Here is a 127,959-nt window from a genome sequence, read left to right as displayed (position 1 = left end):
TCTGCACTTAATTAAAAGTTCAAATAAGATCTTACCTTCTATACAGCTAAATCTTCAGTCATCCCATGTGGTACAGTTGCAACACCTTGTCCTCCGCCGGTGAGAAATTCAGGTCTTAGATAATTCCACTCATACATGTTTTTCTTTTACACTTCAGCAGTGGTAGAAATTTTTGAGAATGAAAGGGGAGATGACAGTCTCCAAGATGGGCTACATTGCTTAGGCACTGCTTGTTATAGAATCAAAACCAGTGGCAGAAACTTATAGGCAGCCAGTTCATATTGTGAAGTACACATAAAACACATTTCTGACACATTGTTAGGCATGTCGAAATTTAATGAAAGTGTACTACTATCACGACTCTGAACAAGAGTTGAGTTTCTTTGGAACAGATTCAACATTTAAGTAACCTGGTGCACCATTTAGAGGGAATTTTAGTGTTTATATTTATGGAACATGTACATATTGTTTCAAGAAAAGCACATCATTTGATATAGTATCAGCAATGAATACTCTTCCTAGTATCAGATGTAATCCTTGTCTAATCAATCATACATGTCTCAAAGCATGCATTGACTCCAGTTTTTGATCAAACTGAGGAATGCTTTCAGATCTGTTTCTAGCATTTTTCATTAATGTTTGCATCTTTTCCCTATAAAAGACAGAATAAGTAGTTTATATGCTAAAACTTGAGATTTAAGGGCGTACAGGTATATGAAATGTGATGCCTTCGTGTATAATCTCTTAAGATTCCTTTTCTAGTAGGAAGGATTAAAACTTGTCAGCAGCTTGTTTTAAAATATTCTTGCATTCTAGTTCCTTTACTAGAGGCAAAAAAATTTAACGACACTTAAAAAAAAAGGGAGTGGGGCAGTTTTTTTGTAAAGGGTTCTAAGAACATGTCAGCTTGAATTGCGTATGGAGTTACTCCTCAAAGGTATCTTTTGTTTTAAAAATAGATGTAGAGAGAGAAGACAAATCAACACAGAGAACACAACTTTTGCCAAGATCATGCTCCAACACTGAAGCTTTGGATTTGAGTCCCATTTTGTTCAAATTATTTCTAATGACGTGGCCTGAGGGTTCCAATATTTTTAAAGCCTCATTTGAACAGATGTTTTCCCCAGTATTTGCAAATATGGATGAGTCCTCATGAATACACATTGATGATGATACGCTAAAGTTGCCCTACAAGATGTACCTTGAGTTTACTATTCAAAAAGCCTTTTGTAACCACAGTGAAATCCTGGCCAATTAGCAATCCTAGACAAGGCCTAGATAAGGCTCATAGGGGCTCCCTGCCTTGGTGGTAGAGCATCTGTTTGACATGCAAAAGGTCCCAAGTTCAGTCCCCAGCCTCGTCAGTTAAAAAGGATCAAGTAGCAACTGATCTGAAAGAAATCTCCCTGAGACACTGGGGAGATGCTGCCATTCTAAGCAGGCAATACTGACACTGAAAGATGAAACATCTGATTCCATATATGGCAGCTCCATCTGTTCATGAGTTGTGCTTGATTGCCATGTTTTCTAACCAACATATTTCAATTAATGAAGCATAAATTCCTAAATTTTTAAATAAGCCAATCCATATTTTATCCTAATGTGGGAATACTGGAGTATGTGATAGAAAGTGCTGTCAAGTTGCAGCTGACTTATGGTGACTTAAGGTTTTCAAGGCAAAAGATGCTTTGTCATTTCCTGCCACTGCATAGCAACTGTTGACTTTCTTAGGTGGTCTCCCATCCAAGTACTAACCTGGGCTGACCCTGCTTAGCTTCTGAGATCCATCCAGGTCAGGACACTGGAGTATACAAACCTAATAAAGCAGAAAATCTATTTCCTACCATTTCTCATGCTTATGTCTAAGGTACCATTCACATCCTTGCATTGCAATAAGAATGGGTTTGAGATATCTTTTCTGCTAAGGAAAATAGAAGGAAGGGCCCACCCTTTGACCACCAAAAAAAGGTTGTGTTGGATATCTTGGGTCTCCATAAAGAAAAGCCATGTGAGATGGGAGCTGTAGCAAGGAGAGGAATTGGGCAAGAGGGAATGAAAAAACTGGCTGGATCCAACCTAATATTTCTCTAGTTCCCTTATGCAAAAAAAACAACAAAAATCCTTCAGACTCCATACGCCTACACACACACACAAAAAAAAACCATAACAGCAACGGATATAACTGGCATTGTCTTTTTACAGTTCGTATGTTACCAAATGTACTAGAGTTAGTACATATGAAAACCAAGTTAGAGAGCCTTCTATAGAAGAGAAATTTGGTGTGGGGGGGAGACAGTATTAGCACCATTTAAAATACTGTTTTAGTATTGCCTTCTTGAGACATCAGTAAATCTAAGACCCTGAGGTGTTTTATGCTATGGCATCATCAAGAAATAGAACTCAAGAACAACCTATGCATACAGGAGCAGGCTTAGTTGATCCAATAGTTTCTGGAGACAGACTGCAACTGACAAGGTTGTAAAGGAAGATACAGAATCCACTCCCACACTCCCTGAAATTTATGACATCAGCAGAGCAGTTAGCCAATCTTAATGCTTTTGTGAATACCCTTTTAATCACTTAAGTAAATGGCTACTTATGGGAGCGAATGCACAGTGATTTCTTCTATCCTTTTCATGCCCAGGATCCTTCTAAACTAGTACTTGTCTTTCTGTCACAACCTCGGTCCATTTTGCTAGCTTAAATCAATATATATATATATTCCCAATCCCAAACATATTCCCAATCCCAAACATATGGTTATCTATGCTGCAGTGGCATCATAGTGCTAAAATTATTCCAGAAGCCACTGAGGGCTTGAAATACAGTGTGCTGACTTGATATGTTATGAACTATATCAAGGCAGCATACTGTATTTCAAGCCCTCAGTGGCTTCTGGAATAATATTTTTTGGCAACTGCAAACACCTTCACCCTAACCAAGAATAGTTAAATAAAAGCACATTAAGATCTGCAGAGATTCCCCGCCCGCGGTGTATCTTTCTGGTTTATACCAGTTTATAGACATCCTGCATAACAGCACCACATAGCTGGAATCAAAGATTTAACCAAACTGTTAAAGTCAGTGGCATTTTATTGCTTTTTTTGTCAACTTTGTGAAACATTACAAAAAATAGTTTTTGCAACAAACGTTAAACAAATTGTAAAGGCTGGATTTTTCACATTACATATCAGAGAAAAATTTGTAGGCATTATATAAATTAATAAAATATTGTTTCTACATTTGGAACAGTGTCAACTTGCTTTGGATTTTATTATAAAAGGAAATATATGCAATTAGAAAACTGTCATAAAAATTGGAATAAAGTGTATAGTTACACCTCAAGTCCAAGTAAATGTTTTTGTTCAGCTAGATGCTCTGAACACTGGAAGACATGTTTACAAAACAAAGCATCAGTAACAAAAGGGGGAAATATTACAATGTATCTCCTGATTAATAAACTGCATTATAAAAAACAGGCTATTAAATACATTACTCCAAAACTGCCAAATAGTGACAATATGTTCTAAATATGAAAACCTTTATTTTCACACCAAGTTTCCTATAACTGACAAGTTCACTAAAAAGATACAAAGTAAAAAAAAAGTCAAATAGTAAAACCACAAGACATCTGTATTCAGAATGCAAGTATATATTGACACACAATTAGGTGCCTGTACATTCACTAAAACAAATGGTTGCTCACAACATCTGTACGGTATTAAGTAAAGGATGGCACCTACAGCAATCATTTTTAAAATATTAAATTACTGACCAAACAGAACAAAAAGAAAAATACATTCAGCATGTTGGGCTAATGATCTAGAAATTCTGAACAGGTGACTTCAACACAATTCATTTACAAAATTTATGTACAATACACAACCCTTTTACACAATGCAGACCAGTGCATTTTTGTAATGCATCACACCTATCCATGGACATTTTACATTTAGAACCTACCTTTACAAAGAGTACATTTTACAAGACTACTGTACATAGAGATAAATGCATTTGAAATGAGAATAAAAAGGAAATGTTCTGTTGGAGGCTAAAAGCAAAGGAAATGCTCAGCAAAATAATATTGTCACACTACTTTGCACATTTTATGTTACCTTAATCACCTGGAATGACTTACCTGAAATATAATGTGCAATATATAAGAACTGCAAATTAAAGGATAATGAGAAACGTGTTCACATCTAGAACACAATTCTCACTGTCCCTATATAAATCAAACATACTTGGTTAGGCCCAGGGGTTCTGATTCTCTAATGGCGGTACCTTCTTCTAGCACAAGGAGCCTTCCACTGGTAGAATGTGTGTCTTCCATTAGAAGAAGGTTCCACCATCCATGGAACAGAACCTTTTAATCTAATTTAATGTGTTGTAGAGTACTGACTCAAAACGGGGTAGTCATTTTTTTAGCAGAATATATCTAAATCAAATTCAAAGTCAGATACTCTCTGTAAAACATTCACTTTTAAAAATAAACATTATAGACATTTTAAAAAGCAGTTTCCTAAGGGTAGCTCTACAGTCATGTACACAGGAATCTAATTTCACAACCCAGGAGGTGAATAAGGTATACAAAAGGTGTTCAGCTATTTATTCTACTGGTTTAATGAAAATATACTGGCTTTAAATTAGGTTTACTTTAGGTGAATCAGGGCACAGTAAATTACCCCTGCTCATTTGCACGTAATAAGGCAACATTTATATCTACGTACAGTAATAGCTATGTCCTTCACTGTCTTTCTTTAATACTATCCTTTTTATTACAGAGAAGGAAATAACATTTGTATGAAGTAAAATAAGCAGTAGATTTAGATAGAAGTTACCATTGGTGTTTTCAGCATGTCATCAGGACATACCTGATATCAAAAGGTTAAAATATATAATACATTAACGACCAACATTGGAACAATCAATGTAAACTACATTGCAGATCATGGGATTCCTGGCACTGGTTAGTATTTTTCTAATAAAAAGAAAATTAAATATTATGATTCTACATAATTTTCTCATCATCATTTAAGTGACTAAAACTAATTAACCTTTTGGCACTGAAAAGCTGATACAAACTATTCAGTAATACAAAATTCTCGGCTTTGAAAACAGGGTTAAAAATTCACGACAATCTGTTTGGGTCTTTGCAAATAGTTACCACATCCCTCTGAAAATGCAGGTTTACAGTAATGGAAGACTTTGAAGCCACATACACAGTAGCATGGCTTAACAACTCTGTGAAAGCCGCATACACTTACAGATATGATTCTCCCTTGACTGCAGCAAAACAGAATGAATTATTTTAAACATAATTGTTAAAGACATTGAACATATGTGAGATAAGGGTATAACTGACAGACTGTCATGATCTTCACATTATTTAAAAAGTGCATATTAATTGAAGAAGGCTAGCTAAGGCACAAAATATACAAACATCCAAGAAGGGGGAAAAATAGCTACACTGTTCCCAATTGTAGTATCAAAGCTAAACCAAGAGTGCAAAGCTAATTTGATGGCGCTTAAGGCTTCAGCTTTTACTTCAGTTTAATGACATTGTCCTTACTCCCATGTATTATGGTTTAGTAGCACAAACCTTTTATTTGTGTTCAGAATATGTTTAGCAGCATTTTTGAAAAAAAATGAATAATAATAACTGTTATTATCAATATCTAATTGTTGACCGATTTTAAAATATGGGGTTCTACTAAAGACAACAATGAAAATTATTTAAGCTTTGTATTTGTGGGATATTCATAGGAAAATGAAAAGTCTGGCAAAACATCTACATTATGGAAATATGGTTGATATAACTGGTGATACTTGTATTCTGAGGTGAATGGCTATTTTCTCATGGTTTTTCAGAGGCATTTTCACAAAAGCATGATAACTGATAAAAGATATTATGATGTTTATCTTTAAATAAAATGTTTCCATTCTGTCAATGCATATACCAAGCTAAATTAATGTTGTACCCAATAATCCTAGCCCAACGTTTGCTTAGTAGGCATGGAATCTCTCATGGGCTCATGGAGCTCCCGAACAAGCAAAGCTTTCTCACCTATCATCACAGTAAACAGAGAAGTCACCGAAGCGTTGCGATGTATTCGAGGTTTAAATGGAGGATTCACTGACTTGGAAGTTAAGTCCCATGAATTTTAACATAACTTACTTCCATATAAGGTACTCCATTGATTTAAGAGCTGTTGACTTCATTGGGACTTACACTGAGCTACCGTGTTGAACATATTTTAAAACTAGGTCACCTGTTTTAGCTATGTTTCCTAAATTATGCTCTGCCAGAAAGGATGGAACATTTTAAATACCCAAATATTGTTTGTGTATATAATTAAATATTCAAGCTATCTGGCATGTATCTTAATAATATGCTATCAAATATTCCCCTTTACAGAGCAAGGAATCTGAACCACAAAGTGCAAAGCTCATGATTACCTGCCAATCTAACAAATACTGATCCTAATACTATAGCAAAAGTTCCACTTTTAAAAAAATAAAATAAAGGGTTTGGGAATGAGAAACTAGTCTAAAGATTTTACTCACCTCTCTGGACTTATCTTCAGTCATCAATAGCATTTATGTATGTGCAGAAGAAAGGAACTTATTAGATGATCAGAATCTATGTGAAGATGCTTACTAAAACCAACACAATTCTGTTTATGTTTACAATTTAAACTGGCATCCTAATGCAGAGCCCTAAATCTGTGTCCCAGTCCCACTGCCTTGTCTGGGGAAGCAGCCTCATTCGTTTCAGTGGAAACAGTATAACTAAAACATGGTGTAGAGAGGGAAGCCTTATAACAGACCTCAGTAAGGGCTACTGGGTTTTTCCATGATGTGGAACATGACAGAGTAAGGATTAGAACTGAGAATGTATCTACTATGCAGAATGAGACTGGAATATATCTATCTATCTTAAAGGCATCAAATAGCATTGAAATGATATAATTTTCACATGAAGACATTATTCCCACAAATACGAATTTAGAAATCTATGAAACAGCAACATGAAGTGGGAATGGTTTGAAAATGCAGTCAGTCATGAAATGGCACACAAAGGGAGACTGATGTACTGAAAACTTTGCAAAAACCCAAACAGCGATTGCTTGACACACAGGGCACCGATATCACAATAAATTATAAAACAGCGATGTATGTAAAGACAATCAATAATTTACAGTTAAACACATCTGACATTTATGCATGTAATGGTAACTAAAAAGTAATTTTGACTTTCCTATTAAAAAATTAAAATAATAATTTCACTAAAAATAAATATTTCCGAAGTGATCACAACTTCGTTCTTGTCTGAAAAAGTCTTGTTACTGCACATATAATATTCAGAGCACAAATTTCAGTACATGAAAGAAGTTTAGAAATCACCCTTTAACATTATATCCTATAAAATGATATACCCTCAAGTTCACTTCTATACTGAGGTTTCAGCATCTACATACTTTGTTTCAGATGCCTTTTCCACGTCTATTTTCACACACTCTTCTTTTTCAGCGCTGTTAGAACAATGCAAAAGGTTAGACACATAAAAACATGCAAAGTTTATGAAATAGCATCTATATTTTATTTCATTATTGCTTTCTATCATGAGGAGCCTTTCACACACTTGGCTAAGAGGATAGTACATATGAACAAAATTTAACCTACAAGTGCCAATTGTTTGTTCTACTCAATTATGTTATGTAATTTTAGACAAAATGTTTATTGTTTTATTACCCATAGATTTATCCAGTATACATATATCTATGCATGGAATAATCTTAGAAATAGCTAAATGTTCTCATATGTCATAAATGCTGTATAGCGGAAATCATCAGTATATCTAATAGTCTACATGGCCCCATCTGTAGATACTGAAATCTGCCGTTTGGGGCCATGTTGATAGAAGGGAGGTTTTTCTCCAAACCTGGGAAACCCCACACAAAAGGTTGCAGAAAAATCCAAAGCCCCCCTCCCCGCAACCCCCCCAATAAAGCAGTCATCTGTGCTTGCACAGGCAACTGTCCACCTGGGAGTCTCTTCCACCCTTGCCCACTGCTGAGATGGCCTCACTGGAGGCATGCAGACAGCCAGGAAAAGAGGGGGAGTTTCCAATGCCCCCCACTCATCCCCAAACTGCTACTAAGGTGGTAGTCCTGGAGATGGGTGGGTGAGGAGGAGGGGAAGCCTCTGACACCCCCACACAGCTGAAACCACCACTAAGGCAGAAGTACTGGAAGTGGGATGAATAAGGAACCTCTATCACCCAGCATCCCCCTTCCACCATCAGACCCAGGGAAGACAGCAGGAAGAGAGATAGACTAGCAAAGTCCTCCACACAAATCTCTTGGTGGGGGGGGGGGGGGGAATAGCAAACCGCCAAGCTAGCGATTGGTCCAACCAGGGGAAGGGTGGTATTCACCCCTCCCAAGTCTTGAGGGTCTCCACTTGTGAAAAGTTTAATTTTCAGACTAGCCCCAAGTGTACAATCACTAAAACCAGGGGCAAGGGGGGAAATGTTCCCACCTTTTGCCATAGAGGAATATTTCAAATGCAACCATTCCATATCTTCAGATTACTACACTTAGTACTAACCCAGAGTTAACTAAGGAGGGGCTTATTCTAATACACTACATCTTTCACTCCCCCCCCCAAAAAAAAACAGCTGAACTCCAACGCCATACCATTCAAACGCCCGTCAGTTTCAAAAACAGTTTGCCATGTGGCATTTGAGGCTACTATTCAAGAAAAATGTCAAATCCTCCTGGGTATTATTGTTCTTTGGTACCAGAAACCAATTCCTGTCAACCTTTGTCTCAACTCTCATGAGATTTCACACCTTTTCTTTGTTCAAATTGTTAATATAAACTAATCATATATTCAAAATATCAATATATGATCAAAACAAATCACTTCCACAGCTATCATCCACTAAAAAACAAAAAACAAAACTACAATCAGAAATTGTGAGTAATTATAAGCTACCTCAAGTTAGACCTTGTTACTTTGGAATTCTCTGTGTTCATGGAAAGAGCCTTCCACTGTGCAGTTTTGGCCATTTCATCTGATATGTTTACAACAGAAGGATCAACACTAGACAACAAACACATTTTGATTAGTACTCAGTGCTTTGCAATAGCGTTAATTACGTGTCATGCTGTTTACATCATTTGAGCCTTAGGTTATCTATTTACACAGCCACCAGAAGAACATTTCACATAATTACTAAATGTTGTATTTTGTACCAATGAATTGTATTAAAGATTCCAAAATTAAAAGGTATGTTTTATACAGGAAAACGTATGCTTAACTTAGCTTTTTAAGAGAATTCAACTATGGTATGGTAACTGAAGTATTTATAGAAATGATGCTTGAATTTTAATGCCAAATGATTTAATCCAAATCACATTGATAATTTCTTCTTCCAAGTGAACATATAAGAACAATGGTAACAACTATTCTTTTTAAAAGAATCTCATGTGACTTATTTCACTATGTTTGCTAATAAAATGTCTTTGCAAAGACAGTTTAACATACAACTTGGATTTGCACTAAGGCTCGTATTTAAACTCACAAAGCATTAATTCCACAATAAAATAACTGTGACAACTGAACACCTTTTCTTATATATGACTGGATAACAACACGTCTTAACTAAAATAATCTTGTTGAAAAGCAAACGGGAATATATTGGTACAGAAGCTTCCTTATAACAAGTCAGACTTCTTTTCCGCTAGGTTACCATTGTTTACTTTCACTGGCCTTGGCTCTCCGGGGTCTCAGGCAGAACAACTTCACACTCAGCATATACTACCTGATCTTATTTAACTGGAAAGCCTAGGGCTTGAACCTGGGACTTTCTGCATGCAAATGCTCTACCATTAAACCAAGGCGCCTTTTAAGCTACCCCCCCCCCAAAAAAAACACATCTTACTCTGAACTAGTCCCATGGACAAAAAAGGGGCTGTTCGTGATAACATGTTTGAAGGTTGGCATTCCAGTGGAGCTTTGTCAGAAGCACTTGAAATTCATAGGTATGACATTTTAATACCCCCTTTGAGGGGGATAAAAATTGGCAAAACTATCCTTTTCCCATAACTTTAAGCAAGTATGGATACCCTTAGAAAGTGAAAAGGATACTAACTACTCATTGATATTACATTAAACAGTGTAAAGGCATGAGTGCTATGTCTTTCAGGCTAACCAGTTATCCTTTCCTATTCTAAAGAGGGATTCTTACTTGAATTTTTCATAAACTCAGTCTAAACATTTCACTAAGTCAAGAAGTAATAACTATGGGAGCAATCCTACCTATCTACTTAGAAGTAAGTCTCATTTTATTCAGTGGGGCCAAAACCACATAAGGAGATTTTGGGCTTAAAAATAAATCAGCATGTGTGTTATTTGGGGAATTTAAGAAATTTGGCCAGTTTTGCTATCAAAGATTATTCCAATATTAAGCGTATACCTTTAGGCACAAAAGGAATTCCTATGACATTTTTTTTAAAATAAAAACTGTTTAGGTAGCTGGTAAACATATAGCTCAGATAACTTATATTTAGTATCTTCGATGCTTTTCATTTCATTAGCCATGCACACCACCACACTACAAAGAACTGACCAAAACAGTTTCTTCACCCTGAGAACAGCTGGTTGAAAGTGAGTCATCGGATCTGTTCAAAAGGGTCATGTGAGTAAGCAATAAGTAATTTAAACACATAAAAACAATGAGCTTATTATAAAGATATCATAAACTCCTCCTAGAGAATCTTCCCCAGCTAACTGACTCCCAAGTTTGCCAGTGTTCATTCAAGTGTGTTAAAATATGTCATTTAAGGCAACATCAAATATAAAAGCAATATAAAATAAATTTTAAAATGAAAATAGTAGGTATATATCACACCTGTATTTTAGAGCTTTCACAGGAATCTCTAACACATCGCTTCTTTCATATGGAAGGTGTACAGTTTCACTGTCCACTGTCTGAAACATTCGTTCAGCTTCCTGAAAGTTACACATTATCCAATACATATTTAACAAGTTATTTCAGGCTACAAGAACCAGGCATCCAAAACAAGGCCCTGTATAAAACTTACTTTAAATACAGAGACAAGTGGCCACAAAGATGTACTTTGAGTAATGCTACAACATCATTGCACCTAGTTGTATCTCGTACCTACCCAAAATCATATTTGGACCACAAACCAGAATCCATGTTGTGAGGAGCACACAAGCAGTGAAGTTCAAACCTCCTTTTTATGGAAGTTGCTGTCAATATCATTTAACAAGCCCGCCTCAGCAACTGGGCAAACTTCAGTAGTGGCTTTTAATGTAGTACACAGACCTGTTGGCAGTGGGGAAACTAGTGGGCCACCCAATAAGATCGACAGCTTTGGGGATCTATAGATGTTTGAAGGGCCTACTAAGCCAAATTCTGGATACAGTTCAATTCTATTCACCAGTACTTTCCCAGCACATGGGAGATCTAGAGGGAAGATTGAGTCAGGATTCAGGATTACAATACTGAGCAAGCAGAAAAGTTATCTTTCTCAAGATAAGAGTTTTTACACACTACTTACTTAAGGAAGCTCTCCCACTTCAAAATTAAACGCAAATCCAGTGGAACCTTAAAGACTAAAAACATTTATTTCAATATGCTCTTCCAGCTGACCCATGACAGGTCATATTGAAATAAATATTGTTAGTCTTTAAGGTGCCACTGGATTTGTGTTTTATTTTGATGACAGACTAGCACAGCTGCAATCTTCCACTTCAGGCATCTTGTCCAGAAATTAATCTTCAATCAGCCCTAAAGAAGTCCCAGTGCATGCAATGGAACCTTTGCATGCCCAAAGGTTTACCATGCAATCCTGAAGGGGGGGCTGGAGCCACTTAGGAGCCGGTGTGACCCCTACGCTGGCATTCATGCCACTTGCGCCATCCAATGGGACCAGAACCAACGGGTTAAAATTAAATCAGAAGAGTTTCCATCTAGACATTAGGAAGAATTTTCTAACAGTTAGAGGGGTTCCTCGGTGGAACAGGCTTCCTCGGGAGATGGTAAGCTCTCCTTCCTTGGAGGTTTTTAAGCAGAGGCTAGATGGCCATCTGTCAGAAATGCTGATTCTATGAACTTGGGCAGTTCATGGGAGGGGGGACATCTTGGCCATCTTCTGAGCGCTGGGTGTGTGTGGGGGAGGTAGTTGTGAGTTTCCTGCATTGTGCAGGGGGTTGGACTAGATGACCCTGGTGGTCCCTTCCAACTCTATGATTCTATGGACTCACAGGGAGACTCATGCTGGCTCTGAGGATCGACGCAATGCTGCCTCCCCAGCAGAGTTTTCTTGGCATAAGTGCCCGCACCAGCATCCAGGGGAACGTTCCCAGGGGCAGAGCTGCCTTTAGGCAGCTTCCAACACCCTTTTGCCCTGGGAACACACCACTTTGCAGGCATGGAATGAGACCTGAAAAATAGCTGCCTTAGACCAGTGAAACCCAATGGGGAAGTTTCATGAGGTTTTGTTCAAAAAAGTTTTTTCTGGTCGCCTATCTACCCCCTCCCCCCGCCCCCAGGAATGGGCTGTCTGTCTTAAGCAGAAAATCTCTCTTTTAAGGGTTTACAAAAGTGGCTCATGTTATATGGCACACTATATAAGGGCTGGAATCCAAACTGTGGGCAGCATTCTGCTTGCTGAGCTCCGCCTCCGCAGTGCCCTGTACCCCCAAGGCCAGAGGGCCATGAGGAACAGCACCCAATGACATACAAGGAGAGGCCATAAGAAAAAAAATATTGGGCCCTTCTATCCAAAAGTGATATTGGCTTGTGCATAAGGAAAACAGAGGGTCTCAACAATGGTATATTTTAAGTTTTGTTCTCATTAAACGTTAATATGTAATTACTTTTTTTTTTGTAGCCTGCCTTTCTCACAGAGACTCAAAGTGGATTACAAAAATTCTAAACTAGCAAAACAATAAAATACATACAATAATCTAGTAGATTAGCACAGACATTAAAGTTTTTAAAAGACTTATTAAAATATCCCCTTTGTAAAAATGCCCTCTAAATGCCATCAATTTTGCACGTTCTATGGAATGGCAGTGGAGAAGCTGACTTAATCAAATATTCCACCAAGTGAGGCCACAAGCAGATAATGTTCAGGTATGGGCAGGCATTGTTCTAACCTGTTCAAATGAGCAAAGAAGGATAACTTGAGACTGGCTTATAGCAGAGATTTTTATGAATATCATGGCTTAGAGCTCATGAATATGTTCTGTAAAACCAATCACATCTCCAGCCATTGTATTTCTATTCATACAGATTCTGAAATGTTACAGGACTGATCATATAAAGTATCAATGGTTTTCATTTCTTTCAGTAAATTCTTCTTCTACGTCTTGCTTAAAATATGACTGTTCTACTTACTTCCTTTGCCTTTTTCTTTTTGTCGTCTTCCTTCTTTTTTTTACTTTCTGGCATAAGATCATCAAGCCAACTGAGCTCCCGTTTGGTGAAACACAAATCCATAAGTTTGCGAATGAAAACCAGGGCTAATACCTTAAAAGCAATTGTAAAAAACAATGTACAGATGAGTACACTACAGAGAAAATCATACTTAACTAATAGCTTGCTCCCTTCCTTCCTGCCAGAAAGAACTCTACTAGCAGTATGCCCTCAGCAACTGGGAAAACAAGGAGCAGGTACTGCAAAGCTTGCTTCCTTTGCTCCCTGCCAGTGAACACACCATTCCAAACCATCCTGTGCCCGATGAGTGTACAGAGGAAAAGAACAACACTGTGGCTCCTGTAACAAGTCATGTGACCAAGAGCAATTGAATAGTTGCACTATGCCCATCCCAATGAGGGAAGATCACTCCGGCCATTAAATGGAAGCAAATGCCTATTAACAAATAATCCATACTGGGCATTGTCAACCTTTCCTCCTTCCTCTTATCTCCCGTACCATGCCTCTTAGTTTATGAGCTCCGGGGAGGGCTTGAGTCTTACTTTCATTTATGAATAGTGTCCTGCACCCCCACCCCAGCACCACTGTGTATGGCACTGTAATTGCTGCAAGCCACCTTGGTAGATCATCTTTGTGCAAAAATTGGTTTAAAGTGCAAATAATAATAGTACAGAATAGTGATTTTCAAACATTTTTGGTTGAGGAATCCCTGTAACATATTGTGATACCATGCTCAACCCTAGCACAAAGTAAACACATGATCGATAATTTGTCAAAAAGCAGGGCAAGTGAAGTAAATGAAGTAGGAGTTTGTAAAATTTTGTGGCACCTCTGGGGGACACTAACAGACTTCAAGGGTTCCATTGAGCCCTAATTAAAGAAAACCCAATTCTGGTATAGAAAAAAAAATACATAAAACAGAATTCTAGTGAACAGCTCTTTGAAGCTATAAACTAGTTTGGCATACTTTCAACAATAATGGCTAATAACGGTACACTCTCAGTTAACTTACCATCATAGGAAAAACAACAGCAGCTGCAGAAGCTTTAATTGACCACAGAAGAACAAGACAAGTAAGCTGAACTACTGTAAATATATGGACCTTCCAGAGAGGCACATAACGCAGATAGATCAAATCTGGCTGATGCTTGGCAGGCATTCCAAACAATTTGATACGGTCAAAAAACTAAATTTAGAAGAAAAAAATTACTAAATCCTTGAAGAAGATAAAAATATGCAAATGTATAATACAAAGTTAATGTAGCATTGGTCATTTCCTTATAAAAAATTGGCTCAGTCAAATATTGGCCAAATATTTAAAGCATTAACTTATTAAAATTTTAACAGTCACGGTACCTATAAAAGAATTAGTTAACTAATGAAAAATTCTGATCAACCATTTGTATTTTACTATGTAATACCAAAAAAGAAAAAATTCAAATTGTCCTCCTAAAACAAACATGGCCTCCATCCCAGAAAAGTTCCATCTCTCCCTCTTCTCAAAACCAGAAGTTTTACTTAGGAAGTAATTCCTTTACACTGCTTTCTTTCCCTTGCATAACTTAGTACCAATTTGGGGGAAGAAGTAAGAGAAGTATCATAAACATAGTGTTCCTTCTTGTTACGCTGGCATGACTTACAAGAGTGAGAAATGATATTACTCACCCCTATGGGTTCCCATCAGTAATAGTCAAAGCAACTTGTCTCAGGAATGCCAGGCAATTAGCCTTACAACAATACTGTGTCAAGTGTTTACATCTTTAACTGTAAACATTAATTGCATCCACTCCTTATATAAGAAAGAGTAAGATATGAAGTAAGCGATACCAGTAGAATAGGAGCTAAGCCTGCCTCATCTTTTGATGATCCATTACTTGACAGTGAAAGGTTTTGCTTCCTTTAGCCTTTGCTCAAGGCAGTGGCCCCTTTTACGTTGTCCTACAGAACACAATAGGATCAAGTGACCCCACCCATATATATGTTCCACATCTGCAGACACTAACACATTCATTTTTCTTTTGTGCCCATGATCCTGTTTCTTGGTTATGCAACTGGGTGGCATCATGCTGAACTATGAAGATTAGCTCTGGCTCATGTTTTACTCCCTACTGTATCAGTTTATTAAACTTCTTGGTTTCATTTATAGCTATTACTGTACAAGACGATTTTAGAAAACATTACATAATTAAAACAGAACTTGCCTGGATGCCTTTTAGTGAGGATGCTCCCATGTAAAGAAAAACACCATACAAGACTGGCATTGGAATAAACTGCGGAGAAAAGTTAGTGTGTAAACCTGAGGGCTAAGAGATCTTGGAACATAAAGTACATCACTTTGACAATGGATTATTCCTTAAATACAAAGTAACATTTTCAGTCTCAAGCACTTCATCCAGAAGCAGTTACAAAACTCCTCTTTCATCAAAAACTTTTGCCTCTCAGACCTAAAGCCAGATTTCCAGCCAGAACTTTGGCATGTAAAACAAATTTATATCAGTGCAATTAAGTTAAATTAATTAAATTAAGTATTGTATTAACCCTTCAGTATCCTCTGAGTCCAATTAAATATTGGACACAAATGCATGCAACAAAACTCAACAGCTACCTTTGTTCCAAGAAAGCTGTCGAAACAAAACTGTCGAAACAAACACAATGATTAACATTTCACTGGACTAGAGCTTTTCTCCTGCAGCTCTTTCCCCTCCCCCCCCTCTAGAGTTCACAATGCTTGTTTTACAAGGGTAACTTACCTGTGGAACTCCACAGACATCTTTGATGGGGTGGGGGGACACAGTGCAAATGTAGCAGACAGGGGAAAAGGTCCCATGCCCTTTCTGGTCTGCCAACTGCTATGTATGCAGCCACAGGAAGCAAGCCACCTGAACCCCTGCCAATCAAATAGCTCCTGCCATCTCATCTCTGGACAGCTCTGTGGGGTCACTGCTACCCTAAGCAGACAGGCTGTGTCTGAAGTACCACACATCAAATTCCAGACAGACAAGCATTCCCTTCACAAAGAAAAGGTCAAACACTGAGGCACTCAGTCGAAAATACTAGAACTTTTAAGATGGTGTCCTATTCTGGTTTCAAAATACTCTAATGTCTATGACACACTTTGCAACCAGTACAGACTGTTACTTAGTTTTAAATTCTATAACTATTATTAACCACAAATATCATTAGCTCCCATATTACTGCAGGGCAGAGTATCAGACTAAATTTTTTTTTAAATATCCTAACCATCATATTTCAACTGTCAGAATTTTTAAACTGCAAAGAAAATAAGATTTGTGCATGGCAAGTCTATCAACAAAGCAGTTCTCTCCAAATAAAGCTGTAAAGAAACTGGGTTCCCCCATTTCTTTGGTTACAATTCCTTGGTTCAGACCAGGGCCTGGTATGACTTGATATTAAACTCAGGAGGCCTAAAAGAGGCAAATGGTTCACTCAGCAATTTACAGCCATGAGAACACACTTTCGTTTTGAGGAATGTGCTTTGAAGGAAGGGGGCAGACCACGCCAGAGGCAAACTATTCCACCTCCCTTCCACCACTCCCCTAGTAACAAATCTGTCGGCCTTGCTCTTATCTCCGACTTTAGGATCTCCAGGTGTTTTTGATTGCTGCAGAATCAGAAATGCCTTGGTCATCCTGACGTGATATAGGGACAAGAGTGACACATCAATCAATTATAGGTTTATGACTCTCTTTGCATTCTCTTTGTATTAGGGCCCACGTTACTGAGAATATGAAGATAAAAGTAGACCTCGTTCAGACAGAAATCATGAACGTTATGGCTATGGCTGGTCCATGCCTGACTTCATCACAACTCATTTTGATTTTGCCCTTATAGGGGGAACTCTTGTCCGATTGACTCTGGAAACTTGCATGCTGAAAACCAAGACGCATGAACCTTTGAAGAAACTGGTAACTTGCAACAAAACCTCTTGAAATCTTGCCTTAAACTTTGCCAAATGTTTGAACCTAAGAACTTGACTGTGTAGCTAGATATATTAACCTTTGTTATTTTTGTGCTTTAAATGCTTCATGAATTTTCCTTCAGTAACGAGCACAAACCTTAAAATAAATCTTTAACCTATATTGGTGTGTCTTTTGACTTTGTGGATCCCAAGGCTAAATCTGAAGTGCCTTTTTGTTTGTGTGACCACCTACCAAGGCTTAAAACCTTTTGTTCGCATAATCCTCGCCTGCTGGGCATCCTACCTTGCAGGAGAGGCGCTGTGCTGTAATTTGGAACCAGCCGGCAGAGTCTGCCCCTATCCTCTCCCGGGGCTAACCGTTGGCATAGGGGCTGGTGGCAGCTTACCCGCTGAGGATGGGAGAACTCCTGGACTCGGTGTTTTGTTTGGGAACTAGCTCTCGGCCAACCTTAAAAGAAGTCCTGCCCAGCGGAGGCTGGGCGGTTCTCCTCTACAAAAGCCACCCAAATCTAGACCACGGTGCACAACAAAAAAAGGTAGTTAAAAAGAGGCAGATCAAAGTGTCTGCCCAGAAAAATAATTCCAGATGACTCCAGAAATTATTGCTTAACTGTGACGGTTTACCTTTGATTATGAAAGCACACTGCTAATCTGTCCCTGCTACAATGGCATTCCCTTGTGGTTGATACCTTAATGTAAACTGTATCTATACATCATTAGGTCTTATACCATCATTGCACTATAGCAATCGTTTATAAGTGGATCGTCTTGTCCACATAGGAAAATCTATTTGCAAATTATTAGTGTAGCACAATAGTGCAATATACAGGTACAGCACTATCATTGCACTATAGCAATCGTTTATAAGTGGATTGTCTTGTCCACATAGGAAAATCTATTTGCAAATTATTAGTGTAGCACAATAGTACAGCATCCCTTCTCTGCGTTTAAGGACAAGCCCACTCAAAATTCAAGATGGTCACAATCTCCATGCTGTTAGCTGCTAAGAGCAGACTATCAAAAATCCCAAGTATTCTGGAGCCAATCAGAACTAACCATCAAAAACTGGTTGATGGAGTAGTCTCCCATTACATTTGCTTCAGAATGTTTTGTTTGTAGTGCAGTCCTAAGCAGGTCTACCCAGAATCCTAACTCAGGTTTACTCAATGGAGCTTAATTGCAAGAAAGTGTTCTTAGAATTGCACTGTTAATCAGCAGGACGTTTACTTCTATCTGGTAATAAATGAATGTCAAGTACCAACCCCTCTCCAAGCAGCTGTTGAAGCATCTGTCCATAGCACTTTATTCTACCCTACCATATAGTAGTGTCAGATACAGATGATTCCCTCATCTAACATTCTATCGCAGTTTGGCTACTTTAGGGCAAAATCCTTCGCTGGTCAGGCTGGAACGAATTAATTCCTATTCGTTCCAGTTTATTCAATCCAGTGAGGATTTTGAGATGCTAATTAACTTAAAATGTTTATAAAGCTGTACAGCAAAAGTGATCTCTTACCTTTAATACAGAAGTCATGAACACTGACATCCCCATCAGAACAAAGATCATTAATCCTGTTACTCTCTGTTCTCTGATTCCGAGGAACTTCGGCTGCTCTCCTGGAGCAGAGCATTCAGATTCTACTTTTAAGCTGTTGACGTGACTTATAGAAAGAACAGTAGCAGCCACAAACCAAGGCAAGCCCATTATGGAGCATATTCCTAGCATAACGCCAACCATAAGCAGATCAAGATGATAGCCACAGCCTTTCTGTGGAATCAAACACACAGATTTCTTACTAAACTGACAGCATAGCAAGTATGGCAACAAAATACCTTTTAAAGTTTCCACAAAGGGATCTGAAATATCTTTAACTGCTACAGTTTGTGACAAGCTAAGGTTGTTTGTGAAACAATGTAAAGTATAAGCCATACTGAACAGAGTAGACTAGAATTAGTATGGGTGTTAAGAGAAACCCTACAAAATTATAGTATCTATTTTCTGGACCACCATCCAGTCACTGAGGACATTCACTATAATCAACCTCATAGCTACAAAAGGAGAAAAAGAGAGAATCCATGGCTGAACAATATGCCAAATACAGATTTCCGATAGTGTGTATGCATGTGAAGCCAACCACCCCAGATTTTACACCAGAAAAAACCCTATCCTCATTCTAAGGGAACTAATTGGGATATGTGGGGAGAAGTAAAAGGTAAAGGTCCCCTGTGCAAGCACTGGGTCATTCCTGACCCATGGGGTGACGTCACAGCCCAACATTTACACAGCCCAACGTTTACGGGGTGGTTTGCCAATGCATTCCCCAGTCATCTTCCCTTTACCCCCAGCAAGCTGGGTACTCATTTTACCGACCACGGAAGGATGGAAGGCTGAGTCAACCTTGAGCCGGCTACCTGAAACCAACTTCCGTTGGGATTGAACTTAGGCTGTGAGCAGAGCTTGGACTGCAGTACTGCAGCTTACCACTCTGCGCCACGGGGCTCTTATGTGGGGAAAATCTACTCAAAATATAGCTGTAGTTTGAAAAACAGTTCCAATTATCACAAGGCCCATTATTTACTCCTTTTTTCTATCCAATGCCCCTAGCTCTATACTACAGGGCCATCAAAGATTTCAATTGCATATCTTTACCAGTCAGTCTTTGACATATACATGTTTACATGTTTTAATTGTTCTTAACTGTTTTATACATATTTCAAAAGTTGATTTTAATTTTTTTAATTGTTCTCTGCCTTGGGGATCGTACATTGGGGGGAATAGCAGGATAAAAATGTTTAAAATAAATAAAAAATAAAATACATTGCTGTTCAGATTTTTGAAAGTTTCGGGCAAAATAAGGGCTGACTACTACTAATTTTGTTTTAGTTGCCAAACTAAACTTTCAAGTTCAGCACTATAGACCTTTAACAAGTGTAAAGTGGAGGTGACCTGGGCATTTACAATTTGTTTCAGAAAATGAAAACAATACATTACCTTCAGCTTATGTTCCTTTCTGTTTATGATGACTGCTGTAATTTGCTGGTCCATAAAAATTAGAATGGTACAGAGTAAAGCAGGAACCGCAGCTACCAGAAGTGTCCACCAAGGATTAGGCCCTAAAGGATCTATGAGCCATCCCCGATCACTTCGAGTGGGCTAGAAAGAGATGGATATTTTAAAAATTGATAAAAACAAAGGAGGTTCTGTATTACTTATAAAGCAAACATTTGAATTATTACTAACTTTACATGTACTCTGTTTGCACTAAATAACTTTACTATACTAACACTTTCCCAAAGTTCTGAGTAAAACTAATCCAAATGGTGTGGGATGAGGAATGAATACCATAGAATACCTTGTATTAAAATAAAGCATTCATATGAAATGTAATTAAGGAAGATATAAAGTTTCCCTATTTTGACAGTATATTTTAAAACCATAAAAAAAGAACAAAGAGTAGTACCTTTAATTAATTAATTAATTGTTTATTTATTTTATTACATTTATAATCCACCCTCCCCAGCCTAGACTGGGCTTAGGACAACTCACATAAAATGGATTTTAAGATAAAAACATGTTAAAACAATTAAAACAGTAGTTAAAACCAGCCTGTACAATCGAATATGGCATAACATCATACAAACAGTCCTCTTACTTCAGACTTTTTCATGTAAATCACTTCAAGCCGCTATGGAAGAGGCAGAACAAATTAATAAACCAAGATAACAGTCTGATCCTATGAATATTTACTCAGAAGCCACTTAAATAAGACTTGCAGAGAAATCCACAAGGGGGGCAAAGGGGGATAGGAACCAGTGTGATCCCTGTGCCGGCATTAGTGCCACTTGCGCCAGCTACACTGGCACTAATGCCGGCACAGGGCGACTTAAGCCGGCTCCAGAGAGCAGTGTGGCAGTGCAAGCCATGGGTGCCGGCGCAGCCTCGCTGGCAGTGTTTGTCCAGCACAAGGGCTCGTCCCAGCACCAAAAGGGGCATTCCCCAGGGTGGGGCTAACTTTAGTCAGCTCAATGAGCCCTTTCACCCCAGGAATGCCCCCTTTTGCCAGTGCGAACTTGAAGGGAGACGTAGCTCTGTTAAAGTGCATGGAACAGTTTAATGGGGTTTTGCTAAAGTAACATTTTCAGCTTGCTGTGCCAAGGCAGCAAGCTGCTCAAGAGGCAGTGTGACTGCACCATCCCCAGGCCTGTCCCAACTACCTCCCCACTCAGGATTGCACTCTTGGTCCATCAGTATCCACAGGATCTTACTGAAGAAATGAGAAGGATTATGTGGTCATGTGTGCATGTAGGCACAAATAGGATGGAAATACATGAAAGAAAAAACAGGATCTCTTGGATGAATTTGATTATTTAGACCCATATAAATCCAGCTTCTCAGTCCATTTGGGATAAACTATCTTGGTCATTGTGACTATCAAAATTCACTGGGAATGAGATATGGGAAACTTATCTGTGTTGATTCTCCAGGACTCCTAGCAGCTTTTGATACCATTATCCATGGTATTGTTCTGGATAGGTTAAATGAGTGGGGTGCAGGAAAACTTTGCTTTGCAGTAATAAGAGAAGGAAAGTAGTTTGGACTTCTGGCATTTGGACTTCCATCTTGTCACCCACGCTGTATAACTAATACTGGGCTGAAATCAGCTGTAGATATGAACTTCGCTGTGATGATGTCCAACTATTTCTCCTTTTCATCAGAGTCAGGTGATGCTGTATTTTATTATATTACTCAGAATGTACGTAAGCTACCTCAAACATAATTTTGATGGACACGGTAAAATATAGACATTGGCATGTATCCAACCACACAGTTCCTCCAATAGAACAACATTTCTGTTTACAGAAGGGTGGTAATTTTTACCAATTCACCCCTCATATTGATAACCACCTCTTTACAACCTTTTTGTGTTTAATATTGGGGTACTCCTACATAATAGGTTCATAACCTTAATCTTGCCTTGATCCTTGTTTAGAGCCCGAAACATGCCATTTGTCCGTTCATTCCAATTATATTACCAGTAATTTTATAGTATAATTGTGAAGAGCTGAACAGGAGATTCATTAACATTATGTTTTATCAACAGCACTTAAGAACACCCTATTACAGTTGTAGATCTGTTTTTAAAAGGAACACTTTCTTACCTCAAATTTTTCAGGCACATGAAGTTTAGGAGAAGGAACTCCCACAAGGTAATCAATAAGAACCATGATCGCTATAGTCAAAAATACAGCAAAGTCACTTATCGTAGAACGCACCTAAAAAAGGAAAGGGGAAGAGCATTGGTTTAAAAAAACTCCTTGCAAATGAAGGCTACCTGCAGTCAGGTGGTACTACCTACTGACCCATGTTATTTCCAAAGGATGTATTGAGATTTATACTTATTCAGACCCTGTGGAATATAATATGAACTCATTAAAGTTGGTGTGCGGACTGCACCATTGATTAAGAAGAATTATTACTATGCCATATTACAGCTGTAGTCTACTTTTTCTCCCTTTAATTTAATGGTGAAAAACTGAGGAAGGGCAACTACTGGCACAGGGTAAAGTTGCTGTATAGTTTTAACATTGAAAAAGTAATTAGCATTCAGAATCACATTTGTTCAAAATCAGATTTCTAGAAAAACTATTAACATTAAGGCAAACCTATCACAATACCTTTAGCTAAATTACTGATTAACTAGAATTAATGGTCAGACTATGAAAATGTTATTTGTCCAGTATTGCAACAAATTACAAATTCACTACAACTGAGGTATAATTTTATATTTAGGGTTTGTGCAGATGTTACTTAAGTCAGTTGCCTTGGGTTGCAGAAGCAGGTTATGGGATTGCACATTCCCTCCTTTCAGTCCTGAACAATATTAAAACAGAGTTGCACTTACCTGTAACTGCTGTTCATTGAAGTCTTCGGTGCAGCCTTAGCCCTTTAAGGTGGATGCCCCTCCCCTTGAGCAGTGGGCTGGCTTGGCGCCAAAACCACCGCGTGCTCCTGGGCGGGGCATCACCTCCCTCCTCAGTTCCTCGCCCGCCGCCAACCTTAGCCAATGTAGTAGATGGTTCCCCTGTGATCCTGAAAATAGGGCCAGGACTGGGTACAGAAGAGTAGGATAATTAACCCCAACTCTCTGGTCCGTAACATACATTCCTCCTCTACTAATTCTTCCCCTTTTTTTTTCTTTTTCTTTTTTAGGTCGACAGCGGGGTCGGAGGGAGGGATGTGTGTCTGCACCGAAGACTTCAATGAACAGCAGTTACAGGTAAGTGCAACTCTATATTCATCTTCAGTCTTCGGTGCAGCCCCACATGTGGGATTTTAACAAGCTTACCCAACAGGAGGCGGGTGTCGATCTAGGAAAACAATGTCTGAAGGACTGCCCTTCCCACTTCCGCGTCTCTCCTGGCTTGCAGGTCCAGCGCGTAGTGTCTGACAAATGTGTCTTCGCTTGCCCACGTCGCCGCCTTGCAGATGTCACCGACAGGGACTCTTCTATGAAGCGCAGCCGAGGAGCCCTGGGCTCTGGTGGAATGAGCCCTGACTTCCAAAGGACACGTCACCTTTGCTTCCCTGTAAGCAAGTTTTACTGCCGATACCACCCACCTAGCTATGGACTGGGGGGATGCAGGCTTCCCCTTCTTGGGGCCTTGAAAACAAATAAGAGATTTTGATTGTCTAAAATGTTTCGTTCTATCAATGTAGTAAAGTATGGCCCTCTTAAAGTCTAACGTGTGTAGGGTCTTCTCCGCAGGGGAAGTTGGTTTTGGGGAAAAAACTGGTAATACCAAGTGTCTTGTGACATATGAAACTAGAGACCACCTTAGGTTTGAACTTGAGGCTGGGGTGTAGCACCACCCTTTCGTTAAACACTCTAAGAAACGGGTTATCTATCCTGAGAGCAGCCAGCTCACTAACTCTTCGGGTTGAAGTGACTGCAACGAAAAATGCAACCTTGGCTGAGAGTAGTGACAAATGCGTGTGAGCCAAAGGTTCAAATGGGGCTAACATGAGTCTAGCCAAAACTAGCGAAAGGGACCATTGAGGGGTTAACCTTGGAACAGGGGGAAACACATTATTAAGCCCTCTAAGAAAGCGCTTGGAAAGAGGGTGGGAAAAAACAGTGTACCCCTCTAGCTTATCATGGAACGCTGAAATCGCAGCAAGATGTACTCTCACCGAGGAGACAGTGAGGCCTGTCTTAGTTAGATCCAAAAGGTAATCAAGGATTCAAAGGAGTGGGCAGAAAAAGGAGGAAAGGCCCCTGGTTTTAGACCACTTATCAAACCTTTCCCACTTCCTATTGTATGAGTATCGAGTGGAGGGTTTTCTGGCTTGAAGGATTACCACCAGTACTGGGGAGGACAGGCCCATCCCTGGTTGGGCACGATTCTCCAAGCTGCTAGGTGCAGCCTGTCCACGTCGTGGTGAAGAAGGCTGCCCCATCTGAGTAGGCCCCGTGTCTGGGTAAGGGTCTGTAGGTACCTTCTGCTAAACGCATCAGTTCCGTGAACCATATTTGGCGAGGCCACATGGATGCTATCAGGATGCACGAGGTCTTGTCCGATCTGATTTTCCCCAGTACTCTCGCTAAGTGGGGAAACGGGGGGAAGGCATAGAAAAGGGAGCCCGACCAAATGATCTAAAAGGCATCCCCTAGGGATATTGGGTAGCTCCCTGCCAGCGAGCAGAACCCCTCTGCCTTCCTGTTCTCCCTGGTGGCAAACAGGTCTACTTGAGGGACCCCCCCAGTCTCGGAATATCGGTTGCGAGAAACACTCCTGTAGCTCCCACTCGTGATTGGTAAGGAATTTCCTGCTGAGGGAGTCTGCCCAGGTATTGTGTATCCCTGCTATGTGTATGGCTCTCAACTGGATGTTGTTCGAGAGAGCCACTAGCCAGACCCTCCGAGCCTCTGCACACAGGGGGATGGAGCCCGTGCCTCCCTGCTTGTTGATGTAGAATACCGTGCAGGTGTTGTCTGATTGGAGGAGAGTTCTGGAGCCCCGTAGGATATCTGTGAAGGAGGTAAGTACATAACGCACTGCCCGTAATTCTAACAGGTTTATGTGCATGGATGATTCCCTGGGTTCCCACCTCCCTTGAACAGACATGTCGTTACAATGGCCACCCCAACCCTCCATAGAGGCGTCTGTGGTAAGAGTAAAATCTGGGGCCCAATGGCCAAAGGGTATACCCTTCAATAAATTGGGTTCAGCAAGCCACCAATGCAAAGATCTTAACACCCCTCTAGGGATAGAGAGTCTATGCAACTGGGAGTGACGGATAGGGTTAAATGCCCTGAGAAACCAGTTCTGAAGTTCCCTCATCTGCAATCTAGCAAAGGGGGTGACTGCTGTGGTCGAGGCCATGAGGCCTAAAAGTCTTTGTATGGAGACTACTGATTGGTGTCTGCACCTCAAGAAGTGTTGTACTAGACTTTTAATTGTTGTCACTCTTTCTTGTGGTAAGAAAGCTTTTCCTGTGCTGGAGTCAAGCACAGCCCCAATGAATCGGGCTTGGAGGGAGGGGTCTAGTCTAGATTTCTTTACATTGACCAAGAGGCCTAGGTCAGTGCAAGTGGAAAGGACCAGCTCAAGGTGAGATGACAAAAGAGCAGGACTGTCGGCTGTCAGGGGCCAGTCGTCAAGGTACAGGAAGATACTGTATCCCTTGTCCCTAAAGTATGACATGACTACCGCCATGCATTTTGTGAAAACTTGAGGGGCTGTGGCCAGTCCAAACGGTAGAACCGAGTAGTGGAACACCTCCGTACCATAGCGGAACATGAGGAATTTTCTATGATCTGGGTGTATAGACACGTGAAAGTATGCGTCCTTAAGGTCTAGCACTGCGAACCATTCAGCTCCATTACAGAAGTCAGTGAGACCATCCGGAACTTTGAGATCTGTAAACATTTATTGAGAATTCTTAGGTCAATAATGGGTCTAGAGCCCCCATCTTTCTTCTCCACCATAAATATCCTGGAGAAAAAAACAGAACAGGTTGGGGAGGCTTTTTGAACCGCTCCTTTCAACAACAGCTCCTCTAACTGTAGAGATAAATCTGGAAATGGGTTGTCCCGTGCAGAACTGGCGGGAGAACAGGTGGGCAAAAACTTGAACTCTAGGCGGTAGCCTTCTGAAACGATCCGGAGGACCCAAGAGTCCGAACAAATGGACCGCCAGGCCTCTGTAAATCTGGCCAATCTATTCAGGTACAGAAAGTCCCCTTGACTGGCCAGTGAGGGTAGTCAGAATTTCTGTTTGGGTTGTCTCTGGTCCCTCTGTTGAGGGCCAGTGTTTGCTTGAAATTGTGCTTGCGTTGCCCTTGCTGCCCTGGCTGATGAAACTTGCCCTGGGGAGGATACGGCTGGAACCTTTGATACTGTTGGCTTCTGTTGAGTTGAAGCCCTGGTGTCGAGGCTGAAATCTATCCTGTTGGGGTTGAAAGGTCGTGGTAATGCCTAAAGATCTTGCTGTCTGACAGTCTTTCTTTATATTAGTCAAGAATTCAGTGGTGCCTGAGGCGAACAAGGTATCACCCTCGAAGGGGAGGTCCTCGAACTGGGTTCTTGTGTCTGCTGGGAGGGCCGTTGTGCGTAGCCAGGAGTGGCGTCTTAAGGTAATGACTGTGGCCATGGATCTGGCTGCCACTTCAGCTGCATGTTTGCCCGCACTAATCTCCTGCTTCGACAATCGAGTTGCTTCAGCTTGGATGAGTTTTAGGGCCGATCTGGACTCTTCCGGCAGTAAGTCTATGTGAGGGCTGGTCTTTTCCCACAGGAACAATTGATACCCCCCCATGATCGTCTGATAGTTGGTGATACGGAAGTTTAACGCTGAGGAGGTATAGGCCTTTCTACCCAGATGGTCTAGGCGTCTGCTCTCCTTATCAGAAGGGGTGGAGTGATGCCCTTGTCTTTGTCTAGACTGCATCTCCCTCGTGACAATGGAGGATGGGGAAGGATGCACCATCAGGAACTCTGCTGAGTCTGGCTTTACTCGATACGAGATTTTCTATCTTCTTGTGGACGGAGGAGTGGATGATGGCTTCTTCCAGACCGTTTTGGTGATGTCGGAGAGACCTTCCAGAATGGGGAAGGCAGCGATTCCTGGATGATCTGGATACAACCGGCTGAGGATCTTGTCCTTAGGCTTATTGTCTGATGCGGAGATGTTAATATCCAAAGCCTTAGCCATCCTGATCATCTGTTCCGTTCTTAGCTTGAGATCCTCTGAAGGAGACCACTGCCTCTGTGTCGCCTACTAACTCATCAGGGGAAGGTTCAAAGACGTCCTCTGACGTTCCTGCAGAGGTTCTTGTTTCTGAGTCCTCTGGATCCGACTCAACCCTAGGACTCCGTTGAGTCAGAGGAGTGAAGAGTGAGGGGAATTGTGGGGTCTCGAGTACTACAGGTTTGCCTTGGAGGGTGATCTGGCGATACTTGCAAAATCCAGTCCTTTACTAGCTCTGGAGAGATGGTAGGCTGAGTAGACAGGCTCTGAAGAAGTCGTGGAGTATTCCTCGGAGCAGGGGGGGTCGGATCCGAGGGAGTCGGATCCGAGAGGTTCGGATCCGACAGTAAGAGTGGGTCGTCTAATGGATCCAGTTCTACATCGGAGAAGCATTGGAGAGGTGAGCCCGAATGGAATGACGGGGTCCTCGGTACCGGGAGAGGCGCTTGTGTAAGGGGCCTCGGATCCGGGAGGGTATGCGTGGGGATAGCCGGTTTTGAGCTTGGGCGGCTGGATCCGGCGCACTTTTGCTTATGCTTCGTCTTGTGCTTGTGTTTCTTAGAGACGTGTGTCGGATCCGAGAGGGTAGTCGGATCCGAGAACCTTGGATCCAGGCCAGATCTGGGTGTCTGCAAAGCTGGAGCCGAGTGCACGGATTGTGTGCTCCTAGGAGATTTGGAGCTGGTCTCAGGGGAAGGAGCCATCAGGGCCTTCTTCCAGAGCTCCGCATTCAAGGGGTCTGCACGGGCGTTGCGAGCCTGGGTGGAAAAATGCTGACATATGCCACAAGCCGATACGTTATGCCCCTCGCCCAAGCAGATTAAGCATAGTTAGTGTTGGTGCGTGTGCGGTATCTTCGTAGCGCACTTGGGACACAGTTTAAACGGGGTCTTGGGGGCCATCCCGGGACTCAGCACGTGGCCGAGAGAACCGGGGAAACAGGATTTTCTCACTCTCCTCACCCGTAGTACGGTAGATCGAAGATCGGTAAAGGTCGGTGGGCTGGTTGGGAGGATCTCAGCGGCAGCCCCGTGTGGAAAAACTCACAAATCGAAAGTAGAATGACGAAGGAATTCTGAGGTCAGGCGAAAAAGCTCATTCTTGGACGTGGCAAAGAAGGAATTGAGGAGGATGGGGATGCCCCGCCCAGGAGCACGCGGTGGTTTCGGCGCCAAGCCGACCCACTGCTCAAGGGGAGGGGCATCCCCCTTAAAGGTCTAAGGCTAATAAAAGTTTCCGGCGGCAGGCCTGCGCGCAGGCGCAGTCCCACATGTGGGGCTGCACCGAAGACTGAACATGAATTATGATTAATTCAGACAACCCTTCCTCTGAAATCTTAAGATTTTTGAGCAATTCTTTTTAACGATCATTGCTGGTTTACATGTGCACCAGCCTTTAAATAACTGCTGCCACAAGGTGTTGCCACAATATGTTTATACAAATAATCCTGAACGTTTTTGTTCTGTGATCACTAAAAGGCATTCCTCATCTTATAAGTATTAACAAATGAAATTAGATGTGCCAGCAGGTTCCACTCACTTTCACAGAACTTTGTTACAGCATCTTCACTAACATCTTTTTGAAAAACTTGAGAAAGTTGTACTGAACTGCTCCAGATGTTGTTTGTGTACCACTGTTTTGATGGGCTCATTTACAGCATACTGTCTCAGCAGTTTCAGTCTCGGCTTGATAATCATTGCAAAAGCAAACCCTTTTTGGCAACAAGCCAGTGAAATATGTGGCTTCTGACAGCGAATGAAATCAACCCATTAACTGTGCAGCAGTATCCAGAGAAGAATGGGCATTCCAAAGCTTTCAAAAAACAAATATGTTGCAGATTTGTTTTGCTTTGCTTACATACAGTGATTGCAGGAATGAAGCAACCAATTAAAAAAAAAGACTTCCTTGCTTCCTCCAGTCAGTCAGTTCTGCAAGCACCTTGTAGCAGCATTTGATTTGTTTGTAGCATAGTACTCTACATTATACAAGGTTGATCATCATAACAGAAGATGAAGCTTGATGACTTTCTTTGATTTCTTGCACAATTACAGTCTAACTACTTCTATTCAAATACATATAATAAGCCATTTTGCCTTCTTTGTTTTGTTTTTATTAGGGGACTCCAAGCCATAAATAGCAACCTCTCTTTAGCAAATAAGGTACTCAATATAGAAATCTTGAAAATATGTAAATATAATCACAATTACCTTAGTGGGAAAATAGCGCTTGGTCTTAAATTGCTTAAGGAAAGAGGAGAGGAAAAATGTTGTAAAAAATAAAATGACAGACCAAAAAAGAACATCTGGGAAATACGGGCCATGATGACCACAAGCTGATCCATGAAACACACCCTGATAGATCCCGCATTCCTGTAAATCAAGCCATTTACAAAAACAAGTTAGATGTTAAATTTAGTCCTATTCAAGAAAGCAGATAACTTGTAGGTGTTCATCAAATATATTTTTGCTTTATTTTAATTTTACTTCATTTGTAACCCCTATTTCTCCCCAATAAGGACCGAAAGTGATTTACAAAGTTATCTCTTCCTCCATTTTAGGCTCTTAACAACAACCCTGCAAGGTAGGTTAGGCTGAGACTGTGTGACTGGCCCAAGGTGGCCCAGCCAGTCTCCGTGGCAGAATGGGGATACAAACCTGGGTCTCCCAGTTCCTAGTCCCACATTCTCACCATTACACTACACTAGTGTATACTAATGTGGTATACTTCCTGGATTCAAAAGATACAATCAGTCCTTAATAAGAAAAAGAAATCAAGCTCCTTTAAATTGCAGCTAGCTTAGCAAAACCAGGGAGACTGCCAGTTACTGTTAATGTCAGTAGTCTCAGAACTTCTTTCAATTACATCTGAATCTTTCAGTTACATCTTACATTGTACTGACCCTTTGATCCTGCTGTTTACATATAAAATTACAATAAAAGTTTTTTTTAATCTAACTAGCAAGAATCCACTTAACTGCATCTAGTCAATGAAAGCTAATGCTAGAATAGAAGTTCATTTGGGTTTTTGATGGTGCCATGTAAGACTCTTTTTAAAATTTTCTCAGCTCAAAGCCAATACAATAAAGGAAGTAATCTGGTTTTCTGTGAACCATCAACTGATACATTAATTTTCTTTTCTTTTTTTGGTATTGCAAATACTTTGGTTATAGATTCTACTCATAGATTCTATTTCACAATTATAATGAAAATGTGTACATGGAAAGCCATTGGGTTTTCTAAGAAATGATATTACATGACATAATGGAGAAAACATTTCTAAGGGCCTGCGTGAATGGACACTGAGCTCAAGAAAAAAGGTTTTTAAAAAAGCTTGCTTCTGAAAATATTGAAACAAATGTCTGAACCAGAAGATGGTGCATTTCAGACTCATTATTCAAATGAATACAATATTTTGCTTTTGGGGAATTATGGTTTATGTGCTGCAGGTTTCACAGACAGCCACTCAGAGTCTGCTAAGCTAACTTTCTGTTCCCGAAAAGCAGGAAGACAGACTGAAAGTAACTGGAACAAAAACACTGAAAAAGCATTTATATTCCTGTCTACAGTTCCATTGATACAAGACTTCAGCAACCTTTATTAGATCACCTACTTGAGAAAGGGAGGGAATTTGATAACTGCTTAAAAGCTAGTTAAATAAAAATGACAACTTTAGTCATCATACATCTCAGGTTGCCACAAAACAGGGGGTTGGATCCAGACAGCTTTCTTGCTGGTGAACAAGGGAGGAAAGGGTCCCTTTGATCATAAAAAATGCTAGTGCTGGGGATCATGGAACCAGCAGGCGGTCTGTAGTAAGGAGCGGAACTTGGCAAGACAGAGTGAAAAAACTGGTAGGATCCAACCCAGGAAATAAGACTCAAATGTGCCAAGTTATTTCAGACTTGATCTGTAGTTATTTTGAAATGTGATGTTCTATATTTTTACTCAAGGTACTCACTCTAACTGTAAGGTTAGCCCATGATATAGTATCTGCAGATTTGTTATGCTTTATCCATAGTTCCAGTGTTTCATTGCTGGGATTCGGTGGCTCTGAACACACACATCTGGCAAATTTAAAATTTAAGCATTTTAGTCACTGTTTTATCTTACCACTATGAACTTGAAATTCACTGACAATACTTCTGTGATTTTAAAAATGTCTGTTCTGACAAGTTTAAAGAGCAAGAAAAGGGCAACTGCATGCCACTGTGGCAGAAAACGATGTGCACATTTGCAGTGAAGAATACAGTTCAGCTGCAATGACAAATTGGTTTTAATAACCAAAGTCACCTAAGATCTTGTTTCTCCCTTAACAGTGGTAAATTAGAAGACAAAGGGATAAAAAAGGAAGGAAATATGAAGAAAAAGATAAATTGCATGAAGAACAGCACTAGCACATGTATCCTTACAAGACAATGTTTCTAATATTTAACACTGACAGAACGTACGTTTGAATACATGACAGAAAAGACTTCATTCATACTACACCACGGTATGAAGCATTTAGACCAAGCTAATGTCAGACAGGACCACTCTGGGCGAAAACGTACGGTCGCTTTAGCCTCCTTTATTCCCTGTTTCAGCCAGGATTCAGCCAGGATCAAACGCACATTGGGCAAAAAGCATGCATTCGATCCTGGCTGAAACAGGAAATAAAGGAGGCTAAAGCGATTATTGGTTTTTGCCCTCATCCAGATGAACTATTAGCTTACTCTAGAAGGATTTAGTATTCTTCATTAGTTTGAGTCAATATTTGGAAAATGCACAACAAACAGTACTAGAACTGCTTCTAGCATTCATTGTTGTGAAAGAAGTTATTTCCATCACATTCTCCTCCTCCTTCATGTAATGATTTTGTTAAGACCAACCAAAATAAAACAAAGAAATATATATCTTGAAATCTGGCACGTTGTTTTTATCATTTTGGGTGGTCCTGGTGAAAAGCCATTGTATGACTTCTCAGTTCTATATTTTTCTTTGGACCAACACAACATCTGCCTATGTTTACAAATAAAGCAATACTTACGAATATAGTGTCAGCCTATCCAAGTCATTGTGCATATTGAAAGCATACACTTCTCCCAAATGAAAAAGCTTTTCCAGTGCTTCATAGATAAATATTATGCAAATGAGAGCAGCAAAAGCTTCCTCAGTAAATCGAGTGATATAACACACAAGGCTGCTTGCATCAGTTGCTACTAACAGTATACATAAAAATGATGTCCACAGACCAATGCTGGTTCTTAGAGACAGGTAAGAAAGTTCGTAATCCCTGTTTAAAAAACAAATGTGGATTCAGAAACTTTAGACCTCAGGATGATAAGCCCTTCTTGATGACATGCCAGCTTCCCAAGTTTTTGATGGGCAAGCATGTGATCCCACCTACCCTGGGTGGCTGTACCTCATGGTTTTTCTGAAGAGTTGAGCTGATATTCAGATATTATTGCTAGAGTTTAAGGCTTTGTACTAAAGAGAAGGTTCCTAAATAGTTTTCTATCACTTGCAGATAAGACAGTTTCCAAGAAAAGCTCCTGCTCCAGTTTGTTCCAGAGTTTGGGCCGTGAAATTGTTGAGCTGGAGTAACCTAAACAATGTAACTATTTCCCTTGCTGTATGCATTCAACACTCCAGTAAACAATGAACCTATATTATCCCTTAACTAATAATTAGATAGCACTCCACATTACAATGTGTGTGTGTGTTAAGTGCTGTCAAGTCGCAGCTGACTTATGGCGACCCCAGCAAGGGGCTTTCAAGGCAAGTGAAAAGGAGGTGGTTTGCCATTGCCTTCCTCTGCAGAGTATTTCATGGTGGTTTCTTGTCCAAGTATTGACCCAGCTTAGCTTCCAAGATCTGACGAGATTGGGCTATACCATGCCACCTTCCCTCCCCCATATTACAACAGTCACCTTTATTGCCAAGAGACTTAAACAATATTTAAATCAGAAATTTTGTGAATGAAAACGTTTTTTAAAACCTTCAAACATAGACAAATGTATTAATTATGACATCTCAAGACACACTTCCAGAAAATGCACAAGCCTTTCCTTTAATATTTTATTTCTGAAATCTTTAATTATATAGTCCTTATGTTCTCATGCAAGGATCTAAAATGTTCTAACACAAGAGGCAACAAGCATTATACTAGCTATTATCCCTTTCAGATTCTTCAAAATACGGCAAGGAATCTCTCTGAACAAACATAACGAGCATGAATTTTTGAGAATAAAGATGCACTTACTTGCAAAATTTATATAATATTTTTTCAAATACTAAAACAGGTCCAGTGCTCCCCAATATTGTCAAAGGTTGCCCAGCAAACAGCGAATAGGCAACCCCAGTTAATGATGCTCCAAATAAAGATTCTATTGCACTCTGAGGGAAAAGAAAAACCTGTGATTCACTGAACATATGGTCACCATTTGCCGCTGTGTTTTTACAAATATTCCTTACATACTGACTTGCAAAGAGAACAACAGTAAACATTATTGGCTATAATACAATCTCAACCTAGAATTTTACATAATATGGTGAGAATTTGGCATGACTGACATGAAAGAACTAAAGTTATTCTAAAACCACGAGATCAAGTTATTCATTTGGGAATAATGAATGAACCTAACCCCCTAGAATACAACATCGAATTATAATAGGGAGAATCTGATAAAGGGCTTACTCCTGTGTGAAGAAGGGAATACTGCAACAAACTTTATCAAAACTGAATATAATGAGCTATGTTAATCTTGTACTAGTCAAACCATGACAACACAGAAGTGAACGTACAGGGATGATTTAATGTATAAGGAAATAAATGAACACGGAAATGAATGAAACAATTTATCATCCCACCTGGTAATAAATGTTCTCAATTACAATGTTCTGAAGTTGTATAGCTGTTTTCTTAACACCTTTTTAAATAGAGTATCCCAGGTTACCCGTGCATAAGAAACAGGAGGATTTAACTGAAGTTATATTAATTTTAAAAGATCAAAATTCAACCAAAGATAGCTTATTGAGCTGCAACTTTCCTTAACCCATGGAAAACTACTGAAAACCAATTAAGATAATTTCCAGGCAAGCACAATACTGCCTGACACAATCCACCATCTAAGGAAAACAGCTAAGTACCAACATAAGAGGTATGCGAAAGGGGAATCGTAACCAGTTGTATGTCATGATCTATACGCAACATAGACAGCACATAGGATTAACCCGGTCTTTCGAACGTTAACCATAAACTAATCAATGCAGGCAGGATGACAAGGGCAGGAGCACTCCCGAGGTTATCACCTCTGGAGGTGAATGGAACTGGTGTGAACACAAGTGTGTACCTTACAAGCCAGTAACTGAGTATGAACACACGTGTGTAGTAACTAATATATTCATTGTTGCACACCAAGCAAATGAAGGCAGCTAAAAGAAAGAAGGCATGTTTGTATTTTAGCACAAGAGGTACACATTTTTCAACCAATTGTGTGACAACACTCAGACAACTACTTCAACACAAACAAGTGTTGCTGATTTACAAGGCTACTTTATAATTCTGAAAAGAGGTTCTCCACAGGTATTGTTTTGGAAATTGGGGTGGTAGGCCAATCAAACAAACATTAAAATATATAAACACTCAAGTACAATAAAGCTAAATAAACTTTGCCTGGAAAAAAATAAGTCTGGTAAATGAGCAGTATTGCTAAAGCATGAAAAAAATAAAGATCTGTTCTTAAAAGCAATTAACATTTTCTGTACAAATGCAATATGTTAAAAACAGACATTTATACTTTCTTCTCAGAAGGATAGATTAACATCTTGAGAAAAAAATACTCTAAATTTTCAAACAGTTATATAAGTAGAGTATCCCTTATCCAGACATCTCATATCCAGATTGATCCGAAAACTGGACCCTTCAAGTCGGCATGTAGGCAGATCTGTGCTGCCTGCTTTCAATGTTTCCTCTCACCTAAAAAAAGGAAAATACAGTGTACTCCACCATCATAGGTGGAGACTGAAAGCCTGCCGTTGTTAGTTTGTTTGTTGTTGCTCTTCTTTAGCAGCTGATAACAGATATTCTGGTGAAAAAGTTACCCCTTTGCTTTCTGATGGTTCAATGTACACAAAATTATTAAAAATATTGTTTAAAATTACATTTAGGCTATGTGTATAAAGTGTATATAAAACAAATGAATTTGGGTCTCTTGCCCAAGATATCTCATTATGTACATGCAAAAATTCCAAACTATTCCAATATACAGGAAAATCCGAAATACAGACCACTTCTGGTCCCAAGCGGTCCGGATAAGGGATACTCAACCTGTATTACAATATTGAAGCACTGACCTTAGGCAATACCACAGACAACTACTTCCATTTCTATTAATCTTAAAGCCCTACTAGGTCACCTGCCATAGAAGCTGTTGCATTTTGAATTATAATTAGATGACAAAATGATTAAAGTTTACAATGAATTTTTTCTTCTGAAGATTTGCTGCATTTTAATGCAAAACTAGAGTGGGACACTTAGTGAAAAAAAATATTTCCGAGCATATGAAATGTTAGAGGATCAAGCTTTAAACTTGATGATTGTCAGGATTGGGTCAATCAGGACAATTATTTATTCTTGTAGGGGAAACCATTTCAGAGACCAGCAAATTGGAATGCAGAAGGGGTAATGGAGGGGAGTGGTTAACTCTTTCCCCAAATTTTTTTCTGCGGCAGTCTCTTACCCCGAAGCTATCAGCCCTGCCAGCAGGAAAATAACCATCTGAAATGTCAAAGATATAAAGAAAGTGGCCAGGGAGGGGGTCTGAAGTAGAAAAGTAGTAGGCGAAGAAAGGTTTCAGGCCCCTTCCCTACCATGTTTCCCAGTTCCAAACCATTTCTTAACACAAGCACAGTCTGTTTGATTCCATGAGTGTGCATGTATAATATTCAGTACCAGCCCTAGCAAAACTTTATTTTCACTTTCCTTCACAGACCTACTACCCTACAAAGCAATATGAACCATCAGTCTTGAGTAGAAATCAAGGCAGTGTACTCAGATGCCTGTTAAAGGCCTTTTTAATATATAAAGACAAAGCATGCTAGCTATCTCTCAATTCATGGAACAGTTCATTAAGACAGGATCATTTTTACCTTAACTGTGCATCTTCTCCTGCTCACACATACATATTCTTCATGTTTTCCACAGCAGTTAATAATTGAGGAACATCTACTATGGGGCTAATCAAATGCTGTGGGCTAAAAGTTTTCAAATAAAGGTAGAAAAATAAAGGAGACAAATGAACACAGTCACTTGCCTCAGGAAATCTAAAAGCCTGGCTACTACCATTCTTTGTACTCACTATTCTGCCTTCTGTAGCTTCTCCAAGGAGCCCTCCAAAAGTGATTACAGGAGACATACAGGCACAGTATAGGAAAAGAATCGAGGCCAGGCACTGCAGACTTAATGCATCCTTGAAGTCACTCAAGAAAAAAGGTGCTTTCCTTTTGATGTCAAGTATCAAACCACCAAAAAGCCTAAATAGGTGAGATGAAACTCGTCAAACTGTACACTAAAGGACTCCAGAATGCTTAAAACTATGGGAGAAGCAAGACTGTCAGTGCTGATTTTCAGCATAAATTAGCCTTTTTATTATACTCCAAACGTATTCATAACACAGACTACAAAAAGTATATCAATTCATTTAGTCGGTTTCAGTACTAAAGTGAACTCTGTTGGGGTTTTTTTTTTTTAAATGCCAGCATGTATTGTGCATATAATGGGCTAGACACTGAAAAAAAGCCTGTCAATTTATACTAATGTCATCCATATCCCATAATGCAATAAACATAACAAAATATTTTGTATCTAGCCTCAGCTCCATATAAGGAAGGCTCCATATATTTCCTATAAAAAGGGACTAAAGTCAACCTTATGAAAACTGCATAATGTGAGCCCACATTTGCATCCTGGATATTTTTCAGGTTCAGGTGTGGTCTTGGCTCTATATCCAGTCTGTGTGCATACTCTGTACTAGAGAACTCAAAAGTTCTGTAATCTTGGATAAATTAAGCCAGTACATTAAGTTTACTCAGGTACTTAATTGTCTTAAAGTAAGTTTGCCCCCATAATTTATTTTGGTTCTGGCAGTAATGGAGAGAAGCACTGAAATGCTCCTGTGCCAACCTCTTGGAACTCATATTCTGCCCCATCTCTGAATTCAGAAACATCAGCATTACTTGCACAGTAAATTCATCAAAAACTTCCTGCAAATGAAAAAGTGTAATATCCTGAATTCTGCACTTGCATGGTGGTTGTACTGATCTGTTAAATATTGCATAGCACTGAGTTATGTTGAGAAACTCAAAAGTACTGTATTTTTCGCTCAATGAGACACGCTTTTTTCCTCAAAAGTGAGGGGAAATATCTGTGCGTCTTATGGAGTGAATGCCGGCTGGGCACGTGCGCGTTGGGACGGCACAAGCCGGCGTTCCCCGACAGCCAGCTGGGAGGCGGGCAGGGCCGCACAGAGCAGTGTGTGTGCGCGAGCCGGCGTTCCCCGCCCCGACGGCCAGCTGGGAGGCGGGTGGGGCGCACAGAGTTGGCTGGGCATGTGCGCCGGCTTGCACCGTCCCGACGCGCATGCGCCCAGCCAGCTGTGTGGCCCCGCCCGTCTTCCAGCTGGCCGTCGGGGCGGGGAACGCCGGCTCGCGCTGTCCCAACACGCGCTCGCGGCTCTGTGCGGCCCCACCCGCCTCCCAGCTGGCCGTCGGGGCAGGGAACGCTGGCTCACGCTGTCCCAACGCGCACGCGCCCAGCCGGCATTCACTCCATAAGACAAGTTTTTAGAGGAGGAAAACAAGATTTTTTCTTGTTTTCCTCCTCTAAAAACGAGGTGCGTCTTATGGTCAGGTGCGTCCTATGGAGCGAAAAATACGGTATTTACCAAAAATGTCAACAAGCTGCAACTGTTTGAAACACTATTTTTAAAAATATTTTTTTAAAAAAATCATCATCTAGGAAGGAAGCCAGTTTTACTCAATACCTATTATATGGGAAATATGCCAAGATATATTTTGATACTTATAAGCTTAAGGGAATAAATCTGGGCTATTATTTTCATTTACTTAAATTTGTACATGAGGAAAGAGTCCTTTGTTTTGTGGGAAATCAACTAATTTTATAAGTCTTCCATTCTCCAAACATGTCCTTTTAATGTTTACCAAATATTAGCATATCTCAATTTACATATCTATCAGGAGCTTTGGTTTAGGGCCTTTGCAGAATGCAACTTAGCCAAGAAAATTGTCTTTGAAGGCCATTTTTGCCTTCCTAAAAGGTTTTGAACATATAGACACTCCTCCAAATAAATTTTAAATAGAGAAGGAAGTGTTTTAATTTTAGGAAATATTTTAAAATATCTAGCCCATTATAGAGAACTTCCAGTTTTAAGTTATTGTTCTGATCACAATGTGTCTTTTAAATATTTTGGAAACTGGTTCAATTTAAAACAATTCGGAGTTAATCAAAGCATTGTAATACACTATATTGTTCCCCAACAGAGCCAAACAGGCCACCAAATTAGATGACAAAGATTTAAGGTAATATGTTTCTCACTGATGTAAGTTTTTAGCATGACAATATGCAAATTTCTATAGCCGTAATTGTCCCTTTGACATTATTAACAGTTAAGAAAACACAACACACCTTCCAGTCCTTTGTAATTCAGGTCCAGCATGATGGGCTTCTTCTTTGAGAGGCTCCCCAGGAGTAGCAGCTCCATTTGGAAATTTAGGTATCTTCCTTTTTTCCTGAATGAAGGAATGTCATTAATGTGTTGGTGTTGCGTGAATGTTACATGAAAATAGTAAGGATCATTTCATGCTTTTCTTCAGCCATCTAAGAGTTCTAGAGGCTCAGCTTGACATTTTCTTGCAAGCAAAAAAAAGCTTTTTTTTAGGCCATCATGAACTTAAATAAAATTTTAACTGACTAATTATACCCAGCAACAAACATAGCTCTGAAAGAAAAAAATGGTACCTTATATGCCAACAGCATGGTTGGGCGCCATTTGAAACTTTGTAATTTTGTGTTTTAATTGGGATTTTAATGTTTTAAATTTAGATTCTTATTGTTGGTGTAGTGATGTTTTTATATGATCTTACCCGCTCTGAGCCAGCTTCGGCCGGGGAGGGTGGGTTATAAATCACAAAATAAATAAAATAAACAATGGTATCTTATATGTCAACAACAATGGTACCTTATATGTCAACAACAGAACTAGAACTCCAATCAAAAGTAGAGAGAGAAGCTCCCAGACAGTAAAGAGCGTCAACTTTCTTTTTTAATTAAAAATTTAAAAACAGAGCCAACTTTCTGCTTAGAACGAAGCATCACTCCTCTAAGGGCCAAATGAAGTTCTTCCATGAGCCTGGTCTGCTCCTGTGCTCCTCTGGTCAGATGGCAGCTGCTGAAATGAAGTTTCCAAGCACTGCAGGCAATCAATTTTGATTGAGACCATGGTGTGGGGGGGTAGGAGGGACTTCAGCCTCCCCCTCCAGCACCATTTTCCCAACCTGAAATGGTCCCTGGGGACATTATTTGCTCTGTTGGGAGGTTGCATGTGCAGTAATCAGTAGAGTATACATATTGGCACCTAACAATATACAGCATGCCACTAGATGGTAGTTATCTGTGTGCATCTGAATTTGTCAAGACACATGCTTTCATGTATTGTCTGAAAGTTCATGATACAGAGATCTCACTGAAGCTGAGCAGATAGATCACGATGGGTAGCCGTGTTGGTCTGTCTGTAGCAGAAGAAAAGAGCAAGAGTCCAGTAGCACCTTAAAGACGTAAAGAAATTTCTGGCAGGGTATGAGCTTTTGTGACTCAGAGGTAGTCTCTGCTGAAGAAGTTCTTACCTGAGCTTTCGTGAGTCACAGATACCTTCAGGTACCTGAAGAAGTGAACTATGACTCATGAAAGCTCATACCCTGCCAGAAATTCTGTTAGTCTTTATGAAGCTAAGCAGGTCTGTCTTTGGTCAGTGCCTAGATTGGAGACTACTTGGATAACAAATCAAAACATTCCCACACATACATTGTGATAACCGGCATCACAGAAGCACTAGTGCATGAAAATTTTCAACTAAAATTTACATCAATTTAGATAATCTGCCTGTAAGTAAACTCTACACTCTAGCTATGGTCAGATATGTTACAATCACACAAAAGCATGGAAATACAGTAGAACACAGAACTGACTATGGAATTAATTTACCAATAAATAGCTTTTACGTAGTTTTCTAGCCCTTTTATTTGTGAAAATAGATACTTGTGAAAGTGTATGCAAAATGCCTGAAGAAATCTCAAAAGCTGGAGGAGCTACACAGCTCTCCTATGGCCTTCTACACCATTATAGAATTTTAAAGGTGGTCTCTGTTGAGCAAGTTCTTACCTGAGAAGGAACACTTTTAGGTGGTTCAATTCGTATAGATGGATCCCACTCTCCTGGGGGCAAAACAGTCACTTGATCTAAAAACTCATCAATTCCAGATAGCAGATCATTTCGGTCTTTAGCTTTATAAGCAACATCATGGAAAACCTTCATAAACACACATACATACACATTTACATTTGATTTCTTGAATTGACAACTCTAGCCTCACATATTGCAGAATAATGACTGGTATTTTCAAGGCTCAAATTAATGAAGATGTTTTATATATAAAATACTCTAATGCCCATCTCTTTAAAGTGCTAAAAATGTGTGTTTAAATTGCAGTTATGTGTACAGGGAAGCATTCATATGCACAATTACAGAATTACCACACCTATGGTATTTTTAAAATTAGTAAACTATACCTGTCAAAATTTTGGAAAACTGGAGGGAGGTAAGGGAAGAAATAGTGGAATACCTAAGTGCATGTGGAGAAGGTAAGAAAGGAATAACAAAGACTACATCTGAAGGCAATATGGCCTTCACTGAAGAATCTTCTAGAGCCGTGTTGGCGAACCTATGGCACGCGTACTGGACTTGGCACGCGGAGCCATCTCTGTGGGCACGCCGGCAGCGCCCTCCCCCTCCGACTCCCTGCCACCCAACTGGCCAGTGGGGGCTTGAAGCGCTTCCCGTCCCTTCCACCTTCCCCGAACTTCCAAGGGCCCTCCCGGTTTCCAGCCCCGCCCCTTTCCTCTCTGGCGGGTGGTCTGGTCAGGGGGCCCATCTGGGGCCCGTCTTCCAGCCGGCCGGCCCGATAGCTACCTCCCCCCAGGGCCTCCTCTAGACCACCCCACTTTGGCTCCCCTCTCCCTTGTTGTAAAGGCCGCCTGGTGCTGGAGCCTTCAGCGTCTGCGCACCGGCCCGCTGGGGTGTTGCCCTGCCCCAGGTCGCTCCTGGCCTCGCCTCTCAGCCCCGGCATGCTGGCCGGGAGAATGCCTTTCCGGCCCTCCCTCCTGTCGGGGAGGGCTGTCGGGGGCCCCGTCGCTCGCCCCTCCCTGCTCGGCCCGGCACTGCAGCTTGGCTCCGTCCACACCGCGCTCCTGCTGCGCTGCCTGTTCCCCAGGCTCGGAGGTAAGTGGGGTGCGGGGCCCGTCAGTGTCCGCCCGGGGCAGTCCTGGGTCGGGTCTTGAGGGAAGGTAGGAAGGAGCCCAGGCGGCGGCGAGGAGGAGGTGGTCTTGGATTTGCCACTCAGATGCACATTTTCCCCATCCAGATTCTCAAAACTCTGCATGGGGGGTTATTGGCCATTTATGAATGGGAGGTTTTGCCTTGGACTTGCCACTCAGATGCACAACTCAACAATAAGCCCCCCTGCAGAGTTTTGAGAATGCAGATGGGGAAAATATACAGTGTTTGTCAGTCACTGTCATGATTCAATTTTATTGATGCCTTACTTACTTTTTTCCCTCCTCAGAGGCCATGTCTACCCACTGGCTTTCTTGGCGGTAGACCTGGACTCCGAGGAGGGGAAAAAAGTCCCCCCTTCAGAGGCCAGGTCTACCAATTGGCTTCTATGGGCCCCCGGAGGCCAGGTCTACTGCCAAGAAAGCCAATGGGTAGACCTGGCCTCCCAATGGGACTCAGCCGGAGGCCAGGTCTACCAATAGGCTTTTATGGCTGTAGACCAGGCCTCCCGGCGAGGACTCCGGATGGGGAGGGGGAAATGGCAGGGACTTACAATTTAATTTTTATCAATAAATAAGATCATTATTAAGTATGATATCAAGTTTTATTCAGTGTACCTACCTATAGTTTAAGTTTAAGAAACTTGGCTCTCAAAAGAAATCTCAATCACTGTACTGTTGATATTTGGCTCTGTTGACTAATGAGTCTGCTGACCACTGGCCTAGGGCTGTGCCGTGTTGCTGTGGTGTGCATTGGCACTCGGCAATAAATAAGTGGGTTTTGGGTTGCAGTTTGGGCACTCGGTCTCTAAAAGGTTCGCCATCACTGTTCTAGAGCAATGCTTCAATTGACAACAGACTTGAAGGCATAAGGACAAGATTTCCAGAGTGCCTTCAATGAAAGGTTCCAGGAAAAGGTCTCTATATAACCACAGTCTAACAGTCTACATTAGTAAAGTATTTTAATATTTTATTCCTGCAATTATTGTGCCAATGTTGTTGGTCTTAAAGAGATACAATATGATCACAATTGCCGAAACCAGTAAGCCGCTGTTTTGCTATACTAGTAGGCAATAACTTTTTATTGCTTTATATTAGCTCATACAATACTAAAATTTTACTCACTAGGAGACTATTAGCCTCTTACTGGGGCATCTCATTTCAGATAAAAGCCCACCACTATGCAAATAACAGCATCTCAGAGAATCTCTATTATGTAACACCAATCAATATTAGAGCAATATAATATTTATGACAGGTGTCCTCAATGTGGCACCCAAGGGCACCACCACCACCTTTCCTGGTGCCACCAAGAGTTTTTAGAAAGTGGGCAGGATCAGATGGGGCTTTTTCCCAGCAGGGCTTTTGACTGGCCACTAGAAATCTGATTGTGCACATTTTTAAAAAAGTTGTTTCTGCAGCAACTGCCACCACTACATAAGGTTCTTCTCCACGTAATTGCTGTGTATATACAATAAAATATTTTTAAGCAATATGTTCATGTTAAAAGGCATCTTGGTTAAACAGAGTTTCTGTCTGAAATGTTGAAGAGTTCCTGTAAGAGTTATGCATGACCTCATTCCCTGACATTTTGTGGTTGGCTCCACTTTTTGTGGCAACCATTTTGCAGCTGGCGCCACCTCCTATAGCCATCATTTTGTAGTGCGCCCACCACCCTATGTCAGAACTCTAAAGGTGCCTGCAGGCTTAAAAGGGTTGGGAACCCCTGATTTATGACATTAAATAGCTTCAGAAATTTATCTAAAATTGTTTTATAGAAACTGAAATTAAAGGACTATGACAGAAATTAAAAAAAAAATTCTGGCACACTGCTGCAAGGGATATTAATTGGAACACATTGAAGCATTTCTTAGTATGGCCATAATTGCTACAAAGCTGATGCTGTTATTTACAACATAAACCTGCTTCCCTTAATAGTTAACATTCCTGAGAGCTGTATGTGTTATACACACAGCTTCTGTGAGCTTGAGGCTATTTCTAAAGCAATATTTGTGGAACCATATCAAACATTACACTATAACATTTCAGGCGTTGTGTGTTCCTATCAATCACTATATAATAATTCTATTTGAACACAGCACCCATTCAGATAAATGACCATTTTAATGGATACCAAATGCCTAGTACTCACATCATCTGTCATAAGCGTTGCTATTGATCGACCAATTTCATGGTATTGAGGTGCTTTGCCTGCTGGACCCAATAAAATAAAAAGGAATCTGTAGAAGAAACAGGCTACATGAAATCAGATATTCATCTAATTAAGCAAGAGGTTATATTGAGTAAATATTTTAATTTGGAGGGTCTACTAGTCAAGTTGTGTATATAGCAATTAGAACCTATAGACATTTAGAAAAAGCAAGGAAAAAATAATAACTTGTATTTGGATCAGGGAATATTTTCAAATGAACATGTTACACATAGAAAGACATATGTGTTACTTCAAACAGTTAACTTAGGCTAGCGAGAGATGCTAAACGCAACAAAAAAAGGTTCTTTTCCTATGTACAGAGTAAGAGTAAGAACAAGGACAAGATAAGCCCATTGCATGGACCGGAAAGTGAAATTGTAACAGGAGATGAAGAGAGGGCAGAATTCCTTAATTCCTACTTTTCCTCAGTTTTTTCTCATGAGGGAAGTGGTGCTCAGCATGGCATAAATGGAACATGTGATGAGGGAAGGGATTTGCAGCCTAGAATTGGCATTGGGGTAGTGCACAAACATCTGGTTTCTTTAAATGAAACAAAATCCTCTGGGCCAGATGAATTGCACCCAAGGGTACTCAAAGAACTTGCAGATGTAATTTTGGAACCTCTGTCCATTATTTTTGAAAAGTCTTAGCAAATAGGTGAGGTGCCAGAAGATTGGAGGCGGGCAAATGTTGTCCCCATCTTCAAGAAGGGGAAAAAGGAGGATCCAGGTAACCCATCAGCTTGACTTCTATACCAGGAAAAGTGTTCGAACAAATCATCAAATAGTCCGTCCTTGAGCATTTAGGAAGGATGGATCTGATCACTAAGAGCCAGCATGGGTTTCTCAAGAATAAGTCATGTCAGACTAATCTTATCTCCTTTTTTGAGAAAGTTACTACCTTGCTGGATCAGGGGAATGCTGTAGACATAGTTTATCTAGATTTCAGTAAGGCTTTTGATAAGGTTCCACATATATTCTAGTTGACAAATTGGGAAAATGTGGGTTAGATCCTATTATTGTTAGATGGATCTGCAACTGGTTGACAGATCGTAACCAAAGAGTCCTAGTTAATGGTTCCTCGTCCACTTGGAGAGAAGTGACTAGTGGAGTACCTCAGGGATTTGTGCTGGGCCCTGTGTTGTTCAACATCTTTATACATTATTTGGATGAAGGTATAGAGGGGATGCTTATTAAATTTGCAGATGATACTAAATTGGGAGGGGAGCAAATATGGTAGAAGACAGAGCCAAGATGCAGGATGATCTTGACAGGATGGAGAAATGGACTAGAACTAATAAAATGCACTTCAACAAAGACAAATGTAAAGTTCTGCATTTAGGTAGGAAAAATCAAATGCATAATTATAGGATGGGGGAGACTTGTTTGAGCAGTAGCATGTGTGAAAAGGATCTTGGGGTCTTAGTAGACCAAACACTGAACATGAGTCAGCAGTGTGATACTGTAATTAAAAAGGCAAAGGCAGACTTGGGCTGCATCAACAGAAGTATAGTGTCCATGCGAAGTGATGGTATTGCTTTACTCCGCTCTGGTTAGACCTCAACTAGAGTACTGTGTTCAGTTTTGGGCACCACAACTTAAGAAAGATGTAGACAAGCTGGAACGTGTCCAGAGGAGGGCAACAAAGATGGTGAGGGGTCTGGAGACCAAGTCCTATGAGGAAAGGTTGAAGGAGCTGGGTATGTTTAGCCTGAACAGGAGAAGACTGAGAGGGGATATGATAACCATGTTCAAGTACTTGAAGGGCTGTCATATAGAGGAGGGTGCCGAGCTGTTTTCTGTTGCTCAAGAAGGTCGGACCAGAACCAATGGGTTGAAATTAAATCAAAAGAGTTTCCGTCTAGACATTAGGAAGAATTTTCTAACAGAGCGGTTCCTCAATGGAAGAGGCTTCCTCGGGAGGTGGTAAGCTCTCCTTCCCTGGAGGTTTTTAAGAAGAGGTTAGATGGCCATCTGTCAGCAATGCTGATTCTGTGACCTTAGGCAGATGATGAGAGGGAGGGCATCTTGGCCATCTTCTGGTCACTAGGGGTGTGGAGGGGGGAGGTAGTTGTGAATTTCCTGCATTGTGCAGGGGGTTGGACTTGATGGCCCTGGTGGTCCCTTCCAACTCTATAAGTCTATGATTCTAACTTCATTCACTTATACAGGGCTCCTGCTCTAAGCAAACTTTGCCAAAGTTTTACTACAAGTGGGCAATTAAAATTGGCAGTTAAATACTGTGAGTAAGCACATAAATGAAGAACCATCCAGCACTCTGAATGGTTCTTCATCTATGGGTCAGTGAATTATAGGAAATTAAGATTTTCCCTTTATCTTAAAAAAAATAGATAAAATGTCTACCTTATAGATTCTGGATAATTAAGATGCAAAATAGACAGAGATACAAATTCCTTCCTTGATAGATTAAAAAAAACGTGCTGACTGTGAGAAAATACAAGATGACATTTGAATATGTTTTTCCTTACCGAGTAGGAACAGGAACCTCTGTAAGGCCTGAGAGAAGCACAGCGGGCGACAGCCTCACAAAAGCAATAATAGGTCTCTCCAAAAAATCCACTTCTCCCACCAACACATTTGATGCCTCTGCACCCATGGGGATCTTCCTCATGAAATTCATGTCTACCTATCAAAAAGGAATAAGTAAAACTGCATCTTAGTTTAATATGTTGATGTTAGTTGATTCTTAAAACTAATATTCAATTATATTCAATTACCGTATATATATTCAATTATAACAGAACACATCAGGTTGCTAAAGAGACACATTAAGACATTGTGGTTTTTATTATCATCGTAAATAGCTTGCTATTTTAGTCTATAAAATATTTAAACTACCTAATTAGTTTTCTAGAGTTACTTCTTGGGACAGAAACAGTTTAACATTCATAAACATCAACAAACTTAACTAAAACGTCAGTGTAATTATATACAGAGATGTTTCACTCAAAGTCAATCTGAATAATACCTACTGTAGTGTAGCCTTTATGCAAAAACTGTGTAAAAATGTAGAAGCCTAAAAAGCTGTATATAATTACAGATGAACACCACCATATCATACAGAACATGAATTATTGGTTCACATACATACACAAAGATCACCAAAAACTAACACAAGTCACACAGCTATCTACAGCAGAACACTTACAGCTGGCCTCTTGAGTCCCACACCAAGTGTGCCACAACTACAGTGCCAGGAGGCTGACTCCTGCACAACCGGAGACAAGGCAGGTGCAGAGAAGAATAGGCCAAGTAAAAACACAAGAACTGTGATAGGAGTAGGAATAATAGCACCTATCATGATTAAACTAGAATGTAAATGAGCTTTGCATACATGCATTATTAAGACTTCAGTTCCCGCACACTTTGTAAATTGGCAATTACATCATGCAACTGAATGATAAAGCAAGGAGATGCAATCTAGTTGCTCTACAGCCTAAAATCAGAAACCTGTTGCTTCAAACAGCAGAAAAATACACAGATTTATACATTAAAAGAGAAGAACAAATCCTTGCAAGTTTCTTCCTGGAATTAACTGAGGAACAAGAGGATAGGATGCAGCCCAGAACGGGATTAGGCTGCTTTCAGAGTTACATCTATCTGTCATAATGTACAGACAGACTGGTGCAGAATTTTCACTGTTCACAAAGCGGGTGATTAGCTCATCCTGTGTTATACTCTCTGTATCTCAACATATATCCCTTCCCTGGGGAGCCTCTCTGGTGAATACAGCACCAGAGGGAGGAAAATTCCCCTTCCTGGATCTCATCTCACAACCTAGTGAGGATGGGAAGATTACTGCCAGAGTTTAGGTTAGGGTTAATGAGAAACAAAACATTCCCATTTCAGTGTAGTTAAGCAGATCGGAAGGGCTTCACTCTTGACACAGTTTGCAGTCTGAATCAAAGGAGGCATACAATTCCCAAGCGCTTCCCTAATTTTTGTTATTATGTCCTCTTGTTCTTATCTTCACAATGACCCATGCATCTGTTTATATTTGTATATTTGCTTATATTAAGAGTCATGTCCTAACACTGAAAAAGAATGAAAATATTACAACTCTCTTTGGAGTGAGTTTCTAGTATGTTTATTTAGAACCGAGTTAAAGGACAGAACATGTATACAGTATGTATGTGTATATATTTATGTGCGGACACAGGGCTGGATTCCAAGTAGTGTTCAGCCAAAGCTGGCAGATTTTCCCCATCTCCCCCTTTCTCCAGTAGCAACCTCTGAGCTTTGAAAAGGCAGTGCCAAAGGTTGGGGGATTTGCATGTATGAAGCCCATGCAACAAGTATATTTGCTCTGAAGAGAGGGAAAAGTGAGCAAAATCACCCTCTGCCTCTTCTGTCAGTTTAGCCTTAACCACTGGCAGCAAAAAAAAAAAAAAAAAAGAGGGCAGATTTCATCCACTTTCCCCTCTTCAGTGCAACCACCAGTGTTGTGTGGCTGTTCATCCACATGGATCCTCCAACTGCTGGGGAAAGGTGCCTCTACCAGTATATTACTCCAAATACTAGCATCTTCCATAGGCACTATACATATTAAGATATATCCCAGAGAGAAGTCTCACAAAAAATAATGAATTTCCAAATACATCAACTAAACACAACAGACCAAAGGTTAGAACAACAGATAAAATCAAAGTGTAGCAGCAGCAAAACCCAGTATCCACAACCAACGCCTTCCTAACTAAAATAGTCAGAACACTAGAAGAGGTAGCTAGGTGTCTTTTGAAGAAAAGAATTCCATAGTGTGGGAACAGTAGCACAGAATGCTCTGTTCTACATGCCTAATAATCTCGTATTTATTAACAAGGGCCCACAGAGCAGAGCAACAGCAGTGAATCTCAATGTTCTCTAAAACTAATGCTTTTACATGTCAACACACCTCAAAACCAAGACTGTTTCTGTACATCACACCCTGTAGGAACAGAGCTGGGATGTTGAGCAATAACAGGTACTAAACCGGATGGGTTCAGTTAACAAGAGGATTGTGGATTTCATTGTACGATATAATTCAAGCATGGAATTGCTTATGACATGATTTAGCTCAAAAACAAATCCCCCCCACCCCAATAAAAGGCCTTGCTACACCCTTGGATAGTTGGACATCCCTGTGCACTGACTGAAGTCACTAGGTATTGTTGGTATGGCTAGGAACATATGATGCTTCTGAGAAAAAGCTGAATAATGTGAACAAAATTTTAAGCAAAAACCACTCAAAACATAAACAACGAGGTGTCTTTCTTATGAAGTTGACACCTTCAATCATTTTTGTACAAAAATGTGATAATGCTACAGTCCAATTTATATATAGATCATGGATCTATGCCTTCGTCGTGCTTTGCAAATTTTTATTACAGTAACACATGTATAGTCGAATAGTGTTGCATATGAAGCTGCCTTATAGACATTTCCCAGCCCTGGTACTTGGGATGCTTTAACTGAAGACAGAACATGGGATCTTATGAATGCAAAGCAGATGTTCTACCATGGAAACCATAACCCTTCACCAATGATTAAAAAAGAGAAATATTAAAGATTCTTGCACACAAAATGGTCTAACAATATGCAAGCAACTTATCATTCAATAACTATCCTTTAGCTTTAATTCACAAAGGTCTTCTCCCATCTCCAAATGACTTAAAATCATTTACCTTGCTGAAATCAACAGTACTGTTTTCTCTGCTTCCTCCTGTTCCACTGCTTTTAATATCTCCACTTTTTCCAGTATCCAAATTACCAGGTGCTGATTGTGGGGATGCTAAGAGTCCTAGAAAGAGAATATACAAGCAGGTTCAAAATTGCATCTATGGAAAACAGAGCTACTGTATTTTCTGGCGTATAAGACTACTTTTTAACCCAGGAAAATCTTCTCAAAAGTCGGGGGTCGTCTTATACGCCGGGTGTCGTCTTATACGCCGGATGCTGAATTCCGAGCCGGACTGGAGAATCTGCCTGGGGAGCCGCCTCCGCTCTGTCCATGTCCGGCAGAGGAGGGAGGGGAGGCGAGCCCGGCGAGGGCACTCACTGCCCAGCTCGGAGTCGGAGCCAGGTGCGCCGGGGTGCACGGAGGGAAGTGCTCGGCTGTGCTCCAGCGGCAGCGCAAGGCAGGCATGCGGCTGGCTGGCCGGGGCTGGGGTGGCCACTCTCTTCTCCCGGCACAGGGTGTTTTGGCTGCCGCCTAGCACACTCAACATGCCCCCTTTCCTCCCCGGCCTCCGCTTCAGCTTCTGTCTTTATGGGCTTCCCTCCCCTCCAAACCCTCCTTTAGCCCCGCCCTCCACGGGCCGTCGGCTCAGTCCTCCCCTTGCCTTTAGCCTCACCCTTCTCGAGGGCCCTTACTCTCACCCCCGTCCCCCTCTTCTTCCCCGCCCCAGGAGGACCGGGGGTGGCCGCGGGATTGGGGCGCAGTCCCGAGGGCTGGCCCCAGGCCGCGGACTCGGGACAATCCCAAACTCTATATTTTAACTGTAAAAATGGGTGGTCGTCTTATACGCCCAGTCGTCTTGTACGCCGGAAAATACGGTAGTTACATAATGACAAAGTGGCAGCTTTCTAAAAGCGAATGTGGAAGTTAACAAAAGGTGCATTAGTATCCAAAATGCCACACAAAACAAGCTATTTTCTTCTGAAAAACAATGAATGTTTGTTAAAAGTTAAAATTAGATGTTGCCTAAATGATGGCCTTTTGCAGAAAAAGCACCAGAACAAAAATGTCAGTTACTTTTTAAAAAAACAACAACATAAGAATGTAAATCTAACCACCAATATTTTGTGAGTGGATCGTGCATCAGAGGTATTTCAAAATTTCTTTAAGTCTGAAAAACCACAGAATAAAACATACTTTAGAATATCTAGTAATAGCACCTAGCTGGTTACTAGGTTGAAGCCCAAGGATTTCATCTATTCCCCATTAGTCAGTTTTTTTAAAAAGCAACAGGACACTAGCCAGGATTCAAATAATTCATTCACACATAAATAAATAAACTATGCACACAAACAGAGCTTCCTTTGGGATTCTTTCTAGTTGTTTTGGTTCCCAAAACGGCAAGTTTCTATTCAGTTTAAAAATTAACTTTCTTCCTCAGCAGCAGGAAGTTATAAATCAGAAACTTCACAGAAAATTATCACAGTGAAAGCAGCTCCATATCTGTGCATGGATATAGTTTTTGGACTTAGCAACAGTTACCTGTCCTAAGAAACGGTTGCCACTAAGACAGTTACACTAATTTAAAAAAATAAAATAAAAAAAGATTGCTCTGGTATGAAACCTTCAAGTATGAAACAAGCCAACCATACTCTGTAACCAGAACAAGCCAGGAAGTCCTTGGGTTTGTGTACTCCTGCCCTCCTTCCTCTAGCCAAGCCTGAGGACGTCCTTGTTGAGAACAAAACAAATGGGAGACCTGCAAGGACTTCCAGGTGACATCTCATTTTCCCCTCCCGCACTATTTCATCTTTCTTTTCCCTGGCTGCCCCCATAGCCTTTCCCCTTTTCCTGCTTCCTTCTCTCCTTCCCATGCACCAGCCAACTGACCTTTACCCACTCCCATCTTTAGTTTTCCCTCCTTGGGATAAGCAGGCAGTGCTGACCAATCTTGACCCAGCTGCATGATGGGGAACCTGCAAGGATTTGCAGGGGTACCTCACTTTCCCCTTTATGCCCCTCCATATGCTATTTCCTCTGTTCCTCCTTCTGTTTGACCCAATAGCTCCACCTTTCCTTGCTTACTTCTCTCCTTTCCACCCACCAATCAGTCTATTTTTATCTGCCCCCCATCTTTAGCTATATTTATTATTTATTCACATATACCCTACCTTTCAGCCAATGGGGACCCAAAAGCAGCTTAAATCATTTACCTCTCCTCCATTTTATCCTCACAGCCACCCTGAAAGATTGATTATGCTAAGCATGTGTAACTAGCCAAGTTCCCAATGACTTTCAAATTGGGTTCTTTTACAAACTGTAGCATTTCTCACCTACAAACCAGGGTTAAACTATAGTTTAATTTAGAATCCTGGTTTGTTTGCAAAAAAGGAAGGAAGTGCAGAAGCCTAATTTCCTGGCTCATTTTTGTCAAACTATGTTTTTTTCATGGCATATGAAAACAGCGACTCTCTCTTTGTAGTAGAACCCACATGAAATCTTAAGATTCAGGATTGAGCAAGGGTTCAAACTCAAGTTTCTCACATCCAAACATGTCATCAAATGCACAAGTTATCGAAGACTAAAGAAGAATACATTGGGTCAAAGAAGATACTAGTACCTATGCTACTCCAATGTTTAGTATTCATTAAGATAGGCAAGTCATGAATTCTTCATATAAATTTGAATTTCAAAGGGAAACAGTAACTTGTCCATAAAATTTGTTTTGCATATTAAGCCCATGAAGTTATTCCCATAATGTGACATCATGTGAAATACATTATTTCAATAGCAAGCAGTAAGTTTATGCTTTCGAATTTCCTGCCATCATTAGTCTATTAGGAATGTTCATAAAGATGCTGATAGGGCTACAATGAACTCACACAAAACATTCCCACAGCCTGTCATTGCAATAACTTATGTAGAAACAGTACACATTTTTCCTTATAGGAAACACTCTCATGCATCTATAAATGAACTACCAAGTCAAACTTCCATGCTCTTTATGTAGGGTTAAAGCATTGATTTGCTGACTGTATTGGGTTCACAAACAAATTTAGTGTCTAAAGTTAATTTCAGAAGCAGTTGCAATTCTAATAAAAAAGAGAGGAAGTAAAGATTTCTTGTGGGTTCCCACTTGGGGATGGAAAATTCTCAAATTCATCTATTTCCCTTTGATTTTCAAGCAGACTTGCTGAATATTCACACTAGCTTTGCCCTCCCTGAAATCTATCATGTCTTACTAGGAACAACCACCTCAAACACAGCATGAGGAAACCATATCTAAAATCAAGGACAGCTTTGATAAAGATCACAGATCCCTCTGTATATCTAATAAACTGAACATACAGCTCCAATTCAAATTGGGTTTGATCATGAAAGGGAGAAGATATTTACTATCTCCACACACCCTTTCATTAATCAAAGGCAGATTCCCCACACAGTTATTAGCATGTTACAGGAAACAGAAATCCTTTCCCCTTTAAAACACTAAGACTGCAGGGAGCATGGTTTTGAATAACAAAACTGAGCAGAAACTGAAGTGTTAAACCTCTACTCTTCATCATGCAAGGTCCCAATTAGGCTGCACATGCAATTTACTTTTGAAAGACTGATGAACATCTGTGATCTTTGACACATTTGTTTTGGCTGCTTCCAAGAGCAATTTGGGAAAAACCAATGAGCACCACACTACATACTTGACCACACATTTTGGATCATTCTTTTTTCAAACATTCCCTCAGTAGCTTCAAGTCATAGCAGCGTTTGCTTAGATTATTTTGATCCCGTTTTTGCTACACTAACACTTTAGACCACTGTGATATCAATCAAGCCAATAGCTTAGAACTCTAATTCTTATTATACTGCTACTCAGATGCAGCCACAATATGGAGAAGTCACTAACAGGGCTGTGTGCATCCTGCAATTCCACACAGTAGCAGAAACCCTGAAAAAATTAATAGGCATAAAAAAATTCAACATCCCAAGAAGCTCAGCTTTTATTTTTAAAAGCATCTTGCCTTTGTTACTAGAAAAATGGGATTCAGAGGAGCTTATTAAAATGTTAGCCTACCTATGCCTGAGCTGCTTTTCCACAAAGAGCTTCTGTGCAGTTGGAATAAAGTTTAAATGACCAGCAGTGCCATCCTAAGCAGGTCTGTTCAGAATTCTTCTCATGTCTGTTTCATAGGACTCACTCCCAGGACAGTGTTCTTAGGATGCACAGCTAATCATCACAAGCATGGGATCAATTGCTTGGGTCCTTCTGCTAGATTTGCATGCCACAGGTAGAATTATGCAAAGGCAATACACACAAATGTTCTTAATTTATATAGATTGTAGAATTTTGCCTTTTTTAGTGCAGAATTTCATGGTATTTGAAATTCACGCCCAACTTTTAGCCTTAATACCAGCCCCCTGCCCCAGAGACCTTATAACACAGAAACCATAAGCCTGGGTTTATAGTCCAACAGGTAAAAGCCTCTTAGTTGCTATTTTAAAAACAACTACACTCGTACAAATGAAGCTTGTATGCAACATAAAACTATACTGATTGTTTCACTCTCCGCTCCTGTTTCTTTCAGAGCTATATATAGAACATGACCACAAAATTAAAGTCATATTGTTTCTCTCTCCGCTTCTGTCTCTTTCAGAGCTATATATAAAACATGACCACAAAATTAAAGTCATATTGTAATCTGGAAATTTCTCGAAAGAGATGACATCAATTGTTTTAAGAAAGGAACAGGAACATTAATAAAAATGTGTTATGTGTGATAACTGGAGTACTCTGCAAGTACTCAGGATGCTTCATCTGAGTGTGTGTGCGGAAATAATGCCAAGCTGCTGGACTCCTACTGCATTCTCTCTCTTTGCTCTGAGGTACTGCCATTTCAGGCACTTGTTACATTGACTAAATGTTGACTTTTCCTTCCATAAAATCTCTTGTGGGTACATATGATCCATAGACTTGGATTTTTTAGAAAGGTGAATTTCCGCAATACTACATCACTATTGGGGTTGCGGGCAAGCAGAAATCTGATAACCTACAACAAAAGTCAGACTGATGTCTACTGAATCTTCATTCAATCAACATGAATGCTGCACAACAGCAATAAGGATCAAGTATGTGATGAGTAAAAATAATACAACTGAAAACGATCTGAGTATAATGCACTTTTCTAGTTGCTCGGCTATATCTGCACATGCCTAACCTTCCCAGGCTGCTGAGGGCAGCTGCCACAACAACTGGTCTGGAAGTTTGAAAAGCTATATAACTCATGTAGGCTCATAAGAGCTACCATGCAGGAAGGAAGACAGGGGGGGGGGGGAAATCCTACCTGATGCTGTCTCCTCTAAGCAGCCCTGCCTCTGTAGCACAGATAAAATACTGCATTAGCTAAAAAGCTAGAAGGAATGGATTTCCCGAAGCAAGCTGGCTAAAAGAAGTCATTTTAATCCCATCCAATTCACATACATACATCTTCCGTTATTCCACAAGCCTCTTTCTTTCTTACAAGGCAGAGACTGAGCTGCACAAAAACTTTCACTTATGATGCGACAGGACGCCATCAATGATCAACACAAAGTGAGTGACTAAAAAAGTGAGCCTTGCGGCTGTTAAGTGACCATTGGAGGGTGGAGCCAACTTTCCAAGTTTCTATCAAAAGTCACCTTTTGTGCAATTATTCTTAGGTTTGCTATGATTGTGCATTGCATTCTTATAAAACGGTGTTATTTTTAAGACATAATATTTGGCCATTTACATGGTCTGTAAATTACTTCAAACAGAATTTTTCCCCTAGAGAAGCAGTTCAGGACTGCCTTAAATTAAAAAAAATACATATAGGCCTACTCTGCTCTGACCTAGAATATGAACTAAACATTAACCTTTACTTTTGTTCCCCGAAGCAGATGCCAGAATTCTGAACAGAAAAGAGATATTTATTCAAATTAAATGAGGCAGAACTGGTCAATTCTACCCTAAAGTTAGAATCTTGTTTAGGGACAGGGTTGGGAAGTAATTTCAAAGCACAGAGCATCTTCTGGTGCAAAAGTATACTTCATATACTCAGGCAAATGAGGTTTAAAAAGAAAAAGGCCACCATTTGGTATCTGAATTTCAGGTTTATAATTCGAAACTTGGTTTATTTCTTTTAGTTATGAAACAAAATGTATTATAGTCAAATCTTTTAAAATTTTTGAACATGTTAATGTTTGTGTTAATATTTCAGTGTCAACTGTCATCAGATTCAGAATACTGAATAAAGTTTTTCATGAAAATATCACATATGAAGCATGCAAACACTTGTATACAAGTTATGATTGCTCAAGCTGTGTGATAAACTTTGCAGTGCAAGTGATTCAGCTGCAGAAAGCACCACGCATGGACAGTTTGAGTTGAAATAGTTGCCTGGTGTTACGTCACTATCATCCTCTGATGTCTTCTCCTTGCTTTCCTGAGCTTCTAAATCCTCCTCAGGTGGATGAATTATTACTTTGGGGATATCATCATTAGCAGGAGACACAAGGAGATCAGGACACTGAAGCTCAATCGGCTGTACATTTGTGGGTCCCCTGTGGCCACACCTAGGACTGGAGGGTGGAGTGCATTGTGGGGTAGGTAAAGGAGTTGTGCTCCTTGAAGCTGCTGGAGTTCCAGGAAGAAGGTAATTGAGAAGAAGGGACAAGCGATTCTCTCCTCTCAGGGAAATATTTGAGGCAGAGAGACCTGCTCGTAAAGAGTGACGGGAGGCTGAAAGGCCTTCCCCTGAGACAAAACAAATGATAATGTTCAGCAGGAAGATAGAAGTTGCACATTTTATATTACATAACTCTAAAAATTTGTATTACAAACTCTATAAGGTAAGCCACACAGTCATACGTGAGATAAGCAAAATATGACAGCTTAGCAGAATTTCATTGTTCAAAAAGGTCAGCATATATTAATTGTATCTTCCACAAAATAACAGAGAAAGGAACAAAAGGATATTACTAGTGAAAGCTTAAAGTCAAGAAAGAAGAAAGCAAAACAACATGTTAAGGATCTTTAAAAGGTGATTTTGGGTTTTTTTAATGTAGAAACAACAGCATATGAAGCTCAAAGACACATAAAGAAGGGGCAAGAGAGAGGCCATCTCTGCTCTGACCTGGAATATGAACTAAACATTAACCCTTATTTTTGTTCTGCAAAGCAGATGCCAGAATTCTAAACAGAAAACTTAAATCAGGACCTTGAAACAAGGCAGGCTACATACTTACAATTAGCTCTTAGTAATACAAACCACAGTTAAGTGTTGCTTAATTCAGAATAAAGCACACCAGATCCTTAGACATAACTTTCAATTAAAACCAACCAATAAAATACGGTGTTCTAAATGTTTCTACTTTTACTAACATTTCCATATTCCACAATGTTAACAGGGTACTACTGATATTTCTTTCTCTTTTTCCTTTACATTTTGTATCTCTAAAATTTAGGGGGAGATTATAACAAACCCAGCCACTAGTGATCACAGTACATACCTGAGAAGCCAAACACAGAAGTGATGAATAGAACAAAAAACAGAAATATAACAAATCACACACTGATTACCTAAAATAACTTTAGCAGCAAGAATGACCTAAGCTTCAGAAGTTATACTAAAGTAGAGGAAATTTAGTAAATAAAAAGCATACTGTCTGGGTCGTCTATCATGATATTATACTCCTGCTACATTATAAATTGCTATAAAATAATGTGTGCCCAAACACTAATTAAACATATAGGATTCCCAATGGTGAAAAGAGAGGAGGGCCTTGGCCACTAAAACACTATGCTCTGGAATCACGGCACCTGCATGGACAAAAAACATGTGGGACTGGAACTGTAATAAGGAGAATTAGCAAAAGCTAATGGGATCCAATGCATACATTTTTATATGAGATAACGCAGAGCATAGCATTGAAAAACCAAGACAACCCTGAAATCAAAAGCAGTATAATTTTCTTCACCATATAAGTTTAGGATTGCTCCTTTAAAAATAATAATTGATACATGACATTACCAAATTTTATAATGACAGGGGAAAGATCTGGAAAACAGAGAGATTTAATAGAATATCAAAGAACATCCACAGCCTTGGTTTTACATGTACCTTTGGCTAAACCAACAAGATAACATAAAATTATGAAGCATACTGACTGGCTCCACGCTTGCAACCAAAAGGAAAACCATTGCTGCCAATAACTTTACACCCAACTTTTTATACATAAAGAATTTTTAACTTTTCCTTTGTACATGTGCTGACTTTTATCACATCTCTGTACTATATTCATTAAAGGTTAAAATAAACTGGATGCTACAACTTATCTCACCATTTCTTTCAAGCAAGAGAGGGTCAGAATGTTTCTTGCCTATATCTGCAAACGACCGCACCAGGGGGATCCGATTACTGAATTTTTTTTCATTCTGATGATGGTGCCTCTTCAGAAGAGCTTCTCTGACACCCTCCCTTGTAGATTCATCCAGCTGACCCGAAGCTATCATGTTATCCAACACCATATCTACCAAAGGCAAAGCAAAATTCAGTGAGCCATTTATAATTTTCTTAGTACTCCTATCTAAAGTTCATTTAAGACAAATTCCACCCTGACAACCATCCTGCAGACCCATCTTTGGTAAATAATGACAATGAAAAAGAACTGCTAAAATTACCCTCATCTTGAAAGGCTGGGGACGGCAATGGCAAACCACCCTGTAAACATAGTCTGCCTAGTAAACGTTGTGATGTGACATCACCCCATGGGTCAGTAATGACCTGGTGCTTGCACAGGGGACTACCTACGGTAACCTTTAAAAAGTCAAACCTATATAGATGTTTTAAAAAACCAGCACACTCTAGACGTTTGCCATGATCTTAAAATCATCATCAATTGCAATACCATAATTAAATAACACACAATGTGAATTATTCTAGGACAGTAAAAATCACAGTAAGCCTTATTCTTGACAGTCCTCTGCTGAAGTCCACAGCATCAGGCTTCAGAGTCCCAGAAGAAATACAAGTGGACAACTTGTGCTTACACCTGACTATAAACACCCAAACTGCATCAACAGAAGTATAGTGTCTAGATCACGCGAAGTGATGGTATTGCTTTACTCCGCTCTGGTTAGACCTCAACTAGAGTACTGTGTTCAGTTTTGGGCACCACAATTTAAGAAAGATGTAGACAAGCTGGAACGTGTCCAGAGGAGGGCAACAAAGATGGTGAGGGGTCTGGAGACCAAGTCCTATGAGGAAAGGTTGAAGGAGCTGGGTATGTTTAGCCTGAAGAGGAGAAGACTGAGAGGGGATATGATAACCATGTTCAAGTACTTGAAGGGCTGTCATATAGAGGAGGGTGCCGAGCTGTTTTCTGTTGCTCAAGAAGGTCGGACCAGAACCAATGGGTTGAAATTACCGTATTTTTCGCTCCATAAGACGCACTTTTTTCCTCCTCAAAAGTGAGGGGAAATGTTGGTGCATCTTATGGAGCGAATGTGCGCACAGAGCCGGCTGGGCGCGCTGGGAGGCGGCCGGGGAAAGCCGCCTCGCGCCGTTCCAGCGCGCCCAGCTGGCTCTGTGCGCCGGCTTAGCCAGCTCTGTGCGCCTGCCTGCCTCCAGCTGGGAAGCGGGGGGGGGGGAGCACAGAGCCGGCTCTGAGCGCCCGCCCGCCTCCCAGCCGGCTCTGAGCGCCCGCCCGCCTCCCAGCCGGCTCTGAGCGCCCGCCCGCCTCCCAGCCGGCTCTGAGCGCCCGCCCGCCTCCCAGCCGGCTCTGAGCGCCCGCCCGCCTCCCAGCCGGCTCTGAGCGCCCGCCCGCCTCCCAGCCGGCTCTGAGCGCCCGCCCGCCTCCCAGCCGGCTCTGAGCGCCCGCCCGCCTCCCAGCCGGCTCTGAGCGCCCGCCCGCCTCCCAGCCGGCTCTGAGCGCCCGCCCGCCTCCCAGCCGGCTCTGAGCGCCCGCCCGCCTCCAGCTGGGAAGAGGGGGGGGAGCACAGAGCCGGCTTGGTGCACCCGCCCGCCCGCCTCCCAGCCCGCTCTGAGCGCCTGCCTGCCTCCAGCTGGGAAGCGGGGGGGGGGCAGCACAGAGCCCGCTTGGCGCGCCTGCCCCCCTTCCAACCCGAGCGCCTGCCCGCCTCCCAGCCCGCTCTGAGCGCCCACCCGCCTCCCAGCCCGAGCACCCGCCCGCCTCCCAGCCTGTTCTGAGCGCCTGCCCGCCTCCCAGCTGGGAAGGAGGGGGTGCAAAGAGCCGGCTTGGCGTGCGCACCCACCTCCCAGCCCGCTCTGTGTGCCCGCCTGCCTCCCAGGGCATTCACTCCATAGGACAAGTTTTTAGAAAACAAGATTTTTTCTTGTTTTCCTCCTCTAAAAACTAGGTGCGCCTTATGGAAAGGTGCGTCCTATGGAGCGAAAAATACGGTAAATCAAAAGAGTTTCCGTCTAGACATTAAGAAGAATTTTCTAACAGTTAGAGCGGTTCCTCAGTGGAACAGGCTTCCTCGGGAGGTGGTAAGCTCTCCTTCCCTGGAGGTTTTTAAGAAGAGGTTAGATGGCCATCTGTCAGCAATGCTGATTCTGTGACCTTAGGAAGATGATGAGAGGGAGAGCATCTTGGCCATCTTCTGGTCACTAGGGTGTGGAGGGGGGAGGTAGTTGTGAATTTCCTGCATTGTGCAGGGGGGTGGACTTGATGGCCCTGGTGGTCCCTTCCAACTCTATGATTCTACGTCAGTGCTGCTGTAGTGACGGATGTTGCTGCTTTCCCCCCTGTGCCCACTATGGAAAACAGAAGAACACCACAAATGAAAACAGCCACAGCAATACAGAGAGCAATTAAAGGAGCTACACTGAGACCTCTAGCCCTGCACCCATGCTTGGATACAATCCTGGAGAACTAAGCAGTTGAAATTCTATTGACGCAAACAGGGCTTAAGCAGACAGACCAGGTATAAGATTGCAGCCTTAATTTGCCACAATGCTTTTATAGCAAATGGGGCAAAGGTACTATCTTCATTACCCAACTTATTGTACTATACGTGTATACCATATAGGAGGACATGATGATTAAATATTAGTTATTAACTGTCTTCACATCATAATTTGCATGCATTAATTTGCAGCTTTATTTTAGGATCCATATTTCTTTACAGACACATTTTCCATATTATTCAGCCATCAGATGTCTAAATATGTCAAATGTATATGAAGATATTCATGGTTTAGTTCAGATTTTAAAAGAAAAACCTACCAGTTGAGTATCACAAAAGGCAATCTAGACAGATTGGAGTTCTATAGCAATATGATCCACCTTTCTAAATCGATATAGCTATCTGCAAAAATATACATTGTTGCTTACATTTAAACCCCAAATGTAAAACTGTTACCAGCCAAACATCCAACAGTGGTTTTAGAAGGCCCTTGGCAAAATGACCTTCAGAACTCCCCTTTTGCTCACATATGCACATAGACCCTGAAGAGAGACCAGACCACAACTCCCTTGTATTCCTTTAAGTCAAAGAATGGACCAACACTATCCTAAATTTCTGAGGGACAGGACAGTGAACAGATATTTCCAAGAAGAATGCAGCTGACATATAGGTTCATTCCAGGAAAGATGGGCCCTATAGTAAGAGGGTCCCAGGTTGTGATTAAATATAAAATGTAACTGAATGCTGTTAGCTTTTGTTCTCTTTTTTACTGTAACTGTTGGAAACATGAGAAGCTACAGAAAATCATATCAAGTACAACTCTGTAGCACTTACAACCTCTAGTAATGAAAAACACCATTAAGTCACCAGGTCTCCACACCTGATAAAGCCTGCAGAATGAAAAGCTGAAGTGAGACAGAGAACAAGTTTGTCAAAGATATAAATATGAACACTTTTCTCCCTTCATCATGTTTTATTCTTATATAAAACAATGAAAAATTATTCCTAGGTTTTTAAGAATAACATTGTTTAAAAACTTAAATAAATTTTGCTGCAACCTGCAATTTCATCTAGTGTGTTGGCTCTCATGTCCAACATGACTGTCCCATTTAGAATACAGCTCCTCAGTTCAAACAGACTATGGAGAGACAGAGTAGCCACGTAGGGTTTGCTCCACCTATCACCACCATCTTCAACATCTTCTTCAAATTTCAGCCATCTGAAACAAAGACATACAATGTATACACACAGTAAATAATTTTTTCACGCTGCTGTTTATATAATCTACAGCTACTTTAATATATGCATTGATAACTATTTCTCAGAAGAATAGTTTTCTCTGTTCAGCTAGTTTCTCCCATTATTAAAAAAATAAAGGTTCTTTCAATTTTGGAATCATAACTTCATTTTCTCCTACTAGAGCTACATATAGTAAAAATCATATTATGGCTACTGGTATCATTGTCTACAGAACTACGATAAATCTGTTTAATAGCACTGAGCTACAGGGATACTAAATAGGCCTTCAACATATTCTTCAGATGTTCGCTTATCTTAGTGGATGACATGGTCAATGTATAAAAACACTGAAGTTAATATGAACTACCCAAAAATTACCTGGCAGTTTCTTTCCATTCATACTCTTCCCCTTCTCTAAAACAAAGTTCATCCATTTCTGTGAACAGATCATGGGGGATGTGTTCTTCATCATCATCCTCAGTACCCAGGATAAAGTGTACCCTCTGTGATGGTGTGTCTTGATGGAAATTCCAACATTTGAGAGATATTTGTTAATTAAAAAGTTCAAATGGTCAAACTTTCTCTCTATGCTAACAACCACAAAACCACTACTAATGTTGGAGGGCAACTCATAAGGAAAGGAAGAAATAAAATTAACATCTGATAAAGACAATGTCAGTGGTTTATTTACCCTCGGTCACCAAAAAACCTATTATATTAATTAGTTGTTGAGATATCTAATAACAGCTGGGGGGAAATCTATTTGATTTAAACATTATTCCAGATTTTTAAACATTGAACTGTTTCTTATACAGAAACACATATCTCATGTAAAACTATTTCAATCAATAGTACCCGCATGCTAAACTAGTGGTTATCAACACATGGATCAGGAGCCTAAAGTGGATTGCAAAGCCCCTAGCTGCTGGGTCATGAGCTCCACAGACCGGGCTTCTTTAATTGGCTGTGGCAGCTGCTTGGAAGGACCTTTTGCTAGCATGCATGCTCAGAGAGAAGGGTGACATACCTACTCCCTCACTTTACATGCATACTGGGAGGAGCACCAGGATGGTGAGGTTGACATCATTCAGTGGCAGAGATTCCTTTTTAATTCTCCACCATAATACACAAACTGGTACTTGGCCTGCTGCACATCACCCTGACCTTGTCATTGATGAGTTAGTAAGTCTAGCTCCTTCTCTTCCTGTCATGTCATTGTCACATGCTTTGTTTTATTTTATTCTACTTTACTTACTTAAATTTGTAATCTGTCTTTCTCACTAAGTCTCAAGGTGGATTGCACAATTACAGACAATGTGATAGGTACAATATAATACATACAACAAATAATGCAATAAAGAGTGCTTACAACTATGTCGATTTTTGTGCTGCAGCAAAGCTTCATAATATTAAACGGTTAACTGCTATGTAAAGAACATAAAGCTAAACTGAAATTTTGAATTAGTTTGCTGAAGTTGTCAATTTGGGGCATAAATGACCCCCAATGCACTTCCAGTGAAGTTTGTCTATAGATACAGGCAAAATATTCTAACGGATATTCGGGGTCAATCTGACCACCCCCTGAAGCCTGGGTATACTGTCCCACTCATTCCTTTGGGGGTTATGTGCCAATAATATAATGTTCTAATTAAAAAAAAAAGCTGTTAAGTGCTACAGGATTGCTACAAAGGTTTTGTCTGGAACAAACCGTAACCCCACTGGCAAAGCAGGGTTTTATATGTAGACTTTCAGACCTCACATCCCAATGATTCTGGGTGGGCAATGCTACATTAACCATACATAAAACACCAACAGTTCAATGAAACTCAGTCAAAAGTGTCTTGTTGACATCAGAAGCATAATTGTGTACAAATAAATTAAGGCAGATGAAGAATTACAGAGATCTCCAAAGTTTTCACCATGTGTCATGACATTTTGGTTTTTCAGAATAAAAAGAATGCAGCTTAAGTAACCTGTTGAGGCCTGTTCAGATGACATAACGGTGACAGAGGACACGCATGAAGGAAAGGGGGAAGAACGAGAAATGTGATTTCTGTAGGCCCTGCCACCAACCAATATGCATTCAGCTGAGTATCTGCAAGGGGTTTACAGACTCAGCACAATCAGGAACCTTGGAAAAATACAGCTGCCATACAAGGCAAGTGTTTCATGTGCATACATTTCTACATGGACATTCAACAAATGCATTTAGGGGTTACACACACATTCTCGCATCACAGGTAATCTGAATAGGGCTTTGGTTATCTGGTTAAACACAAAATAAAATCCTTATCATGGGGCCCCACAGCAGATATGTGTAATAAGGGCCTTGGCAATCCAGACTTGTGTGTTACCAATATATACAGTGTCCCTGAACGTAGGCAGACTGCTATGCCTGCAAATATAGGAAAATGTAACTCATCTTTCCACAAGACAAAACAGGAAATATATCTTCTAGCTGTGTCTTTACCCCATCATTTCAGTGCAGTAAGCCTATGCTTCCCAACCTTATGGGTTCTTTGGGACTCCAAAGCCTTAATAGGCAATAAATTAATTTAAGCCAGAGGATGCTATCATAGCTTAAGTAGAAAGAGGGAGACTAAAACATTCTGGTTCTTATATCAAGATTTCTAAAAATAGTTTCAAATAACTTAGACTCAAACATTTTGACAGTGGTGTTCTTTTATTTCAGACTGACTGATAACCAACCCATTAGCCAAGACCTTTCCAACAAAACTTTCCACTGTCACTGCATTCTATTTGGATAGTTCAAAGAGGGTACATAAATTTGGGCAGTATCTTTCCAAGACCATGGTCAGATCAGTAGTCAAGGATTTCACTGAACATAATCCTCCTCAACGGAAAGCAGGAAAATGAGCTTCTGTTTTAAAGACAGGTTATCAATACAGGCATAAGATAAAGCCAGTAACTTCTACAAGAGGTCCTAATACTGTATTTTTAAAATCTAAAACTTCAGCTTCCTTATTTAACTGAAATTTTTATTCTGAATTCCCAGAAGTGTTTAACCTTAGTTTTATACAGGGTAATATGACACTTCCATTACAAATCTCAAGCTCTTCCCTCCAATATAAATACACAACTTCCTCCCCCTATTAAATTTGCATTGCTCTACCTCTATACTAACTCTTTAAAGCATTTACAATATAATCTTCTGCATGTCTCCCCATAAGTAAATCCTACTCTCTTCAATGGGATTGACCAAAAGTGGGCAGAGGATTATAACCTTATTTCATGTGTACTCTTTGTTTAAAACAAAACCAAGCAGGCAGCCAAACAAACATCTGAAAAAACCCACACTCTCTTTATTAGAAGAGGGCAACCCAAGTGATTAATGTGTTGCAGCACCTTTCCTATGAGAAAAGGCAGAAGAGTCTGGGACTTTTCAGTCTAGAAAAATGACAGCTAAGGGAGGACATGATAGACATGATTCATGCATGGGGTGAAGAGGTGGTGGATAGAAAGTGCTTTTTCTCCCTCTCAGGCCCACCTAATGAAGCTGATAGGTAACAGATTCAGGATGGACTAAAGGAAACACCTCTTCATTTAATTAGCAATTAAATGAAGGAATTCATTGCCAGTAAACATAGTGATGGCCATGAGCACAGATGGCACAGATGAGCACAGAAGGGAATTAGACATATTCATGGAGGAGAGGTCCATCAGTGACTACCAGCCATGGTAACTAAAGAGAACTTCCATATTCAGATGCAGTAAGCATTTGAATACCGGTACTAGGAGGCAACATTAAAGAAGGCCTCTATGTCCTGTGTGCAGGCCCTCCAGAACAACTGGCTGGCTACTGTGTGAAACAGTATGCTGGACTAGATGGACCACTGGTTTAATCCAGCAGGGTGGTTCTTATGTTTTCAGCACAACTCCAAAAGGATTAAAGATTTCAGGCCCAGATTCAGGACCAAGACAGCTTTGGTTGCATCTGGTATGCATACGGACAGAGGTAATATTTTTGTGCTAATTTTGTTGGACCTGGCAGCAGCTTTTGATACAGTTGATCATTCTACCTTTTTGAATCGTCTGGAGAGTAATTGGTGTGTAAAAGCAACAGCTATCCAATGGTTTGGGCTTCTTTCTCATGAGAGTCAGAGAGTTATCATTAGGCAGGAAGAGACTTTCCCTCAGAGTTGACATGTGGGTTATCCCAGTGGTTGATCCTCTTGCCAATGCAGTTTGACATCTTAGCCTCAATATAATTGTCTGCACCTTTGGAGCTGATACTGATGACACTGGGTGAGCTCCTCTTTTATATCCCTAGAGGCAGTAATTATGCCAGAAGCAATGCCATCCCTTCCTGTTTTTTCATAAATATATAAAGCCATTTTATTTAGGAGGAAATTAAAATTATTGAATGAAATTTTGGCTGGTTAGGTGAGGGTTGCTGGCATGCTAAAATATTTTAGGTGGTTGTAATTGATAGACCTCAATATCTCATGAAAGAAATACGCCTCTCCTATTTTGAGTTTACAGTAAAAGCACAACTTTCTACTACATGGGGACAGGTCAGCCCAGTGGGGATCAATGAAGAATTTCCCCAGCCTACATCTCCCCCTCCCTGCTTGCCCACCACATCATTTTCAGACCATGTTTGAAACACACTAGGATCCAAAAGAAAAAGGTTTATTGGGCAAATCCTCCTTTGGCTTGATTTTCAAATGGACCCACCATTGGTCCAAGAAGGGAACTCCCTGAGCAGAGAATTTTGGAAAATATAGATGCCAAAGAAGCAAGCTTTTGTCTCCTTTTGCCAAGGCCACAGGCTGGCTGGGGCGGGGGGTGATCTGCTTTATGCGTGCAATATCTGCTTTAGTAGAAGGAAACCTAAAGGAGGGTCCAAGGGGGCATGTACAAAATGCACAGCTGAGTCAGAGGGATGTGTAACTAGCGATTAGAGTTGTAAATAGTTATTTTGCATTGGGCTGTAAAAGACTTCAATTTGTACTTTGAAGTTCTGTGAAGAAAGGCAATAAAAGTGTTTTGACTAAAAAACAACACATATTTGAGTGGGAACTAATAATAATACAGTAGATCTTATGAGGTATAATGTACTCGCTGTACATTGTACCAAACAGATCACTAACACTAGCCTTGGAAACCTAAAATATGTCCATAGAATCCCACTACATTATCAACTAAAATTCCAGTGAGAAACTATGTTAAAAAACTAATAAAAATTCTTACCATAGGATGGAGATTCTCGCCCATCTTCTCTGTCAGTTTCCTTTTCTTTTCTTCGTCTATGATGTTTATGTCCACGGTGTCTGTGACGCCGTCGGCCTTGTTTTCCAAAGGGGACGTGCACACCAATATATACAGCTCTGTGACCTACAAATAAGTTGTGCAACATATTAGGCTTTAAAAAGGAATCAAATTCTGTAAGTGAGATGGATGCCTTGGTACTTACCGTGAAGGCTCTTTCTCTTCCGAGGCGAAGGGCATCTTATGATTGGGTGTTTTCCCGCTGCTTCCAGGAGGCAGGACCAAAGGAAACTTCCTGTCTCCTTGGCGGGAAGACCGCCCACTATCCTCAGTTACTGGCTTGCCTAGCTTCTAGAGAATTGCTAAACAAACAGTGAGAGGAGTACACAGGTAAGGAAGGAAACAGGAGTGTTTAAAAAACATTGAACAGTGAACCTAAACGACCCCGGAGGGTTACATGGTAACTGGGCCGCCAACGGGCGGGCAAAAACTTGAGGACTACTGGTTCATACGCACTGGTTGAGTGCTAAGAAGTCAGGTATCGGCCGTGTGAGCCTCGTGTCTTTCCTGGTCCATTGATTAATTGAGCAAGGAGCGACCTGGTCTTCAGAAGTGTAGGAATTCCATCTGGGTGGGCCAGATGCCCTTCGCCTCGGAAGAGAAAGAGCCTTCACGGTAAGTACCAAGGCATCCTTCTCCTCCGAGGCAAGGGCATCTTATGATTGGGACCTTCTAGAGCTCCCAGAGAGGGTGGGTCAGACTTCTTCCAGCACGTGTTGAAGGACCCTACGTCCAAAAGCCGCCTGAGCAGATGACCAGGTGTTAATCCTGTAGTGCATGATGAATGTGTTAATGGTAGACCAGGTGGCCGCACGGCAAATTTCGTCAAGTGAGGCCTGTCGGCTGAACGCCGCTGAGGTTGCCGAACTGCGAAGGGAATGAGCGGTGATTCCTGTTGGAGGAGTGACCTTGGCAGCTTTGTAGGCTTCAACAATGCACCTACGCAGAGTGTAGCTTATGGAGGCGGACGACATTCTTAACCCCTTGTTGGGGTTGGAAATATTAATAAACATCGAGTCGGACTTCCTGAATTCTTCTGTCCTATCGATGTAGATGCGGATAGCCCTGCGAAGATCCAGGGTGTGCCATGATCTTTCAGCTTGACAAGAAGGTTTTGGGCAAAAGGATGGCAGAGAGATGTCTTGGGCCCTGTGGAAGGAGGAGTTTACTTTTGGAAGGAAGGCTGGATCCAGCCTTAAGACAACCTTATCTTTATGGAATGTACATAAGCCCTTGTGGATTGAAAGGGCTCTGAGCTCCGAAACTCTGCGGGCCGAGGTGATAGCCGTCAAAAATAGTACCTTCATCCGAAGGAACTGAAGGGGAACCTGCCGCAAGGGCTCGAATGGAGCTGAGGTGAGGGCCTTTAATACTAGGTTCAGCTTCCAGGTGGGGAAGCGGTGGATGGTCGTAGGACATATGTGGGTGACACCTTTTAGTAAGGCAGAGATGTCCCTGTGCTGAAAGGTAGGAACGCCCTCAACAGAAGGGATGACCGTGGAGATGGCCGCGATCTGACGCTTGAGAGTTGAGGCTGATAACTTCAGTCTTACGCCCTCCTGCAGAAACTCCAAGATTCCGATAACTCCTGGGTTTAAGGGGCTTATTTTCTTTCTCTGTCCCCATCTGACGAAGGCCTTCCAGGATGCAGTGTATATACGTCGCGTCGAAGGTTTGCGAGCTTCTAGGATGGTGCCCACCACCTCTTGTGAGTATCCACATGCTAGGAGTCTTGAGCGCTGAAGAGCCAAGCGGTCAAGCAAAACCACTGGGGCTTTGGATGCGTCAGAGGGCCCTGCTGAAGCATGGTTGGGGTGGTTGGGATCCTCCAGGGTTCGCGAATGGAGAGACTTTGGAGAGCCGCGAACCAGGGTCTGCGTGGCCAAAAGGGAGCCACTAGAAGAACCGTTGCCCTCTCCTGTCGAATCTTGCGCAGGACTCTGGGAAGAATTGGAATTAGTGGGAAGGCGAACAGCAGTCCCTGAGGCCAGGGAAGGAGAAGTGCATCCGTTCCTTCTGCTCTTGGGTGGAAGTATCTGGAAAAGAACCAAGGGGTCTTGTGGTTGAAGGCCGACGCGAAGAGATCTATTTCGGGCTGTCCGAACCTGTCTGTGATGGCTTGGAAGGTCATCTGGTCCAAGGACCACTCTCCCTCTTCCACAGCTTGTCGGCTTAGCCAATCCGCTCGGGTGTTCAGAATTCCGCTGATGTGCTCCGCCTTTAACGATTGTACATTGGCCTGTGCCCACTTGAAAATCAGGGATGCCTCCTGGTGAAGGGCCGAGGACCTGGTCCCTCCCTGCTTGTTGATATACGCCTTCGTGGTCATGTTGTCCGAGCGTACGAGGACGTGATGGTGTTGAATGTCCCTTGTGAACGCCCGCAAGGCTAGCCGAACTGCCCGAAGCTCCAGGAGGTTGATATGGAGCTTCTTTTCCTCTGCAGACCAGCGACCTTGCGCTACCTTGGAGTTGAGAGTCGCTCCCCAACCTTCCAGACTGGCGTCCGTGAAGACTTGAAGCGGATCTTCGTGGAGGTACTTCAGGGCCTTGCCCAGATTGGATGGATTGGTCCACCATTGGAGGCTGTGTTTCACTGAAAATGGCACTTGGATTAATTTGTGTGTCTTGTGGGTGATGTGACTTTGAAAAGGTCGGAGCAGCCACTGGAGGGGGCGAAGGTGAAACCTTGCCCATGGCACGATGTTTATGCATGAGACCATGTGACCCATGAGTTTTGCTAGCGCCTTCAGACTGGATCTTTTGTTCAGAATAGTGGCTCTGGCTAAGATGATTATCTTGTGGATTCTTTTCCGTGGTAGGGAAAGGCTGTTCGTGGTTGAGTTTATCTGGACTCCGAGGTGGATGATGATCTGGGAGGGTTCCAGAGAGCTTTTCTCCAAGTTGAGGATGTATCCGTGTTCCTGCAGGATCTGTGCCACTCTTGCGGTATCTGCCAGGGACTGGTACCGGGATTGCGCACATATCAGGATGTCGTCCAGATAGGGGTGGACTTGGATAGATTCCTGTCTGAGGGTTGCCATGATGGTGATGAGGATCTTGGAGAAGACTCAGGGCGCTGAGGAAAGACCAAAGGGAAGTGCCCGGAACTGATAGTGTTCCTGGGCATAGGTAAAGCGGAGGAATCGCCTGTGAATAGGATGGATAAGAACATGAAGGTAGGCTTCTTTTAGATCCAGTGCCGTCATGTAGGTACCTGGTAGGAGAGATTCCACAATGGAACGCATTGTTTCCATTCGAAAGCGCTTTTTCAGGATTCTGCGATTGACAAATTTTAAATCCAAAATTGCTCTCCAGTCCCCATTTGCTTTGGGGACTGTAAAAAAGATGGAATACACTCCCTGAAACCTTTCCTGGGTTGGAACCTTCTTTATAGCTGCCAGCTGTTGAAGATGGAGAATGGCTTGGAGCGTTCTTTGATGTTTCTGCCTTTTGGCTGGTAGTGGGGAAGAAATGAAGCGGTCTGGGGGTGGGGTAGAAAATTCCAGGAGGTAACCCCGGGAGATAATTGGCATAGTCCAGTTGTCGGGGTTCGATTGTTGCCACCTTGTTGCGAACGCTTGTAGCCTTCCTCCGATGGGGGGGGAACTGGAGTCATTGGGTGTTAGGTTTGGCAAACTTGTCGGATTTATCCAACCGGGTTTGCTGACTCTGTCTAAGGAATCTGCCGCCCTTACGAAAGGGTCGGGAGTTGGAGCTATTGTTGTTCCAAGGCGCTTTCCTGGACTCTGACCTGTATCTGAAGGGAGCTCTGGGGGAACGAAAGGACTGATATCCAGATGGGCGATTGTCCTTCCTCAACTGTTTAGGCATCACATGTCTTTTATCCCTAGTTTCTACTAGGATTTTGTCTAACTTTTCTCCAAATAACCTCCCCTCTTGGATTGGATAGGCCATTAAGGTAGACTTTGCCTTGAAATCTGCAGGCCAGGCTCTGAGCCATAGAGCTCTTCTGACTGAGGTGACCGATGCCATGGACTTGGCTGAAAAGGAAATCGCGTCTAGAGAGGCATCAGCCATTAAGGAAGTTGCCTTGAGGACTCTGTCCAGTCCTGCAACTACACGTTGGTTCTCCTGAGGGACCAGCTGGATAAGTTTCTTTATCCAGAGGTAAGATGCTCTGGCGAAGATGGAGGTAGTTGCATTTGCTTGGATGGCCAAGGCAGCGGCCTCATGGGCCTTCCTAGTCAATGATTCTGCTTTCCTATCTAGTTGGTCTTTGATGGAACCAGTGCCATCCTCAGGAACTAGGCCGGGGTTTTGAAGGTCGATAACTGGAGCCTCCACAAGGGGGACCTTGAGAAGGCTCATGGCATGAGGTGCCAGGCTGTAATTCTTTTTAACACCACTGGGGATTTGTTTCCCTGAGGTGGGGTTGTCCCATTCATCTGTGACGGCTTGCAGAAAAAATTCTGGGAATGGCACCGTGTTAGTCTGGGGTCTTTTCCTGGGAAAGCACTCCTGTACTCCCCGCTTGCGCTTTGGGGAGGGGTCCTCTGGGGCTTCCTGATCCTCAATGAGGTCCAGTGCCAGTAAGGCCTTAGCTAATAGACTCTGAAAATCATCCCCAGAAAACAGCCTTGGCTGTTGCTCATCTGGAGGAGGGATGTCTTCGTCTGAGTCATATTCGCCTTCCTCGCGTTCAACTAGGTCCAAGGACTGATCCTCTTCCGAGGAAGGGTCCTCGTCCTGAAGCACTGTGGTCTGTACCGTGGCCTTCTTGGCCGCCTTAGTGGGCCACTTAGCAGAGGTAGAGGGAGCAGGTTCCAGATCCTCTCTATCTGTGCTGGCAGAATAGGAGGAAGAAGGGTGTGGGGAAGCTTGTTGAACTACCCAGGGGAAGGGGGGGGAAGCCTCATTTGAAAGGCTTGGAAGGCTTGCCATTGCCTCTGTAGAGCTAAGTTGACCAGGTCATTAGCTTCCTTGCTGGAAAAAGACCGCCCCTCGCCCACAGTACTCAAAGGGGGGGTTGCCACCTCCCGCCTGGAGCCCTCCTACCGGTAATCCGACGTTCAAAGGCTGCACCATGGTTGCAGGCTGAGCTGGAGCCGGCTTTGACGGGGCGAGCTTGGAAGAGCCGAGCTTCGGCTTGCTGGAGCGCTTCCTTCTTTTCTGTGCGCCCGGGAGCGCCGCCGCCCTCGGTGCGGTTTTTCGCGCCTTTTTCTTTGCAGGCGCAGGCTCCCCTTCCTTGGCCGGAATTGCCGCCGCGGCTCCCTCCCTGGCCAACGATCCGCAACTGCGGTCATTGGAGGGGGCTTGGGCGGAATGGACCAGCCCGCCGGCTTGAAAATCCTCAACGGAGAGGAGATCGTCCTCCCTCTCCGTGGTAGCGTCGGCCATCTTGGGTGCCTGGCCGACTACTTCAGTCCCTCGCTAATCCGCAGTAGCGGAAAGGAGGGAAGACAAACGGGGGGGGGGAGACAAACGAGGGAAGAACAGGCACAAAGGGAAAGGAAAAGTGTTTTTTTTTTTTTTTTTAAAGGAATTAGCTAGAGCTAAGTAAGGTCGCTGCTCTCCGGAGCAAGGCAGGACTAAAACTGAGGATAGTGGGCGGTCTTCCCGCCAAGGAGACAGGAAGTTTCCTTTGGTCCTGCCTCCTGGAAGCAGCGGGAAAACACCCAATCATAAGATGCCCTTGCCTCGGAGGAGAAGATTTAAGTCACTATATACTGAAAGAAATTGCAACTTTTAAAATGTGATTACAAAAGCATATGATGATTTTCTAGGACAAAAACTCTTGCATTATTGGCTGGCCCAAAAACACCAGCAAGCTTCACAGCAGAGTGAGGGTCTGAACCTGGGTTTCCTAGATTCTCATTTAACACTCCTACCCACTATACAGTGCTGATTCTCTAGATGAACACTGAACACCCACTTGTTTCCTACATGCTGTCAATTGGATTAGATAATAAGATTAGGAGTGATGGCTTGTCATGGGAGGGGTAAAACAAGGCTTAGAGATGAAGGATGCTGAGAGGGAGACAAGAAAGGGGATAGATGAACATGTTTCTAGCATTGTAAGGTCACACACACATCAATAAGAGAACAGAATAGCAAATCGCCATGTACGAATTCACAATTTGGAACGTACAAACACAGCAGATCAAGTATGAGGCTCTGATAATATTTGAATACTTTCTTGGTTAATAGTTTTGATTAAACAAGATAGTACTGTGCAGCTTAAGAATAAAAGAATTTAGAATTTAAAAGGGTATCTTGCTAACAACAAGACTTTAACTTCAGGGCTAGCCCAATCCTGCACAGAAGAGGATTGTGGCTAAAAGGGCAACTTAAAATGTAAGAACCATAGAAGCCAAGTCATAAGTGAGCACAGGGATAGTGACTGCTTACGCTAAGTGGATATTGAGGCTCCTTAATTTGTAATTCCAATACTTTTTGGAGCATGAGTGAATTTAAAAGCAATTCAATTCATGTGAAACCAATTTTTTTTGCCATTAGAATTTTCTTGTTTTTGAATTTTGCTTTTTACACTGAAAAAGACTGCAATTTCATCCCTGCATAACAAAAAAAACCCACTCAGAGTGTACTACCTGAGGGTTAACACACATTTTCCAGCACACAGAAGGTTACTTTTTGCTCTTCTGCAACCTAAAAAACAAAGACCTTGCTGAAACTACTGGCAATGATATCAGGACCCCTCTCTCACCTGCTTATCCAGTTATACTGCCTTAAGTCAGGCTACCTCCTCCGTATTCACTCAGCAGGTGGAATATATTCCTGAAATAATACCTAATAGGCATGTCCTCTTAACTTATGACTGCATGACTAACTTAGAGAAAACCTTTGACCCTCATAACATAATTGAAGTAGAGAGGGTAAGACTTTTGCAATACTTTTAAGCTCAGAAAAAGGACACATTAAAGATATCCTTTAAAAGAGGTACAAATTATTCACACGAAGCACTATACCTCTTGATTAACATAAAAAAAATTAAACTGCTGTAACTCAACCATTTATGTCAGCGGTTTAATAAGTCTGGAATAATTATATGACATAACGTAGATTCTACAGTCCAAACTTCAAACGAATTATTTTGATTTTATGACAAAGAGTTTTCAAGGTAGATAATGGTAGAATGCTGATAAAGGCATATAATTAATACAGCGACTCCTAATACTGTCTAATTTACCAACAAGCAGAAAATCCCTTTGGGAGTACAACTCATAATGCAGAAAAATCTGCCACAGAGTATGCCACTGGTTTACAGTACCAAATTAGAATATAGTACCACAGTATACAAGACACACGGATTACCCAAAGGAGAGTAATTAGAGAGAGAAAACCATCCTTTAAATCTGCTATTTGAGAATAGCGTAGTAACAGTATATCCAGAAGAACTTCAAGGCAGCAGAGATGACTATACAGATGAAGTCACTGGTTTGAAGTCACTTTTCATAGGTTGGCCACAACATAAAATTGAAAATCCAAATTCCTTTCACGGGACAATACTTTTAAAACAATACAAACAAACATGCTGATAACTCAGAAAGTGAGTTCATGTGGTTGCTTTCAAGACTCACTTCAATTAGAGAAGAACAGTTAACGTCAACATAGCTGATGACCTGCAAAGAAACCAAACTAGGCAATGGTAGCAATGAAAATAGTAGCATTGCCCGCCCCAGTTACTGATAAGCAGCCCAAGAGGGTTCAAACAGTGGTGTGGCAGACAGCTTAACCTTTTCTTTCCTGCCATTTATCTGCTCCAAATTGCACCTCCTCAAAAAAAATTTACTTTTCCACCTGTGAAAGAGAAAAAGCAGCTGGATGGCTTTTATTTTGAGCGTCTAAATTATCAGAAAGGACATCCTAGACCATACTCTCTTTGTTCAGACTGATAGTCTGATGATGCTTTTAGTTTGCTTTTTTCTTAAAAGGGGCTGTGGAATAATACAGAACTCAATGTAATATCTGCTGTGTCCCTTAGAGAACATGTCCAGATGTACTGTCATGGCCAATGGCTAGCTCAGTCAATAAATTACACAAGCCAAGGCTGTGGGAATACACAAAAAGGGTACTCCTAAAAGTCAAGGCATTAAGGAACTTTTAGCAAGCTTCAATTATGGAAGGGTGTACTACATTAGAAAGTTCACTCTCCAAATAATTATCCAGCTGCAATATGCCAACTGTCTGACATTAAGTATGCCTTTTTAGTGCAAATTAAATGTAATTCAACAGAAACCTCATGTTCTAATACCAGGAAGCAAATCACAGCCACAGTTTAAAAGAGAAAGAAGGAAGCTGTAGAAAACTAACTGCAATTCTAAACCCACAGGCTTAGGATGGCAACTAAGCCCTGTCCACGTATCTTGGAGATATATCAGTGTATCTATACCAGCTTTAGTACAGTGTAACTCCTGTGCCAGCATAGAATTTGGTGGCATCAGAAGCACACTGTGGGCAGAACAGGGCCTGGTCAGTGTCCTAAGCATCTCCAGCCTTGGGCATGCTGATGCCAGTGCAACAGATGCCAGGGGTTTTCAATGGCATAATATCTCAAACTTCCCACACAGGCTCACGCAAAGGTCAATCTCAAATGCCCCCCTCTTCCCAACTCATCACCAAACACCATACAGCTTAGGATACCAACTAAGCCTGAAGCTAATCATAACACTTCTGCACTCTACATAAACCCCATCCAGGCTATCCATTGTTCATATGAAATGAAATGAAATAAAGTAAAATAAAGTAAAGTAAAGTAAAATATGAGAGGCCTTCTTTATCGCTGTGGCCTCATGTTGTGCATACTTAGAATTTAGGCTCTTTGATAGGAACTTCACAGAAAGTGCTCTTTGCACAATAATGGAATGCTGAACACAAACAACCAAGGGAGAAAACAAACATTGGTGTAGAATTTGTCTAAGACTGCTCTGCTTAGATCTCCTAGGGTACTCAGAGATGCCAAAGGGCATCTCTGCCTCAAACCAGGTCCGCAGCAACTCTTTCTTCTTGCCCCTGTACCTACTGTGTATTGCCTCATCAACCTAGCTCCAATGACAGCTGCAAGCAGTAAGTATCTACAGTTCTAAAGGAAGGAAGAGGAGAGGACTGGCAAATATGCTTTCAGCAAAATGCCATGCTGGTGTAACCCCCTCCCCTACAAGTGGGGGGCACAGGAAGTACTATAGTTCGGGGTGACTACCAGTATTCTACTCCAATCTACACTATTGCTAACCAAACACCTATTAGTAATAAGATTCCAAATCTTGGAAGAGTCAGAGAAAGAGGCATACATAAATAGATACCCAAACATCCTTTTAACAACTCTAGATTTCAGTTTCTCATGGAGGCAGCAATAAAAGTCTTCAGAACTGCTCTGTACCAGGCAGCAGGTATTCCATATCTTAAGACTATCCCTGAAACTGCACTTAGAAATCTTATTCTATACCTCCATTTGGAATGCTTCCATTTAGAATGCACAACACACGAAAATGGATAAGGTGAAGTGCTCCCCACAAATAACTCTTCCTAAAAGTTTTGGCTGTTTTATGCCCACGGCTTGTTCATAATAACTAGTTTTTAAATATTGAGAATTTTCTGATGTTGTTTCATGGTATGTTTTTACTTGTAAGCCATCATAAGCAGATGTCCGGAGCGGCAGCATATAAATTATCTATATAAAGAATAAATAAATAATCCTCCTGAAATATTCCACTAATAGGGCACTTTCCTTCAGCGCAATGAGCATTCATCTGGAATAAGTAGTTCTTCAGTCAGCTCAAGACTCCCTGCTCCAGAGCAAAGTGTTGTGTTACTGGGAAAGTTCCACAGTTGTTCACACTTAGCTCCTAGGGACTCTCTCAAACTTCTACTTGTATAATTAGGGCAGATACTGTTATAGGAATCACCCTTCTTAATATAACAATGCAGTGCACCTCAACCTCATGGGCCAAAATTGCAGAGTGCATAGAAGCAACCATAGCAGACCACATAATATGTAAAAAGGGCATTAGACTCCTGAAACTTTATCTGATAACCTCTCATCAGATGTAGAAACAGCAAGAAGGACTTTCCTTCAGAGCAATGAGCATTCTACTAGCTCTTCTGCCAGTACAAGAGTTGTGCCCTAGTACCCATGTTTAGACTCACCAGTAGTAAGCCCCTGACAGCCTGGGATGTGTGCACTAAATATAACCTTACACCATACCATTTGCATAAAATTGTAAGGTCTATATAAAATAATCCTGTTTCCTATTCATCAGTAACTAAGGTTATGATGTTCAAATCATTCCATATGCCCTCAATACACTGACACGCTGCATTAGATTAGATTTAATTTTGATTTTTTTTCTTGTGCAAGCACCTTGTTACTCCAAAATTGTATTAAACAACACATTATTAACTGTTAGGGGCAATAGCAGATTCACATCTTCATTATTTCCAAAGACAGTAAAGCTGACTTCATTTAAACAAATCCAATCTAGGTGACCAAATGGTTTGAGTAAGTAAGATGCTTGCTTGTGTAACTGCACTAAAATTATTTGAAGATAAATGAAAAATAGAGCAAGGGAATTAACGTCACTTGTGAACAATTCCTGGTCTCTTTGCTCTTTATACAGATTCTCAGCCAGATAAAATGCAGTTTTTTCAAATGACCTATGCAATGGACTATGCTCATGACCCGCTCTGAGCCAGCTTCAGCCAAGGAGGGCGGGTTATAAATCACTAAATAAATAAATAGATGATACTTACATACTACTCTCTAAACTAGAGAGGAAAGCTCCAAAATAGTGAACAAATTTAGTTGTGTGGGTTTTGTTTTTTGCAGGACTATTGAACAGTCCGACTTTTTCTACTGCTCTCCTAAAACAGGTGCACTGCGTTAAGCTAAGGATTTACTTGCATCTGTGAGTCTCATTTTGCAGTAAAAATCTGCCTTTTCACTTTGAGATTTTACCCTTACTCTTATTTTCACACAAGCCCCAAAACACAAGTACTGCAGTCAAGGCTCTGTTCATGACCTGAGTTCGATCCCAACAGAATTCGGTTTCAGGTAGCCAGATCAAGGTGGACTGACTCAGTCTTCCATCCTTTTGAGATTGGTAAAGTACCCCCCAGCAAGCTGGGTACTTAAAGTGTAGACAAGTGGAGAAGGCAATGGCAAGCCACCTCGTAAACATAGTCAGCCTTGTAAACATTGTGTGACTTCACGCTATAGATCAGTAATGACCAGGTGCTTGCACAGGGGCCTACCTTTCACCTATTTTCAAAAGGCTGAAAAAGCAGCAAACAAATTTGGGGATGTGTCTGAAAAGTGAAGCTGGAATCCAAACCTTGCATGGACATTTTGTGTGTGTGTTAAGTGCCGTCAAGTCGCTTCTGACTCATGGCGACACTATGAATGAAAGTCCTCCAAAATGTCCTATCTTTGACAGCCTTGTTCAGATCTTGCAAATTGAAGGCTGTGGCTTCCTTTATTGAGTCAATCCATCTCTTGTTGGGTCTTCCTCTTTTCCTGCTGCCCTCAACTTTTCCTAGCATGACTGTCTTTTCCAGTGACTCTTGTCGTCTCATGACGTGACCAAAATACGATGGCCTCCGTTTAGTCATTTTAGCTTCTAGGTTCAGTTCAGGCTTGATTTGATCTATAACCCACTGATTTGTTTTTTTGGCAGTCCACGGAATCCGTAACACTCTCCTTCAACACCACATTTCAAAGGAATCTATTTTCTTCCTGTCAGCTTTCTTCACTGTCCAGCTTTCACACCCATACATAGTAATAGGGAATACGATGGCATGAATTAAGTATCAAAAGTATCAAAGATGTTGAAACAAGCACTGCTAACCTGATCATCTCTACTGAAAGGGCCTTGTGTCTTTCTACAGTTCTTCACTGATGTTTTAATATATAGAAATATGAAAATAAATATTTTATGCACTCCAGAAGCTAACAGTAATTCAGCACAAATACATAACGGCCTTCAATTATGTTAATCAAACTAATTTCAAAATACAGAAGACATAAAAAGAAATAGGTGTACATTGCATTCAACTGGGTGTAAATTGTATTCAAAACAAAAGAACCCAAGAATGAGCTGCAAATTTTGATTTGTGGGTTATATCTTTGTTCTTGTAAAACTAATATTGTTGATGAAAGTTGTGTGAAAGATACTTACTTTCTAGTTCTTCTTTCTCAAAATTTGTGTTGATGGTGGAGCTGATTTTACCCATATCCACAACAGCTTCTTCATCAGGACCCTAGAAAAAGATACAGAATTGCACAGCCTGTTTTTCCCAAGATGCCAAGAATGTATTCCACATACACGTTCTGACATATGAAATTTAGTTATGTTATGGCAACCAGTTTTCTGAATTCACAGAACTTTTTCTTTTTCATGCACACATTAACCAATGACAGAATAAATTTCTCCAGCTCAATGCACATTTGGATTTTCTTCTCCGCAAACTGGACCAAAATATGGTACATAAGTATACTTTCAGTAAGAGGACAAGCGAAGCAAAATAAAGAATCATCATTAACAATTCATCAATACCACAGAAACAATTAAAATATATCCTAATTTGTAGTACGTGTAGAATGTTACAGTCCATATCTCACTGTCTGCCAAAAAGACAGTGAGCCAATTTAAACACATTAAAAGATACAAATAAAATCCTAAACATCTGAATTCATTAAATAAATAAACACTAATCTGATTAAACTAAAAGATCAGTAATAGATAAAACAAGCAGGGGATTCACAAGAATTGTGGGGGACATCTCATCTCCTCCTCCTCCCCTACTAGTTCCTCTGTCCCTTCCCTGAAAGCCCTCACAGCCTCAATCCTTTTCCTGCTTCCTTCTCACCTTCCCAGCCCCCTCCAGCCAGCCTTCCATTATTTGACCCGTCTTCAGCTTCTATTCCCCCCTCCCCGACAGCCTGTACTTAGAGGGCCCAGTTACATGGTGCTGGCCACCCGTCCAGGTCCAGTTGTACAATGGAGAATCCGCAAGGACTTGCAGCAGTTACTTCATTTTCCCCTATACTTTCCTATACTATTTCCTCTTTCTGTCCTCCCAGTAGCCCCCATACTCTTACCCCTTCCATGCTTCCTTCTGTCTTTCCCACTCAACAACCAACCATCTGTCCCCCCCCCCCGTCGTCAGTTTTATTTATTTCATTTATACTCTACCTTTCTCCCTAATGGCGTTTGGTGGGGATAGTGGGCCATAAATCCAATTAAACAAACAAACAAATAAAAGCAGCTTACATCGTTCTCCTCTCCTTCACTTTATCCTCACTACAACTCTGCAAATTAGATTAGGCTGAGTGTGTGTGACAGGCTCAAGGTCACCAAGTGAACTTCCATGGCGGAGTGGGGATTTGAACCTGGGTCTTCCAGATCCTAGTTTGGAACTAGGCCATTTAGATTTTTAAAAGGCCTAGCATTAAATTCAATGCAGAAAACTACTTGGTAGCCAATGGAATGCTTTAAGCACTGGCAAAATGTGCTTTCTACAGTTAATAAAACTGCTGCTATAATCGGAACGAATCTAAATTAGTAGTGAGTGAAACCAGACTCCACTTCTCAAACAAAAAGCTCAGCTGACAAACCAGACAAAACAGATTAAAGGTATATCAATATAACGTTCTTGCTGAGACTTGAATAACTTATCTGCAGACTTGATCTAATAGCACCCTGTTACTGCAAAATTGACAAGGGGGAGGATTACAACCACGTACAGACTTGACTGAATCTCAGCTCCCCAACTTGCAATGTGACTAACCAACAGACCTTAGTCTGATAAACTTCAGATTACTGGCCAGGATCCAACCCAGCCCAAGCATTCACTATCACACCCAGCTCTTTTTTTTGGGGGGGGGGTTGTTACCCTTTTTGCCAGAGTTGGAAAATTAAAACTCAAAATGATGTCACCCAGCATTTTCATGTACTGCATAGAGAACAACATGGAACCATGTGGGCCTCCACAGAATATATACCACAAAGCTGACCAACAGTCCCCCAGCAGCATATTATGGAAACATTCAGCCACATAAGCACACAACGTATCAAAATATAGTACCCATCCCAGCCAACTGATCCAGAAAAAATGCTATCAATGGTATCAAAGTCACTGAGTGGTCCAAGGTCCACAGTAATTAGAAGAGTCACACACTCACTGCCTTTATAATGGGGGACAGGCACACAGAGCAGTCTGCCCCACCAGTTCTGAAACTGGATTGATGACTCTTGCCCAAGAGGCAGATATTAGCAACTAGCCAATAATATGGACAACACCCAACTCAGACCAGTCCCCTATTACTCCACTAAGCAAAGATGGACCCCTTCTTCCAGCCTAAGGAGACTTCCTCTAACTTAATTAGCTCTTCCTCCAACAGAAGAACTACTTAAGTTGGAGGAGGGAGACTGAGGAAAGGAAGGAGCCTGGAGGAATTTCCACCATCCTAACATAAGATACTGCCTTGTATATTTATTTTCTTAAGCTTCCATATCTCCCAATATACTCTAAGGCTCCGACTGTGTTCCTCGGGTGAATGCCTCCTGATGAGGTGGCTTTTTGATAGAGGGCAGAGTGTCTTCAAATGTGTCTGTCACAATAGTGGTTCTCTGGCCCACAACAACTGCCATTTGGGGGTGGGTGACTCCTCACCCCAGACAATGCCAAATTCAAATTCACAGAGTATAGTTTTTATCCTGCTTAAGTAGAATCTTGCTTAACTAGGAAAGGCAAATTAGTATGATTTAGCAGTCACAAAAACCTAGGATTTAAAAAAAATCCTTTCTCTTTAGCTCTTCTTTGTCAATGATTGCACTGTTAGTAGAGTTTGATGTGTCCATATCGTCAACAGCATCTTCATCATGGCCTTAAAAACAGACATTCTGTATACAGGCAGAAACAGTACCATTGTGAATAAATCAATGTTCAAAAATACGTTTTGGTAATTCCTCATTAGACATCTGGTGACCCTGTAGGATTTTCAATGCAAGATACTTCAGATGTGGTTTGCTATTGCCTGCCTCTGCACAGCAACTCGCATTCCTTGATGGTCTCCCATCCAAATATGAACCAGGGCCAGGCCTGCTTAGCTTCTGAGATCTCTCAAGAGCCGGCTTGCCCGGGCTATCCAGGTCACAGCACTGCTACACATCATTAAATAGTCTTACAAATAAAATACAAGTTAATCATATAACTCACACCTCACCACCAGCTATTAAATAAGTAGTTTTCAATTCTAATTAGTCAGTGTATATAGACATTTGGGCCAGTTAACCATTTTTTGGACTAAGAAAGCGGAACATTTTATGCAATATTCTCAATAATACTTGCAACAATATTTCAAGGTGTTTTATGGGCACACTCATGATCCAGGTATCATGAAATAATGTAAAATAAAAAAAAATCATAACATGCAATTCTAGGGTGACTTAATGAAGCTTAAATCTGAGACACACACATCTGTACTGAATATTCTAGCACCCCTTTAAATGTGAAATGAGCTGTCGATCAGAAGATTGTGCCTTCTAGATTAAGAGCACAGCTAGACAAAATACTAAAGATTGGTGACCAGATCTCCAATCATCTTTAAAAGCATTTGCCGGGGGGGGGGACAATTTGGATCAAGGACAAAGCACTGGGTTGGGAGATATTAATGCTTACACCCCACATACATATCAGTTAACTCCAAAAAGCCTGTGTGTGCACATACACCTGAGTTATTATTAGTCCTGATGAAAGGTAACGGGAAAAGTCACTTCCCTGGAAAGAGAAAACCCTATCAGAGTTAATCACAGCCTGGGAGGTAATTGCTCTTGGCAAAATGGTACAGAGAGGAAAGGTAAGAGATGTGTTGGCCCATCCTGCCACAGAATCACATCCCCACACAGACACAGTTGCTTGAAAAGAAAATCGAAGCCCTCTGGAGATTGGATCACACATTTCCAGCATCTCACTTAGTTGAGCTCCAGTCTAAAATGTATATCAAAGAATGATCATCCATTTCATAGTTGTCCCTATGACTGCTACTGGTTCACTTGAAAAAATTGACACATCTGTTAATTCAGGTATTAGGTAGATTGGTTGGTGGGTGGGAAGAAGAGAAGGAAGCAGGGAAAGGCGAGGATATAACATGGTTACAGAGTGTTTCATTTGAGGAGACAGTCATCATGTAAAGTAAGACTTGTGTTATATTTTTATTGTAAATACATTACAACAATATTCTCAAACTGACAGGAACATTTTAAGAAGGTTCAAAAATCTATTATAAAATTTGTCTTTAAAATGCAATAATTTTTTTTCTTTTCTCCATCTCACAGAACATTCCTCTGGAATGTAAAGTCTTACAACCACCATCAAAAGACTGAAAACTGTTATAACCACAGAGAAAGTAGAAGAACATTTTCTTTTCCTTGTTTACAAAACTGACACAGTGAGGCTCTGCATATACATTCTGGACTCTTACTGGGCATTACTCTACCAATTTTTAAAGAAAAAAGGTAAAACAAAATTTTTTACCCTTATAAATGACTCAGGGACAGTCCTAAGTAGATATAGTCAGAGGTCAGTCCCATTTCATTCAGTGGGACTTACTCCCAAGAAAGTATTAGGATTTCAGACTTAGGGTACAATTCTACACACAGGTACCGTATCTGGGAGTAAATGGCATTGAACATAATGGGATTATTCCTGTGTAGACATGCATAGGACTCCACCGGTAGTATTTCAGATAAACCAACAATCAAAATAAGCATTAGTCAGGAGGTTTTGCTCATTATAATGTCTTTGTTTCCCTCACAGCAGCACTCTGTACATCATATACAAAAACTCTAGAGAAATCTACTCCACTGGAAAATGTGTTGAAATACCATGTATGCCAATACATATATTGTGTCCTTAGTTTTTACTGATATGTAAGAAACAAAGACCTGCTGCCAGCCTGCACGTAAAGAAATGGCCTTCAAAGTTCTATCATGTGAAAGCAGTATGTCTATAAATATTGGATTACAGAAAGGCATGCATGCCCTTGTAAACCCTCCAGTTACACTGCTATGTGAATCTACCCTACATATGCAAGGATTCTTCCAAGAATAACTACTAGCAGCCATTGCTTTCTCATATATCTACACTGTGGGACCTCATTATATTTTACAAATGTGTTTTCTGAATTTGAACACTGAACCATTCAAAATCTAAGCCTGACCTACAACTAAAACCCAAACTCTAATGTATGTCTCTGTTGCTATAAACAGAGCTTTAGCACATCAATTTTATACATAGTGCTGAACTAGCACCTCTCCAGGACACATCATGAAAGTCACCTTCTAGTCCACCTCAACTTGTTATGATGGCCTGAAAAGTCTGTAATCAAAATACACCCACTGATCTTCTTTAGTAGCTCAATTCTGTGCAAGCTTGTTTTTTACTCATTAGAAAATTAATTCTAATAAGAGCAGTTCTGCTTCCACAACTGATTAGTCACCATCATTAATAGTACATGGCCATGCAATACATCTAACTTAGCTGTAGCCCTCAGCTTAGATGGCTGAAAATATGTAATGAAGATATAGATGACCATAACGAAAATGCTTCATGGGCTACAACTAGAAGCTGTTAGTCAACCACAAATGCAGTGTTCACAGAAATCCAGCTCATGACACATTTAAAATGTTGTCCTTGGTGTTTAACAACTTTGTGTATCAGAAAGGATTGTATCATTTCTTGGACTTCTGCAAGAGAAAATATTTTTGAGCTATACCAGTGCTCTTATTGTTATCACTGTGCCTGTTTTAGGATGGGCGTGATATAGATAATGGAAGAACTGCCTTGCTGGAATGCGCCAAGGTCTATTCTGATTCCAACAATCACTCAGACAGGCATCTCTGGCCTCACAGAGAATAAAGTCATCACCCAGCTTGTCGCCAGCAACTGGCATTAAGAGACTTTCAACATTTAATTGTCATTGCTAATAACCACTGACAGAGCTACATTTTTAAAATCTTTTAAAAAACCATCTCAATTAGTGCTACCACATTTTGTGTATTTTTGCATAATGCATAGCTCTTCCGTATTATGCAAAAAAGCTACTTTCTTTGTAGCTTTATGTATAATCCCAACTCTGAATATTAAAAGATGGAAGAATTTCCTTTCTTTATGCCATTTATAATTTTAAATCACGATCCCCTTTAGTCACCCTTTTTTCTCTCAACTAAGCAATTCCAAATCTTCAGATACTCAGATATGTTGTCACTTTACTTGCTCTTTTTATGGCTTTTCACTTCACATATCCTTTTCATATCAGAATTATTCCAAATGGGACTGCACCATAGCTTTACATAATAGCGTCATATCCTTGCAAATTTATTTTAGTTTTAAATATTTTTTCCTAATACTATCCAAAATGGAGTTTTTCCTTTTCACCACAAAATGCTAAAATTATGTTTCAATGAGTTTTCCATAAAAACTGCAAGATTTCTTTCCTGGAAAGTTATAACCAGTTCAGATGTCCACAGGGTATATGAGAAGTGTGTGTTTGTGGAGGGGGGGCTGTATGAGAGAACATAAATGTGAACTGATTTACGATACTGTTTAGCATTCAAGTTAGACGTAAAGGTTTTTTAAACCAGATTGGTTTTTTGGATCCCATCCTCTGAATCAGCATTACAACCCCAATATATGCTTCATTCATGTTACAATTATTAAAATTTACTGCAATACCCCCATATCCAACATAATTCCAAGTAATCAGTATTCCATGATTTGAACTTCTCTACACCCCCCACAAGTGTGTCAGTCCTAAGAACCAGTTTCACATTAGACAAAGTATTTACTTTCTGCAAAAATAAATGATTCATTTTGTACAGGAATGAATCTAGGCAAGTGCTCCTTTACCTTGACTATGTATCACTGCATAGGAAGCATGAGGAATCAAGGTTCATAACAAGGTAAAGGTAGTCCCCTGTGCAAGCACCAGGTCATTACTGACCCATGGAGTGACATCACAACACAACGTTTACTAGGCAAACTATGTTTACAGCACTGGTTCCCAACCAGGGGTCCGTGGACCCCCAGGGGTCCGCGAGAACTAAATTAAGGTCCACGAAACAAAGTTATAAACCCATAATACATTAATATTTTCAATTAAAAGTTCTCTATTATAAAAATATATATTCAAATTTTATTCTAAGTTTAATGTTTAACTAACAGTTATGATTAAAGTTTATTTTCAAATTTTCGGAATTTTTATTTTGAACCTTGGGGTCCCTGCACCGAACAAAAAAGTCCTAGTGGTCCCTGGTCAAAAAAAGGTTGAGAACCACTGGTTTACAGGGTGGTTTGCTATTGCCTTCCCCAGTCATCTACACTTTACACCCAGAAGAGGGGTACTCATTTTACCGACCTTGGAAGGATGGAAGGCTGAGTCAAACTTGCCGGCTACCTGAAACTGACTTCCATCAGGTTTAAACTCATGTTGTGAGCCAAGCTTTGACTGCAGGACTGCATCTTACCACTCTGCGCCACAGGGCTCATTCAAGGTCCATACAAAGTTGAAATAATATGAAATACACTTTTTAAAATTGTCCTCAATTTTGCTGAGCAAACAGAGTAAATGAATAGGGTGCAGAAAGACACCCTATCCTTGTTAGGCTTAGTTTACTCCACATAAAAAGTGCATGGTGAAGCAAAATATAGATGAGTTTCCACATTTCAGATGGCATGAAACCCAATTCTATGCATGCCTATGCAGAAGGAAGCCACAAGGATTTCAGTTGGGCGTGCTTCCAAGATGTATGTATATCATCATAGCATAAGGGCATATGTATATCAGAATTAAAGGGTTCTTACCAGGTGGCTGGAGATCTGTTAAGTGCTTTCAACACAAGCTTTCAACACACCTACCAAAATTACAATTTCCAGGACTCTATGGGGAAGCTATTGCAATTACAATAGCATAAAACCCATACAAGTTTAGAGTATAGATAAACCTTTGTTGTAGCTTGAACGCAGTAAATACAAAGCAATTTAAATTGCACTTGGATTTTACATACCAAACACTGAACATTTCTGTGCCTGTTTTCATATGATTTCAGTTAAGATGGAATGAAAAATGAAAAGGGCTATTGATGACAAGTTACAACAGAGGTGAAATGTTCTAGATAATATCCACCTCCTCCACAGAAAGAAAGATGAAAGAGATTAGCCACAGATGAGCTATTTACTTCTACGATAATCCTAACTCTTTTACAAAGAAGGGAAAATGGCCGGAGTCCAGGACTAAATGGCCTGCCAACTCCCAACAACAGAACTGTATAAGAAGCAGCGTTTCAATATTTCTATCATCAATTTAAGACAAAATTACAAGGACTGCAAACAGAAACCTCACAAGAAACATCATCCCAGCATCCATGAATGTCATCTGCCACCCCCATAGACTTCCACTCAATATATACACACCCAGCTATTAATAGAGCAGTTACCAAAATCTTTCATGGACACTCCTAAAATGTGATCCTGCTACCTAAGAATTTAAACGGGGGGGGGGGTTCAGGCTTAACATGTGCAGGGGGGTCAATAGGAAAAAAATTATTAGCAATTTTTCTTTAGACTTTTCCTTTTATTGACTATGCATATTGATTTTAAACAGAAAGCCAATGGCCATTACATTCAAATATGCACACCGAAGAATATACATTGAGAAATGACTGTCATACACACAAACATAATACCCAAAGTTTGATAGAATGTAGAGGAAGATAAAGAACATCTACCCTACCCCTGCTCTTGCTACTTTCTTTAAAGTTACCAGAATCACCAGAAACTATGATTTCTGTAAAGAATCACCAGAAACCATGGTTGTTCCTAGGGTTGCCAGGTCCCTTTGCCACCAACGGGTGGTTTTGGGGGTTGCACCTGAGGAGGGCGAGACTTGGGGAGGGACTTCAGTGCCATAGAGTTCAATTGCCAAAGCAGCCATTTTCTCCAGGTGAACTGATCTCTATCGGCTGGAGATCAGTTGTAATAGCATGAGATCTCCAGCTAGTACCTGGAGGTTGGCCACCCTAGTTCTTCCGTTTTTAACCAGAAGTGGTATAGCACTGCACACGATGCTGTGTCCCCCGCAGCCCTGCCCACAACCGGCCCTGGCAACCCTAATAACTGCCCATGCTGGGCTTTCTCCACATTTCATATAGCAGGAAAACCAGTCAAAATTACATACAAAACCCCATACTGTTTTTAGTGAATAATACACCTCCTGTCAAAAATATTGACTTTAGAAAAGTCTTGACGCATCTAAGTGTAGCCCTGAAATTACACATTAACCAGCTACATTCATTTTTTCTAGCTAAACAGACAAGTGTACAATATGTCTAATGAGGAATTGCCAAACGTATCTTAAGCATCTAAATTAAGCATCATAATTTTTACACAAGTCACAGATCTTCACTGTTGACCCAACCTCAAATGAATTGTTTAACTAAGAGCTATTGAAATAGGTTAACTGTATGGGAAATACAAGTGTGAGACCTAGTTGTGTATATTAGAAATCCAGTCACAAATGTTTATGTAGAAGACGTTTGTTGTTTTCAGTTGCAGCCATGCATTTCCTGTAACAGTTAGTTCCATCCTTATTTTTAGGAAAATTAGTGTTCGGAAGTGAATTTGTTGTTTACTGGCCCAAGTGTTTTCCCAATATGCCATTCTCAGATATTTAAAAACATTATTGAACAATTAATTTTATCAGTGTCAGAGCCATAATTGCTGATAGTTTCTCAGGATTAAGTGTCAGATGTTGATTGTCACTGGATTGGACTGTGCCTCTGGAATTAGTATATCACAAATGAAATGTTCATTCAGATTTATATAAAGTAAGCAAATAAGCCCTGATGAAATCAGTTATAGGTATGGACAGTGCTTGACATTACACCAGTTTCATAACATGTACATAGTGAAGAAGTTACTTTTGATTTTGAGCTGGTGTCTAATGGAATCTAGTGTTTCTCTACCTCTCCAGTTACCTCTATTCAATAAAAGTTGACATAATCAAGCTTGGAGTTTCACTGCTCCCATTTCACTTCATTGTCTGCCACTTGCAAGAGCGAGAAAACCTGAAGCAACATCATGTCACAGATATTTACTTGCTAGGTAAAATGTCTAGCTCCCCTGCAGTCTTACTGATTAGCAAAGGCAGAATAATGCATAGGGTGGTATCCAGGAAGGGGGAGGCGTCAGTTAAGGTGATGAACTGCAGAGCTGCTTGGCTTCTACAGGATGTACTATAAAGGAAGCTCATGATTGTTTTGCAGGGTTTTGGTTTGTTGTGGATAATCCTTTCTGCATTTCAATAGCAGTGAAGCTAACTGACCACTACTTGCAGAACCAATGAAAGACTATTTCCCAGCAGAGCTTAGTACAACTGACAGGTTACAGTTAATCATACTTCAAAGATCTTCAGTAACTTGTTTTAATTTACCAGTAAATTGTTATGGGCATGTCAAGGAAGCTAGGTGCTGGGAGGAAAGAAGATTTAGAAGATTAAATTTTTCATTATTTTGCTCTGAATATGTAAACACTTATTACTGTTACTCCTCTCAATGTAAGAATTTAGCATGTGAACTACAAGTAACTTTCAGTCTCCAATCAGACACCTGAACACAGAAAATGCAGTCTTAAATAACACGGCCCTATAGCTAAAGAGAAAGAAAGGAGACCAGCCTGGCTCTACCTACCAGACAGAGGTTTCAACAGTTACACAACCTCCAAATGGTGTTTAGAAAGCCATGTAAAGTGACTATTGTCCTATAGGTTTCTGTATTTGGGGATAAGACGTTTCACTTTACATTTACGTTTCAAATGAAGTTTCTGATAACCTTTATGATCCCTGAAATTACTGAGATTAAATTGGCAAGACTAGAATCCGGACCTCCGGAAGCACTACACAAAAGCAAGTAAAGCTGGTGGCAGAATCCCAGAAAAAATAAATTAAGAGATCCACTAAGTACCAGCAGAGAATTTCAAAACTATCAATTTTCAACAGAAATATGATTTTTTAAAGGTAGGCCAACAACTCTTAAGAAAATCAAGGTAAAATTCTGCTACTGTTTGTAAATCAGACGTTTTGGAAAATCAAAGCAAGTTTTTCCCCTTATTTGACTAGAACACTACTTTAAATGTTCTATTATTAGTCAAAAACATCCCATGTTTAGATAGAACTAAAGCCTTCAGATAAAAGCCCTCAGACAAAAATATAACGTGTAAAAGTTATGTTAATCAAATTTCAGACACAATACTCTGCTTTCATTAAAAGCAATGGGTAACATTTTACCCAAGGCAAAAAAAAAATCAGAATTTTGAAGGTGAAGATAGCAGCAGGGAAGATCACAAACTATTGCTTCAGTAACTGATGTTTTATCTAAAATTTGCAGACCACCTTTCCACAATTCTGTTCACGTGTCCCCCAAAAAATAATGCAAAATAAAGCTGCAAACAGGAAATTCCTCCCACTAATTTTAGTTTATGTTGGGTGCCTGCTAAGCAGCAATCCTTGTTCACCATGGCACTGAGATAAGTACCATGTGGGTTAACATTGATACTACTCAAGCTGGTACCTAAGTCCCATTACCTTTCTAGATGACCTACAAAAGTCATTTGATTGACACAAAATTTAAATGTTTCAGAGGCTTTTCTTTTTTCTTAAAGTAAGCTAACATGGTTGCATAAGAAAGCAGTGCATGGAACAGAAGAGTGTTAAAATGAGTTCAATGGAGTACATTTACAAAAAGAATCTAGAGCAGTTTCAAGAAAAGACACTGACCTATCTTTGTACTCATGTATTTACCTGAGTACTGCCAAAGTATTAGTTAACATGTACTACTAATGGCACAATTCAAAGACATTTTAAACACAGCACATGTTCTGCAACTACGTTTATTAAAATTTATGTTAAAACACAAATAATTTCTACTTACATGCAAATTCCATTACCAACACCATCACAAACATTTGTACCAAATAACATTGGCAAAAATCACACTTCCAACAGTATTTTATAAATGAATATATCATTGTGAATTTTAAGAAAGCAATAATAAATTACTGAATTTTGTTCTAATAGTTTTAAAGAGCAAAGATTTAAAAGAGTACATACAGGTAACAGGTCGCTGTCTATGTGTTTTCTTTCCATGCTGTTGCAAAAGACGGGGAAAATGTCCTTGGCTAAGACTGAACTGTAACAAGTCCTGAGATACCAGCCAGTACACAATAACTTTATAACACTATGCCCACAGATGTAAGGTCTAAGGCTCTCTCGTACAGCCAATTGCAGCCAATTCAAGGATACTTAATCTTCCAAGCCAATAAACTACAACCAGCACAGGGTCACAATAGCAGAATTGAAGAACATGGCATGCCTTCCATTCCCACTGAGAACACACCAAAAAAGGAGCTGAAACTATGTGGTTTGAGACTTAACATTTAGCACAGCAGCAGCTAAAAACAGCACGCAAACTGAAATGTTTTTATATTAAGATTTCATCACTGTGTTTAACTCAAATCTCCAAATGAAAACAATCTCAACCAATATATTCTGAAATATTCTTAACACAGAGATTTATCAGTATCTAGTAATCCTTACAAGGATTTCTCAACTATCTATGAAAAACATCTGAGGAATGGGGAATATGTATGGGTCAAGAATAATCCTAGAAAGTACAGACAATTTTGTTCCTAGAAAGTACAGACAATTTATCTTATTTAAGCAAGATATAATAGTTTACAAACATGTATAATCCTGAAAAAGTAAGAACTTTTCTGCAACGGCAGCATATACAAATACAGCATTCAGAAGCAAGTCTGCTAATAAGGTACACATTTGAAATTTAGCAACACCATCCCAAGGTCGCGGCCATGATCCTACCTTGGCTGAGCATTATTCAGATTCCTACTTCACATCAACAAGAAGAGTTCACACATGATATTGCATATATCCAGCTCTTGATTACAAATAATCCAAAGGTCAATACGGAAAGTGTTACTTCACCAAGATTTTAAAGCATACTGCAATCATTCAAAGGAAGTCTGCAACAATCAGTAGCTCACAAAAACTTTACTAGACTGTATAACCACATACATCCATGTTATATTTTGGATTTATTTATGTAATTTTTTTTATGTCACCTTCCCCTGGAGGGCCAAGGCAGGTCACAAAGATATGCAACACCATCAAGAACAATTAAAATAATTCAATCAGAACTTTACATCAAATGTAAAGTGACCAATCTCAGATTCCGCATAGTTATCCATTCTAAAAATTAATTTATATTTTTCCCTGGAAGAGCCATCCTAACTTTCTAATTTCTGTAGCACTGGCAGTGCAATGAAGAAGACCGGGGTTCTGGCTGAAGATATAATTACAGCAGATGGCAGCACAACCAAGAGACACTGCTGAGATTAACACAACTGTCACATAGGTTTATATATTATAAGAACATGCGGTTCTTTAGATATGTGCATCCCAGATTTCATAAGGCTTTACTGGAAAGAACCATCAGCTTAAACTGAGCTTGAAACAGAGTGTTGTTTTAAGAATGGTGTAACACTATTTTACTCCACTCAATAAACAGGAAGTCACATTCTGTACTAATTGAAATTTCCAAATTTCTCCATGTAGAAAATGTTACAATAGCAGACCCTGAGTTTACAATAGTATGGATCAACCCTGCAAAGTCAACCAGCCCCAAAAGGAAAGATAATCGATGAGCCAGATGTAATTGATGGCAGGCTCTCTTGGCCACATCAACCCATTTCTCAAATAATATGTCTGAGTCCAAGAGCACGTCGCGGCAGAGGAGAGCCTGGCATCCCTTCCCTGCCCCGGCTGGGCTCTGCGCGCACGCAGAAGTCCCGCAAAAGTTCTCTGCCTTTCCGCCAGCCCAGAGCCGCCGCGCCTGGGGGGGGCGGATCTTTGCAACGTGCTGGCCCGAGCACCAGAGAGAAGGAGGGAGGCCCCGATCCAGCATACACACACCCTCTCCCGCCTTCCTCACCTGCAAGCTCCAGCGTGTCAACCTTTCAGGAAATCCAAGGAAAAAAGCAGAAGTAGCCTCTTGCATGTGTGTACAGTAGGGGCATAAAAGAAACATGTGATAATGTTACAGATAATAAGTCTAAAATTCAATCTTACCCAGTTCACAACAAGGCCCATTCTCTCTCTAACTTAGCACATAATACACTCACTAATGATTTCTTCCCAATTTCAAATAAGTAGCATATGCTTCTCTTCAGTTGGCGGCATGTCTAACATTGTAGGCCAGAACGCTCATTGCATGTGGTCAATGGGAGCTGAATCTCTAAAAGCTTTCTAAATAGAATTGCAAAGCCAAGAAAACTACAAGTCCCATTAACACTGTCATGAAATAAAGCTGAAGAATGCAAATTTACAGAAAACAGCAGGTCCCACTCAGAGCCTATTCTCTGTTTAAAAGCTTTTTACAAAGGCAGGTTGCACCCCTAACTTTCAAGTTAGAAAGATAAGATTTGTGGCTTGAGAAAAGAGACAGAATTGTCTAGGTCAGCAAGACGGGTACCTGTGTGAGTGCATATACCCATTCTACAAACATGCCAAAGGCTTGTATGCTTGAATTCAGCAGAGCTGCTCACGAAAATGGCACTAGACACTTGTACCTTCCCAGACACATGCTGGGACTAAAGAACTCTAGCAGTGGTGCAAACTGCAGGGACACACTGTATAATATCCTGAACGTGAAAAAGGGAGAACAGTGGCATTCTGTCTAATTGGGGTGGGAATATGACTATTAAAGATGGAAAGTGATGCTGCATTGGAATATATAGGATAAATTGCAGGAGGGGTGAGTAGCAGCTGTGCTTGCATGACTGCACTGTGAATCTTGTTATATTTAGCTATATTTTGAACTTTGATCAACTACTGAACATTAAAAGTTTTCCTTTTGCCAGAATGTCCATTTCCAGAGCTTGAAACAGTAGCTACTCTAACTGTAAGAAAATGCAAGTTCCTGGGAAAACCATCCAGTATTTTCACTTTGAAAGAAACTGTTAAAACAGTAGGTTTGATTATGATTAAGGTAACAGGAATAACGTTTAATCAAGTTTGAAAATGATAGTGATATTATAAAAAAACAGACAACAATAAAATTGTTACTAACTTAAAAGTGCATGTTCTGTATACTATAGCCGAGGCAGACCTATGCTTCGTTATAAAAACAGTTTTCTGAAATTATGATTATTTTTTTGCCATCAAGTTACAGCTGACTTATGGCGACCCCCTAGGGCTTTCAAGGAAAGAGATGTTCAGAGGTGGTTTGCTATTGCCTGCTTCCTTGTCAAAACCCTGGTATTCCTTGGAGGTTTCCCATCCAAATACTAGCCAGGGTCAGGATTAAGAGTGTGTGACAGGCCCAAGGTCACCCAGGAGGCTTCCATGGCGCAATTGGGGATTTAAACCTGGATTGCCCAGGTCCTAGTCCAACACCTAAACACTACACCATACAGAAATGTGTATCTGAGCCACTTTGCACATTCCACAGAAGCAGTGAAATAAGAGTTACAAGTTGTGCTTCTTTTCTTCCTGCTTCCAGGTCTTTTGTAAAGGAAAGATATATGGACATCCCCTACCCCCAGTGTCTCTGTAAGGGACAGAACACACCTCTGGAAAGGAGAAAACACATACCCCTCCCTGTTTCATACAGGATGCAGAGGGAAAGAATGCTTACCCTCATGCATCAGCCACTACTGTGGAATATATAAAGTAGCCCAACATTCAATTGATACGAATATCATAGTTGTGTCCCATTTGAGTATCTTCATTTCAAAAGTAATATATAAGTATGTGGACTAATAAAGAAAAGGTGAACAAAAAGTTAAAGGAATCAGGGCTTTTCAGCTTCAGAAGACAATGTGGCTACTTGCTTGCTATCCAATGATCTCAGTTTCTGGGAGATCATTTTTCCTTCTTCCTTTCTAGTGCCAACAGGTAGTATGCTGTTAGTTGTTTTGTTATAGCTGAGCTAACTCAACTGAATTTAGAGATTCTATACTTATAGGTGCACTTTTGGAATACGCAACAATGTACCTCATGCCTGTAGCATGGTTATGGCTAATGAGAGCATGAAGAAGGTAGCCACACTAAGACACAAGTATTTAATCCCGTACTGTCTGCCTCCCCCAGTCATTTTTCATGGCAAGGTCCCTAATTGTCCTTAATTTGAGGGATATTGAACCTTATTTGCCCGTTATTGCAAGACCAGCAGGATGCAGATGTATGTTCAAAACTAGTTATTAACTTAATACATACTAATAAAACTTAATTAGTATCAATATGACAAACTAGTTATTAACTTGATACTATTAATTAGTATCAATGTGACAAAAACTTCAGATTTCATTGATTGAGCACATATTTCATAAACTGTAGCAGAACCAGTAGCTAAAATAAACATAAAATTCAGTTTTAGTCTTTGGGATGCTGTTAAACTCTTTACAATTTCATTTATAAGGAGTTCATCAGTTTTATACCAGCTGAATTCATTTTAGCATCCATTGAGTAGAAAGAAGAACATAATACATCATCTTCCAACCCCAACAAACATGCCATTGTCTTGACTACGACATTTAAGTGTAGGCAAGAGTGATTAGAAATTGCATATCATATAATCTGATTCTAAGAGTCTATTTTTTACCACACTAAGCAGCTTGCAGCTTCCAAAATGTAGCTAAGTAGCTTCCATTACAGATGATTAATTTAAGTGAACACTAGCAGCAGTGTGACTTGAAGATAATGCAGATACAGCGAATGCATCAAGCTACAGCAGAGAGGGAAACAAATAGATTTTGTTTTTGTAAGAACTAGGTCATTAGCTATCAGCAGAAGCACTTTTTTTGGCATTTCAGGCATGGCCCTCGTTTCTTCACTATTAGAACATACTGTACCAAATTACTACTACAGAAGGAGTGGGCACAAAAGACTAGCATAGGACAGTGGCACTTTAGCTATATAGTAGAGGGAAATAAAAAGTAGTCATGTCATGATTAGTTCTTCTTAAGCCTTGCTGATAGTATGTCCCAAATTTTCTTCCAAAATCAAAAAGAAACTCTAGTATACACCAGTACGGGCTAGAGTTTGTGGTCTCATCTGGATATCTGACTTACTAATTGGTATATGAACAAAAAACATACTCCAGACAACATCACTATAGATAGTATGAGCACTATAGCAAGCACAATTCCTCAATGCTCCACAAGCAGCTAATTATTCCAGACAAGGCTGCAAAAGAAAATAAAGAACTGTTGCTTTAAGATTTCCTTAGCGGCTAACGCACCTCCTACCATTTTTTTCTTTTCCCTAACAGGTAAAGGTAAAGCAGGGGTGGGGAACCTCAGGTACGGCCCCCGAGGACATTTTTTGTGGCCCTCGGGAGCCCTCTGTCCTTTTCTTTCTTTCTCCCTCTCTCTCCATTTCTTTCTCCCTTTCTCTCCCTCCCTCCCTTTTCCTTTCTCTGTTTTCCTTCCTCCCTTGCCGATCGACTGTGGGCTGCGCCCCCCTGGCACCTCGTTTGCTCAGGCCCACTACTGGCTGCCCTTCCGCCTGGGAGGGGGGAGTGGGGGCACCCTGCAGGCCTTCTCTGTGTGGCCTCCCCTGGGGTTGCCAACCTCCAGGTGGTGGCTGGAGACCTGGCAACCCTAGCCTCTTCCCCCCCCCGGGAGATCTACACCTGGTGTGGCCCCTGAATGATGTCATAAATGTGCGAATGGCCCTTGGCAGGAAAAAGGTTCCCCACCCCTGAGGTAAAGGGTCATTACTAGGGCTGTCGATTCGGTTCGGCCCGAACCGAAAAACAGCCATTTCCCCCAATTCGGAGGTTTTTCGGTTCGGATTGAACCAAACTCAAAAAAGGGGGGGAAACGGGGAGCCGAATTCGGCAGTTCGGGTGTTCCAGCTGGAAGGCGCAGATTTCCCCCCCCTCCCGCCTTCAGGGAGCTTCCCTGAAGGCGCGCGGGGGTCTTTAAACAGATCTGCGCCTCCCGGCCGGGAGACACACATCTGTTTAAAGATCCCAGGCCTTCAGGGAGCTTCCCTGAAGTCCCGGGAAGAGGGGCGGCAGGTCTTTAAACCCCTCTGCCCTGCCTGCGCAGACAGCACAGAGGGGCTTGACAACCCACCGCCCCTCTTCCCGGGAGTCCTGGGAAGAGGGCCCGGGGGGTCTTTAAAACCCTCTGCCCCCCCGTGCCTTCACGGGCTTCCCTGAAGGCGCACGTGGGGGCCGTTTAAATAGATTTGTGCCTTCCGGCCGGGAGGCACAAATCTATTCCACGCCCCCCCCGCGCGCCTTCAGGGGGCTTCCCTGAAGGCTCGCGGGGGGGCCTTTAAACAGATTTGCAGAATTTTCCCCCGAACTCCGGACCTCGCCCGAGTTTCGGGGATCCAAAGGGGGGCAGTTAGGACTTCAGCACGGCCCGAATTTAAAAGGGCCGAAGTTTGCCGAAGCCGAACTGTACCGAATTTTTTTCAACAGCCCTAGTCATTACTGACCCATGGGGTGACATCACATCCCAACGTTTACTAGGCAGACTTTGTTTATGGGGTGGTTTGCCATTGCCTTCCCCAGTCATCTACACTTTACCCCCAGCAAGCTGGGTACTCATTTTACCAACCTCAGAAGGATGGAAGGCTGAGTCAACCTTGAGCCAGCTACCTGAAACCAACTTCCGTCTGGACTGAACTCAGGTCGTGAGCAGAGCTTTTGACTGAAGTATACTGAAGCTTACCATTCTGCACCACGAGACTCTTTTCCCTAACAAGAGTCCCAATTATAAGCCCCCACAAGCTGGTATAGTGGAATGTTGGAGTAAGATCTGGGAGACCCAGGTTTGAATAACCAATGCGCCATGAAAATGCATGAGCTCAGCCTGTCACACACATTCAGACTAACCCACCATGGGGGTTTCTGAGGATAAATGGAGAAGAGAAAAATAATGGAAGCTGCTTTGGGGGCCCACTGGGGAGAAAGGCAGGACATATAAACAAAGTAAGTAAATAAATTTGCAAGATCTGAGCAAGGCTGTTAAGGAGAGGACATTTTGGAAGACACTGATTCATAGGGTCGCCATGAGTTGGAAACGACTTGATGGCACTTAACACACACACAAGTAAATAAGTAAGACTTTCCTACCCTGCTGACTGTTGTTTTCAGTATTAGAAAGCAGCTCCTCTCTTAATTCCATTTATCTACACTTTATATCAATATGCCACTGAATTCAATTTGTTAGGCATTAGTTTACAAATAACTGGCACAAATGAACCAGATACTTTATATTTAGTATATTTACAGTTGTAAAGTTTATTCCTCATAGTGAAGAAGAACTAATCCCATATCCAGGCATATCAGGAATAACAACCAAGGATAGAAATCCAAAAGCTGTTTGAAAGTGTGTCATGTATTGCTGGTCACCATCTGAAGTGTAGAAAGTGTAGACAATCATCTGGAAGCCTAAGTTATTTTACATCAAAAAAGGTGAACTCTCTGGATTTATAACCTGCAGTGACAATTAGGGATTTTTTTTTTCTGGCCTCAGAATAGGAACACTTCACCTCCACAGGTGTTAATCTATTTTTATGTAGATAAGGTATGTGCCATATATTCAATCTGGAAGTATTTCTTCAAGAAAGATCACACCAGCATCCTGAACACAAAGACTAAAGTAAAAATAGATGCATCTATTTACCAGCATGGCCTGTTCCTGGCGCTAAATGCCAGCCACGGGATTGTTAAACTAAATGTTCTCAATCAAGTTGTCACTTGTCTTTTACATCTTACCGGTACATTTGCAGCCCAGGAGTTCTCTAACGCAGATATCAGAAAGCATCAAGTGCCCTCTAGTGCCACTGCAGCAGTACTCCCCCCACAGACAAAAGTATTACTCACTGTAGCAGAGGTACAGCTAAACTAGGTTTCAACTTGAAGGGACTATTTTTGTATCATCTAGAAATGTTTATAAACTCTTCAAACACTTTGGAAACCATGAGCTGAGATTTCATTAAACAGAGAGAACGAATATACAAGACAGTTGTCAGAAACAGAAACCAGCAACCTTTTCTACGCTGGATTTTGGAATTTTCTCTCATTCTAACAGTATTTTTCTCCTTACTACTGACTGAAAACTGACAGACTTTGACAAAGCCCTGCTCTCTTGCCAGCTCACCCGGAGCCTGTCCAGGCAGGCACAGCAAGGCCTCCTTCCCCCCTGCCTTACTCTCTCTCCAGCTTGCCCAGAGCCAGAGGGGGAGGCCCAAAAAATTGCAGGGGGGAATCCCATATCCCTCTCCCCCCCACACTCACCTTCCTAACTGGCTGCAACCAGATGGGCCTGCCAATGGCTCCCAGGCACTTTAGTCACTGTGGATAGGGCTGCCAGCGCCTCGGGCTCTGCTGCAGCAGCAGCACACTGGGTGTCCACCCCATGTCTGGCTGGCCAAGTAGGGGTCAGCAGCAGCCCCGAACGGTAGGTGCATTCTCTGCACGTGCGCAGAGAACGCTTTTTTAAAAATCAGGGGTATTTAAACCCCCAGGGTGTTTTTATTTCAGATTTCTCTGCAGACCTAGGGGGTCCCCCAAGTCTACAGAAACATCTGTTTGAGGTGAGTGTGCCCCTATCTGCAGATTTAAGTATCTGTAGGCAGGGGGCACACTTGGGAATTAGATAATCTATGTACAATCTCAAAATACTATATAGAATACAAGAAAGTGCAGAAACTTATTATTTTTCACAAGCAATGTATTTTACATGATGTTGAAAAATCTATTCAAACTATACCTAACTGCCGGAACAAGAAGTAACAAATTCAATAAATACTGGTAGATATTGTCAAATATACTGGTAGATAAAGTTACTCACTTTTCATAACGCAACACAGTATGAACACATGCAGCTCCCTGCCTCTTTAGGAGTTCCTGGCACTTAATAGCTTTCTGTCCAAACTGTTGCTACTGGACCATCATTAGTATAAACACCTGTATACTATTTCAAATATCTATGGTTTTTAATTGTTATAACTTTTGAAATATTTTGGTATATAAATTATGTCAGAGTCAACTGAAGCAAATCTTTCAGACTTTCTACAGTGGGGCCTGAAGATTTCTGTCTTTATCCACCAAATAAGAGGGCTACATAATAGCTCATACTAGACTATAACATTAGTTTAGATAGTTTTCAAGCATCTCTGGCCTCCTCCTCCCTCCCCATATGACAGAAAGGATATGAGAATCCAAGCACAAGAAGGTAAATTTCTGTCTTGCTGTCATGTTCATCAGTCTCTTTCCCAGCTACTTCAGGCAACTCAAAAGGAATAGGGGATAAAAAAGTGGGAAGGAAATGGTGCTGGGTTTTGTCCCCTCTTGCTTGTAAAGCTAACTGCCAACCAGGGACACATAGGCCAAGTATGACTAGGGAAGGGAGAGAAAGAGAATCATGCATGAATCAACATGATTTGCTGCAGTAGCCAATATGGCCCCAAAATCTAAGCTAGGACCCTGAGTGTATTTCTATTTTTAGCACGTTTATGGCAAGGAATCTAGCTGAGGCAGCTTACAAAATAAGGAAAATGAAGAAAACTTTCTAGCCTCAAAGGACTTACCACACCTCCTTCAACAACTCAGTTCCAAATGTGCAGTGCAATCCTACATTTACTCTGTTAGAACCAAGTCCCATTGTGCCCCAAAAATGTGTTTAGCATTACAATCCTTGGCACAGATTGATAAACTGCAGTACTGCAGTCAAAGCTCTGCCCACAACCTGAGTTTCATCCAGACGAAAGGTGGTTTCAGGTAGCTGACTCAAGATTGATTCAGCCTTCCAACCTTCCGATGTTGGTAAAATGAGTATACAACTTGCTGGGGGTAAAGTGTAGATGACTGGGGAAGGCATTGGAAAACCACTCCATAAACAAAATCTGCCTAGTAAACATTATGATGTGACATCACCCCATGGGTCAGTAATGACCCGGTGCTTGCACAGGGGTCTTACCTTTACCTTTTACACTGCCTCCCACTGTAATCAGCAGGTTCAGAGTTGTTGTTGTTTTTTACTAAAAATGACAGAATTACATGATTGTACCACTCATGCCTTGACCAGCAAGAGCATAGTTGGGGCAACGAGAGATGAAGGAAGGATCTGTAAAGTCAAAAGAATTGTTACAACCTATTTGTCCCAGAAACATGTGGGGGGGGGGGAATCAGCAGCAGCCTAGTCAAAGACTGGCTGATCAAGAACCCCCCTTTTTCAGTACCCAAAACAAAGGCAATCCCCATTTCAATTTAAATTGGTAAAACACGCATCAACCACAATGAGAAAATATTTTTACCTTCAGGCATACTTGAAAACCTTAATCAGGCTTGAGTTTTGCTTATTTGGGAAGACCCTTTACAAAGGAAGTAGACCATATAAAGAAAACACAGGGAATCACATTTAACTTGATAAACATACATGCTAAACAGCAGGTAAAAGTAATCAGTTTTATTTACATTTGTATAGCACCCTTCCTCCAAGGAACTCAGAGCAGAGTTTCAGTATCACAACAATGTTATAAGATTTAACCCCACATGGAAATTCCAGCCACTGCCTCACATTGGCTTTATTTTTTTAATACCAGCATATAGAAATATGGATTTTAATCATGGGGGAGCAACAGTTCAGTGGCAAAGCACGTGCTTTACATGCTGAAGATCTCTAGGGATGAACAAATTGCAACTGAATCCTGACAATACTGAGCTGATGCTGGATGGGAAGGCTGAGGTCTAGAATGGCACTTGGCTCCCTACATTTGATGGGATTCAGCTGACCCTCACTGATGCAGTGAAGGGCCTGTGTGTTATATCGAACCTATAATTATTTATGGTGAAGCAAGTTAAAGCAACTACAAAAATGCTTTCTCCCACCTTCATTTAGCCCTACTTTGACTCAGCCAATCTGGCCACATAGATCCATGCTGTTGTAAGCCCAAGGCTAGACTACTGTAAAGCACTCTGTGCATAGGTCTCCCCTTGAAGTCAACTCAAAAACTCAAGCTGGTACAAAATGCTGAAGCTCAGTTATTTCTGGAGCTAGGAGAAGTATGACTAAGCTTATACCTATTTTGCAGTTACTCCACTTGTTACTGATAATATACCAGGTTCAATTCAATGTAGTGGTTATCACCAGGAAAACCCTACATGACCTTGGACCCACATATCTGCAGAACCTGCTATGTTCTACCCTGACAGCTTTGCTCATCTCAGCAAAGCCTTCTGATGGTGCCACCCTAAAAATGGATAATATCAACGGTGGCTCATACCAAAGCTTTCTCTGTTGCGGCTACTACCTTGTGGAATGGCCTGCCTGATGTCAAGAAGGCTCCCACACTTCAATCATTCCTCTTAATTTATAAAACAGAAATGTTCACAAAGGCATTTTTATGAGTATGGCTGTAGTAAAATGGAATGGTTCAGTACAGTGCTTTTACAGGGGTATAAGATGGTACTCTATTGCACTGATTATTGTATTTTCTTGCCATTCAGCAAACTGCACTGCACAGTTGCCAACATAGGACCTTAGACTCATATACAAATGTCAGCTATAGTTGAGAGCACCTGATTTCACTGCTGTGCTCCTTTCCATGCCATTTATGCAGCCAAACATTGCCCTCCAAAGAGCAAAACAAATTATAGTGAACAAAAACACGTACAGTGGAGTCTTTATTTGCTTAACTACCTAGGCTGCCAATGCAGAAGGGCTCTCCAATACCTTCCTAAGGCATGTCTACACTGCCTTTAATTCATACTAGATTAATTGCCCTGGTGCAGCCCCAAGGAATCTCAGGAAACTACCCAATGTGCACATCAGGACAAAGACATAGTAACACCGAACAAATTCTCATCTGACAGAACATTACTTACAAATCCTATCAAGTTCAATAGGGCCTACTTCCACAGTAGGTGTGTACAAAACTGTAGCCCCAGTCATCTTTACCAAGGGAACAAATCAAAATGAAACACTGTGTTTTTTTTCTTGGCAGTTACTCTATGAAGGAAATGCACATTCACCTCACTACATCCCCAGCCTTGAAGGAAGTGAATCACTGTTATATTACTCATCTCTACCCACCTTCGCTACGCCAGCAACAAAAAGAAGGGCCGGAAAATAGCATGCTCCTTCTTCGCCGCCGTACAACTGCAAGATCTGAGCTACAAAAGAGCTAGCGCTGACTAGCCATGCGCTTGCACGCTACAGGCAAGTCAGTGCAAGGAGAGGGTTCACTGGCTAACTCAGCTGCAATCTCTAGAGTCACCAACTCAGCGCGCAGCACCCACAACGCATGTCCTTGCTTCCACGGAGGGAGAAGAGTTGGTGGCCACAGCCCACTCGTTATCCCTTTTACCCTGTTTGACACTTCTAGCGTGAGCTGAAGAACCTGAAGTGGGCACAGGGCAGGGGAGAGAAGAGGCATGGAAGAGAGAAGCGACCAGGCTGGGAACAAAGCCCCAAGCTCCCTCTCTCTCTGGCCTCTCAAGAGCTCTGGCCTGAACAAAAGGAATGAGCTAATAGCAGAGGAGTTGTTAGGACACACGTTTTCTCTCTCTCTCTCTCTCTCGCACACACAGCGAGAAAACTGGGTAGGGAGACTAAAGATGCTGGATACTGAGGCAGGAGCAACAAAGGACAAAAAAAAGTGAGGAAGAATGCAGGCTATATCAGTCGCCGCCACCATCCCCACTCCCCCAGCGCCTGAAAATACATTGACTATTTAAGCTAAGCTAAGCAGGGTCAGCCCTGGTTAGTATTTGGATGGGAGACCACCAAGGAACACCAGGGTTGCTGTGCAGAGGAAGGCACTGGCAAACCATCTCCGTTAGTCTCTTGCCATGAAAACCCCCCAAAAGGGGTGGACATAAGTCGGCTGCGACTTGAAGGCACTTTACACACACACATTTAAGCAAGGAGTTGTGTGTGTGTGTGAAGTGCCGTCAAGTCGCAGCCGACTTATGTCCACCCCTTTTGGGGGGTTTTCACGGCAAGAGACTAACGGAGGTGGTTTGCCAGTGCCTTCCTCTGCACAGCAACCCTGGACTCCCTTGGTGGTCTCCCATCCAAATGCTAACCAGGGCTGACCATGCTTAGCTTCTGAGATCTGACGAGATCAGGCTAGCCTGGGCCATCCAGGGCAGGGCAAGCAAGGAGTTAAAAAACACACACAAACACACACACACAAAAGGATAAAAAGTGAAAAATGAATGGGTGCCCCCACCCCCACCCACGAGTGACAGCAGTTTTGGGCACGGTGGGTGGGCTGCGAAAGAGTGGGGAGGGAAGGAGATGAAAACAAGCATGGGGGGTGAGGTCTTTTTTGTTGTTGTTGCTGCCTCCAGGACCCCCCCCCCCCCGACACCTGCGAGGGAGGCCGGAAGAGCGAGGAGCGCCGGTCTTTGTGTCGCCTCCTCAGACATTCAGGGCTGCCGCCTCAGGAGAGAAGGGCGGGGGGGGGGAGAGGAAGCGCGTGAGGAGCAGCCCCGGCGAGGGAGGGAGGGACGGGGGGGGTTCGAAAGGCGGTTGGGGAGGGGGGGCGCCTTCCTCCCGCCCGCCCCCCTCACCCGCTTCATTACCGTTGTGAGTAGCGGTCTCATCTGCTCTCCCGCCCGCTCCTCCTCCATGGCGCGTCGAGGGGCGGCCGGGGCTGAGGGGAAGGGGCCGCTGGGGCCGGCGGGCTACGGCTGAGTTGAGGGGAGAAGGGGCGGCCGGCGCGGCTGCTGCCGACCACGACGCGGCTCCCTCAGCTCGGCCGCCGCGCTCTCCTTTCCCTTTCTTTCTTCTTCTCCTTTCACCCCCCCTCCCTTTTTTACCCCCAGCCAAACCGGCGGGCGCCGCGCCGCGCCTCCCCGCCTCCCGATTGGCAGCGGCCTCGCCCTATCGGAGCGAGGGGATGGCTCCTCCTCCTCCTCCTCCTCCACTGGCTGAGAGCGCGCCGAAAGGGGCGGGCCGCCCGCTCTTCTCGTCAGAGGGGGGGGGAAGCCCTCTTGGGCGGCGGTCCCGTCACGCGCTGGCTCGCCCGTGCTACGAAAGCGGGGGGCTTGTGTGCGTGTGAAGCGGCGTCCAGTCGCTTCCGACTCAGGGCGACCCTATGAATGGAAGTTCTCCAAAATGGGCTTTTGCTTCTGAGCAAAGGGGTGCGGGGTGGGAAATGACCGACCCGGAGCCGGGAACACCGCCCTCGCGCTACTGCGGAACAGATGCAAACACGGGAGGAAGTGTGGTTCAAGCCTGTGATGCAAAGCGCTGGCTTCTGAGGGGTGGGGGTGCTCTCTGGACCACGCTGCGTTAACTCGCTCTTGGCTGCCTCGGCGGAGTTTCCTCGCCTTCAGGAATAAAAGCCGTCCTGCCTAACGGGGCCGTCCCAAACGTTTGGGCAGCTCTTAAACACTGCTGCAAAATGAGCATTGTGCCCTTTCTTTTGTTTTCTCTCGTTGCCCCCCCCCCACTTTTTCCCTTGGTTTCTTCTTGTCTCAAGTCCTTGGAGGACATGCGACATCCTGGGCCGTTAGTGGTCCTCTGCCTACTACGACTAGTTATAAGTCAGCTCACCATTAAGAATAATCACTATTATATATAATAGGTAAGAAATTAGAATGCCATTGGTTCTTGTGGGTTATCCGGGCTGTGTGACCGTGATCTTGGTATTTTCTTTCCTGACGTTTCGCCAGCAGCTGTGGCAGGCATCTTCAGAGGAGTAACACTGAAGGTCAGTGTCAAGTGTGTAGGAAGAGTAATATATAGTCAGAAAGGGGTTGGGTTTGAGCTGAATCATTGTCCTGCAAAAAGTATCAAAGGTAATGTGCTGACCATTGTCCTGTAAGTATCAAGATAATGTGCTGATGAGGGTGTGGTATGTTAATATGGAACCATTGTATCCTGAAGGGATCTGTTAATGTTAAAGCTAATGTTAAAGCTAATCTGCATGGCTATTGTGGACTGTGGTCTTTGTTAGTCTGGAAGTTTTCAGGACAGGAAGCCAAACTTGACTATATTACTCTTCCTACACACTTGACACTGAGAGACACTGTCCTTCAGTGTTACTCCTCTGAAGATGCCGGCCACAGCTGCTGGCGAAACGTCAGGAAAGAAAATACCAAGACCATGGTCACACAGCCCGGATAACCTACAAGAACCAATGAACTCTGACCGTGAAAGCCTTCGACAATATTTAGAATGCCATCTTTAACTTGAAGATAATTCACGGTGGGTTGCCGTGTTAGTCTGTCTGCAGTAGTAGAAAAGAGCAAGAGTCCAGTGGCACCTTAAAGACTAACAAAAATATTTTCTGGCAGGGTATGAGCTTTCGTGTGCCACAGCTCACTTCTTCAGATTCACATTCTAGCTGTATCTGAAGAAGTGAGCTGTGGCTCACGAAAGCTCATACCCTGCCAGAAAATATTTTTGTTAGTCTTTAAGGTGCTACTGGACTCTTGCTCTTTTCTACTATCTTTAACTTGAATCAGTGACCGTAGTTTTATTCTATGCTTTAACTTATACTCCATGTTGTATTCCATATGTATATTTGTTGGAAGCCACTCTGAGACAGACTCTGTTGGGAAAGGACGGGGTATAAATTAAGCAAAAATAAAATAAGTTATATACATGCTAAATTGTATTTTTGTGAAATCAAACAGCTGCTTTCATTTGAATAATGGAAAGGTGTGCCTCCCGTTTTATGATCGTGTATTCGGAAGCAAATGAGACTTGATTCAACAGGATTATTCCAAGAAAATGCACAGGATTAGGAGTACTTGGTGAGGAAGTTGTGTTAGAATAGATTAGGGTTGCCACCTCCAGGTTGGGAAATACTTGGAGATTTTGGGGGTGGGGCCTAAGAAGGGTGGGGTTTGGAGAGGAAAGGGACTTTGATGCCATAGAGTCCAATTGCCAAAGCAGCCATTTTCTCCAGGCTAATTGATCTCTCGCCTGGAGATCAGTTGTAATAGCGGGAGATCTCCAGCAACCACCTGGAGGTTGGCAACCCTTGGATAGATACAAGGACAGAAGGTGATATTGAAATGCCTTTACCTCAATCCAGATCATGCGTCTCAACTATGCCTGCCTTTTTTCTTTTTGCCTCATTTTAGGGGAAAGGAGACTTACACTGTAGAAAAGGCCACTGTAGAAAAAGGACTATTGGTTTTTTTTAAAGTCTGCAACAGATCTGCACATCCAACTGGCGGGGGGGGACGACGACAGTATAACACCTGGTCCAGGATGCAAGCCGAATGTTTACTAGTGATTAAGCTTAAGGAGCACCTGTATTTGTGTACGGCTCATTGTTTCTACACACAGTGAGATTGTTATGATTAAATGGGTCTATGGGGAGGTGTGCCACAGCTACAAATTCTTTTCACTTCCTGTTGACACCCAAGTTTCCAAAGCCAGTACCCTTTCCTATGTCACAAACCTGAAAAAAACCTGCTTTGGTACATTTTACTAGGGACCATTTATTTAGTATTTTAATGCCAAATTATTTGCTTTCTTTATTGTATTTAGCCTAACTACAAGACCCCTGTGAGTATACTTCCCTTTCCACAGTGGGAGACGTAGACCATGACTTGCTTAAGATGGAGGCCATGACTTGCTCTCATGCAAAGAGCCTAAGGGTGTCAATAGAAGAGCCTAGAATGGCTGATTCCATTTAAGTGGATAAAAAGAGGGGGGGGCGCACCAAAACAAAACAGAGGCAAAAAACCCCACACAATAATTGGTGCAAAGGAATTGTATTTTAATACATTCTGTAACCCCTACACGTTTCGCATAAGCTTCTTCAGGGGGAATTTCTCCACTTCAGATTCCCATGCAAGCAATCAAGCAAAATTTTGTCCCATTTTGTTGATTGTGTTGACTCACTCTGTGTAATCCACCTTGAGTCCTTGTGAAAAAGGCAGACTATAAATAATGTAAATAAATAAATAATGATTTCCTTCGAATGGTCTGAGGAAAGTGAATGCCAAGACATGCAAAGAAAAACAGCTGTCTTGCAAAACAGCTGTGTAACAAAATGTAATTAGTATTACACATTTTAATAGCTTATTGAACAGCACAAATCACACACAATTCGGGGCTAGGCAGAGGCCTTCCCAAGACAAACCAGTGAAGGAAATGACTGGACATAAATTTGAACCAGTGTCAAAATCTACTATTCAGCCAGGTGCAGCACTGAAAACACTACACAAACATATACGTTTGTTAAAAGTGGTGCCACACACAGCATGTGCAGCATCACATTAACACATGAAAGTTACAATTAATGCCAGTTGTCATAACACAATCTCTTACTGCATTGTTTCCTAAGTTCAAGGTGTCAGAGAAATGACATTGCACAAGGATAACACTCCTGTCTCCCTCTCCCATGAGACTCTGTTCTGGCAGATCATATTCTTCCCACATACTCTTCACTTCAGGGAGTTACAACATACCCTGATGATGCATATTCAGCTTACAAATGAAACTTGGACATCCTCCTGGCTCTACACCAAACTCCCAATTAAGTCTATGTCAATTCTCTAAATGTTTCCATAGTTAGTGCTTCCCATCTGATGCCATTAGGTCCCTCTGCCCATCAGACTTCCCAGCTCACTTAAAACTCCTAAGTTCGTTAAAGCCCAGTAGAAGTTATCCTCCTGGTATGGTTAGCATACTAGTATCATTGGCCAATAGTGCAAATAATACTGAAATGGCCAACACAACATTTGTTTTCTCTGTTGGATCCGATAAACAAGTTGGTAATTTAAAGTTTACCATCAGCTATGAGCTTGAAATGTGGCCCAAGTCTGTTTCCCACTCAGGACTGGCAATATTAATCTGCCCATAGCAAAAAATGGCATTTGACTAGTGCTGCACATTTGCTGCAGTGGTGTTGAAAGCTTCAGTATCTTCAGTACAAATGACTACTAACAATTTTCAGAGCCACAGTGCCTTCTTCCCACTGCCCAGTTAGCCCTTCTGGTGGCCATAAAACTGTCAACATTGAGATCTCTCTGGTTTGTTGAGTGCTAACCATTAATACTGTAGGTGTATTCATAAGCTACTTTTCAAAGACTGAGTGTGAGAGGGGCTAGAAATAGGGAACACAGTGTTGGACTACACAGGAAATATTGAAGGAGGAGGAGGGGGTTTTTATACCCCATTTTTTCTCCACCTTTAAAGAGTCTCAAGGCAGCTTACAATCACCTTCCCTCCCCACAACAGACACTTTGTGAGGTAGATGGGGCTGAGAGAGTTCGGAGAGAACTGTGACTAGCCCAAGGTCACGCAGCAGGCTGCATGTGTAGGAGTGGGGAAACAAACCCGGTTCACCAGATTAGAGTCCGCAACTCATGTGGAGGAGTGGAGAATCAAACCCAGCTCTCCATATTAAGAGTCCACCGCTCTTAACCACTACACCATGCATTATTTATGGACAGCTGTGATGAAATTAAGAACAGATTTTATTTTAAGTTCCATGGTGTCACATTACAAAGAGTTTGGTAATAACCCAATAAACAGATTTAATAATTTTAAAGCAGTCACTTTACGGAAGCCAATAAATCCTTGATTCCAGTAAACACTGACACTCATTGTTTACCACCATGATTACTCTTATTGACATTAATGAGATTATTCACATTAGTAGGATCAAGATGAATGCCTTACAGTTTATAAGTTCAGTAGAGTGCAGAGCTTAATTTGGGACAAGAATTACCACGGCAGAAACTCCATTCTTGACCGGGATACATAAAATAGTAATGTACTTACAGCGCATTCCTGAGGTGTGCTGGCGGCCCGACCTAAAGGCCTTTGGAGGCCAGCGACAGCCCACACCGGCGCAAGGGCCCACAGCGTTGGCGTCCAGGAGGTGCATGCTGGCATTTGTGGCCCTAGCGCTGGCGTGCAGGGCTGGCTGCTGCTGCAGCAGTACCGGGCCCGGACACCACCAGAGCCTGCTGCCAGCGTCCGGATGCCGGCAAAGGCCACGTCGGCAACCCGGGAGGCGTTCCCAGGGTGTTACGGCGCCATTAGGCGGCCTCCTGAGCCGTTTCGGCTCTGGAATGCCCCCTTTTATTTTGGCCGAGATACGCCACCTTTTAGGTGGCGTATCTCCCGTGCAACCCTATGAAGGTTGCACGGATTTTTGGCACCAGGCAGAGGTTTCAGCTGGGTTGAAGCCTCTTTAGGAGACAGCGCCACTGCGTTGCCTCCTAAGCCCAGCACAGGCATTCCAGTCAGGAATGCGCTGTTACATTCATATCTTGCTAAAGAAAGGTGATTTCACAACCCCAGATGAAACCTTTTCAATGCATACTCCTCACATGCCTTTTTATATGTTAAGATCACCATAAATTATCTTTTCTGGGGGAAACTTAATTTTTGCTTTATCCCAGGTTCTTTTAGGGGTATGTCAAATCTTGATTGGCACCAAATGCCATGCAATCCAATTAAATCTACAACATATCCTGCTCTCCATTTTAAGAAAGATTTCCAAATCAGGGAATCTGAAACATCTTTTCCCTCTCTTCCTTCCCCACTTTTTATAAGCATTTAGGCTGATTAAAAGTTCTGGTGAACTTGATAGCTGAAGCTCATAATAATATGTATCGTCACTAATTTTTGGGGGTGGGTGGGAATCCATGGGTCAACACAGCCACCTACAAATTTTGCTCTTTTCTTTGTCATTTTTGCATGTCAAATCTTTCTTTTAAATGCAGCATGTGCAATGTCAGGGACATTATCACAAGCCAGAGTTCTAATCCCATAAGTTCACATTCAGGAAAGAGGGGCAGAGAGAATCACCTTGTAAAAATGGCAGGGAATAATAGAGTATACAATGTCTTTATTATTAATAATTTAATGTGAGAAAAAGGCATTCTGAAACAGAATAGACCTTAAATGACCCAGACTTCAGGACTTCTCATTTTACAGATTTATTTTGGATTTCATGATGGGCATGCATCCATTGGATACCCATCAACATCAATAAAGTGATAAAGGCAAATCTTCATAAAATTGCATTTTTAAAGTATTGTTTTAGAAATCTGTTAGAAGCAGGGTGGACTGATTTAAATCAAGATTATTTAAATAAATTATTTAAATCACTAAGAAAGGCCAAAATATCCAGCTTGCTGATATACTTTCTGAACAAGAATGCATACCAATTGGTTTTATTTGTTATAGCAACATCTGTCTATTTGCAACTTAACACAGCTTATATAACTATCTAGGACTATAACCTCAAACTCTGGACATGCAGTCACATGCCTTTTACACTATCAAATTAATATTTACCTAAAGAAGCAACTGTGAAATCCCAAATTTCTATTTGGCACTTTCACACACGGAGGGGCACATCAAGATTACTTCCAAGAAAGTAAAATGCCCAGAATTTCCAGAAGAAATACCGGTAATTTCTGGGCAGAATAGTGTTTCTCTTTGATATAGAATCTATCTACATTTTTCATAATTTGAATAATAGTAAATACAATATATTGTATTTAAAAATGCTTGAAATCACAAGTTTTGGCCCTAGTTTATTTTTCATTTTTAAATTGTAAATTTTAAGAGATTATGAATGCAAACTTAATATGTTTGTATCACATTCAGCTATCTTTTTAAATCTATCTAAAGACATTTATAACTCATGGGGAAAAAATCAAACCATCAATTTCTGTCCACCCTGTATAGAAACTGATGTGGAAAAATAAGAGTTGGTGAAGTTTGTGGTTACATAATTTAAATATTCTATATATAATTACTTCTACCATGGGAAACCTGAAGCTAGAAACTCAGAAGAGAAATTGCCAAAAAGCATGGCAACAAACCAGGAAGGCTACTCGGCAGCAACCCAGGAAAGCTACTCCTTAGCTTGAGGCCAGTTCATAAGGTGGAGATTTTAAGCTTTCCTGAGGAGAGCAGAAAGCAGAATGAAAAACCAGCTTCTAAAGTAAGGTCATGACTGCGGTACACGATGCTACATGCCATATAGCCCCTCCACACACCAGTACACACAGCCCTGCTGCCAGTTTTTTTTAAGCAGATCTTATCAACAAGAGGAGCTGTCTTTCTGTTATGATTCTTGTAGAAATACCAGTTGCATTTCCCACCTATTTTTTATTCAGGTGTTTCCAAAGCTCATTTGTGCATTGTATATTGGTTTCTATTTTTTAAAAATGGCTGTTTTATGTTTGGTAATTAGCAGCGCATTCTAGGCTGAAGTGCCTCGCATATTTTTTTTTAAATTTCTTCATGCTGAACCGTCATTTTAGACATCACTGGGAAGCTGGCGCATACCTGCTTCGCATTTCTAAAGAGCCCCTTTAACACAACCTTTTGTATTTGCTGCGCCCCCACATCGAAGCATTCACTGAAGGAAGCATGCAGAATCCCAGCCGAGGCTTAGCTATGCAAACGATTATTGCTAATGGCTATGCAAATGAAGAAACGGAGCAGGCGAGTGGGGGGTGGAATTTGTTTTGACTTTCTCCTCTTGCATCGGGACCTTAAATAGTCATTTTAAAGGTCGGATTTAAAAAATCAGCATTGACAGAGGAGCAGAATTGACCCTGCATAAATGGCCATGGCAAACCTAGGCTACTGATGTTTCAAAACAAGCATAAATTTCCATCAAAAAGGCCCACAATAAATTCCTATGGGGAAATTAAAGTGCCACCTTTCCATCCCACTCCCCATCAAGGATACTAATGCTTTGTTCTTCTTGTTGCCCTCAAGTGCCAGCTCACTTATGGCGACCCTGTAGGGTCTTCAAGGCAAGAGATGTTTGGAGGTGGTTTGCCATTGCCTGCCTCCACGTCGTGCCCTTGTATACCTTGGAGATCTTCCATCCAAATACTATCCAGGATCAGGGCTGAAAGTGTGTGACTGGCCCAAGCAAGCTTCTATGACACTAGTGAGGATTTGAACCTGGGTTTCCCTGGTCCTAGTCCAACATCTTAACCACTACATCATGCTGGCTCTCTAATGCTACTAATACTAACCAGCCAGTATCATTTAACTTACAAAACTGTATCATTTTGTAAACCATATTGTTCCTCATACTGAAAATCTAGTAAGCTGAAGATTGTGCTCAGCTCCATCCTTGCCTGGCCAGACTTTCTTCTTGCTCTGCCCGACCGGCCAGACACCTTTAGCCTGTCCTTCAAGCATCAGGTTCTGCATTTATGAAAGACAGAAGTTACATCTCTTTCTTTGTTACACCCTTCCCGACTGTTCTAGCTCAAACAGTCAAGAAGTGCCTTCTTTCAGGAGCACTGACTAATGGATGGGTGGGTGTATTTTAAAAAAAAAAATCTTATGTGCACTAGACCAGTATTTCAGGAAACATTTTTAAAGGACATGTATAGCATCAATGTGGCTATGTAAACTGCCTGGCACAAACTGAACACAGGGTTCTCTTGATGCATGGCATGCCTTGACAGGGTGGGGCAGAGGGTATTAACATGTACAGTCTCCAGGGGAAAACTATGCACATTAGAAGCCCCTCCAATCTGGTGTGCAATGGCAGAACATCCACAAGCAAGGTGGGGTGGTTTTCTCAGGGACCCCTGGGGAGCCCCACAGTGGGGCAGGTGCCACCAGCCATCCACTGCTGTAGTTACAATAACTCAGTGGTTCTCAAACTGTGGGTCGGGTCCAGGGTTTCCAGCCTCCAGGTACTAGCTGGAGATCTCCTGCTATTACAACTGATTGCTGCTTTGGCAATTGGACTCTATGGCGTTGAAGTCCCTCCCCAAACCCCGCCCACATCAGGCTCCACCCCAAAAACCTCCCGCCAGTGGTGAAGAGGGACCTGGCAACCCTACCAGACACTTTTTCTCATGGGGTTGTTGTGAGGACAAAATGGAAGACTGGAAAACCTTGTATTCTGTTCTAGGCTTCTTCACACAAAGGTGGGATAAAGATGTGATTGAACATAATCTATTATCCAAAAAGTATTTTTGATACAAAGACAAGTTTATTCAAATTGTTTCAAATGGCACAAAAAGGAGCAACAGATAGAATGGCAAATGAAAATTTTCTAGAAATTACTCACACTCCAAGAATTCCCCATCTTGCATTCATTGCTGCTGCAAATGCAGATATATACTGTGCACTTTCCTCCATCAGCCACCATGTTCCCCAGATTGTTTTTCTCTACTGCGTCATACCAGTGGTAAAGAAAATTGTAGCCCTGTGGGGCTGAGGGAACAAAAATGGTACCAATGAGGACGGGACCTCTGGCAGTGCTCAACTTCCTATCTAGACTGCATGATAATGTCCTGGGGCTTGTGCTCTTCCGAAAAAGATCATAGCAAAGCAGGTTTAGGAAAGAGTGTGTTGAAGATGGAGAAAGGGGGGGGGGTTGGAGCACTATTAGCACCCAAGTTTGAATGACAAAGCAGACAAAACCCCAGTGTAGAAACAGCCTATGACAGTGCGTGTGAACAGCATTTAAGATACTAAATAAATAACAAGTATCACTGGTGTCACAAAGAATGGGTGTTGAATAGTATGAGTTCACCTAACTTTACCTTAAAAACTGCAGTGTACCATCTAGGTTTTGCCACCTAATAATTAGTCATGTATTACATGGGCAATACATGTAAAGAACAGCCTGTGATCTGGAGGTGGAATTGCTGACACTTCAGCCTTTTCATTAAGTGAGGGGTGTGGTCCACGTCTTCTTAAGATAACTTAGTTTTTGTACTGCAAGTCATAGGTTAAGTTCAACAGCGGTTCTTATAGCTTCTACAAAGGTCCACATCTGAGACATCTGAGTTTAATCGTGGAAGCATGTTACCCTAAGTAGACCGCCTCCTTGAGAGCTGGGGGGAGGGAAACTTAGCTTGGAGACTGAGTGAGAGATTGTGCAAAACCAAAAGACCAGTGTTTATGGGATTGTTTCGGCATTACCGAGGAGGGGCAGGATATAAATCAATCAATCAAACAAACAAATCTCTAAATCAGCGTTTCTCAACCTTTTTACCCTTGAGGAACCCTTGAAATAATATTAATATCTCAGGGAACCCCTACATATGATTACATATGATTTACATATGATTTAAATATTATTAGCCTATTCATCACTATTTCTCGTGGAACCCCTAGCGATTTCTCATGGAACCCTAGGGTTCTGAGGAACCCTGGTTGAGAAACGCTGTTCTAAATAAACCAGGCTGATATTTCAACCGGGGAAAAAAACACTTTATTGGAGAGAATGATGGACAGAGTGGCAAACACACATAAATGCATGCAACAGCTAACTAATGTAATAAGGAAGAGCGGGAATAGCTTTAAGGAGATGAGGTGATATTTACCAGTCCTAAAGACAACGTCCACAAAAGCAGAGCTGAAGAGAAAAACAACCCACATTTCTGGAAGCCCACAGAACAGAGTGGAGGTGTATGATGGATCCAAGAAAACACTCACACAATGGGGCCCAAGGACCTGCTTTAAACCCAAAAAAGGCAGTATGAGGTGGTCTGGCAGAAAAGCCAGAAAGCAAAGAATTGATTGCTTTTCTGGAGTTTTGACAAAAGGGTAGGGGAAGCTTCGTGGTATGTTAACCATTTGGCTGATAGGATATGGTCCCAAGAGAAGGCCTGGGCCGTTTCCTCAAGTGCCAATGGATTAGAGGGATAGGTACAGATAAGGTGAGAAATGGTCTGCTTGGAGCACTGATTAAATTACCTTAAGGTAACACAATGGGGTTTAGCTGGTCCCATTGTTAAGCCAGGCACACCTCTCGGCTAAGGGGGGAAAGGTCAGCTGCCAACCTCTTCCTGTCTAGGCTTGAAACAAAATGGTTCCCAGTTTCTGAGGGGAATCCGTTTTGGGGAACAGTGCCCTGCTCTGATGCCAGTCTTAGTGGCTCCCTTGCCTCCAAGAAGCCCTTAACAGGAGGAGGGGCCCGACTGCCAACAAGCAGGGCATCCAGAACCCAAGATGGATCCTGTGACAGAAACTTAACTCCTCTCAGCTTTTGGATAAAACATCTGGGCCCACCAGACCTCCCACATGAATCAGTAGCTAACAGGTGGAGCAATGACTCCTCCAGTGGCCCTGTTGAAAGCCCATGTCAGTTTGTGATGCTAGAGAACTGCAGGATACAATGGGTAGGATCCAAAGAACTCTGTTCAGAAGAAGATAGCCGCAAACTCTTCCAAATGTTTGAGCAAAAGTGTTAGTGTATGATAAGTCTGATAGTTCCCATACTTTTGTTAGAGCAATTTTTTGTGCAAAAGGAGAACATTTTTTGGATTTGGCTTAATTTTTCTCACACCGTGTTCCAGCATGAGATAAATACAGCCTTTCATGAACAAACAGCATCTTCTGAGTACAGAAGGGCATCTCAATATAATGATACTACATCAGCACACCTTCCTAATCCTATCTTGGCTGGGTTACAGGGGTGTTGAGTCTGCTTCCTCCATTACATTTTGGACTGATACTAACATTTGCATAGGAGAAAGTGTGTACATTATAATATTGGAGAGTTTTCATTTCACCTCAGTAAGTATGCTGTGAAAATAAGGAGTGTTCTTTCTTATTTCTTTAGATCTTTGTATGTGCTGTTTCTTTGCAAATATGTGTAGAATTAATCAGATTCTTGTTAAACTATTCCCACACTAGGACGTTTATTTCTAGTGTCTGAAATAACCCAGTGAAATCAGTTCGAGTCATTCTGAATTAATTGCAAAAGAAAAACTGCCGCCTTGAGGCTGTTTTACCATAGGAAAAAAAACCTCCATTGTAATTTCCTGTGCCCTGTTAGTATCTTGGTGTTTAGTTTGGTGATATTATTATCTAAAAGGAATCACAGCAAGACATCCTTGCATCACAAAGTAAGGACAAGTTTCTGGTGAAGCTAAGGGGAAATTTGCATCTCTGGGTCCAAAAGGAAGAAGAGAAACTACTAATGAATTTCCCCCTTTTGATTGTGTAACAGTAGGAGAAGTATGGGTCTTGCTTTTTCTCACTTGAGTTAAAAAGCACAGGGGATAATCGCAGCCTCAGATCCTCTTAGAAATTATCAGTATGATGCAGTATGCAAAAAAACCCCTAGAATTATTTATGGCACTAGACTCAGTCTGGACACGCAGCAGAATAAGGTGGCAGAAGTCTGTGGTAGCAGAACAGGCTGTAGTGGTGGGGCATGTACAAACAGCTCTGCAAAACAACAACAGCATAGTACTCATGGGAGAAAAACTTCAGCTTAGTCCTTTGAATGTTGTGGTTTTTTCACTTTTAAGGAAGTGTTAGTGTAAGGAAACCTTGAAAAATACAATCCCTCCACCCCCAGTCTGAAGTGGTATGGTCTATTCTGCCATCTCAGCATGCTGCTACTTTCTAGGGTTGCCAACCTCCAGGTGAAGCCTAGAGGTCTTCTGAAATTATAACTGATTTCCAGACTACAGAGACCTGTAGTCTCCAGACTACAGTTATCCATTTCCCTGCAGAAAATGGCTAGTTTGGAGGGTGGACTCTATGTTGGAGTCCCCAACATGGTGCCCATGGGCATTATGGAGCCCACCTACACCTTTCCTGGTGCCTGCCAAGTGTTTTTAGAAAGTGGATGGGGCCAGGTGGGGCTTTTCCTGGACAAGGCTCCTGATTGGTCATTGGAGGTTTGATTGGCTGTACAGATTTTTTTTTTTAATTTTGTCTTGGTTGCAGCTGCCACCATAGCACAAGGCAAGCTTGAGCAGCCATTTTGTGGCTGCACCCACCATGCTATGTCAGCATTCCAAAAACACCCACATGCTCAAAAAGGTTGGGGACCACTGCTGGATGGCATTATACCCCACTGAGGTCTCTCCCCTCCTCAAACCCCACCTTCCCCAGACTCCACCCCCAAATCTCAAGGAATTTTCCATCTCGGAGTTGGCAACCCTGCTCATTACCACCTCATTCAGCTGTATGTGTAAACCAGTCATAGTGCGCTATAATGAATTGTGAAAAAGGCAGTTCTACCATTTGCAGCTCACATCGCTGATATTTTACAGATATTTAAGTAATGCAGTATAAGATTTCCACATTTCCTTACAGTGCTATCTTAAGCAAACATGCTCCTGTGTAAACCCATTGAGTCTGCATGGGATGGCACATGTATGAGCCTGTTGTATTCCATTGAACTCATTCTCACACTGGATTAGATAAAGACTTTATTAGTTTAAGCACAATTATCTAACATATGTTTACCCCACCCTTCCTTCAAGGAGCTCAGGACAGCTACATGATTCTTCCCACTCCATATTACCTCACAATTATACTGTGACATAGTTTGGGCTGAGAGAGAGGGTGTCTCAGTGAGCTTCATAGTAAAGTAATAATTTGAATCTGGCTGTCCTCAGTCCTTGTCCAAAATACTAATCGGTACACCGCTTGCAGGTTACAGGGTAGTGCCAGTAGCTTCTGCAACCATCTCACTTAGCATGATTTAACAAAATTGTTATTCAACCTTAAAGTAGACCTCTAAGGGAATAGGGCTGCCAACTCTAGCTTGGAAAATTCCTGGAGACATGAGGGGCAATGCCTGGGGAGGGTGAAATTTAGGGACAGGAAGGAGATCAGCAGGGATGGGATGTCCCTCTAGGACTTCCATTTCTCCTAGACTCTATGGCACACCACACAGTCTGCTCTTCCAAGTTGTCATTTCCTCCAGGGGAACAGTTTGGTAGTCTGGAGACCACATATAATTCCAGGATAACTCCAGGCCCCGCCTGGAGGTTGGCAAGCCAACTTATAATCCGCATTTCTCATCCGTGTGCCAATTTAGCAAGTCTTGGGAGCAAGCTGTTTGTGAACCTTTTAAAATAGTCTGCTTTGTAAGGACAAACCTCTTTATCTCTGCAGGCCTGTACATGTACTTCATGTATCAGTCAGGTAGCTGCATTGTTAGGTAAGATTACTTTGCGGTGCGATAACTGGATATTTGTATCCCAGATCTTATTTCTGAACAAAGTGAATGTTTTCATTCATGGGACTTTCAGCTCTGCTGGAATGCCTGTTCAAATGGACGCCAGCAACTTTAGACCATACAGATCCAATGGAAATGTAAAAGCAACCCCTATTTTAAAGAAATGTGCATGCTTTTGCTTATAAGAAATGAATCACCCTTTTAAATGTTATTGTTGTATGAAGTGTATCTTCAGCATTTACTTAGGGTGCATTTTGCCACTCTTCCACAGAGGTTTTCCCACAGTTTGGATGCTGGACTGCAGCAGGTTTTAAAACTCCCAGATTCCTCACAACACCATTGTCTGTTTGCAGTCTTTTTGTGGTTTCCTATTTGCTCCTCTGTGTTTTCTCAGAATTAGATCAAAGGTGGCTTGAGTAAGCATGAAGAAATTACAAGGAAACCACGAGAAGACAACAAATAGACAACAAGGAAGCTCAGAATAAAAAAAATAAACTGCAGTTCAGCACCCAAACCGCAAGAAAACCTCCATGTGTAAGACCCAAGTGCTTTATTACTCACCAGTATGGTAAAGTGAGCCAGTGTGGTATAGTGGTTAAGAGCAGCAGACTCTAATCTGGAGAACTGGGGTCAATTCCCCACTCCTCCACATCAGCTGCAGGCTCTAATCTGGTGATCCAGGTTAGATTCCCCACTCCTCCACATGAGCAATGGATAGGGTTGCCAACTGCCAGGTAGTAGCAGGAGATCTCCTGCTAATTCAACTGCTCTCCAGCCGATAGAGATCAGATCACCTGGAGAAAAATGGCCGCTTTGGCAATTGAACTCTATGGCATTGAAGTCCCTCCCCTCCCCAAACCCCGCCCTCTTCAGGCTTCTCCCCCAAAATCTCCCTCCGGTTGAGAAGAGGGACCTGGCAACCCTAGCAATGGACCCTAATCTGGTGAACTGGGTTCGATTCCCCACTCCTCCACATGAAGCCTGCTGGATGACCTGGGGCAAGTCACAGTTCTCTCAGAACTCTCTCAGGCCATCCGGAGGCAGGCAATGGCAAACCAAACATCTCTTGCCTTAAAAACCCTACGGGGTGGCCATAAGTCAGCTGTCACTTGATTTCACTTTCCACCACCATGGTAAGTCATTTCCTTCATGCAGGTGCCCTGGGGGATCCAGGGAGAGAGCAGGAATTGGTCACTGCTGGTAGGAGTCTGGAAACTTACTGAGAAATGGTGAGGAAGAAGCTCAATATCTCCTCAAGCTCTGTAAAATTGAGGACCTCCCTGGGTTGCACATATAAAGTTTGAAGATTCTGATGGCTCAAAAAGGATGCTTTAGGAACATACAATAATATAAGATGAGCCCTGCTGAATCAGACTAGTGATCCATCCAGTCCCACTTACTGTTTTACACAGCGGCCTACCAGCTGCTCTGGAGGGCCAACAAGGAGGGCAAAGAAGCCAAGGCCTTCTGATGCTGCTGCCTCCCAGCACTAGTATGAAGAAGTTTGCTGCCTCTATATGTGGAGGTTCCCTTAACTTACCATAGCTGAAAGCCACAGACAGACCTCTCCTACATGAATCTAACCCCCTTTTCAAGCCATCTACACTTGTGGCTATCATTATATCCACTGGCAGTGAATGCCACAATTCAATTACTCATTGAGTAAACAAGTGTATCCTTGTAGCTGTCCTAAATATATTCCCCTTCAGCTTCACTGGGTGCCCAAGTTCTGCTATTATGGCAGAGGGAGAAGGAGCTCTCTCGATCCACTGTATCCCCCCCATGCATAATTTTACTTCTCATGCCTCCCCCAGCTGTCTGTTATTCTAGACTGAAAAGTTCAAGAAACTTCAGCATTTCCTCATAAAGAAGGTGCTCCATGCCATTAATCATCCCCATTGTGCTCCTTTGTACTTTTTCCAGCTCTGCAATACCCTTTTTGAGATATGGCGACTGAACCGTACCGTTTTCCAAATGAGGCTGCATCATAGCTCTGTGCAAGGGCATTATAACATTGCCTGTTTTCAATCCCTTTCCTAATCATCCCCAGCATTGCCTTTTTCACTACTGCTGCAACTGATTCAACATTTTCATGGAGACTCAAGATCTCTTTCAGTCTCAGGCAGCGCAGACTCCATCAGCATATATTTAAATTTAGGATCTTATGTTCCAGTGTGCATGACCTTACACTTACCGGCATTGAACTTCATTTGTGACGTGTCTGTCCACGCACCCAATTGAGAGGGATCCTCCAGGAGCAATTCACAATCCAACTTGGTTTTCACTATCCTCGATAGTTGGGTATCATCTGCAGATTGCCTGCTTCACTGCTTACTGTAGGTACAAGAAGAGGGAACATGGCCAACTTACTTATGTTCTGCAAGTGCTGTATACTAGCCTGTGCGCACCACTGATCATGTTCCATAAAGAGTTTGCTGATTAAGGGGATGGGGAGACAGCATGTGCAAATCTGGAGTGCATTTCTGCAACTTTTGAAAGTACGTTTCCAGCACCAAGTGTTGCTTGTTGTCTCATCCAGTCAAATGCAGTCCCAAATGCCACCATCACTAACATTACCTTTGAATCTAGAATCTAGATGTTTTGCAGTAGTGTAACAGATTGTGCAATTACTATTTTGAAACACTTCTTCAAAATATTTCGTAAGGATTTATTTATCTATTTTGTTTAAAACATTTCTATTCTGCCTTATCTCCTTGGATTCTGTCATCCCCCATCTCCAAATATCCAGTTTTTTCCAAAATGGAAACATTGGAGCGACATTCCTTTAAATACATTTCCTCCAATTATTTCCCCCATTTTTTCCAGACCTTCGCATGTTTAGCTAAGGTGCACAAAACAGAACGAATGGGGCATATGAAAAGCAAAGTAGAAGAGAAGGAAAACTGTGTAAATAAAATCAGTTTTATAATAAAAGAAAACATGCTGGGCATATGTGTGTTCATCGCATGGGAATAATTAATAAGAATATAGAAAACTTTAGTGTGAAAGTGTTTTTATTCAGAATATAACCAGGACACACAGTTACATGCCTTTAATTCTTTTTTAAAAACCACGAAAACACTTCAGCAGAGAATATAAAACACAGCATATGCTTTGAATTACTGATCAAATACAAATATGTCAATATTACTCAGCCAAACATTTCAGGCGTGAAAAAATTGGTTACGTAATACACTGCTACAATGGAAAGACAGTCCCGTTACACTGTTGTCCAAAACTTTTACAAAAATCTGTCAACTGGCTAGCATTCAGATGTATTTTAAGATAATGTTCATCAGTTTAACAGGGGATTTTCTTTTATAATTGTGGGAGCCAGTTGAAAAAAAGTCCACCACGACACAGACTATATTGTTTTCAGTTTCAGGGAGTGCTCCATAATATATCAAACCTGTTTCCTGGAGAACAGCATGTGATGGCATGCAGGAAAATTATATATGTTACATGAATCAGAAGTAACTAAAAGTTTAATGTAGCAAGTTAAACATTAAAACATTAATCTAGAATGGCCATACAATTTAACCCTTGCTAAGCCAGGAAATACATCCATACATAGCAATAGAGCAATGTTTTATTTGTTTGTTTATTCATTTATTTATTTACTTCATTTATAACCCACCTTTCTCACATGGACTCAAGGCAGATTACACAGAGTCAATACAATCGATAAGGTGGGTATTCAGTAAACAATAAAATAGGGTTAGGGTTGTAGAGCCAATCAGAAATCTAAAAATAGAACTAAAGCAAAGAGTAAGACTTAACATAATACATTAAATGATGCAAAAATTGCATAGTAGAACCCTAGTTTCAGCAAGCTGAATGCAGTAGTATGGACCAGAGTACTTAATAATGTATCTACCGGTAAGTAACTTTGTGAATCATTTAAGTGTTGTAAGTCGCTGCGAGAACCTCTGGGTGAGCAGCGACTACAAAAATCTAATAAATAAAAATAATTAATAAAATAAAATATTGCCTGTGTAGAAAAGCCCTCTTGAATATTTCAGTTTTGCATAATTTGCAGCAAGCCAGAAAAGTAGGAGCCTTCCTGACTTCCTCGGGCAGGCCATTCTATAAGATGCATGTGTGCAACAGAGAAGGCATGCGTACGGGCAGTTGTTGATTTTGCCCATTTACAGGTTGGCACCTGCAGAAGACCCTGCTCGAATGAATGAAGCTGTCATGGTGGTGCAGAGAGAGGGGGGGGGGTCTTGCAAATATATGGGCCCAAGACCATGAAGGGCTTTGTATGTGATGGCCAATTCCTTAAATTGGGCCTGGTAACTGATGGGCAGCCAGTAGAGTGATTATAGAATGGGAATAATATGCGTGCTCCTCTAGCTATGGCATTCTGTACCAACTGGAGTTTTCAAATTGAATTTGAGGGGAAACCAATGCACAGTGCATTGCAGTAGTCTAGTCTGGATGTCACCATTTCGTGGATCCAGGTGGCCAGATCAGCTATATCAAGGTATGAGGCCATCTTACAGGCTAGCATGAGTTGGTAGAAAGCCTTTTTTGGAACCTCATTAACTTGTTTCTCCAGCAATGACCTTGGATCTACGGTAGTATAACTCCAAGGCTCTTAACTGAGTCCATAAAGGTCAGCTGAACTCCATCAAAAGCGGGGAGCACAATGTCCCTCAAGATCTCTGCCTTCCCAAGAGAAATACTGCACTAAGAGCAAGTAAGTTCAGCAGAAAAAGGAAAATTCTGTATTATCATGAACCTAATGGTGATACAAATGATTATACCACGCCACAAATAACAGCAATGTTTGAATCACATGATTGTGCACCACCAACACATTGGAAGTATTGTTATATAACCATGGCAAAAAAAATCAGAGGCCATGTTAATAGCATAGGATGTAAAGCGTTATTATTTATTCGGTATATTTCTATCACCCTTTCCCCAAGGAGCTCAGGGCAGCCTACATTTGCCTTCCCTCTTCCATTTTACCCTCACAACAATCCTGTAAGGTAGTCTGAGAAAGAGTAATTGTCCCAACTTCACCCAGCAAGTTTCCTTGGCAGAGTGGGAATATTTGAACCTGGGGCTTCTAGACCCTAGTCCTATAGTTTAACTGTGGGGGTTACCGCACTTGTATTCCCAACGATGTATTAAGAGTTTGAAAACGTTATAAAAAATACTGTTCGCACTTTTTATGTATTCCCACCGATGTATTAAGAGTTTGAAAACATTATAAAAAATACTGTTCGCACTTTGTTTGGCCCCTTTAGCTGTGAAGACGTCTTCCAACTATTTATAAGCAGTGGTATCCAAAAACCCTTTTAAAGCGATGTTTTTTACAACATTTTCAAACTCTTAATACATCGCCGGGAATACAAAGTGCGGTAACCCCCTGTGACACCCATAGTTTAACTGTTTAGAATTGCATTGTTAATCCTGGAACATCTTCTCAGTGTGTCTAAAGGTCAAGGAAGAGTTCACAGGGTGGGGATGATGGACTCAGCCTGTGAAGCTGGGCACAATCATAAATGATTTGCATGTCCCCCTCTATTAGGGTTGCCAACCTCCAGGTAGTAGCTGGAGATCTCCTGTTATTACAACTGATCTCCAGCCAATAAGAGATCAGTTCACCTGGAGAAAATGGCCCCTTTGGCAATTGGACTCTATGGCATTGAAGTCCCTCCCCAAACCCTGCCCTCCTCAGGCTCCATCTGAAAAACCTCCCGCCAGTGGCGGAGAGGGACCTGGCAACCCTAGCTGAGTGGCCCTGGAAGCACTATAAGCCAGAGTCACAAGGCTACTCCACTAAGTGGCACCAGCAACGGGCATTAGGTCACCCATTGAAAACTGGCAGCAGTGTAGGAGGCAGTGACTAGTGAACTGACATCGATGATCATTGCTGTTGAAAGGGCTGGTCCAAGCAGCCCTAATGCGCTGGCTGAGCTTCTGGGGCTTGGCTCTGCTTATTCCTGCTTCCAGCAACCTCCTAGTGCAGCGGCCCAGCAGGAAATTACCCTGTAAATTAAATGGCCAATCCGCAGCTACGTTAAGTGGGGATGAACTCTGGAGATTTTTTTTTTTAAAGAAGAGTTGGTTTTTATATGCCGACTTTCTCTACCACTTAAGGGAGACTCAAACCGGCTTACAATCACCTTCCCTTCCCCTCCCCACAACAGACACCTTGTGAGGTAGGTGGGGCTGAGAGAGCTCTAACAGAGCTATAACTTGCCCAAGGTCACCCAGCTGGCTTCATGTGCAGGAGTGGGGAAACAAATCCAGTTCACCAGATTAGCTTCCGCCGCTCGTGTGGAGGAGTGGGGAATCCAACCCGGTTCTCCAGTTTAGAGCCTACCGCTCCAAACCACTGCTCTTAACCACTACACCACGCTGGCAGGAAATCAGCAAGGATATTCTCCCCCAAAAACATGTCTCAGAAAAACAGATACAATGTTGAACTTGTGGAAATGGAAACTCAAGGTTTGACAAATGAGCCTGTGAGGTTACCAAGCTCCCAAAATTCATTCCAACCAAATTCATTCCGAAGAAGACAATAGCACAAGAGACTGAACTATATAAAATGGCAGAGCAACTTAGGAAATCCTTTGTGCAGTTGAGAGCAATAGTGGTGGAGCAAAAGTGTACTGTTTAGAGATGGTCCCAGGGATTGTAAGGAAACTTTCACTTATCAAACTCTATGACACATACTGTCAGAAAACAAATCCAGTTTAGCGGTATAGCTTGGACCTGGATTGCTGCAATGCCATTAAAGGGAAGGGAAAATGTACAGTCAATTTAACCTACTTCTTATGCTAACAGTACATTTCCAGATTAGTAGCTCTCATGGCAACAGATAGCCTTTTACAAGATTTCATGGAATCATTTCACAGGAACAGTTCTAGTAAACAATTAAAATGTCCAACAAATATTGCTGACATTTGCACCCTTCATTCAGTCAAGCCACAATAAATCGCTTGAAATGCAGTCTGTTTTGCCCCATGTTTAAGACATGCAAGGTGACACAACATATTAGAACAGATTCTGATTGAAGATTTGCAGCATATCTCTATGCCACAAAAAACTGGGCAGTGTCCACCTACAGATCAGTATCTCGCAAAACCGTTTTATCCACAGGAGGATAAAGAAATGCATTATACAATCCACAGAAGTTTTACACAGTCTTACTGGTAAGTAAGAAAGAATTTATTTTAAAAACCAGGAACACGCTTAGTAATCTTACCAGCTTGAATCGAAACAACTGCAAACAGAGCAATGTGCATGGAAGGAATATTTGCCAGTTCCCCCCTTCCCACTGCACCCCCTACCCACACTCAGGATCCACATGGACTGTGGGGTGGGATTAGGGTCGCCAGCCTCCAGGTACTAGCTGGAGATCTCCTGCTATTACAACTGATTTCCAGCCAATAGAGATTAGTTCCCCTGGAGAAAATGGCCGCTTTGCCAATTGGACTCTATGGCATTGAAGTCCCTCCCCTCCCCAAACCCCACCCTCCTCAGGCTCCGCCCCAAAAACCTCCCGCCGGTGGCAAAGAGGGACCTGGCTGTCATTGGAGAGGGCATTCCCAGCCTAAAAGGGGTCAGGAAGCTGCCTACTGGCAACTCCGCCCCCCTGGAACACCCTGGGAACGCCCCCTGGGACAATGGTGTGGGATTTGTGCCAGTTGAATGCCAGGCCAGCATCCCAGGGCTGCACTGCCATGCCAGTGTAGGGAGGCCGGCATGCGCACCCAAACACCGGCATCCCTGCCTCTCTCGGTGGCGCAAGTGGCCCAGACACTGGGGTGGCCACTTGTACACCTCCTGAGCTCTTTTGGCCCCAGAGCTCAGGAATGGGCTATTAGTATTCTTGCACATGGATTAACATGGATGTGCACTAGAAACAAGCCTCGTCCATCCCTTATTCAAAGATTTAAGTTTTAGAACTCTATGGAGGGAGCACTCCAGAAACTTTATAATGCTAGCAAAGCTATTTTTTAAAAGGGTCCTATCCTTCTCATGTCCCTTGGCCTTTTTACTTTTGTGAGCTACTAGCATTATAATGCTCCAGGACTCAGCTCCCTCCCAGAGTAGATAGGGACAGTTGGTTGTATGGGCAGGGCAGAAGGATCCATTCCAGCATTATCGTTCTATTATTTTTTGTAAACGATCCTATTATTTTCTAAATCCAGTATTGCTAAGCAAAGATGGTGTTTTTGTAGCGACATCCTTTCCCCCACTCCGCCATCGGCCACCACCTTATGCATATGGAAGCTTCCTAAAATATTTCTCTTGAATTGAGTAGTATTACTGGGCAAAGATTTGTTGTTTTAATCCCTTCAGCCCTTTGCATTCCTC

At 41.7% G+C, this 127,959-nt stretch overlaps 1 protein-coding gene across 1 annotated transcript; it reads right to left on the bottom strand.

Annotated features, from left to right (window-relative positions):
* Positions 1–7,111: 7,111 nt before the first annotated feature.
* SLC4A7 (solute carrier family 4 member 7) lies at positions 7,112–105,382 on the bottom strand. The gene is made up of 27 exons (XM_056857990.1): positions 105,296–105,382; positions 79,790–79,871; positions 67,558–67,701; positions 62,722–62,860; positions 62,163–62,323; positions 58,515–58,703; positions 56,572–56,928; positions 50,167–50,282; positions 47,655–47,714; positions 46,975–47,132; positions 44,427–44,514; positions 41,106–41,252; positions 39,354–39,457; positions 37,009–37,183; positions 33,912–34,045; positions 32,697–32,942; positions 31,629–31,734; positions 29,879–30,040; positions 22,581–22,694; positions 20,413–20,574; positions 18,937–19,188; positions 15,682–15,750; positions 14,493–14,666; positions 13,442–13,573; positions 10,922–11,022; positions 9,004–9,111; positions 7,112–7,535 (listed from the first exon to the last, which is right to left on the bottom strand). Exons 1-27 carry the CDS (start codon positions 105,341–105,343, stop codon positions 7,454–7,456), a joined length of 3,810 nt encoding a protein of 1,269 aa, XP_056713968.1. The 5' UTR covers positions 105,344–105,382; the 3' UTR covers positions 7,112–7,453.
* Between the last annotated feature and the right edge of the window lie 22,577 nt (positions 105,383–127,959).

The sequence above is a fragment of the Euleptes europaea genome, chromosome 11 (assembly GCF_029931775.1).
Source record: "Euleptes europaea isolate rEulEur1 chromosome 11, rEulEur1.hap1, whole genome shotgun sequence".
In the NCBI taxonomy this organism is placed as follows: domain Eukaryota; kingdom Metazoa; phylum Chordata; class Lepidosauria; order Squamata; family Sphaerodactylidae; genus Euleptes; species Euleptes europaea.
This window is presented reverse-complemented; position numbering and strand designations above follow the sequence as displayed.

What these genes read in the sequence shown, in the direction of transcription:
- SLC4A7 (XM_056857990.1), bottom strand. Translation starts at nt 105,343, where the DNA reads ATGGAGGAGGAGCGGGCGGGAGAGCAGATGAGACCGCTACTCACAACG. An exon ending in GGGCTAACCTTACAGTTAGA is followed by an intron (nt 30,041 to 31,628) that starts GTGAGTACCTTG and finishes CTTGATTTACAG; the next exon opens with GAATGCGGGATCTATCAGGG. An exon ending in GTGAAAGCTCTAAAATACAG is followed by an intron (nt 9,112 to 10,921) that starts GTGTGATATATA and finishes TTTGTTGTCTAG; the next exon opens with TGTTGATCCTTCTGTTGTAA.